Source organism: Lygodium microphyllum, chromosome 5 (assembly GCF_053477565.2).
Source record: "Lygodium microphyllum isolate KBCC chromosome 5, Lygodium_microphyllum_v1.1.10, whole genome shotgun sequence".
In the NCBI taxonomy this organism is placed as follows: domain Eukaryota; kingdom Viridiplantae; phylum Streptophyta; class Polypodiopsida; order Schizaeales; family Lygodiaceae; genus Lygodium; species Lygodium microphyllum.
Genome location: NC_141139.1, coordinates 74,783,359 through 74,927,537, shown reverse-complemented (window position 1 = coordinate 74,927,537; position 144,179 = coordinate 74,783,359). Strand labels below are relative to the sequence as shown.

The following is a 144,179-nucleotide window of genomic DNA, read 5'->3' as shown; positions in this document are numbered from 1 at the left end:
TCTTGGATTGCTCCAATGTATGGAGCTATGGGATTGCTTATCTCATGGATGTGATAGACTTGGGGATGCTTGACTCTTCTTCTACAAAGGTTCCCGACACTTCTTGCACAGCTCGCTTTTTGATTGGGCGTTGGGTGAGATGTCATAATTCATCACCTTATCTTTTCTTTTATTTTCGTTGTTTTCACTCCCCAACCACAGTGGCCTTTTAGTGGGAGGTTGTTGGGGTAAAAGGCCTTTGGGGTAGCCCATATACACTGTGACTGCCCCTTCTTTATTCATATATAATATGATAGTGTAATAAGACTGTCAGTTCAGTTGGACAGCACCTACATTGTGTGTGCTCTTCTCTCTCGCATCTTCCTCTTCTCCTTCTCCACTGCCATTGCATCCCCTTCAAGAGTACACTCAAATATTTTTACTAGAGGATGACAAGTCAAATTAAACCGATACATCTATGAGGATATTACAAAGGTTATACCGACTAATTAAGTCATCGTTGTAGGACACTCCAATTGTTGCAACTACAAGAAAGATAGATTACCTAATCTTCCCCTAAAATATAGATTTCTTGATATCCATTCCTATAATCCTAATTACTATGCAATGGATGTATCGCAATGCCATGCCTAGATTGTGGTAGAAAAACCTTTTCCAAGAATAATATGACCTCCCAAACTACTCGAATAATGTATTCCCTTCCTATCGTAAAGAATTATTTTTATCCACCCATTTGCCTCCTTGATAATCAAGAATAGTGGGAAGATATTATCTGTTTGATGAAAAAAAAATCTTATTAAAATTAAAACTCTCTTTTGAAGTGTAAACCCTGATCATTATCAAAAGAACAAGTAGTACATAATTCCCTTACTAAATTAATGAGGTAAATTAAGCAAGTAAATATCTTTTTTTGAATATGGTTGGAGAGAAATTTGATCATAAATATCGCATAATTTTCCAAAGTGTCATCCCAAATCTCAATATTATAGAAGCTCAACAGAAGAAATTTATTCTCAAGCAATACAAGCCACCAAAGTTTGATGGTAAAGGGAGAGACATTCCAACTGAAGCAGAAACATGGATAGAATCTATGAAAGACTATTTCACTAGTGCAAGGATTGCACCGTCAAATCAAGCCATGATCGCCAAACTAAAACTCACAAGAGATGCCCGTCTTTGGTGGAAACAATGGTGCAATGACCAAAGAACATCCGAAAGTGCTATCACTTGGGACAAGATTAAGGACGTTATGCGTGGGAGATATCTTCCACCCACATATCAAGCCCAGAAGGTGAATGAGTTCTTCAACCTAAATCAGTTAAGCCTAAGCCTAGAAGCTTACTACTCCAAATTTGTAACACTTCTAAAATATGCACCTACGATGGATGTTTCACAACAAGTATCCAAATTTTGCAATGGCTTAAATCTGCCCCTAACTAGGTGCCTTGAACCATCAGGTTTATAGAATGCATTGATTCGAGTAACTCCAATAGTTTAGGAGATCGAATAAAGGCCAAGAAATGCAAAAATTTGGAACAGAAATAGTCAAAATAAGGGAAAATTCCAAGGTTACGCAAAAAGAGCCCAAGGGTAGTACCAACCAAACAAGACGAAGAAAGCCAAATCAAATGCAGTGAGAAACTTTGTACTCTCAAGAAAGAACAATGAGACTCCAAGGTGCTTCTATTGCAAGGAACCAGGACATTTCAAGAGGCAGTGCCCAAAGCTTGGCCCAAACATCCACCAAGGTCAATTTCATGGCGGGAAAAGCCAAAAGGCCAGAGGAAAGGTTGCTTGAATAAACCTAAAGGAGGTCACTAATGATAAATATCCTACAATGGAATCCAATATGGAAAGAGCTAGAGTACACGCCACTCTTAGTAAGAAGGGTCCAAATCACCAATTCTCAATAATTTAAACACCAGCAAATTGTCAAGGTAAACCCTTTCAAATTTTAATCGACTGTGGAAGTACCCACTCTTTCGTATCACCAAAATCTACAAAAAGGCTAGGCATAAACACTACTCTTGCACCTAGTTTTCTTGTGGACTTAGCAAACAGCAACAAAGAGGTTCTATCAAGAAAACAAACTAGCAAGGTAGAATTTGTGGCTTTGGTGGCAATTCTTCCAAAATGAGCTTCCAAATTATGAACCTTGGGGCTTATGAATGTCTACTAGGTATGGATTGGTTAATTACAAATAATACCCATATCCATTGCGGAAAGGTCCAATCACATTTCAAAACTCAAAGGGAGAACAAGTAGCCACTCACGGAGAAACAAGGAACCCTAAGGTTCAACTGGCTAAAGCTTCTCAAATAGTAAAAGGACTAAAGAAAGGATTACTCGTCTATCTTGTGAGAAATGCGGGATCTAGAGCATGGCAGTGAGTTATGGTGGATGAAAGGAGAAGTGTGGACTCATGATGAAGAAGATAAAGACACTGTTTGTTACACAAGTGAATTAGGTTCCAAGATTGAGACTTGGACTCATAAACACAATCTTGTGTATGTGGACAATGACATTGACACTTCACTGAAAAGAAAAGAGTACTATCATTTGCATTAAGAAAAGGAAGCAAGTACAATGCTTTATAGGAAAGTAGGAAACTGCAGTAGGCACCATTGTGCATATGGGATAGGTTAGCATGCATGTCCTTGACCCTGAAGCTCCATACAAAGAGGCTGTTTAGTGAGTGTGATTGCTGAATCTCAACACCCCTCCTCAATCACAACTAGAAAGGCACAAAGTGTGTAGAGGATATAATGAGAACCACCTGCAAAGTGTGGGCACACCACAAACATGGTAGACACCAGAGGCTGTTGCAGAAAAGGCTAAGTGTGGGAACCAAAACATGATGGACATCCAAAGGCTGTAACAGGGGCCTCACAAAGTGTACAGGGACTATAATGCCAAGCTACATAAGGAGTTTACAAAGCTTATGGCAGGAAGCATTAGGGCAAGGAAATACAAGGCTTTTAAAACAGTCTATCAGAGTTATGAGAGTAGAAGGAATGATGAGTCTTGTCCTTCCGATCCTGGTGGTCTTCATCTTCATCTTCTTCTTCCTTTGCTCCATTTTCTTCTTCTTCATTGACTGCGACTAGATAGGCCTTTTGGGATCTCTTTCTTGCGTGGTAGAACTTCTCGATGTGTCCGATCCTTTTGCAGAAGTCACAAAAGAGCTGATCCTTCTTGCCTTTGTACCTGTTGCCAACATATAATGCATGCTCATCTCTAGAGGTACTTGGTTCTTCCTTAGTTTTTAGCTTATTTTCCTCTTCTAACATTGATGCCTGGATATCAACAAGTTCAGGATTTGGCATGTTGATTAAAGTTGTTGATACATTATTATATTCAGGAGGCAAACTCTTAAGTAGAACACCGATGCAAACATCTTCATCCATTTTAATGTTGATTCCTACAAGTTGGGTTAGGAGTCCTTCCATGTAATTGAGATGTGCGGCAAGTGATGTGCTGGACTTCATTTCAAGCCTGAAGAACTCAATCAGGAGACCATACTTTGATGATTTAGATTGTGCACCGAACAAGGTGTCAAGTCTTTTCCATGTATCCTGTGAGGTCTCACAGTTATCCACATGGTGGATATAACTGTCGTCTAGCTCCAGTTTGATAATGACCTGGGCTCTGTCATCATTCTTTTGCCAAGTAGTTGCAAGGTCCGCGTCCCGAGGTTTCTTCTCTTTGCCATTTGTGATGGCCCAGAGACCCTTTTTCATCAAGATGAGCTTGATGCGGGTTTGCCAGGTGTGAAACCCGACTCCTTTGAATCGAGCATTTGGAGAGTCTTTTCCCATGTTGAGGTTGCAAGATTAGCAGCAAATCAACACCAGAATTCTGATATTTTATCGGTAGAAGAGCAGAATGCAGTGTGTCAAGAGACACAGTTAGTGACAGTGTGAAAACACACTATGTCAGTGTTGATGTTGAGCTTGATTCTTCTTGTTCGAGATCGTTTGGTCGTTCTTCAATCTTCTCAGGTCCTTCCCCTCCTTGATTTGATGCTGGGTCAATGGATTAGAGTGACAGAGGCTTGGGTTGAGTGTCAGGAGAGAGAAAATGAAAGAAAAATGAGTTTTGGGAGATTTTGGCTATGGTGGAATTAGGGTTTCTGAGACAGGGGCCTGGTTTTTCTCAGATTGCAGGAGCTATACTTGATCATTTTCAAAAAAATTTACATGTCTAGGAAGCTTACTTCATGGACTATCAAAGCCCCATGATAATCGATTAGATTGCAGGCAGTACGGCACGCGCAGACAGCTTGATCAGACACGGCGCAATTCAGGACAGCAATGACGAATTTCCGTAATGCCAGGGTCAGGGCGCAGCAATGTGGTCGATTGATGTGCCAGGGTGAAGCATCTTGAGTAGAGAAAAATCCCCTAGAAGGAATCAGGAGCTGAAGTGGCATGGTTGAGGAGTTATGGAAGCTCCAAGTGAGGTAGGTCCTGTCTGGCTATGGCAGACACAGAGTAGAGATTGAGAATTTTCACAATGCTGAGCTTCAGATAGCCAAATGTCATGGATTGATGTGATATAGGGAAGCTTTATGAGTTGGGGAATACTTTTCCAGAAGGAAGCTCCAAGAGATTTGACATGTGGAGTGAGATATAAGCAGCTCAATCTGATAGGGTGCTGCTGGCTATGGCTGCCATGGAAGCTTCAGTGAGGGTAGAGTTGGGAGATGAAGTCATGGGATGGAACTAAGCTGACCAGAGATTATCATGAGCTAAGAGAGAGCAGAGGAGAGCTAAGCCGAGCTGAGCCATGCCCGACTGGGCTCTGATACCATGTGAGAAATGCGGGATCTAGAGTATGGCAGTGAGTTATGGTGGATGAAAGGAGAAGTGTGGACTTATGATGAAGAAGATAAAGACACTGTTTGTTACACAAGTGAATTAGGTTCCAAGATTGAGACTTGGACTCATAAACACAATCTTGTGTATGTGGACAATGACATTGACACTTCACTGAAAAGAAAAGAGTACTATCATTTGCATTAAGAAAAGGAAGCAAGTACAATGCTTTATAGGAAAGTAGGAAACTACAGTAGGCACCATTGTGCATATGGGATAGGTTAGCCTGCATGTCCTTGACCCTGAAGCTCCATACAAAGAGGCTGTTTAGTGAGTGTGATTGCTGAATCTCAACATATCTAATTAAACTCAACACGGCTGAGCAGGATAGTGATGCCAAGGATCAAGCATCTTGGCTAAAAGAATATACAGATGTTTTTCCAGAAGACCTGACAGAGCTTCCACAAATAAGGGAAGTAGATCACGAAATTTGACTCATTTTAGGTGCTGCCCCCATCACCAAATGGTCCTACTAAATGTCAATTCCTAAAGCCATTAAGCTAAAAGAACAACTCAACTAGTTATTAGACTAAGGATACATCCATCCAAGTAATTCACCATGGGGAGCCTCAATAGTATTTCAAAAAAAGAAAGATGGAACACTTTGCATTTGTATCGATTATCGTGGATTAAACCAAGTAATAGTGAAAAATAAATATCCAATCCCCAAAATAGATGAGTTGCTAGATTGACTCCACAGAGAAAAGGTCTTTTCAAAGATTGATCTCAAATCAGGCTATTATCAAATAAGAATTAGGGAGAAAGATATCCCTAAAACTACTTTTAACACAAGATATAGTCATTATGAGTTATTGTGATGTCATTTGGATTAACAAATGCTCCTTCCACCTTCAATAGGTTGATGCAAGACATTTTCCAACCCTACCTTGATGACTTTGTCCTCGTCTTCTTTCCAATCCTACCTTGACGACCATGGACCACAGCTACAAGTAGTTCTTGAAACAATGAGAGCCCACAAATTGTATGCTAAAAAAAAGAAATGTGCCTTCTTTAAAAAGTAGATTGAATATTTAGGATTTATAGTATTGAAAGTTGGCATTTCAATGGATCTTGCTAAGGTCCAAGATGTACAAGACTGGCCACCCCCAACAATGGTTAAGGAAGTGCAAAGCTTTCTAGGGCTAATGGGTTGGTATAGAGTCTTCATTAAAAAGTATGCCTCAATTGCCACACCTCTCACTGGCATTTTCAAAAAGGAGGTCTCCATTATATGGACGTCCGTCGAACAATCTAGCTTTGAGAAGCTTAAACAAAGTTTGGTAACCATCCCTATCTTAAGGCTACCTAACCTAAGCAAAGAATTCGAAGTCACTGGCACAAGCTCTCTTGCTTTGGGTTGCGTGCTTATGCAAGAAGGACATCTAGTAGCCTATGCTTCAAGAAAATTAAAGATCCACAAAAGAAACTATGACACACATGATCTAAAATTACTAGCTGTAATTCATGCCTTTAAACTATGGAGACATAACCTACTTGGTAATAGGTTTTCTCTAGTCCATTGATCATAAAATCCTAAAGTGAATTTTTACTCAACCAGATCTCAATATGAGACAATGCAGATGGATTGAGACCTTGCAAGAATTTGACTTTGAAATCAAATATAAACCAGTCAAGGAGAATGTGATTGTGGATTCCCTAAGCCCTAAATCATTTCTTAATGCCTTAATCCTATAGGAACCCTCTAGGGCTGAACTCTTGCTACAATGATTTCAATGCCTAGTAATCCTCTCATAGAAATGGCTAAAGAAGAGGTAGTGAAGAATCCAAGCTATCAGAGATTGTTAAGAGAAATTTCTATCAAGGATTCAAATCCAAAACTCAAGAATAAGTATCAAGATTTTTCCATAAATGAGGAGCTTGCTTATTTTCGGACAAGACTATGTATTCCTACAAGTCAAGAACTCAAAAAGAAAATACTTTGGAAAGCTCACGATTCTCCGTTTTCAGGTCATCCTAGTTATGCTAAGACTCTTAATACAATCAAAAGAAGCTTCTATTGGGAAAGACTCAAGATTGATGAACTCAAGTATGCCACCAAATGCCTAAACTACCAAAACGAATTAAGGGCGAACGTGTCAAGTTACCAAGAAAGCTCCAGCCACTTGACATCCCTCAAATGAAATGGGAGTACATTAGCATGGACTTCATAGTTGGATTACCCCTAGTACGAGGAGGATATAACTCCATAATGGTAGTCTTTAATATGCTAACAAAATTTATGCACCTTATTTCTATAAAACCTAATTACAAGGCTTCTGATATCGCTAGGCTTCTCATTAAGGAAATTTTTAGGTTACATGGATTACCCCAGAGAATCATGAATGACCGTGATTCTCTCTTCACATCAAATTTTTGGAAGGTTCTGTTCGAAGCTCTAGGAACCTAGCTCTACTTCAATACTACTTACCATCCCCAAACCGATGGTCAAACAGAGCGGGTCAACCAAGTTATTGAAGACATACTGAGAGCTTATTGTAATAGGGAGCCCAAATGGTGGATCCAATACCTACCCTTAGTTGAATTTTCCTACAATGTATCATACCATCAAAGTATTCAAATGACTCCTTTTCAAGCACTATATGGGCAAGATTGTCTTTCACCATTAAATTTTTCTGATCCTACCCTACAAATAGAAGCATCTAGGTAAATGCTGGAAGAAATGGATCAGCAACAAGTAAAGACTATAAGGCAAGATATTCAAGCTACTAAGGATTGACAGAAGGCATATGTCGATCAACGAAGGCAAGAACACATTTTCAAAGAAGATGACATGGTTTTCATACGAGTTCGTCCAAATAAAAGTTCCTTATCTTTGGGGGAATTCAAGAAGCTAAGTCCTAGGTATTGTGGGCCATATAAGGTGCTAAAGTGTCTATGACCAAATGCCTACAAGCTGCAAATCCCTAATAACTTGAAAGTACATAATGTATTTCATGTCAATCTATTGAAAGCGTATGTTCCTAAACATGACCATGTACTTAACGACCAACTAAACACGGACGCCAATTATCTGTATATAAAAGACCTTGAGATGGAATTGTCAAAAGAACACTTTTTGTAATAAAACTAACTAAGATCTTTTTTTAATTATGGGCAAGGACCCACAAAACTCCATTGAGAAAAGTCCACCAAGGGAGTTATTCTCAAAAATAGAATTCTTTTTTAGATTCAATTCAAGAACTAGATTCCGAGGGAGGGGAAATCCGAGAAGACTATTAGAAGGTATTGCCACTTACGCTAAGTTTTGCCTCGATATTACTATTTTTGGAAGGAAAAGATTTGTCATGGAAATAAATTTTTAAAAATTTTATGTATAATGCATTCAAAATAAGATGTAAAATCATCATGCTAAAAGATGGATGATCAGGTGTACAGATCAACGATTAAGGCAGTATTCCAATGAGCACAGAACGTCGACTAAGACAGTGTTCTTGATGGTGCTAGACCTCCCCAAGGCCAACATGAATAAAACCTAATCCAAGGGATTTTCTTTTTTGTTTCGCGTTAATGAGTATAGACCAATTATGACACGAAAGATCTTGTCGTAGGGAACCCTAGTCGACAAGAGGAAGTGAGGATACCAAGGGGCTCCAGCCATAAACTCCTTAGGATCTTACAAACTGCTAACTACCCTTTGAATTCCAAATAGTATCTTGGAAGTTTCAATACTAGTTTAGGAATTGAACTTTGAGAGAATAATACCTTTGGGTTGACATCATTCTAGCTAGAATTAAAAACATTGTAAAAAGTCATTTTTCTAAAAGATTCTATTGAGAAGGGATTGCTTTACTCTATTTTTGTGTAGTGAAATAAAGGCTGGAAATGAATTTGTATCAAGAAATAAATCAAAGAAGCTATTTTTATATGTTGAACCTAAGGTGGTAGGTAGTTAGGTAATTAAAAAATATTGTGTCGAGGGAAGCGAGAGGATGACCCTTGACAGATCCAGGCCTATGGTTGGGTGGTCTCGGTGAGGTAAGAGCTTTTCTAAGAAGGAACAAAAATCACATTTTTGATAGACTATTAGAGATCAGAAAGCCTAACTTGCATCACTTTAGAACCATGGATAGAAGGGATCAAAGTGTGATACTCCCCTTTGTCTCCCATCCTCTTTGAACCTAGCACAATGCAAGCATGTTTCAGTCCAAAATTTCTATAAGGGATGGAAACTTGAACCGCTGACATTAATCAACCATTAGTAGTTGATTTGACCAAAAAGACTCAGGTCGATCTGCATGGGAACAACTGGAACTTCCACTACGGGGTAGACTGAAGCGAGCCTAGTTAGCAAACTCCAAGGATTTTCATCAAAATCCTAGATGGCGTTTTCTGAGACATCTCTTGATGGGCTGCTAGGAATGTACCGCCGAGGAAGAAGCTCAAGAGGGCATGTTACACATTGCCAAGTCCTATGGATTCAAGCTTGAGTGCTTGCACGCTCCGAATTGAGTGATGAAGTAAGAGCTCATCTCCAAAATGGTACTTGGTTTTAGGTAGGAAGCAAAGGAGTCAAAGGTTATTATCACTCTTTTGTGGATTAGTTTTGATTTAGGAAGCTTTCTGTGTATTAGTTAGAGAAAGAGTTGTGTATCTTGATCAGATTTACGACATTAAGGTTTGGGAAATAAGGAAAAAGAGGGAAAAGATAACTCTTGATAACCATAAAATAGGGGGAACATAGGAAGAAAGAAAAGAGAGTTTTTATGTTCAAAAAGAAAAATAAAGTGTGAGGGGAGAAGGAGAGAACAAAAAATATAAAAAATGGGAAGAGAGAGCTCATTTGCACTCAATGAGATTGAGAGAGAGACATGGAGTGACACATCTATAAGCAGCAGTAGCACCTACGATCCTTGCCATTAACACATTCATCCCTTCCAAGTATGCTCACAATTCTTCTTACTGATTGTTGTATTGCTCTAGAACCCTGGGTACATTGGATAGTGAGTATTAAGTCACTAAAAGTGATATTTGTGCCATTCGATGTGTTTTTGGGTGACGCTCAAATGGCAACCACAGGCCTCAGATAGCCGAGGCTTGTCATTCAAGCCTCAACCATCTAAGCGAATTAAAGTTGATCCAATTGGACAAGAGTCTCGACCACTTGCCCACGAACGGCAAACTTGGGCCTCGGACATCACTCAAACACTCGGACGGACACCCCTTGTTTTAGTCCAAGTCTGATCACTCAAACGAACAGATACCTTCAAGAGTCCGTCCAGATGGCCGACACAAGTTGTCCACAACCCTATTTTTGACTGATTTTTTGCCACTTTGAGAATTGGTAGGGCCTATTGCTAGAGCTGACTAGCAAACCAATGATGCCAGGAGGCATATTCCACGGTGGATTCCGCGCCACGATGGATTCCGTGAGGTTTCACAGTGCATTCCGTAAAATTTTATTACTGGGGCTCATACACAAAGTGGATTCTTTGTGCGAGAAGTCGATGGGGACGCCTATCCTTTTTGGGCGTTTTGTTAATTTTATGTCTACATGGGTGATTCCATAGCGGGTGATTCCGCAAAATACATATTTAAATTAATAAACGTTTATGAGTTTAGAGTGCACACTCGTGATAAATTAAGCTTAGGATTGATTTCTAACCAATTTATTTTGTAGCTGAAAACTGCTAGGTATTCACTTTTGTCAGTTTAATTGTATTATTTTACTAATGATTGTGAATGCTTTAGTTGATGTGTAGAGAGAGTAGCGGTGGCAATGGAAAGCATTGGAGGATAGCGTGTATTCAAATTTACCGTCAATATTTTGATGGGCGCATGTCTTAGGCATGGCGCCTATATTTTGTCGCGCTTATTTATCAAAGCGCTTGATACTTATTTATTATTTTTGTATGTGCATGGGTGCACGATTTAGATATTTGTATTTGGACATTGTATTTGGGTACGCCTGACTTCTTGGGCGCCCATTAGCTTTAATTCTATTTGGCACAAAAGCAAACTCAAAAGCTAAAGCGTGCTATTTTGTAATTTGGGCTATTATCTAAGCTTTAAGATGATTAATATATGAAATACATGCTTTGTGGAGCGCTCACACAAGGCATGGGGGGAGATTGCACCCAATTGGTCTCTTATTCATGACGTGCAAGCTTTCTACATTGATTTGTGTGCAAAAAGTAGAGTTTTTTTGTTCTTAGGGACCTTCTGACGCTCACTACGCGCGCTTACGACATCCAATCTGTGCACCAGTGGTATCAGAGCGAAGCTGAGATCAAGAGCTTCCAATCGCTTACCATATTGTGCGAAGGCAAAGCTCCTGGAACGATCAAGCTCTACAGTCATTTTCATCGCAAACAGTCGATACCAGCGTGTTCCTAGCAGTCAAGAACCCCCTTCTGCACTCTTTGATCGCGAAGGACCAGTTTGTGGAGGCGGAGGACCACGTGGATAGCTCCTTCTTGAAGTCGTCTGTATATAGTAAGCTCCATAGCCAAAAAGCTTAAAAGCTTTATCTTAAAGGTTAATAAGCTTTATAAGAAGCTTATAAAAGCTTTAATCAATGAATCTAACGAACGGCGACAAAGGCATCATCTAAGCGGCGTCAAATCGACCAAGGACATATTCATGTCCTAAAAATCCATGCTTGATCACAAAGAGCCTTAAGCTCTTAAGTCCCCCAAGTCCACTAAGCCTCCTTATTCCTGCAAGTCACCTAAGTCACAGAAGTCACTTAAGACTTATTCAACAACTCCCATAAAGGCAGTTCACACGCAGAAGCACAGAATCCATCTATTGCTCTCTGGTAGACTTTGTTCACACTTGCAGACTTACTAAACCAATTTCAACAAATGCAAAAAGTCACATGCACGTCATACAAAAATTATACGTCGTTTCTACGAAGACGGTTGTGACAACGAATACCGCAATCGCAAAGAAGAAAGACCATAAAAGCCAAACAAAATATATAAGCCTTGTATACCCACCTTTGAGCTACACTCATCCCGCTAATAAGATTTCAAGAGTGTGAGGTCTTTTGGATTTTACAGGATGACCGATCCAAACATGGACAATTTTATGCCTGAAGGTGATTTACCCGAACCAATGATGGAGCAAAAGTTGGATTTGATTTCGATGCAGTTGATGAAGAACGAAGAGCCCGACAAGCTTTGCAAGTTCAATTGGCCAATTTGCAACGATCTACCACTGAAAAAGATGGACCACAACCCGAAGATCTTATATGACGTACCATCGATGCAACACTTGAAGCCCAATCCATTCGCAAAGAAACAAGGATAAGTAAAAGAAACTTCAAATTTTGTACTTTCAATGGATCTCGAGATGGAAAGACTATACTTGCATTTATCAGTCAATTTTATGATTACTTCCATGAAGAGACATATGCTGAGAAAGACAAAATTAAATGTGTCACTAACCATTTAGTCGATCGAGCGTCTTTATGGTGGACTGTGGTCCGCAAGAGCAGTGATTGTCCCACTACCTGAGAGACTTTCCAAAAGAAGTTTTTGCAAAATTTCCTTCCTCCTTAATTCCATGAAAAAACCATAAAGCAATGGGATCTTCTACAGCAAAGAGATCGTGAACCTATTTCCCAATACACTGAACGTTTCTGGAATGCTCTACTACAACTACACATGCTCGAAGATGTACCTGAAGTGACTCACAAACACAAGTTTATGTCTTGCCTACTTGGACGTTTCTATGCTGAAGTCAATATGTTCAAGCCAACAACCCTTGAAGATGTAATTTCCTTGGCTCATGACACTGAAGACAAGATTCGCAGAAGAGACAAGCGACCACAACAATTTCAAACTAATGGTAACTATGGTTTCAAACAATTCAATTCAAATTTTCAAAGATTCAATCAAAGTCGTTTTCTTCCATCTTCATTCCGTAAGTCTTGGACATGACCACCTACTTTGCCATCAAACAATAATCCAAACCCTAAGCCATCCCCACAACCAAATCCTAACATTCCTAAACTTCTTGCCATTACCAACAATGTATCTAAAGCCAAACCCATAGTTTGTTACAAATGCCATCAACCTGGACATCTAGCAACCAATTGCCAAACCAAAAAGCCACCTATCCATATCAATTATCTTGGAGCAATCGAAGAAGAAGAACGTGAGGAAATGCCTGACTTTACGAAAGATGAGGACGACATCGATACTGCTTCGGATATTTTGCCAGGTATGCCAACTCCACGTTCTTTGTTAACAATGAAATGTTTTGTGCATGGTAAAGAAAAGACTATTTTACATGATGATGGGAGCACACATGACTTTATTTCTGCAAAGTTAGTTAAAGAATTGAATTTACAAACTGTTTCTATACATTATTGCATTAAAGCTGCATTCCTAGGAACAAGATATAATGGAACATAAGAGGTGCATAATTTAGAAATTAAAATTGGAGAATATACTGAACGAAGAAATTTCCTAGTTGTACCTTTGCAGTCTAGTGACATTATCTTAGGAATGCCTTGGTGTCATCAATATAATCCTGACATAGATTATTCTACGCATTCAATTAAAATTTATTTTCAAGGAAAACAAATCACATTGCATAGTATGCACGCTTCTAATAATTTTTCACTCCTTACTCATACTCAGGCTAAACGTGCATTATGTAAAAGTAGCAAATCTTATTTAATATGGATGAATGAACTTCAAGCTAAAGAAAAATAAACACATCCTAGGCATACACAATTTCTTGCCCAATTTCAAGATTGTTTTGCTGATGATTTACCACTTGGACTACCACCTTCACATCCTAAAGATCACAAAATAGATTTCATTCCTGGAACACAACCACCATGTAAAGCACCATATAGACATAACCAAATTGAACAGAAAGAAATTCAAAATCACATAGAAGAATTTCTTAACAAAGGATTAATTAGACCTAGTAGTTCTCCATTTGGTGCACCTATTTTATTAGTGAAGAAGAAAAATAATACTTATTGTATGTGCATTGATTATCGTGTCCTAAATAAAATCACTATTAAGAATAGATATCCAATTCCTAGAGTATATGATCTTATGGATAAACTACAAGGATCTACCATATTCACTAAGATAAATCTTAAATCTGGTTATCATCAAGTAAGATTGGATAAATCTGATATATTCAAAACTGCATTTAGAACACAATTTGGACTATGAATTTCTAGTGATGCCTTTCAGTCTAACCAATGCACCAGCTACATTTAGTCACATGATGAATCGCATATTTGTGAAATATCAGCATTGTGTTATAGTATTCTTTGATGATATATTAGTATCCAGTAAAAATGAGAATGAGCATTATGAACATTTATCTTTAGTTTTCAAGTTGTTAAAAGACAATCAATTGTATGCTAATCCAGAAAAGAGTGAATTCTTCCAAACAGAAATTGAATATCTAGGACATATTGTTTCATCAGAAGGTATTAAGGTTGACCCTAAAAAGATAGGAGCAATTTTAAATTGGCCCATACCCAAAAATGTCCATGAGTTACGTTATTTTCTAGGTCTTGCTAGTTTTTACAGAAAGTTTGTGAGAAATTTCTCATTACTTGCATTACCTTTGACTAAACTTTTAAAGAAGGGTATTGTGTATAACTAGTCTGACAATCAACAAGAATCTTTTGATTTATTGAAACATGCATTAACACATGCTCTTGTATTACAACTACCTGATTTCAATAGACCATTCTTTTTAGTAGTTACTGATGCTAGTGGATCTGGAATAGGAGCCATCCTTATGCAAGATAATCATCCCATAGCCTACTCTAGCTGTAAACTGAAACCATCCGAACTTAAATACTCTACCTACGATAAAGAATTGCTAGCTATAGTACAAGCCTTACGTCAATGGAAACATTACTTAATGGGATCTGAATTTATGATCAAAATTGACCAGCAAAGCATTAGACATCTCCTTATTCAACCCCAAATATCTGACCGACACATTAAATGGGCAGCTTTCATTCAAAGTTTTCATCCCCTTATACAATATCAACCAGGAAAAGAGAATGTTGTAGCCAACGCTTTAAGTAGAAGACCGACAATTCATAATATTTATGTGATATCATTTGATTCCCTTATCCCTATGAAAGATACTTATCATTAGGATCTTACTTTTCAAGCTGATTGAAATAAATTAGTTGCAAACAATTGGATTCCTATTGATTCATTGTCTTACAATAATGGATTCATGTTTTATGAAAAAAGATTATGTATTACAGTTCCATTTAGATCTTTTGTTTTGCATGAAATTCATTGTCCTCCATATCAAGGTCATAGAGGTATTATATCTACTTTGCATACATTGACTGAAGTTTTTTATCGGCCACATATGGACACTGATATATCTAGCTTTGTATCTGAATGTTTAGTTTGTCAATGAGTTAAAAGACACCATGGTAAACAATATGGTTTACTGATGCCACTATCTATTCCATCACGACCATGGGAACAAATTTCAATGAACTTTATTACTGGTTTACCTAACACTAAAGCTAACCATGATATGATTTGGATTGTTGTAGACAAGTTTAGCAAACAAGCATATTTCATTCCATGTAGGAAAACTTTAACTGTATCTCAAGCTGCTCAATTGTTTTTGAAAATTATTTTCACTAATCATGGTTTACCAAAAGTTATTATTTGTGATCATGATTCTAGATTTTGTAATAATTTTTGGATTACTTTTTTTGCTAACTTAGGAACAAAGATTGATTTTTCATCTACATTTCATCCTGAAACAAACGGTCAACCAGAAGCTACTAACAGTACTATTTTAGATCTTTTGCGTGCTTACACTATTTCTAAACCACACACATGGGATACACATCTACATTTACTTCAATTTACATATACCAATACACCACACACAGCTACAAAGAAAGCACCATTTGAAGTTATTTATGGATATAGATTGCCTACACCTGTTGCATCATTATCAAACAAAATGATTCCATAGTGGGTGATTCCGTAAAATACATATTTAAATTAATAAACGTTTATGAGTTTAGAGAGCGCACTCATGATAAATTAAGGTTAGGATTGATTTCTAACCAATTTATTTATGTAGCTGAAGACTGCTAGGTATTCACTTTTGTCGATTTAATTGTATTATTTTACTAACAATTGTGAATGCTTCAGTTGATGCTTGTTCATGTCGTGCAAGCTTTCTACATTGATTTGTGTGCAAAAAGTAGAGTTCTTTTGTTCTTGGGGACCTTGCCAGGAGGCATATTCCACGGTGGATTCTATGCCACGGTGGATTCTGTGAGGTTTTACGGTGGATTCTGTAAAATTTTATTACCGGGACTCATACACAAAGTGGATTCTTTGTGCGAGAAGTCGATAGGGACGCCTATCCTTTTCGAGCGTTTTGTTAATTTTATGTCTACATGGGTGATTCCATAGCGGGTGATTCCGCAAAATACATATTTAAATTGGTAAACATTTATGAGTTTAGAGTGCGCACTCGTGATAAATTAAGGTTAGGATTGATTTCTAACCAATTTATTTATGTAGCTGAAGACTACTAGGTATTCACTTTTGTCAGTTTAATTGTATTATTTTACTAACAATTGTGAATGCTTCAGTTGATGTGTAGAGATAGCAGCGGTGGCAGTGAAAAGCATTGGAGGATAGCGTGTATTCAAGTTATCGTCAATATTTTGATGGGCGCATATCTTAGGTATGGTGCCTATATTTTGTCGCGCTTATTTATCAAAGCGCTTGATATTTATTTATTATTTTTGTATATGCATGGGCGCACGATTTAGATATTTGTATTTGGATATTGTATTTGGGTATGCCTAACTTCTTGGACGCCCATTAGCTTTAATTCTATTTGGCACAAAAGCAAACTCAAAAGCTAAAGCATGATATTTTGTAATTTGGGCTATTATTTGAGCTTGAAAATGATTAATATATGAAATACATGCTTTGTGGAGCGCTCACATAAGGCATGGGGGGAGATTGCACCCAATTGGTCTCTTGTTCATGTCGTGCAAGCCTTCTACATTGATTTGTGTGCAAAAAGTAGAGTTCTTTTATTCTTGGGGACCTTTTGACTCTCACTACGCGTGCTTACGGCATCCGATCTGCGCACCAACCAAGGTGGACTTCAGACTAGTAGATGAAACCATAGGACTTTTTGCACTCAAAAACCTTGACATAGTAGTCCAAAGGATGACTAAAAGGAGTGAACATTGGCTACTACCATGGATAGAGACCTAAGTTCACCCACTCAAGTGAATGGCCACATGTAGACCACCTACCATGACCTGTAGAGGACCCAATTTCACAAATATTAGGAGTAATCAAAACCCCCTCCAAAAGTAGCAATGACATGAAACTGATTGGATGCAGTTGACTTCATCAAAGGTCACACTCAACATTGTAGTCATTCAAGTACATGTGAAAGTTGGAAAGCCCGATTTCGCACAATGCACATCAAGTCACACTACTAGCATATGTGTTGTACATTTGTGAACTATTGGATTAATGAGAAACACACTAAAAGAGATTAAGCTAAAAATGAACCCACCGGTAAGAGTACAACTGCCAGAGTCAGATGAATGACCCAAGACACCATGAACAAAGGCCTAGAGGAGACACACCCATCAGACTGCTGAGAGAAGGAAAGGCTAGCCAAGATTAGGGATACATCTTTAGCTGGCTTAGTTGACCTCATAGATGCACTATTACATGCACCAACTTGAATGAGAATATCTCAACCCTAACCTTGACCTTAACATCACAAAGTAACGATATCATTAAGTACCCATACGACATCTAGCGACTTGTTGCATACAGTATGACCAACATACAAGGATAGCTCACCATGGAAGACTAGTAGTCAACATCATAGCCAACCTTGAGGAGGAGAGGAGATTGGCAAGGACAACATTGTAGCTCATTGCGAGTCACGGCCAAGAGCAAAGGGCTCAAAGATTGTGTCAAGAGAGAGCTCAACGAGATTCACTAAATCCTAGTCATCTTAGGTAGGAATAGAACAAGAGGCAACATCGATAGGGAGAGAGCCCTAGAAGCTGACCTTATAGTGAGTGAGCTACTGACAATAATATTGCTAGATAGTACCAGTGCTAAGCAAAGTGGGGCAGTCTTGGTGGCATCATTGCTATTATCACAAATGCTAAGAGCCAACCAAAAAACACCCATAGTCGCAAAGCAACTCAATAAATACCAAACAGGCAATGATCCCTACAGCTTCATCAAGAAATTTGAGCAAGTGTGCGAGATAACAACCTCACGGACCCCTCTCAATGAGCACAAGCATTTGGTCTTTACTTGGGAGACAAGGGACGGACTTGGTTTGCCAATCTACACAACGTTGAATGCAATAACTTCACTCGGTTGAAGGATCTCTTCATCAAGAGATTCTCAAAGTCAGGATACTCGAATAACCTCATTGTTAAGCTGATGAATGTCAGCCAAAAAGACAAATAGGACACACTAGACTCTGCCACACATATGAGGAGCCTCTATAAGAGAATACCTATGGTGGAGTCACCTAGTAAGAGACCAATCTCTGTTGTATTCATTAACGATATCTGCAATGAATAACTATATAAGGCCCTAGCGAGCAACTCGAATATGCAAAGGGATGTCCTTACAAGAGTCTTTGAGGAAGTGACGCAGATAGATGAATTGCTCATGAAGAGAAGGGCTATGCAGCAAGGTAGCAATGCATTTAGAAATGCAGAGAGAGCTATAGCAACTAGTGAGTGAGTAGCAGCCCCCAATGAACAAGAAAAAAGGAAAGAGTGCTAACGAGAACCAAGCTATAGTCAACCTAAAATTGGAGCTAGCCAGACTACAAGAATCAATACGAAGGCCAATACGACCTCACATATAGTGTGTGCATTGTGGAGGGAACCACATGTCATCTGAATGTCCTGATCCCAGATCAAGGCCTTATGCCAATTGTGAAAGATTTGGGCATGACACCATGCATTGTCAATTGCCAAGATGATTGCCTTACCAGCAACCTTAAACTCAATCATACTATCCAGGAGGTAGGAAACCATATTTCAGAAGGAGGGCCCCTTTGGCTCTACCTGTACGATTCAAAGCCAGATGCTTCAAGGATAGACATCAATCCAACTCAAATCCCGAGACGGCTAGGAGCTATTGTGACCCATCCACCATGAGTGATGCTCTAGTGCACTTTGTGGAGGAACCACTGGAGAAAGATTCTTACATGAACCCTTATGTCTCTTATGACAAAGTAGGTAACCCCATATTGATGGACTATAGACCTCTACCGATCATGGCCTTAGGTAGAGGAAGAGGTAGAGGCCTAGGAGGAGCTCAGAACCAAGAACCCATAGCATGTTGGATGTGTGGCTATCCATGGAATATCTCATCTTGTTGCTCTAAAAAGGAACAAGCAAATAGAGAGAAGGCTAACTTAAGATGCCTCGACTGTGGAGTGACACACATGTTCATTGATTGCCCTGGGTGGAAACCCTCCATTAGCTCGACAATCATACTATTTGTGCTACTCAGACTCTTTTGTATCAAGTCACCTAACAATGATGCCATACCCATCCCCATAAATGTCATGACACGAACTCAAACAAAGCAAGCCAATATCTCATTACTTGGACCTAGCAACCTGGATTCTTATTCTATAGGAAAGAAGAGTCGACGACAGAGGAAAAAGGGGACCAAGGCAAAAATAATGCTCAAGATTGAGAGTGAGACCATGTTAACCAAGGGAAAATAAGTTATTGATGCTGAAGCTGAAACATCGACTCCTAAGACGAGAGAGAAGGAAAGCACTAAGGTTGGAGAGTACCCTAACCCCAACCAACAACTAAAGGCTGCCAAGATATGGTCAAGGAATGGATAAAAGAAGTGTAAGCTCACCTTCAAGATGCCAAACCTATCATTGAGGACGAGATTGATAAACTCTGAATCATGAGCCCACCAATCTCTCCCACATACTTGAGAGCAGAAGAGAACACTGCTACATAAACAATAGCATGGGTAGAATGAGGGGGCCACAACTAGGCCAACGGCTCAAGAGCATTGGTATGGAGCCCATAAAGTTGAGGAGGGAAAGACGAATGGCAAATTGCTAACCACACTAATAACAACTCCTATGACATTGCCATTGGGAGAATTGCTTAGGCAAAACTCCATACTTTGGCAAGAATTTAAGCGATGGGTAAAACACAGTAATGAACATAAATCGCAAGACTTCGCAGACCATGCTGCAATGACATACATCTAAGCCTAATGTTGAATCCAATGTCTAAGTCCTCACAAGTGAACGCCTTTTGGGAGGGCACTGAGATGCACGTAGTCTTACCTATTGTTGCCTTAGAAGATACTACAGGAAAGGGGATAGTAGACACAATAGCATGGGTTAGCATACTTAGTCACGCAATCCTATAAGCTTGGGGAAATCCATCAATGGAAACTGCACAGTTCAATGTCACTCTAGCAAATAGGATGAAGATTAGACCTTTCAGAGTCCTAAAGGACTGGCCTCTAAAGATAATGGGAATCCAATTTTTCGTGAACTTTATAGTTATGAAGGGAGCGGATTATGATATCTTGCTAGGCAGGCCTTGGATGAGGAATGCCAGAGTGATGGAGGAATAGGGTAATGGCTTGATATTCTTGGGCAATAGATCAGAAGCAATCCGAGTAGAGATGGACACTTGGAAAACCTCACCAATCATTAGGAGAAATATGGACTCTCTTTTTTCCCTTAAGGAGTGAACAAACAAAAATAGACCTAACCAATGAGAGAGATGGGATTCCATATTCATGTAGCATGAATCTTTTGGCCATATCTTGGCCCAAATCTTCCCTCAACAATAACATATGGGGAAATGTGGGGAATACAAGGCTATCACTTCCTTAAAGTTAGTAACTAGAATTTTCCTTTTCTCATTTTTTTATCTTTTACTTTTCATATCTCCCCTTTCTAGTTTTCCCCTCTTTCTTAGGCAGAACTCAAATTTATCACTTCTCTTTCCTCTCTTCTTCTTTCCTTATGAAATTTTACAGCCTCATTGTTACTTGCCATATCTATAGTCTTGTGAAATTTCATTGCCTCTACACAAACACAAAGTGAGTTTCTCATGTTTTATGAGTATGGAGCTTATTCTACAAAAGCCCTAAAGATTTTCTTAACAAAAATTTACATGTATATTATTCTCTTTCATGGATGTTCTATGGTAAAGTTTTATCTCATTTGAAAAAAAGCTATGTAAGTTATGTGCATGCTCTGATGTGAACTTTCTTTTGTTTTGGTACTCTAGGAGTCTTTCACAGTCAAGAACAATGATCTTTTAAATACTCAACTTCTTCTTCAACATCTTTGGATTTCTCTATAAACAAAGTTACAAGTTTGTTGTCTTGTTTTTTTGTTGCTCCTCCATGGTTAAAGTCTATCTCATTTAGACACAATCTATGCAAGTTATATGAATACTAAGATTTCCTTTGCTTTTGTACTCCAAGAATCTCCCACAATGAAGAACAATGATTTCAACTCATTTGGACAAAGCCTATGTAAGTTATATGGATGCTTTAACCTGAGATATCTTTTGTTTTTGTACTCCAAGAATCTCATAGTGAAGGAACAATGGTCTTGTAATAACTCAACTTCTAGTTCAATATCTCTAGGCTTATTTGTTAAAAGAATTATACATACAATGTCCTTTTTTTAAAACTTATTCATGGTTAAATATCATTGCATTTGGAGAAAACATTTACAAATTATGCATGTTCTGAGTTAAACTATCTTTTGCTATTGTATCCTAGGCCTCCATCTCAACGAGATACACCTATTGTCCATAAATCAACTTCTTTTTTAACAACCTTAGGATGAGCGCTACAACGTTTCTCAAGTGTGTTACTCTCTACAATGATTAAATGTAAAATTTTGTTTTAGCTGTAAGTATTTTCTATGAATTATTGTTGTTGACATCTAGTTAGGATTGATGGGAAGAAATATCTAGTATAGATTTAAACATTAAGTTTGCAACGTTAATAATTAAAATCTAGTCCATAATTAAAATTAAAATACTAGTCTATAATTAAAATTAAAATTAAAGATAACATTAATATCTAGTCAACAATTAAAATGCTATAAAGAAGAAAAGATTTTATTAGTTTTCCATCTTGTTATGGTAATTTTATTTAGATTCTAAAATCATGGAATAGCATGAGATAGCATCAATGATGTAGTCTCATAGCATTGCATAATATTCGAATTGTATATGTGAAATGATAAAAGGATGCTTATGCATGAAAATATTATTATACTAATGATTCTATATGTGGAAAAATTCACTTATATGTAATAATAAAAGCACATAAAAACTTACTGATAGGTAACTTTTGTATTTGGTTAATATAGATATCTTCACACGAAGGAAAAACATTAGTAACATACTTGCAATGGAGGTCTTCAATAGGAAAGATAGTAGCAGTAATTGATATAGGTATTGCTTAGATGAATTGTTGTGTTGCTCACTTTTACTTATTATATTTTTTGTTATAATTATAGGTATTTGATCATTAGACAAACTCTGTGCATTTGCTTTTGATATAGAAGACTACTCAAGATGAGACACATATAGCTCTCATAGATGTGGCTATCTTGTGGAATGGTCATAATCCTTTTACAGTCAGCGTAGAAGTCATTGACCTATTTCTTTTCTAAGATAAGAAATCCAATTAATGTCCAATGAGCCCTTGCACAACTTCTATTTCAAGTTAGATAATAGAAAGGTCAGGACTTGTAGTGAACAATCCCTAACATATAAGCAATGTGCTTCTCCAAATATCCTTGAGATAGTGGAATCCTTGTAAAAAATTTTATAAAGAGGGAATACAAACCTTTTTTAAACTTAAGTATACTTTTAATTTTCATAATTTTGGTTTACTGATCCAAGCATGTGAGTATATATGTTGTAATTAGTCAATCGCACTAGTTAAAATCACGATTAAAGTGCAAGTTGGAGTTTTGTAGCCTTTGAAATATTGTATTTGCATAACGATATATTGCAACTCATCTCTTCTACTCACTTTTTGAGCACTCGCTTTGTTGTTGGAAGGAATGAAAATAAGTATTGAAAGTATTCAGATTTCTAATTGTTGTGTTTGAAGGTCTTTTAGATTTTTTTTCTTAAAGGAATCCAATATTTTCTCTAGAGTTAGACTTGAACATACTCAGCAATCCAAACATATTTGAGGATATAATGAAACATTTGTCTATTTGAGTAATTTTGATGGTGGCTTTCAATTATTGAAATAAAGTATATATGGTTAGGGTTTTAATTTGAAACTTTAAGGTTAAAGTTTTTTTAAGAACCTTTACTTAAACCCTTGATACATAAAAGTTAGATCTCCAAACTCATTTTCACTTTCATTCTCTACTTCTCTATACATGTGCTCTCCTTCATTCTCTCTCTCTCTCTCTCTCTCTCTCTCTCTCTCTCTCTCTCTCTCTCTCTCTCTCTCTCTCTCTCTCTCTCTCTCTCTCTCTCTCTCTCTCTCTCTCTCTCTCTCTCTCTCTCTCTCTCTCTCTGTGCCATGGCTACTACTCCCACCTTCCCTGCATGGATTAGCTCCACACGCTACACGTCTATAGGAGACCTGATTTACTCGAGGTTTTGCATAACCTTGAATCTAGAGAGCTCACTTTCCATGGTAGATCCTAGCTCTAGCATATTGGCATCGTTTTGTGATGAGACAAACCCTCTTACTTGCTCCATCCCAAACTCTACTCTTAGGTGGATTCCAATAGACTTTTTGTAAAGTCTACGTGCCGAAGGTAATAAACCAAGCTCTAATGCATGTGGGGTGACAACTTTGTGCTAGAGCTATATCCACCTCATCTCAAAACCACATCACGATGGATCTCATCATGTGTACATTGGATACATAGCATTGGATCCAATTTGACTTTCCAACTTGGATTCTTAGCCTTCCAACTCATCCTTATCTCTCCACATTCTCTTAGACATAGTTCACATACATATGCATGAAATATGCTAATAAACCCCCCCTTGACAAAATAAGATCTGCCCCCCTCCCCCCCCCCCCCCCCCCCGACCACCCCCCCAGAATTCCCTATCATACTCATAAGTATGTGATGTGACTAGGATGTAAACAAATGACATTGGATTGAATAGGAGTTTTGTCCCCTTGGCTACATCATTGGTGCCAATGATGGATATTACAATTTTTCTTTTTCATGCTTGGTGTTTGTGGTTATTTGATTCCTTGGTCTTAGTTGTCTTCTCATTTCCCTTTGGCTTTGCACTTAGACTTCGGCCCTATTGGTCTTCATCCTTGCCTTGGTCTTTGCATAGATTTTAGTCTTCTTTTCTTCTTGCAATCATTACTTTGGTCTTTATATTTTCAAATTACTCTTTTGCTTCATTATTCATGATATGCATAATTTGAGATGGATATATGAGGATACATTGCCTTGGCTTGATACACACTTCTTGTCATATATGACTTGATGGAAGCTATGGATTTAGCTTACAAATACTTAGTTTCAAAAACCTCAATGTGAATATGGGTTTTGAGCATAACTAGTTTGATTCAAAGCTAACGTGAACATGCCTTAAAGATTATTAAGCTTTTATACCTTAGAGATTAGAGAGATAGAAAGTGGGTTTTTTTCTTAAAGGAGTTATTGCAATGAACAAAGCTATGCTAAATTATTAAAAAAACCTTATTGTTTTGTATCAAGCAGCCATGGACTATTGACTTTGATGTTGTTGATGCTATTGTTTACTTGAATTATGTGTTTCAAAGGCCAGATAAGAAGTAATAGAAGGTGAATCCATGGAAGCTTCATAAGGTTCACCCGCATAGTCAAATTCACCTTCAGAGTTCACTGCCACTAGATTTATGGCATCTTTTTTGCAGATTTAGAGGCAAAAAGCACCTCATTGTGTAATGCAGGGACTAAGAAAGGCTTGATCATATCCTCATGAGATTTGGATATACCAATAACTATCCAATTTGGTAATGTATTGTGTTCTCATGCTAAAGCCATTGAATTTGATCCTAGGGATGCCATAAGGGCTATCTTGAGGCCATGATCTTCTTCTAGGATTACTTCATTTAAGATTACTTCATGAGTGTTAATGGTAGTGATTACCTTTGAAGAAAAACTAGATGGCCTGGAACTTAAATTTGATGCCATGACTTCTTCAACATCAACATGTTCATCCATAGAAGGTGTGGATGAAATCTTGCAATCTTCGTGGTGTTGAGAAGTAGAAGAGTCAGGTTGGGATGATCGCACTTGAATGCTAATTTCCAGAAAGGGATGGCAGTGCATGCACAGCCAACAACATCTCAAAATATGCATTTCCTACCCTAAACCATGCATGCAATGATGCGTGACCACACAACACATAGAGGATCTTTGTTGGATTGTGCCTACAAGAGACCTGCATTGCCAAAGATGAAGTGTATGTGTCTACATTGAATAAAGTTTCTTTCTAAGATAATACATGGATGAGAGACAATAATAAATAGTGCTTAAAAGGACCTAACACTACTCCGATACCAATTGAAAACATAAATATTCAAGGGGTTCATAGATAAAGATATTCATAGCCTTGAGAAGCAAAGTAAACCACACACATATATTGCATTAACTTGCCTCTTAAATAGGCTCATGTGTACATTAGATACATTGCATTAGGTCTAATTTAACTTTCTAACTTGGATCCTCATCCTTCCAACTCATCATCCTCATTTCTCCACATTCTCTTAGACTTGGTTCACATTCTCTTAGCTCTCCTCAAGGTGATAGCCATTCTTGTGGTTGGAGAACAATTGCAAATGTTAAAAGATTAGTTAAGTTTATTTATCTTAATGATGAAAAAACTATAAAGATAATGTGGAAGATGTTTAACTTTAAGATAGAGTTTCACCCAAAAGATAGTCTAATGCAAAATAACATTGAACTAATACTCTTTTCTTTCAAATGTGTGATAGTTTTCCAAGGATTGTTACAATAGAAGGCATATTTGATTTGTAGAGTAAATATTTTCAAGTACATAATTGTCAATTGCATACAAAAAGAACAAGGAGACAAGGAGTGCATGGAGATTATGGAAGTAGAGAATGAATGAGAGATGCCTCATCATCTAAGCCAACCAAAGCATCAAAGAAAGACAAAATAACTCCTACAAAGGATGTTCCTCAGAAAAAGAAATAGTTTTTGTATATTGTCTTGTAAGATCTCATGTATGTAAATCATGATGAAAATAAATACAAATTTTCTCCTATATTTGAACTTGTATTTATATTGAAAATAAAGAGATCTTTTCTTCAACATCTTTGTACTATATATTTTTCTCTCTCCTCTTTGATGTTTGTAAAAATTAACATAAATGTTTGGCATTCAAAAAGTGGAATAAAATGTACATATACTATATATAACTTGATATAAAAACTTGCCCATTTGTTAATTAAGTTGAAATGCAAACAAACATGGTAATTCGATGTATTTATTCTATAAATTCATCGTCAGTTGATGTATATACATGATGATCTAATCTTTAGTAGTGTATTAATGTCCTCATTGAGCCAAACATCAAGATCCACTACAAGATCTTTGCCAAAATCGAAAAGATTATGATCCAAAGCAACTAGAGCACAACCAACATAATGTCATCTACTATAGTAAAAACTAAGAATAAAATTTTGAGTAGCAAACATGTATTTGAAAGCAACATAGTCTTGATCTATCTTACAAATTATCTTGTCTTCTATCCTAGTATCCCACCCCTCACCAAAGTATAAAACATGATCATATGCCAACCTCTTGAGACTAACAATATGGCATTTGATCTTTTTATTTGAGCATTGAAAAGAAACTCAACAAATACATTAATAGGCATAAACAAAGTAATCTTGATTAGCCTACTTGAGATATTAAGTTTTAATACTATTTATATCTAAGAAAACATTACTCAAGGCTTGTAAAATTAGGTAAAGGAAAAATGGATATTACTCCCCATTGGCCATGTTGTATATAGATAATATAAGAATGCTCATTAAAAAATACGTGATTCTCTATTAATTGTGTTTTTATCCTACCTTTGCACATTTCTTCTCCAATTAACCATGCATAACATCATGAATATTAATAACATTAATAATAGCTTCAATTTGCTTATATTCCTTAAGATTAAAATGATAGACGTCTATCATAAAAGAAAATCATTGAGAATAAAATACTTATAATTAGGGTTATGCAATGAAAGATTTGAACCTCTAAGTTACAAATGTAACTTTCTATGTCTAAATATGCATTATACTACTAAAACCTTGTTATGTTATTCTTATTTTCTCCAAGTCTAAAATCTTTGATCCTTTCCTTCCAAGCAGAGATAAAAAAAGCTCTCACTTCTCTATCTTTTCCTACGTTCTGCTTGTTGCATGGTAATCCAACCAGCTTTGCTAATAATATTAGGAATCCATCTTCCATCTATTTGGAATGAATTAAACACATATATCGATATGATTCCATAGCTTGTGTGCACTATTGAAGGTTGAATTTTTTTATCCATAGCAAAGAGAGGGGGAGAGAGAAATAAGCTACCATCAAGGAAAGAAAGAGACAAGAAGAACAAAACAAGGGAGGGAAAAAAGATGAACACTAAGCTTTTTGGTCATACCAGATATTTTATTAATGTAAAGTAGCTGAGACTATCCTATTTCGTTGATGCAAAGGATTTCACAATCATGATTGCAAGATGATGAAAATAGGTATTCATAAGAAAAATTTAAAGTAGTATTGTATCCTATCCATACATTTTTATAAAATGACTTCTTACTTTCTCAAAAATAGAACTTCTCTATGGAGACTTCCCTCCCATTGATCTAGATCTCTCCCTCTCTACACCCTAAATTGCATTTCAATACCTTAAAACTCCCACGTCATCTTTCTATAGTCTCAAATAGAGGAGTTGGTAGCATACATTGGCTATCGATTTGCAATGAAAAATGCTCATTTTGCAAATCCTAGAGGTGGCTCCATAAGAGCCCCATGCATCAAAGCAAAAAAGGAAGATCCAAGGGACAGTAACCTAGTCACTGCAAATTAGGTATTCTCTACCTAGTCATTTTTAATATATCAATGTGGAAAACTGGGAATCCATATCACTATCCTCCAAAGCAATGTAAAATGGTGTAGGTGATCAAGAGGAAGGTGGTGGTAGTAGATGGAATGGTGTGAATGCATGATAACAAGATAGTGGATTTTGACCTTCCATTCTAATATCAACTCCACACATCACATGTGACACTTCAAAGCTAGTTTAGATTTGTTCAAGGGTTTAACCTTGAATCCAAAAACAATACCTAGTTTGTCTAAGATAAAGCTATTAATGATCATCCCATGGTGTAATGACCTAGATTTTTGTAAGTTTTGTCAAAATAAATAATAGTATGTAGTTTATTGTAAATCTGTTATCACAAATTGTACCATAACCTAGTCCTTCAACTCATTAGGTCTTAGTAAACACCTGCATTTCTATAGGTTTTATCACGAACTATTTCATGCAAAATGAGGGCCATATTGTCATGAGGTTTGTCATAAAGGAATTAATATATAGTGTATTGTAAGTTGTTTGTCATAAAGTTTATCATAACCTAAATTCTAACACTCATCAAGTCTAAATGAACACATGCCTTATTGTAGGTTTTATCATGAAGTCTTTAAGTGCAACCAATTAGATTGTTATAAGGTTTATTCATAAAGTTTATTGTTATAAGGTTTGTTATAAGTACATACTTTATTGTCATAAAATTTATCATAACCTAAACCCTATAGCTCATCAGCTCTTAATGAACACCTACATTGTAGTAGGTTCTATCATGAAGTCATAATCTAAACATAAGGTTGTTTTTCAAAACATTATAAATCAAATAATGCTTCAATGTTACTAAAAGACCAAGGAGATCAAAAAAGAAAAAATCTAATCATGAAAATATATGGAAAATACCATGCGATAATTTTTTTAGAAATTTTTATCCACATTATGTTTGTTTCACGAAGCATTATGAAGAAGATCTTGCTTGTATGTTAGTTCAAGACAAATGAGAACAAAAAAGAAAAAAGAGTACCATGAGAATATATCTAAAAAACATCACAATATAGGTTTCTTAGAAATCTTTAACCACATTAAGTTTGATTTACAAAATATTAACAAAGATATTACATTATAATTATGCTTAATTAACAAAACACTATGTCAACACCACATACAACATTATATGCTTGTGTATTACAAACACATGGCAGCATAGCAAAAAAAGCTTAGTGCGACTAGTAATGGTAATCATTGAAGATCATGTACTTTATTCCCCACAATGCTTAAAAACTATTTACCACTTGTGTGCTAAGGAATGTTTGCCACATATATGTCATTGCAATATTATGTGTATGTAGTCACCACCCATACACACTGTGTTATAAATAATTGGGTTGATCTATGAATTTACCACCTACATAGAAGTATGTAATACATAAAATAATAAAAATGAAGAGGGTGTGAATATAGTCAACACCACCTATACCATCAACATCACTTTCAAGTATATAATACATAAAATAATAAAAATGAAGAGGGGGGTGAATATAGTCAACTCCACCTATACCATCAACATCACATTCAAGATTATATGCTTGTATGTTAGTTAAAGGCATATGAGAATATAGATATATAAAAGCCTAGCAACTAATGATATTGATCACCACATAGAACATTACATGCTTGTATTTTAGTTAGAGACACACAAGCGTACAATTCATAAAAGACACTCAAGACTTTGGGCATCATTACAAAGAGTGACCTATAATTTGAGTGATATATGCAGTGAATACCACTACATATATCACTACATATATGCAGTGAATACAACTACATATATGTAGTTGCAATATTATGTGTATGTGGCCACTACCCATAGACATTAAGTCACAACTAATTGGGGTGGTCTATACAATCACCACCTACAAAGTGTATGATACGTAAAACAATGAAAATTAAATGGTCCACCCATCTCTAGTTAATCCTACACAATACATCATTGGACAGGGGGAAAAGCGTAGAAGCTTGAAACAAGCAATGAGGACTAGATGTAAAGCAAGCCAAGAGTTTTGTATTCACTGTTTATAAATTTTGCAGGTACAATGTGAATTTCTTGAACTTTCTTAACTTTCTAATACACTCTACACATGACGGGTCCTCAAGCATCCCATAAAGGATCTTGTGAGAATTTGGTGATATGGAGTTACCTTTTCTGTTACCCTACTCAACTACTAATATGATGAAGAACTTCACACGAGTTCCATTTGATGCATGTCACGTCAAATTTAGACTCATATTCATCAAATTTTGATAGCTTCAAATAATCGCTCTTTTTGTTATTATCACATGTCTATAGAAATCAAACATTAGTGAGTAATAAAAGCTTACTCATTGTATTACAAGTAGCCTCATGTGCAAGCTATAATTAAGGACTTCCACCCCTTCATATACCTCACACATGAAGTATCATCTTCCCAAAAAGATGACCCTCTACAACAAGTACCTTTCTGATACGAGAGCCCAACTACAATTCTACTGCACCCCTATAACCATGATGCGTGTTCATGGAGAAGGTAAACAAGGACAATAGCGACCATGCCCAATATCACCCTCTAATTCAACAGACTAATATCACTCAATTGTAGAAGGACATATTTATTACTGGAAACCAACAACTTCAATTGTTATTTCTTACCACCATGTGCCCTATTGGTCAATTTTTTATGTATGGCCAGCAAACACAAGGTCTCAGGATGAAAAATTTCAGCTAAAGAAGAGATGGATCTCAAGGTTTCAAGATGGGAAAGCAATAAGAGAGGTTAGAAATAGGTTTCATAGATAAGTCCAAAGCATGTTTGCAACATCTTTTGATAATACCCATTCTTTAATAAACCTTTGTATGCCTTTCTTCAAATCTTTATAAACTCTTGATCAATCATCCATCTTGCTTTGTCAATGCGTTTAAGTCACAAATAATCAATAACCATTCACCATTATGCATGTCTTTTAAAAATCACTCAATCAAAGAAAAAGGGCACTATAATCAAGTGATACACATGCATTACCAACTTATTCACACTCAAAAACTATGTTTGTGTCATTCTCATACCTCGCTCTTGATGACATATCTACAACTTGATTATATTTGCCTGCTATATAACAAAACTCTAGTTTATGGTCTTAAGATAGGCAATCTGTTGTTGCATAGCAATCTTCGAAGTGTAATGACTAGTTATCGTTCCAAGTAGAGAAGCAATATGTCTCAACAATAACTAAAGTTTCAATAAAATATTATTTATCATACTTCAATGTCACAAGAACTCCCCATAAATCCCTTTTTATTTGTGGATACTTTCTTTGACGTTGGTTCAACACCTTAGCAACAAACCTCACTTCGTACATGCATCCTTGTTCATCATCTTGCCCAATAGTCCATCAAATGCTTATAGAACTACTACCAATTGTCACTATGATAGGCCTTCCACATTTACAATCCACTTCTCTTAGTGTTGGTACTATTTGCAATAAGTATTTCAACTTCTTCATTTCTTTTATATGTATTCCAATCCGTTGGATCCTTTGAAATTTTCTCAACAATTGGTGGAATGCTTCCATAACATGAGCAAAGTGTGGAATCCATGTAAGATAGAAGCCACAAGCTCATCTTTATGCTTCTAAAACAATATTACATTCCTATTATCTTTTCTAATTGCATCCACCTTTTCTAGACATGGCCATCTCCCATATGGTCCACATGTATGGCCCATAATAAAGACTTCACTAGCTCCAAAAGTTGACTTTTGCCATGAAAGAGTTACATTTACCTCCACCAACTTGGTTAAGATCTTCTCACAACTGGCTATATGATCTACAACAAACTTGGAACACTCTTTAGCATCTATTGATTCATCCCTAGCCTCTTCACACTCTTTTATCAATATATCATTAAGAAAAGGCACATTGAGTTGTGGTATAAAATCCCACAATACTACTTATAACAAGTCGTAAGTTAATTAGTTGGCCTATTTCAATACTCAATTAAGAGATGCTAAAGTATGCCTTTCATATGTGAAGCTGTTTCCATGCAAGTTCAACTTTCTCATGATATTGAATTGTATCCTTAAAAAGTGAGCATTAGCTAGTACATGAAGAATGCAATACAAAAAAATAGAAATCAGAAATCTAATGTCTTTCTACTCAAGAATATGGAAAATTAAAAATATATGAATATTTATGACAAATAATCCCACAAGACTCTGTTCCAATTGAATTGGTTGCTCCCTATGGTAAGATATACATCCTCACCAAACCCAAAGCTATTTTCATGGTTGTTATATCCTTGGTTTCAATACCCAAGTAGAATTGCACATAACGAGAGCAAATAGGAGTACATTGCCCTTCCTACAAAGGTCTCTACAATCTCATCCATAATCAAACCAACCCCAACATTCATCATAGTAACCTTCTTCATTGGTTGCATATCTTATATGAACTGTAGAGAACCATTCTTCTTTGATTGCAAGTTCCAAGGCACATGTGGCAGACTAAAAATGGCCATTGAACCAACAACACTAGGATCCACACAACCAATCTGATGTGGTCAAAAAGCACACGCCTTACCATGCTTTGATAGCATCTCCATGAAACACTACTTCTCGTAAGTAAGAAAATCCCCATAACCAATTTTCAACTCTTTCAAAGTTTCTGTAGTAAACTTATACCAAGTTTTCTTCAAATCCCTAAGGTTTGGCTATCCAAATGCTTACTCTATCTTCTTTGTGCTATCTAAAGGTAATGGCAAAGCAATAGTTTTTACCTTCATAGGCACAAATTTTACTTAATTTCAATCCATGCCTCTCTACCATCATCTATACATTCTTGCCTTTCAAAATTTTCAATCACCCTACACATATCAATAGAATATACTTTGATAATTTCACTTTAAATATCCAACCGATAACACACTATAGGTGTAAGCTTGTGCCATCGTGTCAATAAAAGACAATTCATGAAAAACCCCTAAAACAAACTCATCAAACTGAAGAAAACCATTCTTCTTTGGATCCTCTTAAGCCCCTTGCAAACATATGGCCTTACACTCCTATGCATTTTTCAAAATTTTGAAAAAAAAAACAAACCATCTGTTGAAAATGTTATAAATCTTCTAGAAAAAGCATGTGTACCTACTAAAGGAGACAAAGGCCTTTTCTTTAAGTATACCATACTCTCATTTTGTAGTAGCACCACCTACTAAAAATCCTTATCTTGAGATTCTTTGCATTCTTTAGAATTAAGGGGTGAAGGATGCTCACAAAGATTCACTGTTTCTTTTGTAATTAACACAAATAATGAGAAATTTAACATGTAACATCATGGCTTCTAATCTTAGCATAGGTAGAACCATTATCCAACACCATGGTTTTCATACGAACTGCAATAGTATATGGCTATTAAAGAACCACAAGGTAAGTAGATACATCCTGCACAAAGAAATGCTACTCATCCTAAAGATCTCCTATATTGAATTTTGGATTTGAATATACATCATCTATATTATTAGTTAACGAGAGGTGGGGGGCGGGTGCCACGTGTTAGCCCCACACCTCCCCCACAAGAGAAAAAAGAGAACGTGGGGGCGAGTGCCATGTGTCTAGCACCCGCCCCCGCCAGCAAAAATTGCACCCGCCCCCGCCAGCAAAAATCGCACCAGCCCCGATGCGAAGCGCCAAGACGAGTCTAGGCGCAAAGCACCTAGTAAAAATCTATTGGCGTATTATTTATAGCCCATATTCTCCAACCATACTCAATATCAATTGATCATTTTCAATCTTAATAAACACTCCTTGTCATAACATTCCTTGTCACCACCCCCAAAAAGAGATAGCTAGTGTACCACCTAAACATGCAAACACCCTTACCTAACAACTCTCATAAACCCAAAAAGTCATGCATAATCCATATGAGAATGACCCTTAGATCACTAGACCAACTCCCAAAATGCTTGTTCATGCCCTCTTCCCACATCTTAAGCTCATCAACCAATGGACAGAGATAAACATCCATATTCTTGACTTTTAGTGCCCATCCAAAAATCCATGGCGAAATGTTATAGTTACTAATGACTATTTCCCACATACTAAAGAGATGGAGCACCATCCACTAAGATTAAACTAAAGATTCATTGCCTCTCTTGCAAAGTTTGAAAATATTGAATTGATGTGATACCATGCTTGTGAGTCTACTTTACTAGATGTTAGATACCATCCATGAATCTACTTTCTACATGTCAAATTGTCACACGGCTCTTCAAGGTCACCCACTTTTACACAAGTCTCAGTAATAGCTCTAGCCCAATGCTACATTGGATAGTGACTTACTTTACATCTTAAGAAGTTTGGCTAGAAACTACTGTATTATCAACATTTTGTTCTTATTGCTTGTCACATGCATCTATGATTCCTACATACCTTGAATGCTCTATGGGCAATAGTTATTTCTTTTCTCCCTACTAAGTGGTATTGAGACTGATTCGCCCACAATTTAACACTCTTTATAATCTCTATAATTTCTTCATGAAATTCTAACTTAGCAATCTCAACCATTTTACCCAAAATAAATTCCACTTTGCTATCCAAAATCCCTTTTTCCAAGACTTTCTTCACATCTATGGTTATTTCAATGTATGACTACAATTTATAAGCTCGATGTTTGGCTTCGACTATTCTTTGATACTACTTTATTCCCTTTCAAACATTTTCCATAAATTCATGAGGTGAATACCTTTCATGAGACATAGAATCAAGCTTTCCAGTTCCTTCGGCCAAGATAGTAGTGAACTTAGTTTACATCAAAATAGTCCACAGGCTAATTCAAGATAGTAGAACATAAATAAAAATAGTGAGATTCAAGACAACAATCACCTACAATAAAGCCCTCTATATTTCAATTTTAATCAATAAATCTCCATATACATCAATTCCCTTAGTGATGGACATGAGTGAATAAGCCCTTTACTAGTCTCGTTCATTTCTTGATAATGGATAGTAATGAATGCCTCTCTTAGATCAATTCACACTTGTTCTAAATCAACCTATATTTTTCCTTATTGTATATTTCCTCTTCTAATCATCCCTTTTAGAGCAACCCTATAGAGACACAAAGCAACCCTTAGAGATCAAGCAAGTAATCTACTCAATCTCCTCTAAAAGTTCCCCACACAATTCACTTTTTGCTACCTCTTAATCAATTGTTACTAGCCCAAATCTCCACAAATTCATCTTTAATTACTAATTTTATCTCCTTCCATCCCATGCGCAAGATTTAAGCATAGATATTATGTATGGCTTGTACACTAAAATCCAAGTTCTGTTCAGGGTTCATATACTACAATGTACTAGGATATAAAGAAATGACACTTTGTTTCAATGCAAGTTCTCTTCTCTCCGAACTTTGATGTGGAATTTTTTACAGCAAGCGAAGAATCTAAAGCAAGTTTTGATCTATCTCAAGAATTTTAAAGTTATGATACAAACTCTTATGTATTATACATAAGCTTGAAGTGAGCTAAACAATTGATACTTGTAAAATTCTTTATATTTTGGATTTTGTAAAACCTTAAACAATCCATCCTTAAGTGACACTCTATTGACCTCTCATCATTCTTTAGTGAAACCTTTGTTTATAATTAAGTTTACTTGATAAAAACATGAAAATGTACCAAATTTACTCATTCGAGCATTATTATTTTTATTTCTAGGCTATTCAAGATATGTACCTAATGCTCCTAAACATAAAAGTGTATAGAAGTTTGAAAGCCAAAAGCCAATGCTACACAGGACATGTAGTTCAAGTTATTGAGTATGACAAGATAAGACTTGGGTACGGCTGATTTTGATTTTTAAAAAGTGATTTTTTATTCATATTGAACCTTATCCATTGTAATTTAAACCCTTCTCGCTTTAGGTAGTAAAAGGCAATTGCCAACCTTAGTGCAAGGGAGCCAATTGTGATGAGGGTATCAAAAAGCACACTTTGGAGCTAGTGATGTTACCAAAAAAGAGAAATATGCTGAGAATCTTGCTTAGGTATCACTTGTTGGTTTGCCAAAACATGTTACATCGTTGGCTCTAAAGTGTTCCCTTAACTTTTCAAATTGTACTTTTAAATTATATAAAATATTTTTGAAGAAAAATCCAATATTGGAGTTGTTCAATTCCCCTTGATATCCCCTACGCGCTCATATATTCAAATCTCAAAAAAACTTAAAAAAAATGTAAAATCTCCCCCCCCCCCCCCCCAAAAAAAAAACATATTTTTCCTTATAGTTGACCCCCTTACCCTAGAAGGTTTGCTGTAGAGGTGAGATGTATTATCGATGTGCCAATTGGACTTCTTGTAGAGTTCAATTAGAACTCATGAGCTTCATGAAAGACTACGAGAGCTGGTCATAGGATATAGACACAAAGAAGAGGATACAAAAAATACATCGACAGCCCGAGCTGTCACCATCTTTCAGGTAAAGAAAGGCCCAACCATATCATTTCTTGGAAGTATTATTACGAGGCTTCACTCAAACATAAGCGAATTGCCTCCTGTAGATTAGAGAACATTTACCCTCCTGTAGATTAGAGAGCATTTACTCGTGAAAATCAGAGCCGATGTTAAACCTCCGATGACAAATCCACCAACTCAACGAGTCTGTCAGGAAAGGTCATAAAGTCGATGGCTCTGGCAACTTAGCTTATAGTGTTGATGCATTTCCACTTTCATTAGTCCAGTAACGCATTGGGTGTGAACATCCAGCTACATTCAAGCACATTATACAATGAAAGAATATCCTCTCTCTCTCTCTCTCTCTCTCTCTCTCTCTCTCTCTCTCTCCATATATATATATAAAACTGCCAGCAAAGGGGTCCTTCTCTTGCCCTTATTGTACAGAAACCCCGGTGACTCATTAGGTGTCGCATGCTGCTGCAAACGCAGTTTGTATACACCTCTGACTTCTCATGCTGAAGGGAATGCAGACGTCTGGCCATTAAATCGTTGCGCAAACCCTCTCAACACCAGCACAACAACGTCTCTAAGATTTCGTGTTTGAACCATCAACTCCACTTCGTTCTCATTATCAACCACAATTTTCAGTCGATGTTGATCGTTCTGGAATATCGCGACCTGTCATGTAGAAATCTACAAATTAAACCCCAATTATTGAATCCTGATTTATCCCATATCTAGGTAACTGTGTTCATGTAATCACATTGCTAGTTTTAACTTTACCTGGCTTAAAAGATAAGTCTACATAATTGATCATGACGAGTCATGGGAATTATCTATAATTTTCGTTTAAGAAACTAATACACAAGAAATACACTTAAAGATCAGAAAAATGATAGCTACAGATGTAGCTTCAAAACCCCGCCTGGTGGGGGTGGTTGTTTGGGGGGCATCATCTGTCACTAGTCGAAATGTTCAAATGGTTTGTAAATATGACGTACCTTATCCTTCGAAAGTTCCAAGTCTCGAGCATTTCCGTTCTCATCAGGTAAGACTATTAGGCAAATTCTAGGCGATTCTCTCCACCATATGCTTAAGGATGACCCCTGTAATTTCAGCCATCGCAGGCTCCCTATATTTTCTCGATTTTGGAATCCTGAGTTGTCTTGTAAGGACTTCTGCTTACCAGTGAAGGATAGTGCATCAGGTGTCTTTGATGTGTATTCATACCCAGCATCTAGATTGGATAGACAAACCTTAAGGAATGAAAGAGAGGTTGGAACCTTTCCTTCTAAAATATATTTGTCACACCTCTACCAAGCTCAACTTTATTAAACGAGAACTCTAGGAAAAATGGCCGTCAAAGATAAAGAAGAAAAGAGGGAAGCTCTAGTCATGTTTAGCACTTCTGAGATTGGCAGGACCAACGAAAGACTTTCAACTATGAAAAGCCAATATCTCAGACAGTAAGTCCAACAGCTTCTGAAGGCAAGGTGGCTAAGGAACGACAAGTATCTTCAGAGGCAACTATAACATGTCTAATTCTCAATGGTAAAACTCTTCCAGGTGAGAATAACCTATGGAACAATTATAAAGGCATTCAAATTTCTTCATCATGCTGGTCTACACAGAATCGAGATAATCTTCAATACAATCCCTACAAAAAGCATGAGAAGCAATGTACAAAGAACAGATCTTGGACCAACCTTGGCTTTTAATCAGGACTACAGTACCTCAGCCATTGTTGCACTTGAAGAGAAGAAGCATGAACAGTTCAAAACAAGCTTCTTCGCTATGATGGAGAAATGACTTGTCACAAAATCTCACTTTGTCAAACGGTTTGAGCGTGCCAATTACTGACTGCTCTTCACCTGTATGCAGGCACTAACTATGTACCTCTTCAGCACAAGAAAATACAATGAAGGGGAATGGTTAACCACCCTTAAGACCTTACTAACATTTCAAGAGTGCCCAATAGATCAGTAGGGACATTTCAAGACCTTCCTAGACAATAGGCACCCCAATATCTTTTTACTAGCCGCAAAGCAAAGGATTTTATAGTAATCAAGCTCACGAAAGCAACCGATGCTTTTTACTAGCCACAAAGCAAAAGATTTTATAGTAATCAAGCTCACAAGAGCAACCAATGCTTTAGGCCAAAGTGTAAGTGAGAGAAAAGTGAACCCCGAATCAAGAAGCACATATTCTTTGTTTGAGACAATGGAAAGGATGCCTTATTGGAGTTCTGCAATCTAGTGTGTGCAATCTAATGGCTAGAGTGCTCTTTAGCTAGTTCTGCAATCTAGTGTGTGCAATCTAATGGCTAGAGTGCTCTTTAGCTCTCTCCTCTTCTGTGTTCTAATTTCTCTTCTCCTCCTCGAATCCATAGGTGGCCCACTCCCTTACCTTCCTTTAAGCTCTCTCATTGCCTCTTTGCATTACACCTCTTCATGGACTGATGGTACTGGCAGAGAATGGCGAGTAACTCCTGAGTGCATTTCAACATTGAGAGTAGCCTTACTGTGTTACAGAGGGAGTGAGGAGAGAGAAGCCTTGCTGTGTTAGAGAGAGGCTTCATGGCTACACTCATGAGCTACATGAACTGTATGGGTAAGTTACAAACTTACACAACTACAGGATAGAATACAAACTCACACAGCTATAGGAGCAGTCAATGTAATGCAAAAACCTAATGGCATGGGATCACATGGAGCTATCAGACAGTTAACGTAGGCTGATCTTGCCTTGAAATGCTCATTACGTTCCTTATCCATTAGTTAGGCTCTACTTTTTTTATCTTATTTGCTTCATTAGCACCTACCTTTTTTACTACCAACATAATTAGTCCTTGTTTCTGAAACATGGTTCCTCCCCTATAGCAGACTTCCCTGCTAGCTACAGCACTCACATATACATTAGGCCCCCACCTTTCCTTCCCTTGTAGCCAAACATTCCTGCTCTTGTCAAACTTATAACAGCCCTAATAATCCTCCACCTTGGTCTCCTGACTTCCTCAACAACCCCACTCTTCCTCTCAACCTGCTCCACCAATGTGATGCTATTATCTGACGAAAATCATATTAGCTTTTGCCGAGGCAGGCTGCCCCACCCCAACCTCATCAACCTTTTCTCACAATGTCCATCACATGCCATGTCCAATAAATCCCCCAGCCCATTTAATCAGAGTGTACATCGAGGCTGCAGGTAAAGAGCCCTTCTATGATATTTTTTGTAATAGAGTGGGGGCATACTAGCTTGACATCCTTAATGATCACCTAATTCTATGAAGCAATGGCCCTTCAAAATTGAACAGACCGAGATCTTATGCCATGGCCATGTTAAGTGGAGGGTCATTATAGAATCATAACTGCTCAGGTCAAAACCAAAAGGCAATCATCAGTTAAAACACATCATCTGTTGCATAAATGATCAAACTTACATGGAAGGGAGGAGCATAGCTGCCACGGATTTCCGTGTTTGGGAATGATGTCTTAGACCCTGGCTTTACGACCTTCAATCTCTTCTTGTTGACGTCCAGAATGCGCCTTTCCAAGCTTCCGAGTCCATGTTGAGCCTGTCATATCTTTCAAGATAAATAATTTTGGAGAACACAAATGAACCAAGTGCATGTCTTAGCTTAGGAATTTGATGGTAAATGTCTACCTTGAAAGCTGGGTGTTCCCGGTCTCGCAAAGCCTGTCCTTAGACAAAACGCAAGTCAAGTATTCTCTTGTTAAAAACAAAATGTTTATAAACCCAAAAAACCAAAAGAAACATCACCTCAAATTTCACAGCCCCTGCGTCCAACTTTAGCTTGACTTCCTTAGCAACTTCAGGCTCTGTCAGACACGTGTATTTAGTGTTCTTTAAGATTTATTAGAGAGCCATTAACTGTTTCCTTACAAAGCAAGTAGAAACCAAAAGGATTTGAAAGCTATCAAGGACAAACCAACAGCGATGGGCTCAGTAGAAGCAGATACAGGAGCACCTCCAAGGCCATCATCACGGACGGGAGTATACACTGCCACAAGTCGACAACCTACATCATCTACATTAGCTTCATACATCCGTCCCACTTCACCTGTGCATATTTAAAGACAGCAATTAACAAACATATCAGAGATTCAGACAATGAGCGCAAAACCAAACACAGAGCTGCCTCTTCTTTTTTCCCCCAAGAAAATAAATTTTTTATTTCCAGTAACCTATGATAGGGACAAGATCTGGTCTCCCAGCAACTGCCCGAAACCACTGGATCATGCTCTTGCCCTCCCTCCCTCCACTGTAGATGCCTCGTACAGCATAAAGATTTGTATGACATCCCCTTCCTTCTATTTCCAACTTGTCCATTTTTGGAGCTCCTACAAAGAGACAGTTAAACTATCAAACTTGGATCTTGTCCACAAAGCACAAAGAACAGTGTTAAATCAGATAGTCTCTAATGACCTCCACTACTTAGATTTATCTGACAAGTACCTAGGTTTGTTTGTTGGTCAAACAGTTGTGCAAACTGTAGAGAAGTGTGCTGGTGTGTATGCACTTGCAGCACCTCCAAGAGAATTCAATTGTGGAATATAGACAATGGTCATAAACTTTTACTTGTGTTATTGCGCTACACTTGCATTTGCTAGGTGACTGCGTATCTCCTGCAAAGCAATTTACTTTGTGTCTTGAAATTGGATTCATCTTGTTCAGCTGTTGGTCTCAGTTCCAGCCTTCGCCCTAATTGCTTAAGGATTTTGGAGGAATCCTTCCCGTATGATTAAAAGATGCTTGAAATACATTAAATACAGACTCCTATATTTCCTCCCTCCCTTCTCATTCAATTTATTTCTCATCCACCTCTCTTTTGATCTCACATGTTTCCCCAATTTTCTTTCTTTATTCAACATCATTTTCTTGCTGATTCTCATAGTCATACTTAGCTTACTCCTCTTTCCCCAAGTGGCAAACATTTAGCCACTCTTCAAGACATTACTCACACAAAATAACAATGGTGCTTGTTGAATAAAAACCCACACATAATACTCATAGTAAAGTAGACTGTAGCCTCTGAATGTGGACCTATTTCCACATCTATTACTACTATAACTATACAATTGTACTACAATGAAATTTTCAAGATATTTATTTGACTAAGATATTCCTATATTATCTGGATCGGCACAAAATAAGCCAAACCACCATCAGTTGGCCACAGCACCAGACGGAAATTTCCTAGCGGCAGGTATACCAATACAGCAGGTGTGGTCTCAATTGGCAAAGAACTTCTTATTTATCTCTAGTGAAGTTAGTTGCCAAAATTAGCTGGACAACCTTGAAATATCAAAAGGCACTCGCCACTCGGTCTTTCACTGATTTTCTTCCAGTTTTGCCAATGAGGACTCCAGTCAGATTAGTCTATTGCATTCAATTTGCAGCAGACGTCTCTCTTTTTCTGCCGTAGGGCAGCCTGAACATATGTGTTCGAGATTTCTGACTGCAACAAAGCACGCACCCATGCACTGAACCTCCTCATCTTCAAGGCCCTTAATAATGCCTACGACACTTGTGTGCATCAAAGCATGCACCCATGCAACAAAGCACGCACCCATGCACTGAACCTCCTCATCTTCAAGGCCCTTAATGCCTACGACACTTGTGTGCATCCTAAAATACTGTTTCACTCCAGGCGATTGGCCCTTCGTTTCTGAATTATTCCCATCGTCCAACATATAAGGCCTTGAATAAAGATTTCCTAATGAGAACTAGCTCTTGAAAAGGAACAAGTAATCCGCAAATTACACACTCGTATAGTCTAGAAAGGAAAATCATCACAATTTAAGAAACATTAAAGGAGCCTGCCTTTGTTTCAACCAATTAGTTTGCCAATAGACACACTAATTCCCATTTTTTCAGTGTTAAAGCCTAACAAGGAAACCCACAAGATAACAACAACAGTTGAGTAAACCAAACTGACCTGGCAAGACTGGTGAAGTTACTGTTGCTACAGGTTCCGCAGTTCTACCAAACGTATCCGTCATTATACATTCGCAGCGCAAACAAAACCCCACATCCTCAGAACGAACCTTGTAAGAGCTTGCTCGCTGCAAAGGTAGAGTCTCAAAAGAATTCGTCACACCTTGGGCCCTTGAGCGCGACCTAAAGAATGCCATGAGATTAACTATTGCTGAAGAGAGCCTGAGAGCGTCCTGTTCATTCATCATTTGATGAACTTACCACTGATACTTAAGATCCTTCTTATATTTTTGCCAACTTTTCTCATCGGCTTCACACTCAAATGATACTCCCAATGCAGTCAAAATTTCATTTTCAGCTGCCTTTCCAGTCAGCGCCACCTGTTGGGGCCTTGGAATCTCTGAAAAAAGAGGCAAGTTCTAAGAATAAGATATCTGAATCAGAATGTACTTATCAAAATACAATAGAAATTACAGCCAGAAACTACTTCAAGCAAGAAACTTCCAGGTGTGGAGCTACATATCACCTAACAAAGTGCACTCAAATTCTAGTATGGAACTCCGCTCCAAATGCACATATTTCCGGGAAAGGGGAGAATTCACCCAAACTGAAGAGACTGTACAAAGCTTACAAGATGCACACTGCTCTCGAAACAAAAAGAAAACACCAAACCAACACCTTCTAGCACTCTATGGGGACCTAGCATGTAAGTACCAAGGAGATTATGGTCAAAACAACCATAATGGAGAGCAATTGGCATAGCACACAATATTGAAAGGTCCAGGTTGGCACAAAGTTCAAACTGTACAAATTGCACCAGTCATCATTCAATCACATATATCTTACATTCAATCTAACATCTCCAAAAGATATGATTACACCTTTGAGAATTATCAGCACACTGGCACGAGATTCTCAGGAGTTTTCCTACAGTAGGTGTTTAAGAGGCCTGTTCAGGAAGACATTTTACCAAAATTGGTTTGTGAATCGTGACACATTTGACTAGAGTGTTCTGACCCAAATGTGGATCCTCGGCCTTTTATATGAAAGCGAAGATTTATTTACCATCATGATGTATATAATGGGCCCTAGCAAAATTCCAAGCTTTGAAATACAAGCTCGACAATTCATGCAAATTCAAGCATTATTTATACTCAACATTAACGATAAAGTAATCATATTGTGTTTTTCATCAACATGGAACCCCACAAACTACAAAAAAAACACTAGAACTAGGATCAAAAATCCTGGAAAAAGACTGCTAGGCATGTCTTCCTTCATGTGTGCCAATCTCTAAACAGGTCCAGCCCTCTGCCAGATCTGGTTCAGTTTCATACCTGGTAATATTAAGTCAGATTTTTCTGAAAGTACCATCCTTCCTATAGTCCCATCCGCTCGCATTGGAGTGTACCTAAATTGGAGACCATTAAATGGCTTGATCAACATGATCCAGCAGGAAAATACAACACATTCTAATTCATGATGAGTGCTTACCCAAAAATCAAAAAGCACATGTGGTCTTCTTCTGAGATTGTATATGTCCTTGAGGTGGCTCCTCCAATCAAAGTAACACTACCATCTCCAGAATCTCTATACCAGGTCATTTTACTACTTCCTTCATAGCCTCCATAATATTGACCTTCTCCAAGAAAAGTTCGAAGTGCAATTTTCTTCACTCTAACATCGCTTACAGATGGAAGTGCTAAGAAATAAACGAGATGAAGATGTCAAATAAAAGCCAAAAAGAAAGGCATGCACGTGTTTAAACTTGAGACATGCAGTGTGAATTTGCTTGATCTCTGCTTTTGGTACTTTATAGGTGCATAATAGTAGCTACATGCAGTTAAGCCACAATTCTACAAATCAATGCAAAGTTCAAGCCTCCTCACTTAATGCAGAGTCTCTAGCTAGTACCCCTTGACAGTGGTGAAATTTTAAGAATTTATATTGATAGTATCTGAGGCTAAGAGTTTACCTGGTTTGACAGGACTGCTACAGCATGCCACCAGAGGTTTTCCTCTTTCCCCATCACTACGAACAGGAGTCCAGCATATTGCCAGATACATTCCTACATCTTGCAAAGTAGGAGTATAGCTCCTAAATTGGCATGTCAACCAAAGTATTTGTCAGTATCATTATTTTTAGCGCATGCATTAGCTCAGACCTAATCAATAGAACAAATTGATTTCCGAGCTAAGTCTTGTAACAGACATGGATGTTGCAGTGGGAAATGTGTCTTCTGGCAATATGGCTCCTGTGAGTGGACATGGCAGGCGAAACCAGTTGTACTCACTGAAGCCCTCTGAACCACCGTAGTAAGATTTTCTGGGAACCACCTCTTCACCCTCACAGCAATCTGGGATGCTGATGTTTATACCAACCGGGTCAGCTGTAAAATACACAGACTCAGCATTCATTCAGTTAGGTGTTAAAACTTGAAACGCTGTACAAATCAAAATTAAGTGGACCTCCAAAATTTATCGATCACTTTTGATTCCATTACCATTTTGCACGATGTCAGAGATGATGCGGCAAGGAGCTCCTGACAATCCATCTTTACGCACAGGGGTGAAAACAAGCGAGATACGGCAGCCGATATCCTTGGACGTCAGCTCTAGTCTCTCTACAGTACAGAAATTGCCAAAAAATATTAATATCAGGCTGGAAAGCATTAATTCTTAAAATCTGATCTTACCATTGTTACTCAGCCAATCCTCTTTCCCATTTGCACTTCTTCGGAACCATTCACTTAAACAAGCTCCCCTTTCACTGACAAAGACAAGCAGAAGTCCGTCAAAAAAACATGACACCACAAGTAACTAGGCCTTCTTTTTTCTACTGACCAAATTATAAGATAATCTAGCATTCAGTATTTTTCCTATCAAGCAATTAGTGCAACTTGTGCATTAAAGCAAAAGTGCAGGCTCAGTTTCCTATCTATTATCCCATTGCTTGCTCTCCATTCCATAACTCCTATTGCTTCAAAATTTTATGACCACCTGGCTGCATTAACCTTTCTTAACCTGCATCCTTGCAACTCCACAGAATAAAACTCTGTCGGAATTGATGTGAGAACTAGGGCACATGAGCAATATCAGTGTCAAAGAAGTAAAGGCCAATCAGAACAAACAGTTCTGATAGCACAGCATGCATGATACTTGGACCACTTGTTAACCATCCTTTAGAACCTCTTTTGGATATTTATTATCTCGCTTTTTACTCTAAATTGTATAACAGAACCCATCTTACCATCCCTTATCAGCATGGTAAGCTTTTCTTCTATTTTACCAGCAACATCAATATAAATTTTCAATCTTGGCCTGATTTTGCATCTTACACTTTCTCTTTTGCTGTAGCATTGCTAATCAAAACTTTGCAGCTTCTTCAATCCCACTTTCAATGTAAGAGGATCGCTTCAGTTAGTGATGAATCTCTCTTTCTTTATGTGCACGAGCCACCTACATTACAAACATTTTGAGCTTGTTCGAAGAACTTATGGATATAAATTAAGACATGTTTTGGTTCATTGTAATGATGGTATGGTCTTCAAAAAAAGGGTTCATAGTTACAGGCTTTTGAAGCTCTTTCAGCAAAATAAATCATGGGTTATGAGCTTTGTTTTCTCACAATAGAGATCCATTTTCTCTACCTTGAGAACACTGTGAATAGATATGATGTTTATACCACTCGTGTGTTCATGAATTGTGCAACAAGTAGGCACAAAAACAGAAAACAGCATCAATAACTAAGGATAGACTAAGGAAATGCTAGTAAGGCCAAGCTACTTACTAAAGTTATTTTTAACATGACTGATGTCTTTAAAGAGTCTTGGAAAGAGGTGCTCTGGATTTTTTACTCTAATGGAAACAGGATCATCATCAATACCCCACTTTGGTTCTCACTCTAATGCAGAGTCATCATCAGTGTCGAGCAGTACATTATCCTCACATTCATTCTCATAAAAATGACAGGTGCATTGACCAAGGATCACCCACTCGGTATATCATATGCTTGGAAATCTCCCTCTGTCCTACTTATAGATTGCCTTGGGTGCATAAAAGTTTCTTTAGGTCTCCACCATGAAATCTTTTTTCTTTGCGCTTGCTAATATGCAGAAATTCTGTATAGGCTGAGATTGCAGCTCCAATGGATCTGTTTAAATTTCCCCTTGTCCAACTTTACGTTTGGACCATCATCTGCTCTTGACTATTTAGGTGTTTCACTGCACGGACATGATACAATCTTTCCAGTATGTTGGCACTGACACACTTGCTCTTATGTCTTGAGATTTGAAGAATGCAAGCACTCAAGGATGAAACGATAAGGGATACTCAGATTGCACCAGTAAAAGCATGGATTTGTTAATTACAGCACTTGAACCAAGAAGGCCTTACACCAAGAAGCTCATTGGCCATCACTATACATATATTCGTCATGGTTGGCTCTTCCATTATAGAGTTTTCAAAACTTGCTAAAATCTCCTACAGGGCAAGACCACTTTGTCCACTGATGCTGGTAACAGTCATCTCCACAAGCCCAAACTGGATATCTGTATTTGACTAGGCTTTGAAGTCCTTAACAAGACACCCAGGTAGTTCTTAGTGATCGTATCAATCAGAAGATCATATTGGAACAATGCCCACAAAAATATAGTGGGCATTGTTCCAATATGATATTCTGATTGATACTATCACAAAAAACTACCTCCCAGAAACATCTTCCACTGAAATAGAGAGAAAGCTGAGTTTGACTTTTGGTTCATCACTGTACATTCTAGAAGTTAAGCTGATAAAATCTGTAACCAGTAATAAATGCTAGACATACAGCAGTTAATAGTAGTAAAAATTGTCTGTCAAAGAAATGTGTTCTGGAGTTTTCTTTAATCTTACACTAAAATGCACCCCCAAAAATGAAAGAACTCCTCACCCGCCTCGATAGATAGCTAGAAAACTGAGGCTTCCACCCTCAATGGCTTGACCACAAAACTCCAATGAATCACAAGTTGGCAATCCTGCAGAATATAAAAGCAGTATATATTAGCTATGCCTACCACATTACAAGCTGCACAAATCAGACTCACCTTACTTTAAATGCTGAAAGTTCTCTTTGATCCCTACTCATGTTGTTATATCACAAATGGTTAAGAGTGAGTCTCCATGTACTGAACTAATTATAAGGGAAGTATAAGGTTAGTATATCATGTCTTGATTAAAAGTGGTGTCATTTCAGTCAAGTGGCAGTGAATGTTGCCACTTGACTGAAGTGGTACCATCTTTACCTACAGTTATCTAGAGACTAGTTCACATGTCTGGAGTTCCCTGCCCTCACTGCTGCACTGCACCTTTCCCTCAGCTTTACCGCCCCTTCACCATCGCCTCCCCTTTGTGACTGCCCCGGGCCTTTCATGCATCCTTCCTTGCTTGATCCCCACCATCCCCTCCTAACAAAAATAGGGTTTTGATAGCTATCTCGAAATGTGTGCTGAAAATTGAGGGCCTAAGACTTAAATTCTAGCAATTGAAATTAACAAATTTCAAGGAAAATCAAGAGGCCAGCCAACGAATATCAAATTTGGGGCTGAATTTGTCTTTCAAGGAGCAAGGTGAAGGTTGATCCCCAAGCAAACGAAATGATAAATTGGTTTGGAGGCTTGTTGGTCAGTTTTGAAAGCAAGAGGCACTTGGATTAGTAAAGGAAATCAGAGGATCTCAGTTGTACTCCATCCATCGGCAATGAAAGTTAAAGAAATACCTCAAAGGGTGTCAACTTTGGGGCCAATACATTGTCCATTATCCAGGATTAAAGTGGCAAAGTGTAAATTTCAGTTTATGTAAATTAATTATTTGCTATAAATATCAATTAATCAGGTTATTTACCACTCTATCCGAGAAAGAAGGTTGGTTTCAAAGTTCCATTGCCGAGACACCATCAACTCCCTTGAATTACTAGGCTAATTGACGGTCAAAAGCTTTGCTCTAATGTCGAAATTGTATTCAACTGAGCATGAGAACCAGAATATCTTCAAATAGTGAGATGGGATCAAGCAATGATAATGCCTCTCAATCTAAAAATTCACAAAGTGTTGGGGAAAATGCAATGTCTAATCTTGGGCAAGACATGCAGCATGAGCAACAAGCTAATAATATTGGTTTAGACCAAAATGTGGGTCCTTCTAGGTCTCTTGAAGCTAATGACCAACAAAAGGAAGAGAATTTTGATAACCAATTTAAAAATCAGCCAAGGACAGCAACTAAATGTTTGTGCAATTGGCAAATGATCCTCAATTCGTGCACTTTTTGAACCTCTTAAAGCATGGCAGCAAAGGCAAGAAGAGGAAATAGTCTTCAAGAGATTGGGAACAACAGATGCACCAAAGAAAGAGCCAATCCAGCAGCATGATGGTCCAAATGTGGATACTAAGCATAAGCAAATGATGTTGGTGGGGCGATTAATGCATATGCAAGGCCAACTTAGAAGTGTCAATCCAATACTTTTCGGACAGCAAGGCATGCATACAATTATGGGGCAACCAGAGTACCTTGATGTTGGCACTAGTTTTCATGCTATGGTGGGTCAAGGACCACATACGAGATGTATGGCATGGTATGCAACAACCAATGCATGCATGGTATGCAAGGCCCAATGTATCCATGTATGGCATGCATGATCCCATGTATAGCAATCTTGGCATAATGTCGGGACACAAAGTGGCAAGTTTGGCAATGCATATATACAGCCCATTGTGTTTGGAACTCATGATGTTAATGCTAGTCATACAAGTACTCCGTATAATGTATACAATGTATGACAAAATGTATCTTGCTATGGCTGGTGGTATGCAAAGTCCCTTACACAAACACATTGCAATGGTCCAAAATATGCAAATAGGAATGTTTCCTAATGCATCTAGTGCTCCTAGCATGTCGAGTATACATGAAGGGCTAGTCAACTAGATGTGAGGTTTCATACTAGCTAAAATAAAATTGCAACAATGTAATGAGTTATGCTTGGCAGGTACTAGGTGGTACCCAATATTAGATTTTGGCCTAGACCAATTTATTGGCCACTAATGTCAATGGTGACATTACACACTGGGCATTAATTAATAAATTAATATCGGTCTAAGGGCTAATAACTGCTCAAGAATACTTGTCTCTATCTCTCTCAACTTGCACAAGGTTAAAATGGCCCTCTCTCTCTCTCTCTCTCTCTCTCTCTCTCTCTCTCTCTCTCTCATGTTTTCCCCACTTGCATGGGCAAGTTTCGTCTAGTAGCAATCTTCTAATCTTATTTTTCAGCATTATTCTAGTGCCCAAAAAATTAATTCCACTAGTCAATAATTAAATTAAGTAGGCTAGTTTGTCTTTCAAGTATCCCTAAGAAGTTATTAGCCCTTAGACCGATATTAGTTAACTAATTAATGCCTAGTCTATAGAGTCACCACTAACATTAGTGACCAATAAATTGATCTAGACCAAAATCTACCATCGAGTACCACCTAGTACTTGTTAGACATAATTTATTACAGCTTTTGTATTTGGCTCCAATCGATATCTCAAGGTCCTAGATCCCACAAGATGAAATAATTAACTTGCATCTCACACGTAGAAGTCACCTTTACACATTTAATTAACTTTTAATCAAATGCTAAGCAAAGCATTAAAAGTTACATTCTCGTGACACAAATACATGATGTCAAGACAACTAAATGATGTGGAGTGGCAAGTTCAAGACACATGATACATCATCTAATCAAAAACATATATGCATCTACCATCATAGAATGACAGATCATACAATATGCCACTATGTCAAATGTTTATACATCATCTGAGGTACTATGTTCCATCTACTCAATCATCAAAGGACTCCCTCCCTAATAGAGAGGATGATGAAGCAGCATCTCGCTCTAAGCCTAGCTTCAACTATCTCTAATGTAACTATCATTCTCGCTCTACCCTTATCTATCCACAAGTGTCGTGGATTGGTACTAGTAGCCTCTCATACAACATAGGGTTGATGTCACACTCCTCTTGTGAAATCTCTAGAATGCCACACACCTCTATGTTAATTTTCATGGAAGAGGCGATGACACCGTCCTCATATATCATAGTGTATTGTACATCCACATATGTAATCATCTTCTATCTCAAGCTCTCAACCACAAAGCTGGCAAGTCTTATTCTCTGTTGGAGTATTTGTCCATCTACCTGTCTCCATTTGTAGCCTATGAGAGGAGGTACAAATCTCTCCGAGAGCAAGCCGTATGCTGTGGGAGAGATGAATGTCGATGTATACTGCCCGAATAATAAATACATTATTAGAGAGACACAAGAAGTGACTTTGGTAGAACTCCATCCTCAATCCTAACAGGAGTGGTGCCATGGTTCAACGCTAATCAGCTAAGAAAGTGTAGGGCAATCAAGGTTGTACTCAAAAGGTGGAAGGCGGTCAATATCCAAACCGTATAGGCTCGTCCAAATAGTCATCTATGAAAACCAACAGTCCTTCTCGCCCTTTGATGCTAGTTGTCTAGTTGAAGTTACTACCAATGTAAAGTATCTATGACGTGGGAGATCCCATACTCTGTGCCAAAAGGTCACTGCCCCAAAGAGTACCTCTGTGACTATAGGTCCTGCCACCAAGTCTGCTTTGACAATGGGATGTAGAATGAAGAGCTTACTCCTAATCATACGTGCTATCATCATCATCAGTGGCCTTTCCATCCTATCCTACCCATCATAATAATCTCTCTCTATTCCGATCTAATCACCAAGTGGACTGAGACGCCTATGGTACAAGCCGCAAGTCCATACCTCTACTCCATACGCTAGTGTAGGTGTGATTGGTGTTAAACAACCATAGTTTGGTGCGAGGCTCCTAGCACTATATGTGAGCACATTGACTCTAAAGTGTCCCTAGGGAGAAAGCATAGCTGCATTTGTACTACATACAGACTAGCTTCCGTATTGTACGGTATGTATCCATACCAATTCGTACCCAAAAACAAGCTACTTTTTGCCTATGAAGACTAGGCCACAGAATATCTTCCAACTCCCAAGCCTTATGTTTATTATCATAATTTCAAGCCTCTCTCACTCTCTCTGTCCCAACTTTCAAGATGAATCTACAATTACAAGCCTCTCTCTCTCTCTCTCTCTCTCTCTCTCTCTCTCTCTCTCTCTCGTGAAGATAATTGAATTAAGTAGCAATATTTACATCAGACCATCAAGTCACCTAAGAAAAAACAAACACAAATAAAAGGCACCCAAGACTCTAACACACAAATATTACACGGAAAGAACAGTTGGTCTGGAGCAAACAATATCCAGCCAGGGAGCAACAATGTCAGGAAGAACCACATCAGCTGAAACCATAGAGGAGATCTACCATAACACTAAACCACGAACACAGGTCACATAACCATGGATGCCCAAGGCTAAATCAAAAATAAAGGCATTCCAAATACACCAAATATACCACAAAGCTGTCCATCTAAGGAAATGGAAGAGGCAAGAATTATTTAAATGCAAAGTACACATAGAAGTCATCCTTTCCATAATCCACGAACGTGCTGATATATGTTGATGCTGAGTCACCGAGGACCACACACGGGAACAAAACTCTAAATCTCTCAAGCAATAGGGCAAGAGACAAAGAGATGAAGCAATGTCTCATGACATGTAGTGCAAAATACACATCGACCACCAGAGATCTTGCAAGCATGCAACACGTCCCCAATTGGAAGACCCCCAAAAAGTAACCTCCACATGAACATTTTACCCTGACAAAGAACCTTTGACTTCCAGAGTTGGATGAATCTTTCTTGCCACTTCTTTTTGCTGTCTCGAATATGCCATAATTTATTAGCCTTTCTAGTGACCCATCTCTTGGCCTCAACTATCTAATGATATATCTGATTAGTTGAACTTTTCTCGAAATCAACAAGAAGCACAAACATCCATTCTTGCCAGGGAGACGATGGTTGTAAAGCAGGCAAAGGAGAGAACCTCAAAAGCATCTCTTGTATGGACAACCAAATGTCATGATATCCTCGAGACACCCGAAAGTGCTAACGAATACGCCGGAAAGAATAAAGCCAGGGCTGCCCAGGAATGACACCATCATGGATTGTCTACAACCCCAAACGAGCCATCCAATTAAACTTGTCTCACTACAAATCTTTATCAGGCCAACCCAATAACCTAGAGGTGGCCGTCACTTCTCCTTGCAACGAATTCTCCACCTTACAAAAATTAGGAGGGCGCCAAACTGCAAAAAGTAACATCTCTTGCCAGGATTCAATCAAATAAGAGAGGAGAAAAGAATGGGATACCTTAGCAGGCCTCGTGGAATTAAGGATATGCCACCAAGAAACTTGAATAGCCGTGCTACCATGAGAGATGCCAATCTTTTCTATGAAAAACTTTGCAATATCTAACCAAGGATGACTCTCTACACATAGTGCCTGCAAAAGGGCTAGTCTCAAGGCAACCATATGCAAATTAACATCCAATAGAGTTGCTCCCCCCCATCCTTTTAGGAGAAGTCACATGCTGCCACAAAATCCACACTTGGCCCAAACGATTCCCTTTCTTTTTCAACAACATCAGTTGGATAGGTTGAACCAGTTCCAAAAGAAACTTCTTAGTCCAAGGAAGCAATGGCAGAAAAAACGAGATCATACTGATCATGATGCATTAAGCAACTTTAAGTCTCACATGAAGAGACCAGCCTTGAGATTTCTAGTACATGAATCGATCATGAATACCAAATGACATCCAATCAAGCAAGGCAAAGGAAGCTACATCCACACCAATAGGAGCATCGGGTGAGTAACCAAAGCAAATAGTAAAGGGCTGAGAGGGCAGCCTTGCCGAAGAGACTGCGACAAGGCAATTTCATCTGTAATCCCTCCATTGAGTGTAATACAAGCCACATCACCCTAACTAATGGTATCAACAAGAGAAACCATGTGAGGACCAAATCCCATGGTGGACATTAGCTACCGCAAGAAAGACCAACTCACATAATCAAATGCCTTTTCAAGATCAAACTGAAGCATAACAACCTACTAGCATGAGGCTTTGGGATAATCAATCCCCAATTGAACATTCAACATGTTATGCATTATGTTCCAACCCTTAATGAAACCATATTGACGTGGATTAAGCAAGTGCGGAAATACTTTTTGCAATCTGTTGGCAATGATTTTAGAGAAGATTTTATACAAAGAACCCATAACAGAAATGGATCTCCATTGTTTCAAAGATGTCAAAGAGGGAATCTTAGATAATAACCAACTGATAGCAATCTTCCAATCCGAAGGCATCCTACCAGAATTCCATAATTGTTGACACATGCAAGTTAATGGGTCCTTAAGCTGCTCAACATGGGCTGAAAACAGCTCATTAGGAAGCCCATCCCAGCCAAGGCTTTTCCTTTGAGGTAAATGGAACAACACGTCCTCCACTTCATCCTCTGAAATATCAGCCTCCATTAAATCAACCCATTCTAGCTTAACCTAATTACTAACCAAATCACAAATGTATCGACAAGTAGAGTGAACAGCATCAAAAAGAATCTCTTGCGGACCCAACAAAGGTTTATAAAAGTCAACGCACATTTGAACAATGGAAGCAAGATCAATCACCATAACACCTTACTCATCCGACAAACACATAATATTTTCCCGAGCGTATTTCTGGTGTACACAAGCAAAAAACTGATGAGATTCACAGTTATTGACATGCAAGGCTTCCGCTCAGACCAGCAATTCGTATTAAGCATATTCCTCCTATTAAAGAGATTGAACTCTACATTTCAACCATTCAATGCATGTGAGCAAGTCATCAATAGTATCCCCTAACTAATACAGAGACAACGAGTGGGCCCTGTATCAACGAGTGGACCAACAAAGATTGCGCATGTTGCAATTCAATAAAGAGGAAGCATGCTGAAAACCATAATCTCGGGACAACGCACGTGCATTATCCCTAAAAACAGTCCATCCCTCCGATAAGATCCTCAAGCTAAAAGAAGCAATCAATTGTTGAATACATTTCAAAAACTGATTTTGCAATAGAAAAGATTGGTTGAACCATAGAGGCAAACGAGCAAGGAGAGCCTTAAAGGCATGAACAAGTCTGTGGGTCAAATCCAAAACCAAGAATAGTGATCTGACAAGACATGCTGTCGCTCCACCCACATATCAATGACTACAGGAAGAAAAGAATCACTTTGACAAATGTAGATCCTATCACGCCTAGCCTAGGCGTTTGAATGCTGAAGAGAAAGATAAATATATCCAGACTTTGAAGGATGCATCTAAGACCACATGTCCTTTTCAAAGACATAGCTGCCAGAGCATCCCGAGCCTGCCGCTTAGGACAAGAGTGCGATGAAGTCGCCTGATCCGCAAATACACAAGCATTAAAATCACCCATAACAAAACCTTGACAAGCCATGGCAAGGCAATGCAAGCCATCCCCAAGCTAACGGCATTCCCGAGCAGTAGAAGGAGCATACAAGCCCACCAGCCACAAAACATGTCCCTCATATAGGATTTTCAACATCAAAAACTTGTTGCAAGGGTCTTCAAAAACCAAGAATGGTTGCAAGGACGATCTAATAGCCGACATAACTCCAGATTTATGATCGATATTGCTTAATGCTCGAAGAAATGCCTTTAATATTCCAAAAAGCAAGTCTCATGATAAACCACAAAAGAGAAAACAACTTAATCAACACTTTTCCTTTTCCTTTAACATCAATAGCTTTCTCTGCCTAAAATCTCTCCAACCAACTCACTATGGATCACATCTACAAGATCCGCCCTCTACAAACTAGCAATCGAAGAACGAGAAGGGAACTGCTATTGCTAAGAACGGAAAACATTAGCTCGAAACATGTGTTCTATTATCTGTAATCCGAAATAACCAAGTTTTTGTTTTTTTTCGTACTAGTATCCTACCATACCTCATTAAATCCTAAGGTACCAATTAGTGCCGCGTTTTATCGTACCGTACCGTATCATACCTTTTGTACATGACAACCCTGAGAGAGAGAAAACAATAAAGAAAGAAAGAGTATATTAATGTCTCTATAAGGCCAATGTAGCCTACGAAACCAGAGCAATACATACATAGTGTGATTCTTATCTGGAATGAGAAAAACTGAAAAACATGCCTATAAGACTCAAAAGTGAAATAGTGTCCTATAAAAAGAAAACATGTCGATGATCTAAAAGTAAAAGTAGAAAAACAAAACTCTCCATCAATGAGATGTCTTGTCTATCCTCTAAGGAGATGTATCTCTGCATGATTGAGGTGTCTTGGCATCTGTCTCCTGTGGTGCTCAATGATGGCTCTAATTTGTCTATGGTATGGATGTCTAGGCCTTCATCCGAGAGGACGTGGGCACCTAAACCGACTAAGTGCCACTTCTCGATCCAAAGGGACAACTACAAAAAATGAGGTCCAATGATGATGTACTCTTGTAGGTTGTGTGGCAATAGCAAAGGTATGTGCCGTATTCGATCGTATAGCAGTGAAAAAGTCAATGACTGCTCTCTATCTATGTAAGTCGAGCTATGGGAGCCTCCTACTCCGTAGAACAGTTGCTCTGTGCCTCTAGAGCTCCAAGAGGAAGAAACCCAAGCATCTCTGATTCTCAAACTACATGATTTGTCTCAAGGGTCCAAAACCCTCTCCAAATAGACAATGATATTTGGCTCATATATCATAATATACCGTGCATTGGTAAATATAGTGTTCCTTTGTCTTTGGCTCTCTATCACACGGTGGGCATATGCGTTCCTCTATTTGAATGCCCTCCCATCTGCTTGTCTCAATCCTCAGGTGGTGGAATGAGGTGCAGATCTGACCAATAATTATGTGCAATCCATGAGGCACCTATATATCCATGTAACTGGGTTGGGTAATGAAACCATTCTCAAATACTTGAAGGAAGTGGATTTGGTAATGTGCCATCCTCGTGCCACGGGGGGAGGAGAGTCGGATCTAAGTCTTCTTTGTATCTAACCTCTATATGTCTACTTTGATCACATGGTATACCTATGATCAGCTTAGGTCAAGTGTAGGGCAATCGAGGCTATAGTCAAAGGAGGGTAGTCTATCAATTTGCAACCCATGTAAACTCATCCATGTACTTATTTGACCAACAATGTCTGTCACCATCTATTGCTAGCTATCTAGAAGAGACCAGGGCTAGCCATGGATATCTATCTTGGGGAAGCTTCCATAGTCTATATATGAAAGTCCTGCCTAAACCAAGGCCTCAACCACCATGGATGATGCTCTCAACCCAACTCTAAAATCTCATGTGGGCTCGAGCTCTTTGCTCATATCATACGTGAGATCATCACGACTTGTGGTCTTTACATATTCTCCCACCCATCATAGTATTCCTTCTCTCATCCATCCTGGTCTCCCAAAGGGTGTCTCCTCATGTGGAAGAGACTCGGACCCCAAATAGCTAGCCCATATGGAAGTCTGGGTGTAACCAAGGTGTCAAAAAGCCACAATTTGGTGCATGGTTCATGAAACTGTATATAAGTAAATTGCCTCTTCAATGCACCTAAGGCTACATATGCTTTTGCTAAATGAGACCCTAATGTCTCTCTCCAAGAGAATTGTGGTCCCTTCAATGTGACCCCCAAATAAACACACTGCCTCACCATCTCCACTAGCTCTGTATCGAAAGCAAATTGGTGCTCAGCTCTCGTCACCCAAGCAGTTGAAGTGTTAAATACTATACTTTTAGTTTTCCCAAGGTTCACCTTAAGGTCTCTATCTCTGCAAAAAGCTGATAATGCATCCAAGTGTCTATTTAGTCCCTTAGGTGAGTCGGATATAAATGCAATATTGTCTACATATCGCAGTAATGGTATCAGCACTCTAGCTAGGCTAGCTTCAGCCCCACCAGTTCTATCCACATATTCTGAAATTTCATCTAAGTATAGCCCAAATAGTGTTGGTGAAAGTGGGCAGTCTTATTTCACCCCAATGGTGCTATTGATTGTATTTGAGATGCCCTCAAGTTTCAATACTCTGCTTGTTACTATCTCATACAAGTCATAGATACTCCATTGTATCTCTATGGGCACATCAATGTCTTGATACTGGATCAAAGGCCTTGCGAAAGTCCACAAAAAAGTAATAAATCTTTTTCTTGAATGCCTTGCCTTCTTCAATGATTGCCCTCAATGTAAAGATATGGTCTAGAGTTGTATATCACCTCCTGAAGCCAGCTTGGTCTTTTGATCTCAAGCCATGCATCTCAATCCATTCACTCAATGCTATTGCCATATATTTTGGCCAACATGTGTCCAATCATGATGATTCGATGGTTACTAAGTAGGATAGGATCTCCACTCTTAAAGAGCGACACAATAGCATGGTGTGACCAACTGGTTGGAAATCCCTCATACACTGCCCTATTTAAGATATGAGCCAGCACTGGTGTCAAGATATCACAAGCATGTGTGAAGTGTTCTGCTACTAAACCATCATGATCTTGGACTTTCCCATTTTTCAATTTCCATATGGCATTCCTTACTTTTCTTTTTGTGAAAAATCCTCTTGGAGAGACAAGCTCTCTTCTTTTCCAAGTCTCCAAACTTCAAGATGAGGACTTTTGTTTTTGTGCCATCTTTCCCAACTTGCAAGGCCCCAATGATGGGTACATCTATCGATAGCCCTGATTTTGGTAGCAAGAACTATAGCATCTTCAATTGGGGAGCTTTTCTCATCTAGTTCAACCACTCTTACGTAGAGTGTGCATACGCGTATTTTTGCCTCTTCTTCCAAGGTGGCATTCATAACTTCCACTTTGTTCCCATGCATTTCTTTGCTCTTTTTTGCTACATCTATCCATTTTGCATTTCCTTTGACAGCATTCTCAACATTCTCCATTTTCTTTTGGGTTCCTTGCACCACACTTGCATAGGTCTGCATATTGTTTTTTAAAACGTCTATTTGTTTTCACGGCTCTAGTGTGATTCGTGATTCCTTTTGTGCATCAAATTTCTTTTTACATTCCTCTAGTTCTTCTTTTAGCTTGGAAATCATTGAGTCCTTCTCTACCATGTGTGCCTTCAGTGTGTGTTACATCTCGTTTTTTAGTTCCTCCATCATTTCAGCTCGAACTAGCTCTTGTATATCACTTTCCATTTCCTTCCTCATGATACGCATTCCAACACAGAGCATGGTCAACATCTCCTCATATGGTGTTTCACTGATTTTGTGGGATGTCTTCCCATATCTACTTGACCTTGGAGAGATATTTCAATCTCGGGTTTAATGCCCATAGGTTTTGTATCTTGGGTTCTTTGGCGGTGTATGAAACAATGTTTCCATGGTTGGTTTTGTGATTCTCTCATTGTCAATTTCTTCTGTCATTATTATAGCATATGCTGCAGCATAAACTGTTTACAGTCTGACTAGAGCAGTAAACCGGTAACATAAACTGACACTATAGCACAAACTGTCAATGTATCATAAATTGTCAATGTGACTGCACCATAAAATGCGACTGTAGCATAAAACTGTCAATCTCACCTAAACTGTCATTGTAGCATAAAATGTCAGTGTGCCTGCAACATAAAATGTGGCTGTACCATAAACTGTCACTGTGACATAGCAATCACTGCAGCATTCAGAGTTTCATAGCAGTATCCTTGCCTCACACTGCAGACATTCCCATCAGTCACTGCAGGTACATCCCATCAGACAAACTGTCCTGTCACTCACTGGAGACAAAAACATAAGGTTCACTACTGTTCATTGCAGGTAAATCATTACTGTCCCGTTACTCCAGCAGAGCTTACTGTTGCAGAGCATTACAAGAACATTGCAGCACCAGTGTCACGTACATCCCATCAGACACAAACTGTCCCGACAGTCACTGGAGACAAAAACATAAGGTCCACTACTGTTCATTGCAGGTACATCATTACTGTCCCGTTACTCCAGCAGAGCTTACCTTCGCAGAGCATTACAAGAACATTACAGCACTCATGTTGCAGAGCATTACAGTATTACACCATTAGGAGAGCACTACAGCATTACACACCACTATTCACTGCCTTACGAGAGCATCACACCACTGTTCGCTGCATTACGCCACTGTCCGCTGTTCAGAGCATTTCAAGAGAGAGACCAGCGAGCTCATTCACAAGTTCAGAGCATTCGACTCAAGGACATAGTCTACGCGCATGTGCACGAGAGAGAGAGAGAGAGAGAGAGAAAGAAAAAAGATCCATTAACGTCTCTAGAAGACCAAAATGTCCTATGAGGCCATAACTAATACAACTGGTATCACCATCTCTCATCAAAGAAGAAAACAGAATTATGTCTACGTCTACATAATAAATTGAAATCGAAAATGAAAAATATGGAAAACTCAAAAACTGAAAAGAGTATAGAGTATCTCCCTCTCAGTGTATGGAATCCACCAAGACTTTGCAAGCTACCTCCGATTGAATTGTCATGGTAATCTTCGTCTATAACGAGCAATCGTGACACGAATGTGTCACATATGAGCATGCCTACATTGCCGAGTAGGTACCCTAGGGCACCGTGCTCTACATAGCGTTGTAGCTCTGTCTACTATGATGCCACCTAGTGATGTTCCTCGATGGCGTCTGTCAGTAGGAGATGTAGTGTCTAAGGTGGCAGTGACCAAGGGGGTCAGCTATATTGAAAAAGTTTGTAATTGCTCTCTTAAGGGGTGGATGTGGCTAGGGTTGCCTCTAACGATGTTGCTATGCAACATTGGAGCTCCAATAAGAAAAGGCCCAAACATCTCTAGTCCTCATTGTCCATCACCCACATCTCAATGGTCCAAAGCCCTCTATAAAGAGGCAATGGTAGCAACCTCGGATATCATAGTATACATTGCATCTACAAATGTAGTGTTTCTCCGTCTCTGGCTCCCATCCACAAAGCTGGCACATCCTCTCATTTGCTACAACATGGCTCCATCGACCTATCTCAATCATCAACTAATGTGATGAGGTGCAAATCTATCCAATAGCAACTCGAAGCTAATGAGAAAGTTGAGCATCCATATATCTCGGCCTCACTATGAAACCATCATGGGAAAGCTGCAAGAAGTGACATTGGTATTTTGCCATCTTCATGCCTAATGGAAAAGGGGGGCTTGGACCAAGTCCTCTCTTTCTTTGCTTTAGTGATGTATGCTCTAATCATTCTATTTTACTCTGAAAGGCTGAGACTCAAAGTGGGACAATCAAGGCTATAATCGAACGGTGGAAATATGCCTATATTTGTGCCATACAAGTTAAGCCACATGCTCATATGTGCATACCAGCAATGTCTATCTCCCTCTGCTACAAGCTATCTTGAAGACTCTAGAGCTAGCCTAAGGTATCGGTCTTTAGGGAGCTGCCATATCCTCTAGAGGAAGGTGATTGCCTAGAATAATGTCTCCACTACCATGGATGCTGCACCCAACTCTGTTGGGATGATCTCTTGTGGTACTGAGGCTTTTTCCCTTATCATACGTGCTATCATCGTCACAAGTGATCTCTCCATATGTTTCCAGCCATCATAACGTTGTGCTTTAGGTACGTTACAGTCCATGAGAGGTGCCTGTCTAGTATGATAAAGACTTGGGTCCCAAATGGCTGCTCCATAGAGTAGTGTGGGCATAACTAAAGTGTCAAAGAGCCACAATTTGGTATGGGGCTCCTAGAACAGTACGTGCGCACATTGTCGCTCTAGAGTGCCCAAAGCTACATATGCCCCTGCAATCCTAGCCTCTAAAGTATCCTTCCATGAAAACTGTGGCCCTTTGAAAGTGGCCCCAAGGTATACATATTGTCTAACCATTTCCACAAGCTGACCGCCATACATAAAGTGATGCTCTAAGCCTGTTACCCACTCTACCGGACGTTAAAGACTATAATTTAAGTCTTTCCAAGAATAACCTTGAGGCCTTTCTCTTCACAAAACACATGCAATGCATCCAGATATCATTGTAGCCCCTCGGGTGAATTTAAGATGAGCACAATATCGTCTACACATAACAAAATCGGTCCATCTTTGTATGTAATCTGAAATCTCGTCTATGTACAATCCAAACACCAAAGGAGAGCGAACAACCTTGCTTTACATCAACCGTGCTGGACAATGAGTCTGTTGTGCCTCCAAGCACTCGTACTCTACCTGTCACTATCTCATACAATGTATAAATACACATCTGCATATCCTCAGGACCCCAATGGTTCGCAACCTCTGCATGAGTCTTGCACGTGGTACCGTATCAAAAGCTTTGTAGAAATCTACGAAGCAACAATAGATTTTTTGCCTTCATGATCATCCCTCCTCAATCAAGGCCCTCAATGTGAATATATGGTCTAACGTATCATATCCTTGGTAAAAGCTAGTTTGTCCTACAAACCGTATCGCCCACCAACTCAATTCATGCTCCACAATAGAGGCGTATATCTTCACTAGCGTATGGCCAATCATAATAGTGCAGTAGTTGTTAGCAACCACTAGATCTCTCCTCTTAAAAATCGGCACTATTGTGTGGTCACACCAACTTGTCGAAAACCCCTCACATACAGCTCTATTGAAGATACTTGAGAAGATAGGGGCCAATGCATGACATGCATGTGCAAAATGTTCTGCCAGAAGGCCATCTTGATCATGTGCTCTCCCATTCTTTAACCTCCAAATGGCATACCTCACCATTTTTTCCCTAAAGAATCCACACTTGTTGGCCTAGAGTTTGATGGACAAGGAATCTGCTCTTGTGATGGAACATCATACAGTGCACTAGCATGTTCATGCTATACCGTAGGTGATGTCAACTAAATTGGGGGTTGTCTACCATGAAATTTCCTCCATGCATTCTTGTTGTCCTTGCTCAAAAAGAGCTAATACATCTCAAATTCTAGTTTGGCTAGATAATCCCTCTTCTTTTCCCGCACAAGACGACGGAAGACATTCTATACATGCTTGTGTGTGCATGTCCCAAGTGTAACATCCCTTTGTAGACGGGTCCTAGTCTATTTGCACTCATCATCGTACCAAGCATTTTGAGGGGCAATGCATCTACGTGGTGCAGTAGAGCCCTCTTCCATGGAAATGCCTCTGTAACTGTTGTATATAAAACCTTTGCTACAAATTTAGTGACATCCTCCAGTGGCTCATGCTGGCCTAGATAGCTTAAGCCATCTCGCATTGCATCATTATAGATATGCGAAGTTCACTCTAGAAACTCATAGTGCAGAAATGTGTACATGTGTACATGTTTCCTATATTAGACCACATGCTAGGGTGAATTTCAAGATTGCATGGTCGGCTACTAGACCGATTGGCTTGTCAGATAGCTCAAAATGCTTAATTTTAGGAATTAACGCTGGCAAGCCCATTACATAGTCCACAATAGTTGCTCCCTCCATCTGGATTCCCCCCCAGTAGCACAGCATCTTGCTCAGCAGGTCCTTAGCAGGGACGCGCAATGGAAACCTCTGGTCGGACCCCGGTGCATTTAGCGAGTGCCCCCTCGTCAAAAACCTTGTGCATCATCCTTTTTGAGGAACAGCTCCTAGCCATTCGTGCCACAGAGCTGAAACTTTGATCAGGTCGTAGGACACTCTCCATCCAGGGCCCAGCTTCGGGATTGGCTTCACTCCACGCTACGCATTGGCACATCGCGGATCGCGGAGGCAATTCTCATGGGTCAAGGAATCTTCATGGTACGACTCACCTCCACGGACGCAGCCCCTGAGCTAGTGGATAGCTCACCTTATGTCTACGAAGGGGATCATCTATATGGTTCCCTGGTATAGTGGCTTCATAGTGGAGAAATTCGTGCTCCACAATAGGTTTCAGTCACCCTTATATTCCCTAGATTGGCGGTAGAGTATCGTCAGTTAGTGGAGGACTTTGGACGACTCTTCGACACACTTCTTTTTGCCTCCTTCATGGATGCAATGACAACCGCAGGAGTCTCGAAGGTACGGGTGGCTGTGAAAGATACAAAGAACATACCTAAGTTTTGGAGATTGAGGCAAGCAAACACTCTTTCAGGCAACAAGTTATTATGATTGGGCAACCTAGGCAATGCCTACAATGCCATGACTTTGTGCATCAGGCAACAGACTGCACGTGCTTCAAAGCCAAGGTGGCTCAACCGACGATCCGCAGGTGGATGCTGACGATTTTACATAGTTAGCGAAGACAGAGAGGGAGACGGCAAGGGGGGCCTTAGTCAACCCCTCAAACGCAGCCATGGCAAGCAGAGAGCAAGAGAACGGGCAACGGACCCTCGTCAAAGCACCTCACAGCACCCCCCAGCTCGTCCCACCCAGCAGGATCACAAACCTCCACCCCCACCACCCACTGAGGCGTCACAAGCTACCCCACCCGAGATCCTGAGTCCCCCATACCCACCCCCACCTCATGGATCACCCCCCCCCCCCCCCCTGACCCTATCCCACAGCCTCCCCCTTCTAGGGCCACTAACCCCCCCCCCTCACACCCACCTCATACTTCCGATCACCCCACCATCCCTCAATCTTCCTCGTCCCCACCATCTCCCCCGCCGATCGGCCCCCCTGATCCTCACCCAATACATGTGAAACCCCCCCCACCCATTACCCCTCTTCCCATAGGGGGTGATGAGCCTCACACGCCCATATCTTCCCCTCACCAATAGCCTAGCCTCCCCCCTCCCCACACAGCCACTAGCTCATCTAGCCCAACCGCCCATCACACTTTCCCTAGATAGGCACAGCTGCTCCCATAGGAGTTTTTCCATAGTGGTCTGTGGTCCTACTTGAGAGTTGCGGAGCACGGAGAGTTTCCACTACCTCTGGAGGTGGGTATCTTCGTGGTCCACAAGTCAAGGAGTAGCAAGGTCCATTTACTAGCACCACTGAATGGACCAAATTATGCTTTCTTCTTTCAAACCTCTCATTCAAGAGACTAGACGATGACATAGATAAGAGGAGAAAATGGGGGGCCAGGTTGCAGACCACATCTCGCAGTAGATGGGCGAAGGAGGGCTAGCACTATTCTCCCAGTAGTGGCTAGGATGTATGATGGACATCAACTGGTGGACTGGAGCCGAGGTCCCACATCTGAGCATCATTTTTCAAGCCCCTACCCAATGGAGCTCATCGATGGATGTGATCGAGTGGCCCCTTGCACAAGCTGCCCACTTCTACCAGTGTACAAAGTCACGGCTCTCAACCTAGCTGATAGACGCCTTGGTGGTACCGCTTGGAGTATCTATTACCCCCATGGTCCGCCCGAAAGCCACCACATGGGGGAACGGAGCTCACCTTCCAAGCCCATGGCAAAGCGCATTCGCATTCCCTATAGCTCTTCTTCTTCATCAACAGCTTCCACACGAACAGATGCATGTTCAATCAGTCACAAGCTTCCCTATGAGTTTACACCTAGCAACCTTGAATGTGAACAGAATCCACTACAGTGGGACACATGGTTCTAGGAAGTTGATTGTTCGACAGGAGTTGCAACCTGCCCTTGCCGAACGGATCGACATCTTACTTCTTCAGGAGCACAAGCTCACCTCCACCTAGGCCCATCAGGTAGGGAAGGTACTTCCAGGCAGCTCGCATCTACTAGGAGTACTCCATCAGTGCCCACTACAGGAGTGGAGACGTATGCACCTCTATTGGCCCGAGCTTAACACCTGTGTGCAAGACCATGGGGTGATTGTGGCACGAAGGGTCCTAAGGATCACACTGGACATAGGGGACTCATGCCTTGGAGTCCTCAATGTCTATGCTCCTACGAAGGTTAGGGCACGCAACAGGTTCTGGATTGAGATTGCAGCAGGACTTCTAAAGGTGGACTCTTGGATTATTGGAGGAGACTTCAACAACCTGGAAGCCTCAAAGGACCAACAAGGCAAAGGCAGAGACTACCAGGGTATGGCAGGAGAGGAGCAGAACACATGGGAAGTCTTCCTCCTCGCGATAGGAGCATATGATGCCTGGCGGGACCCAGCTTTCCACAAGAGGGAGAGGTCACTAGACTTCTCTTGGGGATACAGGCAGCAAGCCAAAACTCTCTTGGAACGGCTAGACCAATTTTATGTGGGAGAGTCAGGGTGCTCTCGAGGAGGCCAAGTAGGGCAGTTGGCGAGCACCACCTTGTCTGATCACTGCCCGGTTCTCCTCACACTTGATGCTCTGGTTTCAGCCCTTGGCACGCGACCCTGTCGGATCCCTGACTTGATCTACAGGAGGGAGGAGGTGAGGCAGATTAAGCAGCTCTAGACTAGGGAGTGGAACAGGAGGGATCGGATCGGAGAGGAGGTTGCAGAGGTCTTAGCCAAGTCGAGCAAGATCTGCCAAGAGGCAGCCCTACGGGCCAAGTAGCAGAGCTAGGAGGAGGAGAGAGCACTCCAACGAGACCTTGCAGCCACTCAAAGACTACTCCAAGAGGCACTAGGGGATCCCACTCTCCACACGTAGGAGGTGCGCGCATGAGCAACCCTCACCGGTCTCGAGGACGCACTCAAAGTTTTCCTTCCATACCTCAATAGCCTTTTGAGCACAGAAGGGAGACACAATGTGCCAGGAGTTTTTTCAAGTGCATCAGCCTCGCACCTTAGGAGACCACATTTGCAACCTCTGTGATCAATACTGGAGGATTCACTCTGACCCAAATGAGGTGATGGAGATTGCCAATCACTACTACAGATAGCTTTTTCAGCAGGAGGCAGTCTCAACCAAAGGATACTGTTGTAGACAACAGGTCTAGGACCGCATTCTGTCCCTCATCACAGAGAAATGGGATGCTCCCTCATAGACCCCTTCGCAGAGAAGGAATTAGCGGAGGCTTTCCATACACAAGATGGGCAAAAATGCTGGGGTGAGGATGGTCTTTCTAAGGCCTTCTTTACTACCTATTGGGAGGTGGTGAGGAACCCCCTATTGATGGCCTTTCAAGATATTTTCAGCTCAGGATAGATGCCAAGGAGTCTATCGACAAATCTTGTCAGTCTCCTCCCCAGAGGGGGGAGGCCGGTTGGAGCTATCCCAGTGGAGACCGATCACCTTGTGATCAATGGCCTATAAGGCACTAGCCAAGAGGATCAGTAGTCCACTCTGCCCCATGCTTTCAAACATCATTCATGACATACATACAGGTTTTGTCCAGGATAGGAGCATCCTAGACAATGTCTTCACCTTCTTCGAGGCGACCAAGTGGGCTCGGCACAGTGGTGAGGGACTGGCTATACTCCTCCTAGACTTCGAAAAGGCCTATGACAGGGTTGACTAGGACTTCTTAGAGGGCACTATGGTGAGGTTGAGCTTCTCCCAAGCATGGATCTATGGGGTTTTGCACTTTACAGATCAGCCACTAGCAAGGTTCTCATAGGTGGCAAGAGGGGGGAGGAGTTTCGACTGGAGAGATCTATTCGGCAAGGCTATCCTCTTGCCCCATATCTGTTCTTACTCTTTGCAGAGGCGATGTCCTACTTCCTCCGCTCACATGTGAGTAGGCTACATGGCCTTCGACTTCCGGTGAGGAAGCAGACGGAGCTACTAGACTCAGAGTATGCAAATGATATCGCCCTTTATATAGAGGATGATGAGCTAATGTTGGAGAGAGTGAGACTAGCTGTGGAGGTATTTTGCACTTCAGCTGGACCGAAAATCAATTGGCAAAAATCGGTTGATTTTCTTATAAACCCGGACCCTAGCACGGAGTGGGGCGTCCACTTGGGGTTTAGATAGGTGTGCATGGGACAGATCATCCGATACCTAGGGTTCCAAGTGAGGCTCGACATCACTCCTGCCGCAGTTTCTTACAATTCTTGACTCTATCAGATGGAAGCTGACCTACTAGAGCACTGTCCGCCTTTCCTTAGCGAGTCGAGCCCTAGTGATCAACCAGGTCCTCCTAGTGACGGCCTGGTACATAGCCTCGTGTTGGTGCTTCTCCTTGTCTTATGCGATTCAGCTTCACCGCCTAGTGCACAATTTTCTCCAAGCCGGCTTAGACGGTTCCAGGGATTCTCAAGCCAAGGTGGCGTGGGCGATCATCATCCGGCATCAGTTTGAGAGACGGCTTGGAATCATCGACCCAAAGTTCCTAAGCCAAGCCCTTTTGGGCATACTAGTGGTCCATGGTCTCACACCAAGAGGGCAGACCTAGAAGGTCCTTTTGCAGAAGGGTCTCCAAGAGTGCAGACTAAGGCTTAGAGATGGTTGGAGGCCATCCTTGAGATGGATCTTCAAGACTGCCCAGGTTACTCTACCCAGATCTTCCTTCCTCCGCAGCCTACTTCGTGTGTGGCAAGGCCTCCGCAAGGCCCTAATTCAAAGGTCCCCAGGATGCGAAGAGAAGATAGACCGACAACCGATGGTCTAGAACCCCCCCAGGACGGAATACAAATTGGCGACCCCCCCCACATCCAGTGGAGTAGATGGGAGGTTGGCCTTGCTCATACTATCAAGACGTGGTGGGAGGTGTATAGACTAGTGAATTAGGAGGTGTTGCAACCGGCATCACGTTGTTAGCGAGGAGCCGAGGTAAAGAGGAGGAAGATTGACTCAACGATCCCTCAAGAGTGGCTTGACCCCCCGATCCAAGAGCCGATGGAGCCTGGTCAGGTGTGGGCTCCTAGATTCTCACCAGCAGTTATCCCCTTACAGGTGGCAGGAAGAGTGGGTGGTGCCCCTTATGGATTTTCTTCACCATGGAAGATGGGGGTGTTTGGTCCTTGACAGAGGGCAGCAAGATGAGGAAATTGTTGTCATTTCTTGGAGAAGGATTCATGTGGTTGGTCTCCAAGGCTCTCCCATATCTAGAGGCGTCTGGACCCTTATGTGCCCTGGGAGAAGTTTCAAGAGTGGTGCCTCTAGATATGGAAGAGCCGGCCACTTGATGAGCTCAAGTGGGACCCTGGAGAGTGGCTATGGCCGGCCACTGCGGTCGCCAAGAAGCCACTAAGGTTATTGGAGTACACAGCCAGGACTAGTAGACATGTACTGATGCAGGAGGACATGGATTGGGCGACTTCGTGTAGCAGATACTCGGAGCACAGCATTACGGATGCCTTCCATCGAACTTTCAGGTGCCGCTTGTGGGACAACTAGAGGCCGAGGATGGTGTCGTATTTCCGTGGGTTTTTCGCACATGGAGGTCTCGCCGTTGGGAGTTGGCTGGCCCAAATGTAGCAAGATGGAGGGTGTAAGCGCCGCCCACAACAGCACTTTGAAACCCCAAAGCACTGCCTTTGGTCTTGTAACGCGGCATAGCTTCTGTGAAGAGGAGCCTGTCGTATTCTCCACCGTCTGGCACCCAGCCTTGGATGTATCTCGTGGGGGGCTTTTTGCTGGAACCAAGGCCGTTGGTGAGTGAGAATGAGCGACCGGGGACATGATGCTTCATGAAGTCAAGTAGGGTAACACATGCAAATATCCTTTTTTTGTCTTTCTAACACGTACCCATAGCAAAAGTCGGGTTGATAAATGGAAATCCCAAGTGGTATCATGCATGTTCGACACATGGTTGAGATATTTCAGTTTTAAGACACGCACTTTATATAGGAAAAGAAGAAAATGTATTCTCATTTTCGATTTTGAGTCCCCGAGTGGAATTTTACGTGGCAAGGGGCATGTTTGCCATCTAGCAATTAAGGGGAAGCAAGGAGCGACTTGAAAAATTAAGAGAAAAAGTAAAAACATAAGTAGGTTTTTTTTTTTGGAACAAGAGAAGTATTCGACATAACCATAGAGACACAGAGAGAGAGAGAGAGAGAGAGAGAGAAATTTGAAACTCAGAAGAAGAAGAACAATTTGTCAAGAGAAAGAGACTGTGAAGCTGAAGAAATTGGAGCAGTGGAGCATAATAGCAAGGCTGCTGAAGTCAATGGGCTAATACGAGTTCTCGGTTTTCAAATGATGGTAATAAGAGTCTCCTTTTTGTCTTGTTTTCTTCTACTACTTTGTGGGGCAGAGTTTGTAGATCGGTTCTGGTGTATGGATATGAGTGAAAGACAACAGAGGGTTGTTCTTCATGATGAGAGTGATGCTTGTTAGTTGTTGAGTGAGGCTTCCCGTCAGCAGAGAAGAATGGAAGTGGAGGGTCTCTACATCTGAAACTGGGTATGTAGCAGGGAATATATATTATGGGCAAGTGTTGAATGCACGGACTCAAGTTAGTGAAAATCTGGAAGGATTTGCAACCAGGAAAATGATAATCAGAGTTCATAAAGTTCGAAGCTCCCACTACTCTTTATCAATGTAAGATATGCTGAGATGTATTTGCTGGTATGCTGAAATGACAATCTGAAGTCAAAGAAAGTGTCTTCCTATTTGCAAGTTTGTGCTTTTGGAACAGAGTAGTTGTGTTTGCTATAGAGCATGCAGAAATTTAGGACTGCAGAGCTGTTTCAAGGCAACAGATCAAGGAATTTGACTTTGTGTTGTTCTGAAGAGTTATAGATTGGAAAGAGAGCTACAACTTTCCTTTTTAAAGCTCGGCGATCCGAGGTCTGGTTAGAAAGTTATGAACTGTTCTATGTAATGCTCTATGAGACAATTTCTGTGCTCTATAACGAAACAGGAGAATTTAGCAGCATCTACGTCACCAACTCGGTTTCCCATGAAAGTCATCGTGATTTTCCATTGCTATATCAATGCAAGCTCTGTTTTGATGCAGTAATGGAATGTCTACAACAATGAAATGCTTGTAGCCGTTGAATTGGAATGAAAATTTGCCATATTAAGCTTTGGTTACCTGTGTATTTGGATTGTATTTATGTGTGCTCTGAGAAAAGAAGAATAGAAAGGATCTACAACTGGTTTTACACTAATTGATGCAACCACACTTTGTGGGGCAGTTTGCTGCTTGGGGTTGCCATCCCCAAAAAATAAGAGTTGTGTGAATCTGAAAGCTTGTGTTGTCAAAGTTTCTACCATGGTTGTTTCAGTTTCAAATTCTCTCTAAAAGTGGTAAAATCTAAGTTTAAAGATTTGAACTATTTAAGTGTTGAGTTGAAGTCTCAGTGAGGAGTGAGTGATCAAGAATTTTGGATCATGTGTTCAGTGGTGTTGTTTCGTGGGTTTTGTTGAGGGAAGATCCTCGGTCTTTATCCTGTGGTGTTGTCTTGGGGGTTGTTAGAGGCCGACTACCCAATTCACCTACCACCGTCACCTTTTGTATGAGGCCGGGATGCAGAATACGATTTTATCATTGAGGCTATGTCTTGCACAGTGGTCGGCTCCGAGGCTTTACCAAGCCGCCAAGTACTAGAGCCCACACCAGACTGCTCAAAGGTATGGAAGATCATAGGAAGTCTTATAGGATAGCACATCTTGAAGGCACGCTGTCAAGAGGTTTTTGGTAGGGAGTGCCTTTCAATACAGGCGACTTTGGCAGAGCTTTGAACTTTCATCATCCACTCCCTCCGCGGCCAGTGGGACAGAACTCTGATTATCCAACAGCCACTACCACCCTGACTGCTCCCTTACCACCAACCACTGCTGCTGTACAAGTCTCCTTCTACCACCCAGCTGCTCCCTCACCACCATCCACTGCCATGCAGTCCACATCCCCTTGTGCCACTCAGCTGTTTTCGAGCCTACTGCCCGCCCACTGCTTGCCCTTCTTAGATGCCCATTTGCCTGCCCATTGCAATGTCCCTCCTTGCAATGTCCCTCCCAGCCCACCTACTCAGCAGCTGCCAGCTAAGTCCGCCAACCTTGCCAAGCTGCCCTGCATTCTGCACCACCACCCTCAGCTTTTGCCCAGCATACTATATACATCAAGTGCTCCCTTTTGTCCATATGGAAGTGTCCTCAGTCTCCTCATCCACTTTGGTAGCCTTTGTCCACTTCTTCGCCCAAGCTATTTCCATCTTCTCCTCAGTCACACAACCTTCCCCCCAAGGATCAGAACCTCCACAGCAAGGGCCAAAACTTAACGCTCAGGAAGACTCCACAGCAAAGATGCACAGTTTGACATCAAAGTCAGGCCACACTCTTGGACAGAGAACTTAGCTATCCTAGGCGAGATTCACTATAGGGGTTGTTGCCTCAAAGGGAGACTGGTTTACATTGAGGGAGCTACTGCAGGAGGACTAGAGGCAGAGATGGATAGAGGTAGTGGCACACTATGAGAAGAGTGTTAGCCTGCCCTATTTTGTATGTCAGTCTGTCATCTCCTAGTTGTGAGCTCCTGTCAAAGTCTAGCAAGAGACAGAGGAGCTCTATCAATCTAGAGTATTTCTATTTTGGTATGCATTTCTTTTCTGGGTGGCACTCTGCCCAATTAGGGAATTTCCTACGCAGTCGGCCCATTTCTTGGGCAGTCAGCCAGTTTTTGGGCTGCCGCCAGCAGGTCGGCCAGATTTGGAGATTGGGGGCTATATATAGCAGTCCCCCCTAGTCATTCTCACTCGCTTCTTCTTGCAAACCCGGCACACACTGCACCCTCTCCTCTCCGACATTGGTGCTGCCATCTTTCCAGCCTGATCTGGTGCCCTCACTAACGCTCTGGGCTACGTGCAGGGACTGATCAGTCCACACCTTTGTATCTAGCATTCATCCAGTCAGTGCGGTATTTATTTTCATTTTCTGCTCTCTCTTTTTTTCGTAAAAGGTAATTGTATTAATTACGAAAAAAGTACAAGATTACTGGATTACAAGATACATGATGACACAAAGCCATCATGTGAAGAGGTTTTCTCTTTCTCTCTCTCTCTCTATTTTCTGATTACAAGATACACGAGGGCCGTGTGGGGAAGCCCCGTAGTAATGCACTGAAAAGGTTACACGAATCATGGCAACGAGCCAGAGGCAATTGCCATATGCCACGGATGCAAATCCTCCCGAGGGAGCAAGTCGGAGTGTCGGATGATATCTAGCTGCCAATGTAAGAGCCCTTTAAGCCTGGCAATATGTCGGGGTACATTCGAGGCCGAATCAAAGAGAAAAGCATTGCGCGTGGTCCAAATGTGCCAGCATCCCCAATATCTGAAAAAGTGAAATAAGAGCTTCTCATGCAACTGTGGCGGCGCGGGATACTTCGGGCGCACAAAAACCCAGTCGAAAGGAGATAGCGAGGACCCCACTACCGCGCGCCAAATGTGCGACAAGAGTGACCAGATATTCTTGGCGAGCGGGCAAGAGAGAAAACGATGTCGGGCCGTTTCCGCCGGTGTGGTACAGAAGAAACAATTGCCATTCGAAATGCGACGCTTGGCAAGGGCCGAGGCCAGAGGAAGACCACCAATCATCACCCGCCAAAGAAAAACCTTGCATTTGAAAGGTGTCTTATTTAGCCAACCCTCCATCAGCGTTTTCTGCCACCATGACAGCGATTTCCGCAGGCCCCAAACAGTATTAGCTTTCTCTCCCAGCCATCGGTGATCTTGAACAAGAAGATGATACACCTGATTAGTAGAGGCCTTTTCCAGACTCAGGCGGCCTGCAAGGTCCCAGTCCTGCCAAGGGCGATCCACAGTCAAGGCAGGAAAGGGTTGCCGACTCTGAAGCTCCGACGAAAGCTGCTCCCATAAATCACGGTATCCACGCGGGATCTTGAAGAGACGCCGAGCAGTCCGAAACGATATGAGGACATTGCGAGTGACAAGGGTAGCATCCGCAACCGACGTCACGCCTAAACGGGCCATGCGATTGAATCTTGGTCTGAGTTGATGTTTATCTTCCCATGAAAGGAGTCGGGACACTGCCAACAATTCCAGCTGAAAGGAGTTAGTCTGCAAGCGGTCCCCAACTGGGTGCCAACGGGCCTTTTGGAGCACCACTTGCCACGAGCCGACCAAGTGCAGTAACAAAGAGGAAGAGGGACTGGAAACACGAGAGTCAGCATTAAGGACATGCCACCAGGAGGCCCGAAGCCGTGTGTTGCCATGGCGAAGCCCGCTGTCCTCAAGAAAATAACGGGCTATGATGGTCCATCGGTGCTGATCCACACACATGGCACGAAAAAGGGACCACCAGAGAGCTGACATATGAGTGTGTGCATCCAAAATAGCTCCTCCACCCATACGCTTAGGGGTACATGCGTGTGACCATGAAATCCAGGAAATGCCGGCCTGCAGTGAATCCTTCTTCCACAGCATGAAACGGATGGGATGAGTGAGGGCCTTCAAAGCAGTAGGCGTCCATGGCAACAAAGGCAGGAAATACGTTAGCATTGGAAGCATGATTGTCTGGGCCACTTTGAGGCGGACATGGAATGGCCACGCTTGCGACTTCCAATACATAAACTTCGCCGCCAGTTTTTGTGAAATCCAGTCCAGCAGGTCTTTTGGCCGTACATCCACCCCCAATGGGTATCCAAGATGCCTGACAATGGAGCCACGGGAAACCACCTGGCCTTCCCAGCCTAAGGACTGTAAATCAGGCTCCGTACAACTGAGAATGGCTGACTTAAGGGCATTGATGCGAAGCCCAGAGGCCTGACCAAAGAGTGTCCAAACATCTAATACCCTTCGAATGTTGTCCCTGTCTGCCTGCAAAATCATAAAGGTGTCATCAGCCAAGGATTGGCTGACGAAGTGCTGACCCAACGGAAGAGACAGCCCGGTCAGCTGAGCAGAGGCTGCCATGGAGGATAACATTGAAAGGACCGGGTGAGTTGCCAGGGCAAAGAACAGAGGGCTCAAAGGACAGCCCTGTCTGACCGAGCGTGCAAGGACAAAGGGCTCTGTAACTCCACCATTAAGTATAACTCTGGAGGAAGCCTCAGCACTAATGGTGTAGATTAATCGGGACATTCGGGTACCAAAGCCCATGGCTGACATGAGGTCTGCAATGAAAGACCAGTCCACATAATCAAACGCCTTTTCCTAGTCCAATTGGATCAATACCACTTCCTGACCGGAGTGGCGCGCATAGTCAATAGCCATTTGCACGTTTAGGATATTATGCAGAATGTTGCGGCCCTTAATGAAACCATATTGGAGAGGATGCACAATAGCTGGAAGGTGATTGTGAAGCCGATTCGCCAGCACTTTGGAGTAGATTTTATACAGGGAGCCCATCAAAGAGATTGGTCTCCAGTGCTGCAACTTTGACGGCGAAGGGACCTTTGGAAGTAGTTTGATAAGGCCTTCTTTCCATGAGGAGGGCATGACCCCCGTTTCCCACACCTGCTGAAACATGGCCACCAATGGCTTCACCAACTGCGTGGCCGAGGTCTGAAAGAATTCATTAGTGAGGCCATCCCAGCCAGGGCTTTTATCATTCGGCAGATGCAACAAAACGTCCATTTTCTGCTCTCTCTCTCTCTCTCTCTCTCTCTCTCTCTCTCTCTCTCTCTCTCTCTCTCTCTCTCTCTCTCTCTCTCTCTCTCTCTCTCTCTCTCTCTTTTTCGTAAAAGTCTCTCTCTCTCTTCCGTAAAAGGTAATTGTATTAATTACGAAAAAAAGGTTACAAGATTACATGATTACAGGATTACAAGAGACACGAGGGCCCTAGGCCAACGTGTGGGAAATCCCCGTACTAATGCACAAAAAAGGTTACACCAATCATGGCAACGACCCAGAGGCAATTGCCATATGCCAGGGAAGCAAATCCTCCCAAGGGAGCAAGTCGGAGTGCCGGATGAGATCTATCTGCCAATGCAAGAGCCCTTTAAGCCTGGCAATATGTCTCGGTACATTAGAGGCCGAATCAAAGAGAAAAGCAGTGCCCTCACTAACGCTCCGGGCTGCGTGCAAGGACTGATCAGTCCACACCTTTGTATCTAGCATTCATTCCAGTCAGTGCGGTATTTATTTTCATTTTCTGCTCTCTTTTTTTTTTCGTAAAAGGTAATTATATTAATTACGAAAAAAAATACAAGATTACTGGATTACAAGATACATGATGACACAAAGCCATCATGTGAAGAGGTTTTCTCTTTCTCTCTCTCTCTGTTTTTTCTGATTACAAGATACACGAGGGCCCTAGGCCAACGTGTGGGGAAGCCCCGTAGTAATGTACTGAAAAGGTTACACCAATCATGGCAACGACCCAGAGGCAATTGCCATATGCCACGGATGCAAATCCTCCCGAGGGAGCAAGTCGGAGTGTCGGATGATATCTAGCTGCCAATGCAAGAGCCCTTTAAGCCTGGCAATATGTCCGGGGTACATTAGAGGCCGAATCAAAGAGAAAAGCATTGCGCGTGGTCCAAATGTGCCAGCATCCCCAATATCTGAAAAAGTGAAATAAGATCTTCTCATGCAACTGTGGCGGTGCGGGATACTTCGGGCGCACAAAAACCCAGTCGAAAGGAGATAGCCAGGATCCCACCACCGCGCGCCAAATGTGCGACAAGAGTGACCAGATATTCTTGGCGAGCGGGCAAGAGAGAAAACGATGTCGGGCCGATTCCGCCGGTGTGATACAGAAGAAACAATTGCCATTCGAGATGCGACGCTTGGCAAGGGCCGAGGCCAGAGGAAGACCAACAATCATCACCCGCCAAAGAAAAACCTTGCATTTGAAAGGTGTCTTATTTAGCCAGCCCTCCATCAGTGTTTTCTGCCACCATGACAGCGATTTCCGCAGGTCCCAAACAGTGTTAGCTTTCTCTCCCAGCCATTGGTGATCTTGAACAAGAAGATGATACACCTGATTAGTAGAGGCCTTTTCCAAACTCAGGCGGCCTGCAAGGTCCCAGTCCTGCCAAGGGCGATCCACAGTCAAGGCAGGAAAGGGTTGCCGACCCTGCAGCTTCGACGAAAGCTGCTCCCATAAATCATGGTATCCACGCGGGATCTTAAAGAGTCGCCGAGCAGTCCGAAATGATACGAGGACATTGCGAGTGGCAAGGGTAGCATCCGCAACCGACGTCACACCTAACCGGGCCATGCGATTAAACCTTGGTCTGAGTTGATGTTTATCTTCCCATGAAAGGAGTCTCGATACTGCCAACAATTCCAGCTGAAAGGAGTTGGTCTGCAAGCGGTCCCCTACTGGGTGCCAACGGGCCTTTTGGAGCACCACTTTCCAAGAGCCGACCAAGTGCAGTAACAAAGAGGAAGAGGGACTGGAAACACGAGAGTCAGCATTAAGGACATGCCACCAGGAGGCCCGAAGCCGTGTGTTGCCATGGCGGAGCCCGCTGTCCTCAAGAAAATAACGGGCTATGATGGTCCATGGGTAATGATCCACACACATGGCACGAAAAAGGGACCAACGGAGAGCTAACATATGAGTGTGTGCATCCAAAATAGCTCCTCCACCCATGCGCTTAGGGGTACATGCGTGGGACCATGAAATCCAGGAAATGCCGGCCTGCAGTGAATCCTTCTTCCATAGCATGAAACGGATGGGATGGGTGAGGGCCTTCAAAGTAGTAGGCGTCCATGGCAACAAAGGCAGGAAATACGTTAGCATTGGAAGTATGATTGTCTGGGCCACTTTGAGGCGGACATGGAATGGCCACGCTTGCGACTTCCAATACATAAACTTCGCCGCCAATTTTTGTGAAATCCACTCCAGCAGGGCTTTTGGCCGTACATCCACCCCCAATGGGTATCCAAGATGCCTGACAATGGAGCCACGGGAAACCACCTGGCCTTGCCAGCCTAAGGACTGCAAATCAGGCTCCGTACAACTGAGAATGGCTGACTTAAGGGCATTGATGCGAAGCCCAGAGGCCTGACCAAAGAGTGTCCAAACATCTAATGCCCTTCGAATGTTGTCCCTGTCCGCCTGCAAAATCATAAAGGTGTCATCAGCCAAAGATTGGCTAACGAAGTGTTGACCCAACGGAAGAGACAGCCCGGCCAGCTGAGCAGAGGCTGCCATGGAGGATAACATTGAAAGGACCGGGTGAGTCGCCAGGGCAAAGAAGAGAGGGCTCAAAGGACAACCCTGTCTGACCGAGCGTGCAAGGACAAATGGCTCTGTAACTCCACCATTAAGCATAACTCTGGAGGAAGCCTCAGCACTAATGGTGTAGATCAATCGGGACATTCGTGTACCAAAGCCCATAGCCGACATGAGGTCTGCAATGAAAGACCAGTCCACATAATCAAACGCCTTTTCCAAGTCCAATTGGATCAATATCACTTCCTGACCGGAGTGCCGCGCATAGTCAATAGCCATCTGCACATTTAAGATATTATGCAGAATGTTGCGGCCCTTAATGAAACCATATTGGAGAGGATGCACAATAGCTGGAAGGTGCTTGTGGAGCCGATTCGCCAGCACTTTGGAGTAGATTTTATACATGGAGCCCATCAAAGAGATTGGTCTCCAGTGTTGCAACTTTGACGGCGAAGGGACCTTTGGAATTAGTTTGATAAGGCCTTCTTTCCATGAGGAGGGCATGGCCCCCGTTTCCCACACCTGCTGAAACATGGCCACCAATGGCTTCACCAACTGCGTGGCCGAGGTCTGAAAGAATTCATTAGTGAGACCATCCCAGCCAGGACTTTTATCATTCGGCAGGTGCAACAAAACGTCCATAACCTCGTCCTCGCAAATATCCGTCTCCAAAGCGGCTTGCATATCAACTGGAACCTGCTGGCGGACCAGATGATAGAAGACCGAGCGGGCATGCGTAACCTGGCTAGAAGGCGAGGAAGAGGAACCAAGAAGTTCCATAAAATAGTTTCTGCACATAGTGACAATGGTCTGCGGATCCGTGACCATGCGACCTTCCGAATCCTGGAGTCTGGTCATATTTTCGCGAGCCGGAGACGCATGCAAGGCGCGAAAGAACTTATGAGACTGGCAGGCGCTATCTTGCATTGTGTCCGTCAAGTTGAGCAGCTTGGCCTGTTGATAAGATTTCAACTGAAACACTTTAATAAGATGGGCCAACCGCCTCTCCAGAGACAGCAGAAAATCATCATCAGGGGAATCCAGGAGCAAGGAACGGACCAAGGCCAGTAAGTCTTCTGCTGCATGTCGACGTCGGCGGCAAAGCGAGGCATGATGGATCCCATACTGGCGAGCAACCCGCTGCACATTAGAGAGCAGCCGTGCAAATGAAGGCCAGCCCTCAGAGGCGAAGTCCAATAAGAACCTCTCAATCAGCTGCTGCATATAACCCTGGAAAATTGAATGCTTCAAATAAGAGGAGTTGAAACGTAACGGGAGCCTATCCAAGAATTGCGCAAAAGGTGCAATAGAGTGTGCTCGCATCTCAAGCTGGAGGGGGAAATGGTCCGACAACGCATATTGCTGCAAGACCTTCATTTCCAGCATCTCGGGAAGAAAATCATCGCCCTGCATGATATACATTCTGTCCAGTCGCGACCAGGTAGTTGCATATTGTGCGGAATGAAAAGTAAACCCTGAAAAAGAAGGGTGAAGCCACGACCAAAGATCTTGCTTGAGCACGTGCAAAGCAAAGGAACTCCATACCCGGCTTTCCGGCGTATCCATTACCGAATGCCCTGAAGTGGACTGAGAAGAGTCAACACACATATTGAAATCTCCCATCAAGAACCCCCTTCGGCCGAGTGACATGGAGCCCTGCAAAGTGGACCAAAGATCCCGTCGGGATGAGGGATCGTTCGGAGCATAGAGGCCCAACAGCCATAAAATCTCTCTTTCGAATAAGACTTCGATCACCAGAAAGCGGCCCTGCACATCATTTTTAACAAGGACAGGCTGATATTTCTCATGGACAATCATCAGCACGCCCGAATAGTGCGTAGCATGGGTCCCTGCATCATTTTCTGCTCTCTCTCTCTCTCTCTCTCTCTCTCTCTCTCTCTCTCTCTCTCTCTCTCTCTCTCTCTCTCTCTCTCTCTCTCTCTCTCTCTCTCTCTCTCTCTCTCTCTCTCTCTCTCTCTCTCTCTCTCTCTCTCTCTCTCGTAAAAGTCTCTCTCTCTCTCTTTCGTAAAAGGTAATTGTATTAATTACGAAAAAAAGGTTACAAGATTACATGATTACATGATTACAAGAGACACGAGGGCCCTAGGCCAACGTGTGGGAAATCCCCGTACTAATGCACAAAAAAGGTTATACCAATCATGGCAACGACCCAGAGGCAATTGCCACATGCCAGGGAAGCAAATCCTCCCAAGGGAGCAAGTCGGAGTGCCGGATGAGATCTATCTGCCAATGCAAGAGCCCTTTAAGCCTGGCAATATGTCTCGGTACATTAGAGGCCGAATCAAAGAGAAAAGCATTGCGCGTGGTCCAAATGCGCCAGCATCCCCAGTATCTGAAAAAGTGAAATAAGATCTTCATATGTAACTGTGGCAGTGTGGGGTATTTTGGGCACACAAAAACCCAATTGAAAGGAGTTAGTGAGGACCCCGCCACTGTGCGCCAGATTTGCGACAAGAGTGACCAGATATTCTTGGCGAGCAGGCAAGAAAGAAATCGATGTCGGGCCGATTCCGCAGTAGTGGTACAGAAGAAACAATTGCCATTCGAGATTCTACGCTTGGAAAGGGCTGAGGCAAGAGGAAGACCACCAATCATTACCCGCCAAAGAAAGACCTTGCATTTGAAAGGTGCCCTATTCAGCCAGCCCTCCATCACCGTTGCCTGCCACCATGACTCCGATTTCCGCAGTCCCCAAACAGTATTAGCTTTCACACCCAGTCATTGGTGATCTTGAATGCGAAGATGATACACCTAATTAGTAGAGGCCTTTTCCAGACTCAACCGGCCTGCAAGGTCCCAGTCCTGCCGAGGACGATCCACAGCCAGGGCAGGAAAGGGTTGCCTACCCTGAAGCTCCGATAAAAGTTGTTCCCATAAACCACGATATCGGCGCGGGATCCTGAAAAGTCTCCTAGCAGTCTGAAACGATGCGAGGACATTGCGAGTGACAAGGGTAGCATCCGCAATCGAGGTCATACCTAAACGGGCCATGCGGTTAAATCTCGGTCTGAGCTGCTGTTTGTCTTCCCATGAAAGTAATCTCGATACTGCCAACAATTCCAGCTGAAAGAAGTTAGTCTGCAAGTGGTCCCCCACTGGATGCCAACGGGCCTTTTGGAGCACCACTTTCCAAGAGCCGACCAAGTGCAGTAACAGAGAGGAAGAGGGACTGGAAAATGGAGAGTCAACATTAAGGACATGCCACCAGGAGGCCCGAAATCGTGTATTACCATGGCGTAGCGCGCTGTCCTCAAGAAAATAACGGGCTATAATGGTCCACGGGTGATGATCCACACACATGGCACGAAAAAGAGACCAACGAAGAGCCAACATATGAGTTTCTGCATCCAAAATAGCTCCACCACCCATGCGTTTAGGGATACATGTATGTGACCATGAAATCCACGAAATACCTGCCTGTAGTGAATCCTTCTTCCATAGCATGAAACGAATGGGATGAGTGAGAGCCTTCAAAGTAGTAGGCGTCCACGGCAGCAATGGCAGGAAATATGTTAGCATTGGTAGCATAATTGTCTGAGCCACTTTGAGGCGGACATGGAATGGCCACGCTTGCGACTTCCAATACATAAACTTCGCTGCCAGTTTTCGTCAAATCCACTCCAGTAGTTCCTTTGGCTGTACATCCACCCTCAATGGGTATCCAAGATGCCTGACAATGGAGCCACGGGAAACCACCTGGTCCTGCCAGCCTAATGACTGTAAATCAGGCTCCGTGCAACTGAGTATGGCTGATTTAAAGGCATTGATGCGAAGACCAGAGGCCTAACCAAAGAGCGTCCAAACATCTAATGCCTTTCGAATGTTGTCCCTGTCCGCCCGCAAAATCATAAAGGTGTCATCAGCCAAAGATTGGCTAATGAAGTGCTGCCCCAAAGGAAGAGACAATCCAGCCAGCTGAGCAGAAGCCGCCATTGAGGATAACACTGAAAGGACCAAGTGAGTCGCCAGGGCAAAGAAGAGAGGACTCAAAGGGCAACCCTATCTGACCGAGCGTGCAAGGACAAATGGCTCTGTAACCCCACCATTGAGCATAACTCTTGAAGAAGCCGCAGCACTAATGGTGTAGATCAATCGGGACATCCGAGTACCAAAACCCATAGCAGACATGAGATCTGCAAGGAAAGACCAGTCCACATAGTCAAAAGCCTTTTCCAAGTCCAATTGAATCAATACCACTTCCTGACTGGAGTGCCGCGCATAGTCAATAGCCATTTGCACATTTAAGATATTGTGCAGAATGTTGCGGCCCTTAATGAAACCATATTGGAGGGGATGCACAATAGCTGGAAGGTGCTTGTGAAGCCGATTCGCCAGCACTTTGGAGAAGATTTTATACATCGAGCCCATCAAAGAAATTGGTCTCCAGTGTTGCAGCATTGACGGCGAAGGAACTTTTGGAATCAGTTTGATAAGGCCTTCTTTCCATTAGAAAGGCATGACCCTGTTTCCCAAACCTGCTGAAACATAACCGCCAATGGCTTCACCACCTGCGTGGCCAAGTTCTCAAAGAATTCATTAGTGAGACCATCCCAACCAAGACTTTTATCCTTAGGCAGGTGTAACAAAATATCCATAACCTCCTCCTCGCAAATATCCGCCTCCAAAGTGGCTTGCATATCAAGTGGAACCTGCTGGCGGACCAGATGATAGAAGACCGAGTGGCCATGCGTAACCTGGCTAGAAGGCGAGGGAGAAGAACCAAGAAGTTCCATAAAATAATTTCTGCACATATTGACAATGGTCTGCGGATCAGTGACCATGCGACCTTCCGAATCCTGGAGTCTAGTCATATTTTCGCGAGCAAGAGAAGCATGCAAGGCGTGAAAGAACTTATGAGACTTGCAGGCACTATCTTGCAATGTGTCAGTCAAGTTATGCAGCTTGGCCTGCTGATAAGATTTCAACTGAAACACTTGAATAAGATGGGCCAAACGCATCTCCAGTGACAGCAGAAAATCATCATCTGGGGGTATCCATGAGCAACGAACGGACCAAAGCCAGTAAGTCCTCTGCTGCATGTCGACGTCGCCGACAGAGAGAGGCATGATGGATCCCATACTGCCGAGCAACCCGCTGCACATTAGAGAGCAGCCGTGCAAATGAAGCCAAGCCCTTAGAGGCGAAGTCCAATAAGAACCTCTCAATCAATTGCTGCATGTAGCCCTAAAAAATTGGATGCTTCAAATAAGAAGAGTTGAAACGTAAAGGGAGCCTATCCAGCAACTGCATAAAAGGTGCAATAGGTTGTGCCCGCATCTCAAGCTGGAGGGGGAAATGGTCCGACAATGCATATTGCTGCAAGACCTTCATTTCTAGCATCTCGGGAAGAAAATCATCCCCCTGCATGATATACATTCAGTCCAACCGCGACCAAGTAGTTGCATATTGTGCGGAATGAAAAGTGAACCCTGAAAAAGAAGGGTGAAGCCACGACCAAAGATCTTGCTTAAGTACGCGCAAAGCAAAGGAATTCCACACCCGACTTTCCGGCGCATCCATTACCGAATGCCCTGAAGTGGATTGAGAAGAGGTAACACATATATTGAAATCTCCCATCAAAAACCCCCTTCGGCCAAGTGACATCGAGCCCTGCAAAGTCGACCAAAGATCCCGTCGGGATGCGGGATCATTCGGAGCATAGAGGCCCAGCAACCATAAAATCTCTCCTTCAAATAAGACTTCGATTACCAGAAAGCGGCCCTACACATCATTTTTAACAAGAACAGGCTGGAATTTCTCATGGACAATCATCAGCACGCCCGAATAGTGCGTAGCATGTGTCCCTGCATAAAACAAACGGAATCCATGACAATCCACAACTTTTCCTGCTTCACCGTGACTTTTGTGCTCAACTGCACACAAAACATCCCACTGGTTCTCATGCAAGACAGTCCACATGGCATGTTGCTTATGGCGAGAGCAAATGCCTGGCACATTCCACGTGGCTATCTTCATAAATCTTCAAAAAAAGGAAGTCGGGAACGAGGCGCCTGTTGCCTCGATTTCACCTTTTCCGCAAGAGCATCCAGGACACCCTCATCCAAAAAATCAGCCAATACTGCAAACGAATTCTAGTGGCCTGCTTTAGAGGTAGAAGGAAAATCCACTGCCTTGGGAGTGGGGCAGGGATAACGTCGATCCCAAGGTGTAATCACATTACCTTTTGCATCAAATGCCAGCTTAGCAAGTGGGCCCTTGGGACCGTCTGTATAGACTTTCCTTGTAGACTGATTACGGGGGGCAGACGGGACCATAGTACGCGCAGCATGCTGTGAAGTGAACATTTCTTTCCTACGCATATATGTGCGCACGGAATCCTGCGAAGCATTAGGCCCAGGATCCGCTAGCAAGGCCTGCATCCAACTTTTTACCTTTTTTTGACGTGTCTCAATCCAATCAGTGCTACGGAAATCCAAACCCAGGACTTGTTGTTTGCCTTTATCCAGAACATTAGGCGGCTGAAGGGCCTCTTGCGCCGGGGCATCAAGCACCATGTCATCCTTGGGCAGCACAACATGCGCATCCTCGGAAGACGGTTGTCTTTCAAGGCATTCGGCCATAAAATGCCCCAATTTACCACATGAAAAGCAGTGTCCTGCAAAGTTGCCCCATTTCAAGCGAAAATGCAAAGGATGCATACCGGAACAATTGAAGCGAAGCCACGCAGGCCTTTTCCTAGCTGTGTCCCATAACATGCATAAACGGTTTCGATTCATAGCCCTGAGGCTTGGGGGAACCAGTACTATTCCCACAACTGCCATCCCATCCTTCAACAATGGCCAATAGACCGCCGGACAATTTTCCACTTCCACCCACACCGGGCATTCTCGTTGAAGCAAACGCTGGAGTCTCCCATAGGGCGCCATGGTACAACATGGACCAAGCGGTGATCAAAGAATAATGGCAACTTGGACAGGAGCTCAGCTCGATGTGTTTCCGATTTCAACAGCACCTCATAAAAGCCGCGAGGTCCAAGGAAGATCTCCTCAACACACTCCCCTTGCAATAAATGGTGCATCCACTGGCGAATATGTGAAAGCACTGGGATTCTGCCAGTGAAGAAAAGTATAACGGCACGGTCATAAAACACCGAAAAAGACCGCAAGACTGATTTCGAGTCAACCGTGGCTTCCAGCACGTCATCAGTTCTCGCATCAGAAAAAGTTTCATTATTATGCTGGACATAATCGCCAAGCAGAGTATTGACAAAGTCCAACAAATGCTCTCAGTCAATCTCCTGCAAATCCACAGGATCAGAGGCAACCTGCACATAGGAACGTTCCTGAGGACCCATTGGCTCGTCAGAAGTATGCTTGGAGCGTTTGCCCGTAGCGGCAATTCAAAACCCGGAGGCATCTCCTCCGTGCACGGCACCATATCCTCCAGCTCCTCTGTATCAGAATCAGGGCCAAGGGCTACCACAGTCCGGTCTAGAAAATTCATATCCAAGCCAGTCATACTGCTGTCTTCTCTCTCTGCCAGGGGCTCTCTCTCTCTCTCTCTCTCTCTCTCTCTCTCTCTCTCTCTCTCTCTCTCTCTCTCTCTCTCTCTCTCTCTCTCTCTCTCTCTCTGTGTGTGCAGGTCCCGCAAACCTACAAAATCAGTGCACCACCCGGCTGCAACAACAGGACTGCAACGGAGAACCGGGTAGACACGCGCAGATGATCCGGGGTGCCGGGTAACAAGTGAAACACAGGGGAGGCGTAAACGTGGCTATGTCAACCCCGCACGCTGACACCGAGGAGTCTACCACAGGCGGAGCAGACTTCAGGTAGGGCAAATGTCAGGCGGGGCAGTCGCCAGACAGGGCGGTCATCAGGCGGGGCAGACGTCAGGCGGGGCAGCTTTCGACAGGAGGGTCAGACGCCAGACGTCGATGCAGGCGGGCAGACGAAGTCGCAGCAGGCGTCCAGCAAGCAGGCACGAGGCCTAAATGAAGGCATGAACGGGCGCAGGTACAGACGGGCGGTGGTACCTGCGACAGGCGTGGCCACGAGAGGGACTGACGGGCGCAGCAACGGCACGTCCTGACAAGGTCCGCGACTGCACAGGGTCGACGACTCGCTCGCTAGGTCAGGCGGGATGAAGGTCCGCCATCGCCCCTCTGCCTCTGTGTGTGTGTGTGTGTGTGTGTGTGTGTGTGTGTGTGTGTGTGTGTGTGTGTGTGTGTGTGTGTTGCGCACTCTCACAAAGAGGTGGTACATTGACCTGAACCCAGCCACCTGATATTTAGATGGATAGAGACACTAAGCCTATCAAAGAAGGCTCCTTCAAAGATTACAGTGAACTCCAAGAAAGTGGATTTGGAGGAATCCATTCCTCGATAGGCCATGTGATGTGGCCTTCTTTATTTACACTATCACGCCGAGGAGGATTCAAATGAGTACAACCAGACCACAGCCAACAGCCACTTGCCATTTGCACCCACAGGCATCTCAAATCATTTCCTATCAAACTTTTGGAGAAACCTAGATGACACCTTTAGCTCTAGGAAAATATCCCTCCCCCTATGGCTATTAGCTCACAAGAGTTTGGCAGTTGGTACACATCTTCAATAATGGTGGGACCAAGTGGCATGTGCAAGATGTGGTGAGTAAGAGGAGACACAAAGACACTGACTGCGGGACTATCCCTATCCCAAAACCCAGGAGCTATGGAGAAGAGCCCTTATATTGCTCGTTTGTGGCACAATAAAAACCATATTTCTGACTTGGGGGTCGCATAGCTTGGGTCATATAGGGAGAGGCTCAGCTGTGCACATGACCATTTTCAGGAGAGCCACTCCTTTCTCATCATTGATTGACATGTAAGCAAAATCCCCACTTCAGATTACTCACATGCACACCGGACCCGAGGACACACTCATCAATGGCAGTTGCTTGCCAGTATTATTGCTTGGCACATTTGGACTACGATGTGCAGCCATGCTATAGACCTGCAGGATGTCTCCACTGCAAAGACTCTTTTGAGGATTTGAACAGAGATCATCCATACTCTTCATGGAAGATGGAAAAAGATGCACAGTGGCTCTGAGAGGATGAGGATTAGACATGTCTTCTTGAGGACATGGGACTCTGGTACCTTTTTTCACACTGCCCCTCAGATGGCTTGGCATTATAGCCCACCAAATAGGTTATTCACACAACCATTGTATTTATGGTATATTTAGCTACTCTCTACAAGGTTCTTTGTATTTTGTACATTACCTCGAGGATTTTCTTTAAGATGCTATTAACAGAATCCTCTTTTCTTTGAAAAAAAAAAAGAAAAACCAGATATAAGCTGTTATTATCCATTGCTCTGGTCAAAAGCAAAGCTAAAAGGGCCCGACAACTTTCAATAGACACATTCGACACACAACCTATCCATAACCTCGGGCATCTTCTTAAGAAACATATTCCATCCCAAAGGATTTCCAAAATGACAAATAATAGGATCAATGAGGAATCGCACACTACTGTAACTAAATCATGTCATCATCATTTTAATATTGCAAGCAACCAGGACTTATTAAAAGTACTTTTCAGACCAGCAATCAATCCAAAATTGTCGATGCTTGAATCAAAGTCCTAAAACTGTGCTCATGATTTCTCATCATCAGCACATGTGTGAACCATCAAGTAATACTAGCCCATCCACATCACCAAAGGCTATCAAATTATCTACAAAATTCAAGAATGTATGGGTAGCCACTGCATATAACAAGGCAATTAAAGGACAGCAATTGCAAGCTAATCTTCCCAAAGACCAAGCTCAGAACAAATCCTGTCCTAGAATAACAAAAGCCTTGCTAACTTTATAGAACCAAAAGACAGCACCATGTAGTTTAGAAAGAAAATCCAATTACACCATGGTCTGTGGACGATCAACACATCCTGGTTCATATATTTGGCATTGAAAAGTGGCATATTCAATGCTGACAGATGCATTAATGCATTAATGATACTGTAGTGAATCTGTTGCCTTGGCATAAAATCATATTGAGGTGGATGCACACTAACATGAGAAAACTTTAGATTCTACAACCAGCATTTTACTAACCAGCTTATGGATCATGCCCAATAAGATTATAAGTCCCATATCAAAGCATCTATGGGGACTCAAGGCAACAGTGGAGGATGCTATAGACATGATAGTTAGATGCCATAGGATTGGCTTAGAGGGCTTATTAGCTGCAGCTATCATAAAAATCTGCAGTATTCTTGCAGACAAGTAGATAACATGTGACTTCTGGTGTGTTTAGAATGGAGGGCATGAGATGCACCTCTTAGGATGGAGAGAGAATAGCAACTTGGATTTTCTATCATGGCCTTCTGCCTCAAGGATAACCACGTCAGTGGAAAACACACTGAAAGCAAAAAGATTAGGGTCAGCTTGTACAAGCTGAGGGATTGACCACCATTATGCTAGTTGCCCTTATAGAAGAGCACCAGCACCTGGGCCACCCCAAGATAGCTTGAATGTCCCAGGGATTTTGTGCAGAAGTGTCACACAAATGCAAGCAAAGCAACAAGCCTTGGCTAAGGATCCCAATCGTAGAAAGGTAGAATCGAGAAAATCCAGGAAGTCAAAGAAAAGAACTATATGGACAGGTAGTAACAAAGATGACTAACCACCTCAAATGGATCCAATGAGACCATAGTCATAGTAACTACTTTTACTCTCCTCAAAACAAGAAGCTGAAGTGCCAGCTATCCAGCTGCTGATGCAAATGATTTGCAGCCCTTGAAAGTAGCAGACCAACTACGATCAGAAAGCTCCAGTCTGGACTGTGATCCAATATTCAAACCCAGTGATAGTGTAGGCACATTTAGATAGAGAGCTGAATTTGTAATTAGGAAATGCCAGAAAGCTTATGAGACAAAACCAGCATCACCCATCCCAAACCTCAGGCCAATAGAGTTTGCATTCCCCTGATCTATGGGCCTTGGCTGAGATACCCAACCTATTATCCTCAAATCAACAAGAACAATCACCTGATGAGATGGATCCAAAAGATTCTCCTCTGGAGAGAAGGAGAGATACAGTGGGTCCACAAAAGCCAATGTGGCTCCTACCTCTTTCCCAACCCTCCACCACCCAAAACTTTCTTCTTTTTTTTAAAAAAAAACCAGGGCAGCACCGGCACCTTCTTAGTCATTTGGTATCCTTTTAGAGAGCCATTGCAGCCTTTGAACCTTTCAACGAGATATTTTGTTCAAAACACAACAAACATCGATAGAATCATACATATGTCTCACAATACATAAAGGAACTAACCAACTAGCATTCTAATCCTCAACCACTAGTATTTCCAAGCCTTGGAGTAAACTAACAGTAAGATATGAATGGTACATAAAATGGGAATTACCAGGTACAATAGGTCCAATGAGCTGGGATATAACACCTAAACCCTTTTCCCCATCCTCACGAACAGGCTCACAGTACACGCTAATTAGACCATCAATATCTTCGCTGGTAACAGTGTACCTAGACAATGTGGCACCCTGTATTTCTGCATGTGTTCCATCTGGCTTTGTCTACAAGTAAAAAACAATATTTTCAGATAAAGCAAGCAAAAGACAGTAAAAACTTTCTTAGCATTCTTCATGCTACAAAAAGGCAGTGTAAGAGTCTATAAGGCATACAAACATCAGCATGTAAGAGTGACAGTTTGAAAAATTGATTACTGAAATAAAAGTTCTAACATCACAATGCAGGAAATGCCAAATAATATTTCCCATAGGAGTGTTACTACCAATTAATGCCCCTCCAACCACACCAAAAAGTGAGTGAGAATTTTCCTGCTTGTAGGACAAACGGTTTGTGAAAAAATGCAGCACGCCTTCAAACTACAAGACCTTGAATTGGATGTGCACAACTAACGAAGCTAGTCTGTTGCACTCTCATCAAAGCAGTGTTACATTATTAGCTCTATGACCATTTGAAACTTCTTTCCTATATGGATGTCACCACTTTTTAAATCCTCCTCCAACCAGACAAAAAAATGAGTCAAATTTTTCCTGCATGTTCAATAAAGGGTTTGAAAATATGTAACAAGCCTTCAAATTATAGGTCCCCTTTGATTGGATGCCACACCTGATGATCTATCCAAAATTGATTGGTAATGAGTATAAAGCAAAGACACCATACCAAGAACCACTGTAGCTTTGAGGAACCCTCCATGCCTCCCCAATATTTCTTTTCAGCGAGCAAAACTCCTCCCTCTATTGGATCCCCCACAATTCTCAATGACAGTAGCTTCGGAAGACCTGTGGTTAACGAATGCACCCAAAGTGAATTTCAGCAGAGAACCAATGGTTTGGACCTCATAGAAATACACAAAATACCTGGTCGCACATAATCTTGTATCATTGTGCTCCTAGCCTCTCCAACCAAGCCATCATTCCTTACAGGTGTGCACTTGAAAGAGACAAGCTTGCCAACTGCATCTTTTGTTAAGGTGTACTGCAATAGCCCTTGTGTCATGGGAATGCGAATGCCAGCATCACTTTCATCCTGCAACAAAAGTGGATATGCAGACTAGCCACTATGATATCTCAAGCTCTGAATCATAGCATCACTGACAAAACGACTCCTCAAGCTCTGAAGAAAGTCACAATTCTGAGAAAATACCTTCTTTGGTTAAAACAACTGATCATGCCATTCACGACTCACATAATCTTTTTAAATGATTGAACACACAGATAAGCTCCTTCTCCAGATGAGAGTTGAAACTATCTTTGGAAAGGTGCTCTATAGGTACAGGGCCTCAATTATGCCAGAAAAGCCCAAAAGTTCTCAGGATTTCTCTCAGAAGTAAAATGCTAAATATTGAGGTCTTGATGAGCCATCAATTTCTAAGGCCTAGCATTAGCCTAGGCCATTATAATCACAGCCTCAATCACTCCTATTTAAAGATAAGCCACACCATAGAATGGTGGGAAAGTCACTTTTGTTTTTGGGTATAATAACTGCATCTTATTATACCACTATACAAGGAGGGCCATCTTCAATATAAACATAGCCTACATCCAAAACATTGGAAAAAGTGGGAGCATTGATCCTGGTCAATATTGTGGAGTCTAACATAGACAAACAACACTTTGCTGGAGATCTCCTAAAAAAGGTTAAAGGGTCAACAGATAGTCACCAAACTCCATATGGTTTCAACATTTTGAAATGGTCTATGGAAACAGTCATGCTTTTGCCATTCAATTTGTGGCTTTCTGAACTGATTGACTACATGTTTGAAGGCTCAATCCCTTCCCACAGTTTCGGCCAGTTTGTCAAAACTTCTAGACATTTGGGATCTTGCCTCGTGATTTGGATATCTTTTCCAGTTTTGAATCAGCTACATGGAAAAACGATAGCCAGCTATTTTGTCTTCAAAGAAACCAAAGACTACCTCCTGATGGGACACACTGCAATTTCCAAAGCCCAAGACTAAATATTCCCACACATAGTAGCATGCATTTGTGAGCAAGGCTGTCTTTGTTGAACAAACTTGACCAAAAAGGGAGCTTTCCTTGCCAACATGTGATAGTTGATGCTAAACATATTAAGGCCATGATGTAGCTTTAAAGAGCTCAATTACCCTTTCCCCATATGTCAAGAGGAATAAAAGTTTAGATATAAGCCATGATGATAGGCTGGACTATTTTGAGGAGAACATTCACGAGGGCCATGTAGACAACCTCCAAAAGTCACCTTTAACAAAAAATTTGCATCATCCAATCAGTCATTTGCTTGACTGACATATTCCAGCCCCTAGAGTAGCCCAAATGACAAACAATATCACTAAGAGGACAAATTTCACCAGGCTAGAGTGATTGATGCCATTGAAGTTCTCACATTGCAAGCAATTTCTGCTTACAAAAATTGACATTCAGACCTCTTTGATGATTTCTAAACTTAAAAGAAGGATTCTGTATATGCCTAAATGTGAATCATTTGGTAAGTCCAAGTCATCCAAATGTCAAAAATTATGCATAGTCATTGCATCTAACAAAGCACTCAACCGACAGCCTTGACACACATATCTTCCCAAAGTCCGAGGTTCAAACAAACCACATACTAAGTCCTTTCTCCATCAACGTTAAAACCTTGGAGACCAATCTCTTTGACAGGGTCTATATATATAATTTTTTTGAAGGTAATGGTAATCACCTCCATAATCATCTCCCCACCATTGTGCATGCCCATCAGTAAGGATTCATCAGCAACAAAAATATTTTGCACAATGTGTTGAATATGCAGATGGGTATTGACTACGCAAAGCATTCCAATCAAGAGGTGGTCTTGGTTTAGTTAGATTTGGAAAAAGCTTTTGACTACTTGGACTAGTCTTTTCCTATGGAACTTATGCACACAATGGGCTTCGGAACACCTATGTCTCATTTGATATACACTATTAGTAACGACACTTCTTCGCGGGTTATGCTGAATGGTGGTGTCACTAAACCCTTCGCGCTTGCACACTTAGTCAAACATGGCTGTCCTTTGAGTCCTTTGTTTTTTGTCACAGCAACCCATCCAATCCTCACCATGTTATCCCACCTGGTGGATACTCGACAATTAGTTGGCTTATCCCTTCCTTTTGGTCAGCACTTTGTTGGTTAGTCATTGGCATATGATATTTACATGATCTCTAAAACTGGAAAGGGACAATCTCCGCAAAGGATTGGATGTTTGGAATCTTTTTGGGTATACCTCTAGCCTCCATATTCATGCCTGAGTTTGATTTAGTACAGTTGAGAAGGGAGGACTACATCGGTATGGCATGGCATGGGTCATCAAGCATCTAGGATACCCTTTGGGTGTTGATATTCAGCCAAAGCAATTGCTGAAATGGATTTTCTGCAAATTGCAAGTTAAGTTTGTGTATTGGAAATCTCAAGCATGGCCATTCCATGTTCGGCTCAAAGTTGTGCACATTATCATGTTACCTACACTTACTTATTTTTTGCCACTTCTGTCTTGGACTACCACTACCTTGAATAATCTTACCAAGCACATCTGCTTTATGCTCTAGAAAAAGGACTCTTTGCATGCCCGTATTTCTTAGATCTCTTGGAGCCATGTTCACACCCCGAAAAGCATGGGAGAAGAAGCTATTCTAAATGTTGAGACTCATATGGTGGCTCTTCATCAATCACTTCTTCGAGCTAAGTGCATTGACCATCACCCTTGGGTCCTTATTATCCATTTCTTTTTGGAAGACCAAGGACTTGTGCATGGTAATACCACCCTAGCCAGCCATAGTGTGTTGATGTCTTTCCACACAGCCAAGGGGCTCTTTCGAATCCCTCAAGAATATTGTGACTTATGGGGCCATATTATGATGGTGTTGCAACATAGGCAACACTTTGTTGCCCTTAATACTAATCGTCCTTGGTAGGATTGAGATCTTGCCAGACAATTAAATCTTGAAAAGGCTTCAACTAATCAAGTGTATGATCTCATGATCAAAGATCATCATCAACTAGTCACTAAAGCCAATGTTGTTTGGGGCCTACACAAAACTAAGGTCTTGGTGGAAAATGACTATGATGGAAGGCTACCTCAACAAGACTCCATTCAAATGTAAAGTCATTCTTTGGAGAAAGCTAATTGGTGGACTTTAGTTGTGGCCACGGCTAGCTCAACAAGACTCCATTCAGATGTAAAGTCATTCTTTGGAGAGTGCTAATTGGTGGACTTAAGTTGTGGCCATGAAAATTTGGTCCTTCCTGTCTGATATTTGGCAAGTTGTAGTTGCACCATCTTTGCACCCCTCTAACTAGGTCTTTGCCAAGCGCACAATTTCCCACTCCTGTGTAGACACATATAAAGATATTGTTCCACTTTCTCAAATTTTGGGGCTGTTGGCATAATTGGGTCATCTGAAATGCATTCATTTGGATTCAGCCTTTGGAGTTCAAACACACATATCTAGGCTCAAGGGTCTTCTATATTGGTAGTTAGATCTCATTCAACATGCTAACATCCTCCCTAGGGAGGACTTGATTCCTTGGCTTACAGCAATTTCTTATGTTCCTTTGTTTGAGACTTTTGTATTCCTTGTGTGATTTGATATAATATAATAACCCATTACGAAAAATAAAGAGAGACAGAGATGAGATTTGAAGATCCCTCAAAGGCAGAGACAGAGAGAGGAAGTCACTCTATGAGAGAGAGAGAGAGAGACAATGACGAGCCTTGTTGTGGACCACCTCAACCATCGTATGTGGGGCCCCTGGTCCTGACATGGGTCAGCCCTACCCTGCGCCTAGCCTGCATGCCTTTGCAGGCTTGGGCCCACACCCTCCTCCCCTGCACGCAAGAACAGGAACGAGAGAGAGAGCCCGCAGCACTGGATTCTGTCAGTGCCAAAAAAGCGTTCAACCTAAGTGCCACCCTACAAGACAGCGACTGCACAAGAGCTTGCCTAGCTACAGTCCCCGCCGTCACAGTCACACCCTGTGTTGCATTCTGAACAAGCGCACAGGCAACCATGCAACCTTTCTCAAATTTTGGGGTTGCTAGCATATTTGGGTCACCCAAAATCTTTCATCTCTAACTATGCTTCGGGCATATAGGGACATATTACCAAAATCAAGGGTTTTCTGCGCAAGTAGCTAGATCTTATTTAGCATGCTGATCTTCTCCCTAGGAAGGATCTAATCCCTCAGCGTACGGCAATCTCTTCTACTACTTAACAGTGATTTTATCTCCCTTTTGTCATGCGACTTTTGTACTCATTTATAACTACTAATTATAAAAGAATAATCTTCGCAAAGCATTAGATGTTTGGACTCTCTTTGGTCATGCTTCTAGTCTTCATATCAATGCTTTGAAATCAGCCATTCTCAATTGCACGGAGTCAGATTTGCAGTCACTAGACTGGCAGGGAATGGTTGTTCCCCGTGGTTCCATTGTTAGGCATCTTGGGTACCCTTTAGGTATTGATGTTCGGCCAAAGTAACTACTAGAGTGGATTTCACATAAACTGACAGCTAAGTTTCTGTATTGGAAGTCATAGGCTTGGCCTTTCCATGTTCACCTCAAAGTGGCTCAGACAATTATGTTGCCAATGCTCACATATTTCTTGCCATTGCTGCCTTGGACTACTATTGCATTGAATGCTCTTACTCAAATCATTCGTTTCATGTTATGGAAGGACTCCTTACATGCAAGTATTTCATGGATCTCTTGGTCGCACGCATGTACCCCCAAACACATGGGTGGTGGGGCTATTTTGGATGCCGAAACTCATATGTTGGCACTCCGTTGATCTCTTTTTCGTGCCATGTGCTTGGATCATCACCCATGGGTCTTGATAGCCCGTTATTTTCTTGAGAATCGCAGGCTTGTGCATGGTAATACTCAAATTCGGAGCTCCTAGTGGCATGTTCTTAATGCAAACTCTCGGTTTTCTAGTCCTTCATCATCCCTGCTTTCTCACTTGGTATGTTCCTGGAAATTGGTTCTCCAGAAGGCTCAATGGCATCCAACGGAGGACCACTTAGCTACTAACTCTTTTCAACGGGAACTGTTGGCAGCCTCGCGATTATTTTCTTGGAAAGGCAAACATGATCTCAGACCAAAATTTAACCGTATGGCACGTTTGGGCTTGACTTCAGTTGTAGATGCCATCCTTGCTAGTCGCAATGTGTTGATATCGTTCGTACAGCCAGAAGGCTTTTCTGAGATCCCTCGTGGATACTGTGATTTATGGGGACAGCTTTTGATGGTGCTCCAAAGCAGACAACCCTTTCCTGCCCTTGCTTCGGATCGTCCCTAGCAGGATTGGGACCTTGCAGGCCGCTTGAATTTGGAAAAGGCCTCAACTAACCAGGTGTATCATCTTTTGATTAAAGATCATCAATGGCTGGTTACTAAAGCTAATACTATATGGGGATTGCGTAAATCTCAGTCATGGTGAAAGGTAACTGTGATGGAGGGCTAGTTGAACAAGACACCTTTCAAATGCAAGGTCTTTCTTTGGAGGGTGATGATTGGTGGTCTTCCTCTTGCTTCAGCCCTTTCCAAGCGTCGAATCTCCAACGGCAATTGTTTCTTTTGCACCACCAATGTGGAATCGGCTCGTCATCGATTTATTTCTTGCCTTCTTGCTAAGAAAATATGGTCACTCTTGTCGGCAGTTTGGCGAGCAGTGGTCTGAGTGGGTTTTTGCGCGGCCCAAATACCCCACACCGGCTCAATTGCATATGAAGATTTTGTTTCACTTTCTTAGATACTGGGCTGTTGGCACAACTGGACCATTCAGAATGCTTTTCTTTTTTATTCAGCCTATAATGTTCAGGGACATATTGCTAGGCTGAAAGGCCTCTTGCATTGGCAAATAGATCTCATTTGGCACTCTGACTTACTCCCTCAAGAGGACTTACTTCCCTGGCATATGGCAATTTCCTCTGTGTCTTTGCCATGACTTTTTGTAACTCTTTTGTCGTATAGTACTTTAGAGAGAGAGAGAGAGAGATTTACACACGATGGCTTAGTGCCATCGTGTATCTTGTAATCATGTAAACTTGTACCTTTTTTTCGTAATTAATACAATTACCTTTTACGGAAAAAAAAGAGAGAGAGAGAGGAACTGGAATCGTCTCTCTGCTGTGAAACCCTATCAGGAACAGAAAACGCATGTGCAGTTGGACTCAGGAAGCACAGGGCAAACCTGCAGATGAGTCTTCTTGGCAGCAGCATTGCAGACACCACTTCTTGGTGGCAGGTCTGTAAACACAGTTTTTAGACCTGGAGACCTGCACACTTGACTTTGGCACCCAACCATACTGTGAGCAGGTACACAGTCCTTTTAGACCTGTTTCTGCATACACGGGGCAGGTAACACATGCAGGCGTGCACACAGTCAGGTGAAAGGTAAGCCGGGGCACTGATCCGGACATATATTCATGAGTATTACAACTCATGTGATCACCATACTACATGAGACTTGCTCATAGACAAAGGATAGTCTTCAATGTCCACATTCTGCCATGTCCCAACTCCCAAGGAGTCTGTTTACTGAATACCATATATAGTGAATCAACATTGGATATGGGCCTGTTTGCAGCAACAAGCCAGAAATGAGAGACGTAACAGTGAGCCAGATGGGAGATGGACAACAGCTGTGAGCATGAAGGGCAGTAGGACACGTTACCTTCAACACTGCAATAGAATACAGAGTAAGTGTATATAGGAAGCCAGTGGCAAAAAAATTTTAAGGGGTAGCTTTTGTAAAGAACCTATCAAATTAACATTATTGAGATCAAAATTTACCTTATGAAGGTACCAACAGCAGTCGCTGCTACCTTCATGACCACCAACATAACCATAAGTTGCAGCTAAAGTTTCACCCTCAACCAATTCTCCAGATATTGAAAGAAAGGTCAGGCTTGGTGGCAATACTGCAACCATCCGCAAACAATAACCACATCACGTTATTTCTACCCTTTTTCTGGCCTGAACAAATTTGAAACAGATATTGATATACCTTCTACAATATGGTCGGAATAAACTAGCACTGGTTCCCCACATTCCCCATCAGTTCGAGAAGGTGTATATTTTGCCACTAGATAGTAGCCCACAGCATTCAGTGGTATGCGGAACTCCTGAGACAGAAACCAGAGAACAGGTTTCAGAAATGCTCGGCAGAAAATTTGTTGCCTGTGTTCAGAAATCCTTGCTGCTACTTAAGAGAGTAGGACCTTTGCAGCTTTGGAACTGCTGATTGGCTCCAGCTCACTTTCCTTTGATGAGATTTCTTTATTTTCTGCTTTGAACCACTGTACTCGACTGGCATCCTCCTCTCCTCCAATAACATTTGCACTTATCGAGACCGTGTTTCCTTCCCTTACTTCTCCTAAAATCTTTAAGCATTGGGCTTTTGGAGGAGCTGCTCTAACATAAGAGACAGTATTTTCAATCAGAAAATTGAATCATCTGGGCATGCATGCGAGCTGAATAATAGGAATCAACATTACCAATTGAAACTTTGCCTGTGATTGCAGACATTGGATCCCCTTGAAAACCTATTTGTGAATTCCAGAGCAAAAGAATGAGCAAATCTAAAGTTAGATTCATCAACAAATCCAATAAACTATTCAATATATTCAGATTACTGAGTACTCTATGCAAGCCACCACTTTATAATTACTTTGATAGATTCTAGGTCCTGCAGCTTCACCAACAGTACAAAAGAATGCATTACATCATTACATCAGAAGAAAACAACCAAGCTAATGAAAATATAACATGGCTTCAGTTTTCACTGACCTTCTGCATTTAAAGGAGTATATTTGAACATAATAGAAAGTCCAACATCCTCCTTCGTCAGCAGATACTCAGCCATCCCCCTCAACACGAGTTTAAATTCCCTACAGTGTAAAGCATAGAGCAACTATTGGCCATTGTTACTCAATTAAGAAAGTTTAAACGCTTTTGGAAAGCCAAGTTTAGAATAATGATCAGCAATTGTTTATTAAGCCTAGTTAACATTTCAGGTTTCAAAGATAAGACTTCCAGCATTTTTTGTATATATCCATGCCTAGACTGCCATCACAACTTTACTCTATCATTTAAATGGCAAATAGTTGCATGTCAATGTTCTCAACTTTACTTCTGATATAGACACCCACAAAATTAATGCTGTCACTACCAATAAAGAAAAACTTGTAACTAAGAATTAGTGTGTATTTCTATAACAACCCTGGCTTGGGCATTACCTGTCTATTACAATGTTGACAAAATTTTACAAGGTACCATGCTACTCACCCTGATTTTGGGTCTTCACGAAGCCATTCAAACTTGCTCATCCCTTCTCTTCCTCCAAAATATTTTCCAACACCTTTGACAGTATTTCCCTCAACACAAGGACCAGTAATTTGCACATTTTGGACCCGTGGCAAAGCTAACCATAAAAAAGATGAGCTTCAACACTGTTTTCGGAAAAACACAATTAGGTGATGTGCTTCTTTTTACTGTGGATTCCCATAAATACCTGCTTTGACGATTCCAGTTGTTGCAAAGTGTGACTCTCCCTTCACACCCTCTTCAGTAACAGGTGTATACATAAGGAGGAGATTTGCACCAACATCGTCAAAAGTAAGTATATACTCATGATCTTCTGCACCCATAATTGCTACTGGGCTACCATTCCCATGACGTCTAAGCCAGCTATCAAAATTTAAGAACAAACACAGTTTAACAATACCATAGTTGAGACATTTCACATAAATAAGAAACTCTTCATGTCATGCCAAAAGCATTTACATCCTTGCCTCACCTGACAATCCCTTTTCCCGGAGTTCCACCACACCATGCAACTTCTGCATATGCTTGAATGGTACAACCCTCAACTAACTCACCATTTACTTTTAAAGACAACACTTTGGGACAGCCTGTTCCTGCAAATCAGGAAACTTCATCTGTGTAATGCGGGCTAGAAAACATTTTACAGCTTTAGTAGTGAACAGCAGTTTGAAAACAGAACTTGTATATCATGCTTCAGCTTCAAAGTGTTGGGCTAATCTCAAAATGCACACCTGATTAAAAAGGAGCTTCATTCTACGGCCGATTATATGAAGTCCCATTTTATGACAAAATATTACCTCAACAGACAAAAATGTCTTATCTTTGTGTTCTACTTCAAAAGTCTCTGGTCTGAAACTCCTGTGTTCTTGTGGCTTCAAGCAGTCTATGTATGTAAAACTGAATGTACCATTGAAAGAAAACAGTTGCATCCTCTTCCATGTTTGGACCAATAAACCAAGCAAATTGTCCAAGTCACATACAAAACAAGCATACCAGTGGCAATGACTATGACAGCAATGACTATGATAAATGTTGACTCATTGCACATCAGAGGGTAAATTCTCCAGGACATAAGTTGCACTTTTGTTATCTCAATACTCCCAATTCGTGGTATACACAGATTCATCTATGCTTATCATGGTAAAATGGTTTTCTTGCATATATCAGGTGGATCCTGGGAGCATCATTGTTAGGATGACTGCAAGGGTAGCTGGCATCTGGTGTGTTCGTATGGTGAAGTCATGATGGTAATGCTTTTTCTTTAATATTTTTTAAGTATGCATAATTCTATACAATGTCATTTGTTGTGAATTCATAAGGTATGTCATTGATATTACAGTGAGGATCAAATTCATAGGTGAAGACATTGGCATCATCCCATATGATTGATGATCGTATGTTCTTTAACCATCCTGAAGACCTTAATCGATGACTTGCCTAAAGATATGACAACCATCAAACTCGGCCTCCTACAGCCAATGCCTGCACAAGGAGGATATCATGAATGAGGGTGTCTTGAGGGACCAAGGATTGACCATGTGCAAGATCAGAACCCCCTCTTGACTGCTAGGGAGGATCAGCTTGGCTCTGCTTGATATTATGGACAGGCCTGATCGGTAGTAATTACCCACGATGACCATCTAACCTTTGCATGGCATAAGTCCTCAACATGGGAGGGCTTCGATCTCTACAATCCCTTGTTTATAAGGATATAATGTCAGGCATGTTGCTTTGATTTAGGGATGGAGTAGACTTAGGGATTGACCCAAGAGAGCCCAGACTGATAAAGAGGGTTTCCTTGCACTGTGGATCCATGTGCAACATGAAGATTGATATAGCAGTAGGAGTAGCTGCTTAGTAGGTATGACTCAAAGGCATTTGCAAACTAAGTGACCAAATGAGAGATGGAAGGGACCACAAAGGCACGGAAAGGAAATACAAGTATTTGAGATCCCATGGCTGGTGGAATCTGCATGAGTGGGATCCCTAGCACAAGGGGCACTTCCTTGAGGATAAATGTTGGGTGCATGAACCAAAAAAACCTTTGTGACTCAAGTCCTAAAGTTGTGGATCATAAAATGCAGAGTTGGCATTCATGACAACAAAACATGGGAGGGCACAAACGTGCTCACCCAGGGATAGTCATAAGGAAACAACAAGAAATAACAAAATTGCACCTGTATTAGGGATTTGGCCTTAATCTATTTGAGAATATGTAAATGAACCATATGAGAGATAGATGTACATCTAAAATTAGAGCAGACATGAAAATAATCCTAAATGAGCTATGATTGGGTCAAACGGGTGGGCTTTCATATCACAATGCACAAACAACAAACTCATTTGACTTGGAACGTAAAGTTTGAGATATGTATGTATGGAATTTTTGGCTTCTAGATCCTCCCCTATTGAACTTAACGTACTAGTGTTGAGTAAAATGCTTTATAAACTTATTAGCTTTTTAATTACAGCCCCAAAACTCAAACTACCAAACTTTCATTAAAAAAGAAGAGCGATCCTAGAGAGTGTCTATGTCCCATAAGCAAAACCCTAATTTGGGAGGACCCATCCATCTATAAATAGACAAGCTGCCCACCACTCAATCCCATCTTGTTTTTGTAAATTATTGGCACCTATTCTCTGCTGTCCACATTCCTCTCCTGCAGATATCTCATGTTGAGACTGCTGTCCTACAGCTGGCACCTACTTCCTGATATCCTCCTACTCTTGGTGACTGATGATCGGCCTGTTTCCACCTTCAGGCTGGCTGTGTTCGGCTGCTGTCCACCTTCTCCAGCCTGTTCGCACTGTTCAGCACTCGTCCTGGCTGCATTTACTGCTGCGGGAGCAAGATCAGCCTGTGTTTATCACTCAGCAGTAGCCACCTACTGCTGATGTCAGCCTGACATCAGCATTTGCCATGCAACATCATCATATCTGCTGTGTTTTGGTGCAACAGCAGTCACCTGCTTCTTCCTGACAGATTTCAGCCCTCTCCATGCTCACTGCTGCTGTCTAGACTCTACACCCCTTCCCAGCAGATATCTCAATTTGTGGAGCTTTTTGGAATGCTGCCTTAGCTGTCCACACAGTCCTCCGGCCAGGCAACCTGATCTAGGGTACTTCCATCGCATCTTCTTCATCAGATATCCATTGCCCACCTGCCTACCATCTATACTCAGACAAGACACCAATGTCCTCACCCCTTCCTGCCGTGTTTTCATCAGCATACCTGTTGCCAACTGCTTGCAACCACTCAGCTGCCTGTCAATATCAGAGGCAAAAGCTGCATTTGCTGCTGTCCCAGGCCGCCTAACACTTGCTGAAACTCCTATAGCAGTCCCTACTATTCTAGCCCTGTGTTTCACTTCTGGAGGCAGATTTACCGCTGCTGCCATCTGTGTTTTTCTGCCAGGCAGGCCGCCCTGCTGTTAGCCAATCTCCTACAATCACACCGATCAGTTAACATCATCATCCACTTGGTCAGATCTGCAATTTCAACAGTTTGGGCTGACTAGATTGCCCCCCCTTCACTGAGAAATCATCACAGACTCTTGCAGCATTTTGGGATTTGTTCAAAGTACAACACACTTTCACAGCTGTCATCATTCTCTCTAACTCCTCTTCCAACTTACCTTATCCCTAGTCCCTCAAGACACAAAGGTTTGAGGCCCATTGTATCATACCTAGCATACAGTTTGATTCATACTGTCATTCAATCATCACGCTAATTACCCTCATCTTCAGCATCTCTTTTGAAGCATTTCTACTTCTCTTTTGCTTTGGGAACATAAAGAAAGTCAGTTCGATGTACCAATCAACAAGTATGAAGAAGGTCTATAAATTGTAAACAACTAGTTGGTTTGCTGCTTGGTACTAAATGCATTCTAGCAAGTTTGCATTTGTACATCCATGCATGATCTATGAGTGAGTAATACTTCTCCCTACTCCTAGATTGATTGTAATTGAGATCAGCCCTAAAGGACTTGGGTTGACCAAAAACACATCCTGTTTCCTTGAGTTTGTATATGCATGTCTTTAATCCTAAAGTAATGTACATGTATATGCCTCTAAGAGTGCTTATAGAGAAACAACCTTAGCTTTATTGTTTTTGCGAAAGTAGCTTCTGGCTAGAGATACTAATATGCTTAAGAATTAAAATGTTAATTATTCCCATGACAAAATAATTCGAAGAAATTGAAAGTATAAGTGCATGAGGCTGAAGATAACAATTATTCAGAATGATTACAGCCATAGACACACAAAAGATGTGGACAAAACTGAGGGTTGAAGATGGGCTAAAGATTCAATAAGAGTACAAACTACCTGTACATTTGTAAGGTTGTCAAGCACCATGCAATGATTGCAATTTACATATTAGTTAGTGAAAAACATGTTGTAGGCCATAGCATATTTGAATATACAATGTAGGGTATGAGCAGGTTCATGTTGCCTTTTTTCATAATGGATTAATATTTAAGTTCTCTACTGTACACAGACTGGTTACTATATTTTAAGATCAAAGTAAATAGCATGACATAAATGTTAATGAAAGACAGAAGCATACACCAGAATGAACTATGTGTAGATTTGATTTACCAGCTGCAACAGGTGATGATATTGCAAATATCGATGAGTATGTTTGTTCTCCTAGCACAGGTGTGCACTCCACTTTTAAGCAGCATCCAACATCTTGGTGCTTTGGCCAATATAACTGTGTAAAAGTAATAATGTGCTTACAAAGTAAACAAATAAAACTTTGAATTAACACTAAGTATGTCCATGTACAAAGGACTAATCAAGATTGAAGAGATTTTCCATACATTAAACCTACCTTACTAACAGCACCTTCAATAGGCACAAAATTTGTTGCACTTTTATCTCCAATGTACCACTGGTATTTCAAAACTAAACATGGTGACTCCTCTAAGTCCTCCTGCTTTTCAAGAACAAACAGGCAAGAGCAACAATCCTCCTCAGATGGTGGATCTATAGATGCCTTCGTTACAGTATATCCTGGGGGGAGCCTGTCACACCACTGTTCCACCAGAAAACGCAAAGTAGATTCTGTATACACATGGAAAAGAGGGTGAAGTTTTAATAAACCACAAAATTTAAATTTATACTGATTTCTGGGCTTGTTCTACCAGTTTGATAATTCATGAACCGAGTTTTACTGATAATTATTCCTATTCATGATTTCTTGCATTCAGACTAATGAGGAATGATTTACTCTGATAAGCAGTTTTAGGGTAGATAAATCTGAAGAAATTCGAGTTAAAGGTCCTAGATAATGCCATACATAACATAGGTGATGCACAGATACTGTTTAAGGATGAATACCATTTGCTTCTTCAACTCTGCAAAAATCCCATCCCTCTCTCATACACAATGCTGTGTGAGGTGGGTACAACAAAGCAAGCTTGCGTTCTTCATCCAATAAGTCTGAAAACCAGATTTAGATGTATATTACTCGCAAGCACCATAAAGGATATAAGCAAAAGGGAAAACCTCTAAAGATCTCAACATGCTGATCATATAAACACATAAGTCATTTGTGCTTTAAATGTTTATCAGTTTGAACAGTTGTAGTATGAAACATTTCATTTCACAATTAGGTAGTTCCAAAAATGTCATCAGTACATCACATCATAGCCGCTCAAAAAACATAGCTATGGCTTTTGATTCACAAAATGATTAAGGTTTGTGATTAATGAACATATACAATAAACACTCATCCATACACAATAGAACACTCTTGAATACACAAAGTTCAGTGTCAACTTTTGTTTCTCACATTAGCACAACTTTGGTGCATTTATCTTTATAACCATAGCACATGCATGCCAAGGTGGATCACAGCAATTCATGTGTGCTGGCATGAGGTATAGCGGCGCAATGTGACCTAGGCCTCATATTCCAATTCTCTGTATTGGTCATCATTGGACGTTTCAAAATGGACATAATGTGAAAAACTAATCAGGCCAACACATGGAGAGGTTCAACAATTCATAGTTTCATCTTTTCGAGGTTTCACAGGTTTTGTTTGCTTTTTCTTAATGCCCACTTTAAGTTTCCTGGTACGCTTGTCATTGAACCACATGGAGGTTAAAAAAGCAACATGAGGAAATTGATATAGAAGCTCAGCAAACTAGCTAGATAGGCTCAAAGCACCCAAGTTATGTATTATATAGCTAAGTCACCACTTAAGTAAAAGTATGTATCTGATGGTCAAAGCCAAAAGGTTCTAGGTTCTAGTATAATGTCAAGAAAACAAGAAAAAAGTAAGAGGAGAAGAAAGGGATACAGGAGAAAGAGAGACAAAAAGGGAAAATAGAACAAACAGGACCTTATCCTAAAGAGAGCCTGAAGGGAGGAGAAAAGAAGACAATGAAGAAGGAGAATATGGTGAAAGCAGCCTCTATTGTTGGTAAAAACAGCCTTTGCTACCATAATTGCTCAAGATGACCCCAGATGAGCAAGAGAATGAAACATGACCCACAATGCAATACTACCAATGTGTGTAGTGTGTTCTACAATAGGCATGAAAACATTGTTCATGCTTCCTCCAAAAAATGCCAAAAATGGAAAAGTGCACAAATCAAAAAGTTTGGAATATTTCCTATCGTTCTATTTCATTGCTAAGAAACATGTTTTGTGGCCCTTTGAACATACCAACAAATGCAGCAATGAGGGGCAGTCCATCTCCATGGACGCATGGACTAGCTCTAGGAGCCCCACACCCTGCATATTCAAGAAAGCATTTATGGAAAGTTTGGATTTATCCTAGTGGACAGTTGCCCAAGGGGCAAAATTTGTGACACCAAAGCATCTTCTCTAGCAACTAGAAGATGCAATCATGTTGGCAAGCAGGTTGCCACATGGGAGTTAATTTTGGCAAGTTGGGATGTGGACAATATGATTGACTACCCATACCTCCTCTTACAATGGGGGCCAGTTGGGGCTGCACATAATTTGGCTGGCTAACCTGACCTCCTCTTACAGTTGGCAAGTGGGGCTAAAAATGATACAATTTGGCTAACTCTATCTGTGGACAACACAGCTTGCTACACGTAGGGTTTAGTCACCTCTTGTTTTTAAGCCCTACACTGAGTTAGCGGCGGTGGACACTAGGAGTTTTGTCCACTCTTAAAAGTAAGGGTTGTAGACACTTTTCAGGCGGCCATTTGAAGCCAGCCCTGGTTTCTCATGCCTCTTACACACTTACTTTAGGCAGCCTTGGTCCCATTGTTATTTATCACAACATAACAAAACAAGAAAATTGCAATTGATGATTGAATTTATATTTTAAAATATAGCTAGAATAGTACAATCACACTTCCACCTACACATAGATAAAGGATTAATGCCTTAGAGTATGAGCTAGATCTTCCAAAGTAGACCATTACAATCAACAAGATGACATGACATGACATGAAAAGTTTGTGCAATGTGCATGTATATGCTCAAAGTTTGAAATGCACAATCTTTACATAAAAATCTCAGTTTAAGATTCTAGAATTGTTTTTGCAATGGACTCCAAAGATCTTTCATATATTACCCATATTGGGGGGGCTCCTAAATTTTAGTTGGGCCCCTAAATTTCGAAAGCCTTGGATTGGCATAGAACTACGAACCCTAAAAATTAGGAATAATGTTCTAAAAATAGTAGGTTAATTTCCTGAAAATCCTTACTAGTTTGCAGGTTTCTATTCTTGACAATTTTCAGCTAAAGAAGAAAAGACATTAGAAGAGCTCCCAAAGTGGATGGACACACTTGACGTCTCCTAATCCACTTTCCGTCTTTGTACTTGGTGCTTGCTTTCCTATAACAAGAGCTCTCTTTCTCTCAATTTTCATCAAGTTTTCCTTCCAATACTCTATTAAACAGCAGCTGAAGATAGCCCCAAAGATACTCCCAGCCATCTCTACCATCATCCTCTACTTTTTCATCATCAAGTATCTCAATTTTTCTCCTCTCGCTGCCTTTTTTTTTGGGATAGTAGACCTGTAAATTCACTACAACACCTCTTTTTGATGCTCTTCCCTTCAGTTCAAGATGCCATGTCAACATATTGTTGGATAATTATGGAGAAAGGCTTAGTTTAACTCTCTTCCTACTAATTTGTAAAGAAATCAACTGCTTTGTTGCCAAATAAATATATCTATGTGTGCTTGTGTACTTCTTTTCACATGATCTTGTAACAATGAGAAAAACACTTTTACTCCCTCTAAAGTTGACTGTAGGTCAGCTCAACCCTCAGAACTTGGGTAAAGCACAAATGAGCCTAGATTGACCACTCAAAGAACATGGCATTTGAAGAAGTTGTGCTTCAAAGCAAACCCTAGATTGACCACTCAAAGGGCACGGAGCCATTTGTCACTGGTTCATCTTCATCAAGAAGCTGCATTTCTGCTGCACCTCCCCTAAAAAAAAAGAAGCTTGGCAACAATCCTTGTAGCTGGCAGATCCTGCTTTACCACAAGATGATGGCTTTGACAGATGGTATTTTGCAACCTCATACCTTCCGGAGGTTTGTGAGGCAGCTAGACAGCAACCTGGAGACATGCAATAGGTAGCTACACAGCAACATGAAGACATGCAAAAGGTCATTTTGAGCCTAGAGGAGCTGCATTTGCAGGGCAGCATGCAAGACACAGCTGTGTTTTATGCTACACACATACAATTAGCAGGTGCTGCAGGCCTGCATTTTCTTGCCTTGAAACGTGTAAACCAGCACTACATTTGCCCCTATTGCTTTGAGGTACTGTGATAGGATATACAAGCAGCCTCTTCCCTCAGCATCAACATCCTTTACTTCGATGAAGAATTTTGTCTTGTATTCCTGAGGCTAGCCTTTACCCCAAACCGATAGGTTGTCCATGCAACTAAAACCAATTCCCACCATTAATTGTGGTATGTGCAGAAGGATGTTGGTAGCGTGGACAACCATAAGCTGTTGGAATTACATTGAGAGCATGTAAGTACATTGTTCTCTTTCACTGACACCTATTTGTGGTTACCAGTGGCAACATATACCTACACCGTCCCACCTCAAGCTATCCTCCACATTGCAAATGTTTGGCTTTAATGTATTTTCTTCACACACGAGTAGTTTCTATTCCCAAGCCATTTGCTAGTGGAGAACCCAATTGGTGGCACTTCCAAATTGTGGCAGAGTCTCCCACACAAGGGCGACAATTGCAAATTTAGAGGGGGTCACACAGGCAGCAGACAAAATTGGACATGGTACAGATGGAGTGGCACCCACTACTAGTACCCATCCACTTTTACTCAACCACTAGGTGGGCTGGTCACATATCTTGATAGCCGAAGCATTGTGGATCATCTTGGCATCAGATAGATCCTTGCTCATGGTATGATGGTCACATCTCACAGGTGCCCAACTCCAAATATATGCATCAATATCCTCTTCCAGAAAATTAGAAGTAATGGGGTAAATATCACAACAAACACTAAATGGAGAGATTTAAATCAACCAGTGTAGACACCAATAGCCACAGCTACAGGAATGTCAACCATGAGCGTTCCTGGCCCCTATTGTCCTTACCATATTTCTCTCACTTCCACAGTCAACCAGTGAATGAGTCAGTGCAACAAAGACATCCATACTTTCCATTTGTCCTTGAGTTTCTACCAAGTTCAAGCAATCCATGGCATTTTGCAGCAATTTAAATATATCAAACCTGAGAAAAATACCCGATGAAAATTCAAATTTTGGGTTGCTGAGCACCTGAATTTATGATCCTAGTCCAACTTATGTCAGGAAAGTGTACCCTTATTCACAAGTCATGCTACTCAAAGAATGAGGTGGTTTTGAGAAGACTGAATTCATTATATGTAATTACATGCTGACCTTTATTATTGAACCTTTTCAATGTTGATCCAACTATTAATATTGAAGCTGCCTCGATATGTGGTATATCCAGTATAGGATTTTCCTCTAGCCTTAAATGCTGCATCCATGACCAGAATAAGCACATAAGTTGTACTAACCCTGATTCTACACATGAACCCAACTAAAACTGCTCACAAAAAGATGAAAATCAGATGTGACAGAAATGTGATAGTATTAAAAATCTTCAAAAGACTTTAAAGTCTAACATGAAACCTACAACCAAAAGAACTTTAATTGTGATTTAAAGAGTTTAATATAGAAACCTCAAGCACAGGAAGGTGGGGAAATCCTTTGAATGTCGAGATTTTGTTGTTGCTTGCAGCCAAAACCTTTGCACAGATGAAAATCAACGCATGAGTGTCCAAACTGCAATGCACAGCCAGATAAACCAAAAAAACCCCAGTGAAACAGAAGACTCTGCTGGGTTGCCTACTTTAGCAAAGAAAGAGCTTAAACAGATGTTCTGAAGAGTAAACTGAAGTGATACCTGAAGTTTGGGTTGTGAAGGCATTGCAAGAGATTTCAGCTTATTTTGAGCAACTGAGAGAAACTGAAATGGGTGCCAAGTTAGCTTGAGATATAAAAATATCAAAGACAAGGCGATAGCTGAAACATCAACTAATTGAACTAGCTTTATCAATTATCCCCAACAGAGGAGCTATATTTACCTCCAAATTTGGCAATTGTGGTAACCCACTCAATGATGTTATCTGGTTGCCAGCAAGATACAATTGCTACAATCAAACAGCACCACAAATTAAGAATGTGAACCTGACGAAGATTTGCATCTTAAAACGTAAATATTTCATGAATTGCACTGCTTCTAAAGCATAATTTAATGTCTCGTAGAAAGTTTGTTGGATATAAACACAACCTAGGCTAAAGAGCTGACCTGAAGACTTTTGCAGGTTGCCAAAGGTTCGAAAGTGGCACCTTTAAATTCATTGAAACTAAGATCAAGAACCTAGTCAAAGCAAACCAAACAACTTAGGTCTACATAAAGATGCTTCAATATTAATCGCACAGGAACATAAGCATTACCTTCACCCGTCTTAAAATTTCAATGCCATTCAGCGATGACAAGCTATTGTCTCTAAGGTATACAAACTGGATCGTAAATTTCAAAACAACATGTCAGTTGCAGAGAAAGCAATCCAAGATTCAGTAATTTCAAAAGAACATGTCAGCCACAGATAAAAGCAGTTTAAGACCCTGTTTACCCAAACAAAACTTCTGAAGTCTAGCTCATCATAAGAAGTTCAAAAGCAAGTAACATACTGCTCACACACCTCCAATTTCGGTGTGAGATTTATATGGTTGTAATCCAGTCTTCTTATATTTTGACCTCTAAGATCCAGTCTCTGCAAAAATTATAACCCAAAAATACAGAAAAAAAGCTTAACTTTTGGTTACTTGTAGATGTCTGCCAACACATAAAGCTCAAAATTTGAAACTCTATATAGATGGTAAGACAATCAAAAGTCGGAAACTAGATCCACTATAACGTGTAACCACTCATCAATGGCCAACTCTAATGTACTATTCTCGATGTCTATTAATTAGTAAGGTTAACAAATTCAATAAGGAATAACGGATTCATTAAAATGGATGTAAGTTATTTTCTATTGTATTGTCATAGCCCTCTAGCTTTTATTCAATTATCCTCAATTAAAAAGTTTCTTCGCAAAGTTAAAGGAAGTCGATATAATCAGTCACGAATGTTTCATCTAGCTACTTGTCAATTAAAGGATGTCAATATAATCAGTCACGAATGTTTCATCTAGCTACTTGTCATTCAATCCTTCTCAAGTAAATTTATTCAAATATATTCTATTTCTTCCAATAAGGCTTAAGAAAACATACATGGAAAATATCATGTGTCTCCCAATGAATAGGAAGTTTGAGCTTCTAAGAAAATTTGTTTTTATTTTATTATCTACTTTGAAGGTCCAAAGTATCCATTGGATAGCTTCAAAAAAGATGATGCTGATCAAAACCTTGTTTCAAGCTACTTTTGACAAATTGCAATAAAATATATTGACCCTATCATTAAATCTCATCTTTGTTTGTTACCTTGCTTCTTTTGTCGGTGTTCGCTACTTTAAGAGCAAATAGGACTTGATCCATTGTTGTTTTTAAATCTAAAGCAAACTCTATAAAGAGATACTCGTCTACGAATAACAAATACAATAGTACAACAAAACACACACTAATAAAGAACACAGTTAGGATTAGCGTAACTCAAAGACCATGAACATTGAAGAAGATAATGAATGTTGAATATATATGATGCTCAATGTAGCAAACGCACTATGCAAAGCTAAAATATTGGACCTCAAACTCATGTTTCTCTAGGACTGAGGCAGAGAGTGTGTCATACTCTAACAGATCCCAAATTGCAGCAAGTAGCCTCGGAATATGTCCGGCAACAACAAATGCAATCCATAGAGCGGTTGGATCAGTGTCGAAGGCTGGAACAGGGTAGAAACCTGTAAACACAGCAGTAGAAGGTGACATGGCAGTTGGGCGACAGGTTGGAACAGCAAAATGCAGATGTAGGTGACACATGGCAGTGCAGGCAATGGCTGAAATAGCAAAATGCTAGCAATCTGATGGCATCAGTAGTTGGCGATTGCAGATTTGAGGTCAGCCCTCAAGCAAGATGATGCCATTAACAGCAAATGCAGCAGTGTTTGGTCGTACAACAAGCTGGAAACAATAGCCAACAGCAATGTCAACCTATAAAAGGCTGGGTGGGTGGAAGAGGAAGAGAAGGGTATCTCTCTCTCTTGATGATGCAAAGGAAATGAAGGGGGAAATCAATAGATGACATCGAACCCGCAACTTGTCTTTGCCTTCTCTGATGAACAGGGTCTTTAGCTCTCTGTGCTCTTACGCTCTAATACTGTGTCAAAAATAACAAGTATACTCTAAATACCATATCAAAAAATAATAGGTATACTTTGATACCATGTCAAAATAAGTGACAATGCAGAGAGGCAATAGGGTTTGCGAGGAGTAACACAAAGTGAGTACGGCAAACAGAGAGAGAAGAGAAACTCAAAACGCAAGAAGAACATGGTGATGATGCACTGAATCATGCTTTGAGATGAAAAGCTGATACAACAGAGCTGAAACTCAAAAGATAACTGCATTGTCTTGTCTAAATCAAGTAGCAACACCTGTGGGAAATCTGCACAGTGAAGGGAGCAAAGCACAGTCCTTTGAGCAATGGGCTATCGAAGTAATCATTGAAGGTAAAGAACAGCTGTTGAGGGAGCGAACTACAATCCTCTGATGCCATTGGAGCTATGGAAGATAATCACCAACTCTTGAGGGAGCGAACCACAGTCCTCTAATGCCAAGGAGTGACCTGGGCAGCAAAACACAAATCCCAGAATGTCTGAGCTGTCAAACATAGGGAGAGCAACCTAGATATTGTCGCCAGGTGGATAATGATAACGCCAAATGATGAAAGATGAGCCGAGCTGCAAAAACGCAAGTCCTAGCAACCTCTGTGATAAACAAGTGACGCCAGGTGATGGAGAAGAAGCCAAGCTGCAAAAATGCAAGTCCCAACAGCCTTTGTGAGAGACGAGTGACACCAAGCGATGGAGGAGGAGCCAGGTTGCAAAAACGCAGGACCCAACAGCCCCTATATAGACGAGTGATGCCAAGTGATGGAGGGAAGCTAGCTACAAAAACGCAGATCCCAGCAGCCACTCTCATAGATGAGTGATGAAATCACTGACACTAGGTGGAAGATGCTCCAAACGCAAGGCCTAATGCTCGAATAGCACGCTTGAAGCAAAAGAAGAAGGATGAAACCAGCTACAAGTCACGAACCACAATATCCTAAAGGGTTGTGAGGGCAATGGAAGGGGCTGGTGAGGGAAGGAAAGGGTGTCTAATGACGCAGAAAGAGGGGTGAAGAATGATTGAAGAGAGAGATGTGGTAGGAGTGAAGAATGAATGAAGTAACTACCTATTTATAGACATAAGCTATCCAAGGTGGCACACCACTATGTGGTCACCCACTAAAAAAGTGGCCAAAATGTGGACGTGAACCCTTTTTAGGGCTATAGGTGCGAAACCCTACATGAAGTATGTAAACTAAAGAAGCAGTTTCTCAAAATAGGTTGACTTGGAGACTCCTTTGCTGATGAAGTGGTTGACAACATCTCTTCTACATTCCTTCTTCACTTCACTATCGAGCTTTCAAATCAAGGCTTAGGTATCTTTAGTGTGCACGTACCTCTGATACCATGTAACAAAATACTCAAGCAAAGAAAATAAACACAAAGTATACAACAAAACACAATGATAAACTGTAGAACTCAAAGGTGAAGACTAACTAAGAGTGAATGAGAATGAATGCTGAAAACACACTTAGTTAAGTGAATGTAATGACCTTGAACCTCAATGTCTCAAAGCGGAACAAGGAAAAGATGAACTAGAAAGGGTGTTGTACTCTGAATGGATCGTCGATCATAGCAGGCAGCTTCTGTGTACAATCAGCTGCTGTCAACACAAATCACAATGGGGAATCTATTCGGAACAGCTGAAGGATGGTAGTGGCAAAAAACCAGCCTACACGAGATGAAAAGCCCAAGTAGCTGCTCAAAAATGCTGACCAGGCTGCAAAATGCAGCAGCTGACAGCAGGATGCCAGCTGGAGCAAATGATCAAAAAGCTGGGTGGGAGCAGGGAGCAGCAAACGCAGGCAGGGCAGATGCATCCAAAAAGTAGAATGATGACAGCAGCTGCTGTACAGCGGGGGGGGGGGGGGGGGGGGGGGACTAAATACGCAACCTATATGGATATCGCCAGCTGCTGTATGCTCCAGCGCAGTAGACAGATTGAGTGACCAAATGCAAGCTGGAACAGTTGGCTGAAGGAGAGGCTTGACAGCACCACAAACTAAGATATCCACCAATGAGGGGTGTGGACAGCAATTGAATAGGGCACCAGCTGATGGAGTGTGATAATCTGCAAAACAAGATTGACAAGTGGCTACGCAGCCTCTGTGGATCCAACCAAAAGTTTGGGGTATTTGCTTATGGGACACACAAACTTTGCAGCATTCAGACTTTCGGGGCTGTAAAAGTGAGCTAATAAAGGCTTAAACTAAAATGCACCTTTTTTTTCTCAGCAAGTTCCCCATTTACCTTATCAAAGGAGTGGTCAAATTGGATCTACTGCGTTTCACAAAGTGGCCGTCTACTATGGCAGATATTTATGTCAATTCTTGCCTTGGCTATGCCTCAGCAGCCTAGCCTTGCCTTATATGGATTCTCCATCTAAAGGATGGTAAAAGTGTCAAAAAGTGGTGCAGCAATGGAAGCATAGACAAGTGCTGAAATAAACTGCTCAACACAAGACAAAAGACAAAGAAAACAAAAGAACACTGCAAAAGAAGAGAACTCAGAGATGTGCTTGGGAAATAAAATCCATATACCAAACACGAGAATAACGCATACAACAGTGAGTCATTGGCTGTGTGGGCACCACCATTGGCTCCTCTCCAACAAGAAGACCACCTAAAGAATAATGATGACTGAATGGGAGGAGGAGGAGCCACATAATAAATAGGCATAAAATAGGCCTAAAATGGTAGCTGGTCAGCCAGCATTTAATGCTGGCCCACTAGCATAAAATGCCACACAAAATCACTAAATAATGCCTAAATAAAAGGCAATGTGCCCAGCCTTCATAGGCATGCACAAACTCACACATGAGCTGACAAACCTACTAACACCCTCTCTCAAATCATGGGTGGTCTGATACAATGATAAAGGCTAATCATAGTCTATACAACAAAGAATCACCACAGTAGAACCATGGATACCCAAGCAATGGGCGATCAAGTCACCACCAAGGTGCCTCAAAGAGAACCTGATGTCAATGTTGATCATACCAGCTCCTGAATATAGAGAAGAGTCATAACATATCTTTGTGTTCGTCAACAATGTCTCACAATAGCATACAAGACCATCCTGTCAAAAATGCCTATAAACATATATGACCATTGATTCCCCACCTTTGGCCAAGACCGCCAAAGTATTCTCTCATGTGAGCTCGGACTAGAAGCCAATCCTACTCTCTATCAAATAACAGCCCATCATGAACATAGATGCCAATCCCAACTCTAGGATTTGAACCTGCCAAACTGTGGTCAACTTTAGGGACATCCCTCTCTGAAACCTGTGCACTTGTATACCTATATAGATGAGGCTCAATGACCCCATCTCACCACCCTCTCCCTCTCTAGCACTAGAGAGTCATGAGGGATGACCATATCACCTGGACTAGAAAGAAACACATAAAGGGGCCACCAAGCGCTTCGCTCGATCCGAAAAAGCAAATCCCTTCTATGCCTTGGACTTCTCCTTGGCCAACGGATCAAAGTCAGTCTAAGGAAGAGGAAAACTCATTAGAGAAGTCCGCATCTCATTTCTTCTTCTCCTCCTCTTGCCGTAAGGCTGCTAACTCCTTGCAGTCCTTCCGCAAGTGTCCCTTCTTACCACAATGATAACACTGAGCCTTCGATTTCTTCTTCCTAGTACCCATCTTTGAAGTTGTAAAGGTCTCACTAGAACGTCCATAATGAGACAAAAGCCTCCTCTATAAACACAAAGACGCCTCATGCTCAAGCAGCATGGAGGATGTGTAAAGTTTATAGATGTAGAGGATGTCTACGTCCACAAAGCATCCGCCACTCCATCAAACTTTGAGGGGAGCTTATAAAGTATCGTTCCCACTAGATGTGCCTCTAAAAGGGCAGATTGCATGTGTCAAAGCTAGTCTTGTACCTGTGTAACACAGAGCAAAAAGGACTAGATGGTGCCCTTCGACTCAAACTTCATCTGTTGAAGTTGTCCATAAAGAGTCATGACACGCATGGGGAAAGGTGCCTCATACAACATATGAAGCTTCAACCCTATTTCTCTTAGCCTACCTATGTTAGTTATGTCAATATGTCATCTCTTGGTTGTGAGCTCCTATCAAAGTCTAACAAAGACATAAGAGCTCTACAAATTTAAGTACATTTTCTTTATTTGTCAGCTTCCTTTGTGCATTCCTGGGCCAATTTTTACTGCTCCATGTTGGGTGTAAAGTCCCTTAATCTTCGTGTGTATAAACTTATATGGATGTGAACACACCCTTATTTGTACCCTAACATATAAATACATTTTATTCTTTGTGTACCGTGACGAGCTAGTACACTCATCTTAAGATTCTCTCACTCTCACACTCAACATTGCTCCTGCTTCATTTCTGACTCGCATTTCATTGCGCACTCATCCCAACAAACTGATATCAGAGCTACGGCAAAAGTGTGTGCGCTTCTCAAGGACAATGTGAGTCAATTTAACCTACGTGTGCAAAGGAGTCAGGTCGTCACTTTTTAGTCAATCAAGGGATAGCATGCGTTTGTTTTGTCCAGTCGGCAATCACTTTTGACCAAGTTGCAATCAGTCGTGTTCAGCAAGCAGCAAGCATGCAACAGTCATGACCAAGCAAGTCAAGCAAGAGTCAACTCTAACCAGCATGGTAGCACCAAGCAAGTCAAGCAAGAGTCAACTCTAACCAGCGTGGTAGCAAGCATAACCAACGTGGCAACAGGTGTGACTAGCATTCAACGAACAACGTGGAACCAGGCAATGGCAGGGCGGTAGCACCCAACAGCTAACAGAGACCAAGCGATAGCACATGAGACATTTTTTATGATGTCGCACATCTTCCTAAGCCCTAATTTGCGGTATAAGCACAGTCTACAAATTTGTTCCGGCCGAAAATTTAGGGCTTTTTCCAAATTTGATGCTATTCATGCATAACAATGACATTTGACCCGGAAATTGCAAAAATTGTGCACATTGGCTTTGAAAATTTTAGAGCTTTTCATGTATCAATGAAATTTGCTCAACTGAGCCAAATTTACTATCATTGCTCCTAAATTTGCCTATTTTATGCTCTCAAGAACATGAATTAATGCAATTGGGGCAGATTGGTCATTGAAATTTTGGGGCTTTTGCTGAAATTTGTGGATTTTGGCAAAATTGATGTGTGGAATGCACTTTGGGGACATTGCTGAAGCAATCTTGGTGATGTAAGCAATGAAATTTGAGTTTATTATTTCCCACTTGTGAGATTTTGGAGAAATTGCAAAGAATTTTGGTGTTTTTTTTGTGTATCAGAAGTGCTTTTGGGCATATATGTATGCAATACACATGTTAAGCAGCTCCTATTGAGTTGATGTATTGCTAAATATTCATGGTGCAGTAGTCTTAGTAATCATTTGTAGATCTAGGATTGTTGCAAATGTATTTTTGGTGATATTGCTGAAGGGGGAGTCACCTTGCAATGGTGTATGCATGGAATGTATGCTGAAATCTCAATTATATTGATGAAAGTCATTCTTTCTACTGTTGTACATGTATATGGATCAAATCTTGCTCTTATTTCCTGAAATTTTGGGCTGAAATTAGCTGAATATTCAGCCTATTATTTATTGTCATAAATACAACATTGGTACTTGGCACTTTGCTGAAAAATGGCCACTAATACCTCTAGCAACAATGACACTAAATCCCTTCTTGAAATCAAAAGGTTTGATGGCACTTGCTTTGATCTGTGGAAGGACATGATGCAAGGCATTTTGTTTCTCAAGGACTATAATGATGCTCTTTTGGAAAACAAGCCAGCATTTATGACAAATGTGGATTGGGCTAGACTCAACAAGAAGGCCATTGCATACATTAAAATGGTTGTATCTAATGATGTACTTACAGACATTAAGCATCCTAATACGGCTTATGCCAAATGGAGAAAGTTAATGGACACTTGTGAAAATACAACTCCAATTAATCAAGTGCACCTCATGTGCAAGCTTGTGAACATGGAGTTGGATGAGTCTAAGCCAAGATTTGAGCATTTGAGTGCTTTCACAGGGATCTTGAGTCATTTTGCAAGACTCTTGTTTGCAACCCTTCAATGATAAACTGAAGGCTATTTTCTTGTTGATGACCTTGCCTGATAGCTAAGAGCCTTTGGTTGTTTGACTTAGCAACAACCCTGCTTTCAGCTTTGATGGTGTTACGGGCTCTATTCTCAATGAGGAGATCAGAAGAAAATCCAGTGAAGAAAGCAGTGGTTCAGCTTATCATCTTAGAGGCAAGTCAAAGAAGAGGGGTAATGCAAGAAATAAAGGCAAAAGTAGGAGTAAAAGCAAGGGCAAACAACAGGATGTTACTTGCTATCAGTGTGGGCGTAAAGGGCATAAAATGCCCGATTGTTGGTACTACAAGAAAGAGCAAGAAAGAAATAAACACGAAGGAAAGAAAAAGAAGGATGACAAGAAAGATGATGACATCTCTCCCTCAAAAGAAGTTACAAAGGCAAATATTGCATCTAGTGTGATCATTGAAGAGCTTCCTAACACTGAAGAGATACTTGTTGCAACATCATGCAATGATGTAGATATTATGGCAGCAAGAAGTGATATACACATCACCAAAAAGGACATAATTCATACTCTACTTTCAACTCATGATGGGCTGTCCCAATCATTGCACAGCAGTGCCTCTTTTCATGTTACTCCCTCTTTGGAGTCATTTTCAAAATACACTACAAGTTGCCTAAGCAAGGTTTACTTGAGCAACAACTATGCATGTAAGATAGAGGGTGTAGGTACCATTTACTTGGCCCTTGAAAACGGCCAAGAGCTGATTTTGCATGATGTCAAATGTGTACCTAGCATAAAGAAAAGTCTATTGTTAGTTGAGCAGGAGAGTATTTTACTACCTTTGGTGGTGGATCTTGAAAGGTCCACAAGGGCTCTATACTAATTGCTAAGGGCAGCAAAAAGGGAACTTTATACTATTTGCATTGTAAAGCATTACATGGCAAGTTCTTGGCTATGGCTGAAGTTCATTCACAGATAGAACTTTGGCACAAAAGACTTGGCCATTTGAGCCAGAAAGGCCTTTAGGTTCTCTCCTCTTTAGGAAGACTTGATGTAAACGACTCTAGTCTTGACTTTTGTAATGATTGCATAAATGGAAGACATGTAAGTCTCCTTATAAGTTATTACTCTGGTGTCATTAAGAAATCCAATGCTCTTGATTTAGTACACTCTAATGTGTGCACTATGCCTTTTAATTCACATGGGGGTGCACAGTACTTTGTCACCTTTATCGATGATTTCAGTAGAAAGTCATGGGTATATGTGCTAAAGAGCAAAAAGGAAGTGTTGGATGCTTTTAAAAGGTTTTGTGCTTTTGTTACCACGCAAAAAGGGCTTAAGTTAAAAGATATAAGAACGGAAAATGGGGGCGAGTATGTCTCTAATGAGTTCAAAATGTTTTCTGAGATGCATAGTATTTAGAGGGAGTTAACAATCCCTTATAATCCTGCATCAAATGGCGTGGCTAAAAGATATAATTGCATACTTTGTGAGAGAGTCAGATACATGCTGTCCACAGCTAATCTCCCATAGCAGTTCTGGGGAGAAGCTCTTAAAACTGTAGTTCATGTATGCAATCGCTCTTCCAATCGTACATTGGAAAATGGTATTCCTGAAGAGGTTTGGTCTGGCAAACAGCCTTCATATAACCATTTGCGTGTCTTTGGTTGTGATGCCTTTGTGCATGTTCCTGTAAATCAAAGGACTAAACTAGACATGAAAACCATCAATGGCATCTTTATGGGATATGGAGATGAAGAAGAGATGGGTTATAGAGTTTGGCTTCCTCAAGACAGGAAGATAGTATGCAACCGAGACGTAGCATTTAATGAGACAAAGTTGTTGAAACATGCCACATAGGGTGACCTTGACAAAAAGAAGATCAAATTTCAGCATGAATAGCCAGCCATTCAACAACCATTAGCTAAAGATTCTGTTCCTTTAGATGCTGAAAACTAGTAGCAACCTATTGTGCTACAGCCAAAAGATAACAGATAGCAAATAGATGCACAAGATGGAATAGGTCAGCAAGAAGAACATGCTGAAAACAAGTTACAGCAAGCAAGAAAATGCTGAAAATCAGTCACCAAGTGATGGTATGCACATACCTAAGGATGTAGGCCCGTTGCCTAACAATACAAATCATTGGGTAAGAAGTTCTACATGCGTCAGAGGGCAGCCACAAAGGTTTCAACCATCTTTGGATTTCATTTTATTGACTAATGAAGGTGAGCCTCTGACATTTAGAGAGGCACAATCATGTGAAAACAAGAGAAAGTGGAAGCTTGCTATACAGGAAGAGATGAAGTCTCTGTATGCAAATAACACATGGGAGCTTGTACCTTTGCCCAAGGATAGGAAAGCTATCCCTAACAAATGGGTTTACAAGGTGAAATGTATTGATGGGAAGCCCAAGTACAAAGGCATGTTTGGTTGCTAAGGGCTATATATAAAAGCAAGGTATAGACTTCTAGGAGGTTTTTTCACCAGTGGTGAAGATAACTACACTCTGTGTTTTGTTTGCTCCCACTACATCCTTGGATTTTGAGTTGGATTAGATGGATGTGAAGACTGCTTTTCTTCATGGTGACCTGGATAAAGAGTTGTACATGAAACAACCCAAAGGTTTTGTTATTTCAAAAAAAGAGCATTTGGTTTGTAACCTGAAACGCAGCTTATATGTGTTGAAACAAGCCCCTAGACAATGGTATAAAAAGTTTTGATACTTTTATGCTTAGCCATGGATTTAAACACAATAATGCAGATCACTACTTATACACTAAAAAGGTTGATGATGAAAGCCGTATTGTGCTAGTCTTATATGTGGATGACATGTTGATTGTAGGAAAGCATAAGAGTACTTTGAATGCTCTAAAAAGGTAGTTGAGTTCAACCTCCTCAATGAAAGATTTGGGGGGCAATTGAACACATTTTGGACATGCCGCATTAAAAGAGATAGAGGGCAACACTTGTTTCTCTCACAGAACAAGTACATTAGCAAAGTACTTGACAGGTTTAATATGGCTGATGCTAAGCCTCTTGGTGTGCCTTTACTGCCGCATACAAAGATTAGCAAAGCTAATTGCACAAAGGATGATGCGACTACTAGTGCTATGAAGGGCATACCTTATGCATCAACTTGTGGTTCTTTGATGTATGGCATGGTTGCAACTCGCCCTAGCATTGCTCATGCAATGGGAGTTGTTAGTGGATTCATGTCTAACCCTGGCAAGCCACATTGGAAAGCAGTGAAATGTATCTTTAGATACTTAAAAGGTACACAAGAGAAGTGTATATGCTATGGAAAGGGTACACTAGAGTTGTAGGGATTCTCTAATTCGAACATGGTAGGAAATCTTGACACTAGAAAATCTACCAATGAGTATATCTTTACTTTGGCTAGTGGGGCTATCTCTTGATGTTCAAGGTTACAAAAATTTGTTGCACTGAGTATTGCAGAGACTGAATATATTTCAGCCACAAAAGCTTCTAAGGAAGCTATTTGGCTTGGCCGTTTGATCAAGGATTTTGGTATCTCTTCATATACTCCAGTGCTTGGCAGTGATAGCTAGAGTGCCGTGTGTCTAGCTAAGAATGCCATGTTTCATGCACGTACCAAACACATAGACATTCAATACCACTTCATTCAACAGGTCTTGGATGATGGTCTTTGTCACACTAACTAAGGTTAAAACCCAAGACAACCCTGCCTGCAGATGTTCTCACTAAGAGTCTTGCAAAGGGTCAACATGAGCATTGCATCTTCATTCAATAGGTCTTGGATGATGGTCTTTGTCACACTAACTAAGGTTAAAACCCAAGACAACCCTGCCTGCAGATGTTCTCACTAAGAGTCTTGCAAAGGCTCAACATGAGCATTGCATCAGATTAGTGGGAGTTGGCTAGCTTAAAGATACCATTTTGGGCCTTGTGGAAGGTTATTGGGTGTAAAGTCCCTTAATCTCCGTGTGTATAAACTTATATAGGTGTGAACACACCCTTATTTGTACCCTAACATATAAATACATTTTATTATTTGTGTATTGTGACAAGCTGGTACACTCATCTTGGGATTCTCTCATTCTCACACTCAACACTACTCCTACTTCATTTCTGACTCACATTCTATTGCACACTCATCCCAACACTCCATAGTCTGCCTACACCTATCGAACATTGTCATTGTCAACTAGATTTTTCTAGGGGTCACCCCTAATTTTCTAGCATTTTATTTTTCAATGACCAATATTTATTACTATTTGACCAGCATTTATGGCCTCCCCCGATACAAGTCAACCAAATTTGGGTATTTATGACTATTTATAGCCAGTCCCCCTCACTTAGTAGACACACACTCTTCAATCTTCAATCTTCCCTTTGTAGATGCACACTTCACACTCCAAAGCTCCGTGCTTGGTGTTGCCATTATCATCAGCCTGATCTGGCTGATGATAACACTTTAGGCTGCGCACAAGGACAGATGAGTCCATCATCATTGTATCATCATTCAGTATAATACTCTTCCTTCATCTTCTGCTTCCTCTCTTTTCCTCTCTCTACTTCTCTTTGTGTCCGTGTTGTTCTTTTGTTCCATCTCGCATGGTATCATCGCCTAATTGAGGACACAATCTAGAGATTTTTTCCAAAAGAGCAAGTTTTATCGCAAAGGAACAACCCAAATCTTCAAAATGCAAATTTTCAGTCTGTTTTTACAGCCCATACAAGTGGTTCATTGCCCGTCTGACCTTCCTGACAGCCAAGCAATAGTCTCTAGGTCCCATGCGACAAAATTCAGTCTACCAAGCGGCATCTATTTCTTTTGCAAAAAATGCACATTAGTGTTTTGCAGGTGACCACATCTTGGTGTAGGTGATAGCTTCCAAGTTGCAAACGAAAGCTTTTCCTTGATAGATGATGCATCTACAATCTCTGTAGATGACTACCTTTTGTCTTTCCCACTGTCTCTATCAAAACGCAATTTTTTGGGTGATTGCAGGATCGAAGATGTCTTACCAATTCACAACCTTTGATAACTCAAAGAAGGAGCTTCTTAAAGACACTCTGAGCGAAGACGCGATTATTGCAATTATAGTCGGTAAGACTTTTGGCAACTAGAGCTCCCCTTACCGATGTCACCCGTTATAGGTGTCTTGTTGGCTCTCTCATTTGGCTTATTCACACTCAACCAAATATTGCACTCCCTTGACTCCGGAGTTATCTTGTGGAGCAACAAGAAGCAACCTATTGTGGCCCTTTCCTCTATAGAGGTAGGGTATCGTGCCTTGTGTTCTACAACTATGGAGGCACTTTGGCTTCGCCGCATATTAGCAAAGATTGGTTTAACTATCTTGTGGAGCAACAAGAAGTAGCCTACTATGGCCCTCTCTTCTATAAAGGTAGGGTATTGTGCCTTATGTTCTACAACTATGGAGGGCATTTTGGCTTTGCCACATATTGGCAAAGATTGGTTTTCCTCAACCTGGACCTACAGAGCTGCATATGGACAACCAAAGTACTCTAGCTCTAGCAAAGAACCTTGTGTTTCATACTCACACGAAGCACATCGAGGTTATAAGTGAAGCAAGCAATCAAGCTAGGGAAAAACTACCTGGGAGACTGCCATGTGCAATGCCGCAAATATGGTGGATCCAGAGTCGACTACTCCAAAAGACTGAAATGGGATAAATACGCACAGATGTATGTTTACATGAACAAAATGCCAATGCATTGGGAAGAAGGAGACTCAGGATGAGCCAAGGGTGGGAACAATCATGGACTCTCAGTGGAGTAGACTGTAAAGGAGATGTGGACCATGGAAGCCACTGTACCCCAAAGTAGGTGGGGAAAACCTCCACCCAGTGGGGTGGTCTCCAAGAGGGCTTATCACCTCATAAGATCTTAGAGCCTCCGTATGCACGAAAGAACTTAGTACACATCGGATGCAGCTTATTGCCTTGAGCATAGTACTTTGATAGCCGATGCAGAACGATCTTTGTGACCCAAAAAGGAGAGGTAGCACAAGGAGTGCTTGGTGGAAGACACATACCGACGGGGTGAGGAGCAAAGGTCGATGTCGACAATCTTTGGTGGGATGACCGTTCAGGCCACCGCAATAGCACCCAATAGAAGGGCAATCTATCGATGGAGACGCCATGGTATCGGTGTGGCAAACTGGAGAAGGGAGGGTGGGAGGGAGAAAAAGGATATCTCCCAATGCGCAACGGAAATGATAAAGAAATCAAATGTTGATGCCGATGAACCCACCACCGATCTTCAGCACAACCAGCAGCACTTCCTTCATCCTCAGACATTTCGGAGTCCATGATCCATGAGTTTTTGGATTCCCTATCTACCTCAAAAGGGGATTCATAGAGGGATGATATTTCTTTGCCCTCCAAGGGGGCATCTACATCTACTGTGACTTCAGAGGGGACTCCTATTCCTCCAATTTCAAAGGGGGTCCCCACCCCCTGCTCAATTTTTTGCACACCCTGGCGGAGGCTTTTTATCTTCTTCTACCCTTGGATGGGGTGGCTTCCTTCCCGTGGTCATCTCACCTATTGATACCCATGATCTTGAGGATCTACTTGGATTGGGGCCTTGGAGGTTTAGCCACAACTTGGTGACAAGGCCTTTGTATTCCTTCTTACATGGATGCACAAAGCTAGTGGCTTCTCTCCTGAGGTTGAGTTTCGGATTCTCCATTTCACTCTATCTACTGTTCTTTACTACATGATACCTTTCAAGTCGAAATCTTGGATCTTAGGGATCCTCTACATCTTCTTCCTCTTCTTCTCTTCTATCCTTGGTCACTTGGTCAACATAGAGTCACCTCACAAGATTGAATATGGGCATATCCTTATGGTTCTCCACACCGCACAGAGTTCGACATCCTCCTATACATTGCATATTTTCATTATCTTTGTACTAGGGTGCTTGGGCAAGTGAACAATTTCCCCACGAGGAACACTATCTAAGTGAAACCTGCTGCATGAGCATTTTACAACATGTAGCATTGCATCTCCACCTCACTCTTTTCTTGTTCCCCTTTTTGGGCCTGAGAAGAGGTGTTGAGAAACCCTTCACCCACAATTTGCGTTTTTGTGTTTTGCATTTAGGGTTTGCAGCCCCAAAAAGCCATCCTAGACTGATTATGCCTATTTATAGACCACTCTCTTGTTCATTCCTCACGGATGATTCATTCAGTCCATCACCTCCTCTCCAACCTCTCCACTACCGTCACATCCCTTCAGGAGGACATTGCAGTTCATGGTTCGTGGCTATCTTCATCATCTTCCTTGTGCTACAACACCCTTGTTCCCTTATATCACATTCATTCCATTTCATCAGAGTTTCTTCTCTCCTCTCTTCTCTTCTCCATGTTTGCCGAGTTCACTCCGTGTCCCCCCCCCCCCAAACCCTACTGTCTCGCTGGTACGTCATCTTCTGACACACTCCGACTCTTCGTGCTTGGTGCTGCCATTGTCATCAATCTGATGTGGTGCCTTCAATGACACTTTGGACTGTGTGCAAGGACTAATCAATCTATTATCATTGTATTAACATTCCTCTTCAATCAATGCAATACTCTTTCTTCATCTTCTGATTCCTCTATTTTCTCTCCCTATTTCTCTATGTGTTTGTGTTTCTCTTCTATCGTACACTCTCACAATTTCTAGGGATGTTCTACAAGAGGTATCTGCTAGTAGAACTTCTTTAGAAATACAGCGACGCAATGCAAAATATGCACGTGCATCATCTGAATCCCATGTAAGCACATCTTCCTCATAGTTGTCCTCATCAAAATCTTTGAGAAGAGGAAAAGGATGCTGAGGCCAAGGAATAGCTCCACATACATTGTACCAAATCCACTTCTACACAAACCAGGCTTTCATCACAGCACTTCATGTAAGATAGTAAGGTCCATGTAACTTATCATCTATAGAAACACATAGAGGAGCCATCAGGAGAGGAGGAGAAGAAAAGATAGAGGATAGAGTGTATAAGGAGAGGGAATACAAGTAAACCAACAATAAAGACTTCATAAAATGAGCGTTCACATGTAGTGTAACCAAAAATCTGATCAAAGATGAAAAGCAACTGCTGCAAAATGAAAAAAACCCAATCAAAAGCTACTAGAAAAAGTGAAAGCAGCCTGTACAAATAGTCACAAGATATCACCCTGCTCGAGACCAAGAGCAAACCTAAAAACACAAATATGTTGAGCAAGAATCAACAAGTGTCAACAATGTAGGAGCCGCCAAGGGGAGAAATAGCAGCCTAGCCTGAAATCACACATACTAATGGGGTAAACGCAAGCTGACACTGCACTAAATGCAGCAAACACAAGTTGGGCAGGCAGCACATAAGTCGAGAGCAACAACAAACTGTCATCTAATCAGCAATGTGAAAAATAAGACCTGAAATCAACAGAGAAACACAAAAGCAAGAGCCTAGATCTTGCAATTTGATACCATGACAAAAGTGGTGCAGCAATGGAAGCATAGACAAGTGCTGAAATAAACTCTTGAACACACAACAAAAGACAAAGAAACAAAAGAACACAGAGAAACACTGCAAAAGAAGAGAACTCGGAGATGTGCTCGGGAAATAGAATCCATATACCAAACACAAGAGTAACGCATACAACAGTGAGCCACTTGCTACATGGGCACCAACACTGGCTCCTCTCTAACAAGAAGACCACATGAAGAATGATGATGACCGAATGGTAGGAGGAGCCAAAAAAATCACTAAAATAATGCCTAAATAAGAGGCAATGTGCCCAACCCTAATAGGCATGCATAGGCTCATACAAGAGTTGACAAACACGCTAACAAAAAGCCCTCCCCCCGCCCACACCCCTCCCAACCTATCATTAAGAGCTTTTTTTTTTTTAAGGCAGTAAGATCCTCTAAATAGGGCTATCTGAAAGAAACATCCATCACCTCCATAATCTTGCCACGTTCTTGGGTAGCCAACATGCACCCATTGACCAATACCCTAGCTACCTTGGGGTGGGAGCCTTTCAATTATGAAAAGGTGGCGATGTGACTTACACACCATCTTTGGCACATCTCTTTTTGGGCCTAATTGAGGGGGTGTTGAGCAACAAGCTACTAATATTAGGCTTCGCACTCAATCATAATTATGGCACATCAACCACTGATTTAATCTCCTTGAAACAACCACATAAAGTCATAAGGCTAAATTACCAAAAATAAATGGCTTTATCTTTGGCAATAGGACAGATGCACTCCCAATCCTCTATAAAGAGGAGACTTGCATTTGTGCATCCTCAATCCTCATTCGTTACCTTCAGCTATCTCTCCTAACACTACGGCCTACACTCCATCCTAGAGCTATCACAGAGTGCATTAGCTCCTACCACCCATCTACAGGATATCACAACTCCCTGTCAATGGAGGAGGCTATCTCAAGTGCTGGCCAACCTATCTCATCATCAATCAATGACCTTGAAATGCATTTTGGAGCTGCAGCAAGCTGCCCTCCTATTCTACCACCAGACTATTAGCTAGTCATCACCCGGACAGCTAAGTGCTGCGTGGCAAGCAGTTGGCCAAGTGCCAAGTGGCCTGCAGTCGAACTGCAGAAGTCGGCTGCATTAATTGCAACCAACTTGTATTTTTCTGATCATTATTTTCAGCTGATTTATAGGCTTTGTCTCTAGCAATCTCAATCAATTGTGTTCCACAAATTTCAAGTTGCAGACCGTGGAGATTGCCCTCGGGGCTGACAGAGACCGAGATCTTTGAGGTGGAGACATACTCAAATTTTCTCTCTACACCCATGTATAATTGTGCATCCTTATACAGCATTCTTCACTGCAGATTTTATGTGTCTCACTATCTCTTCCTCTCTCTCTGTTCACTCGTCGTCTTGGTCATTCGCTTCCGCATTGCTTCACTCTGACATGGTATCAAATCACTAAAGAATTGACCTAGGGTGGACCCATCTGAAGAGGGGATTTCAACGCAACACAAGGCTGTGTTTTCAATGTTCAAGTGCAAGCAGGTGGGCTGCGCATCAAAACAAGGCTGGGCGAGCATAGGCATGCGAGAAAAGAGAAGATTTGCTAAAGCTATTGCTATTTTTCTGCCGTTAGAGAAGAAGGCTGCATTTTGGGCCTTCAAGTGCAGATTTTACTTTTTCATCGCCTCTGATGGGTGAAGGAGCGGGACAAGAGAACCATAGCCCTAGCAGGCTGTATTTTCACAATCAGAGGGGGCTGCTCTTTGTGTTTTGTGCAAGCATTGTAGGTGAATCTTCTGACGTCAAGATATAGTTTCACGCGATCATGGACCGAAAGGTGCCTATCCTACCGGCTCTTCATTCAGATCAAAAGCTTGATGGTGAGAACTACTGCATCTGACGGGTCATGATGCTTGCCATATTGGAGTCCTATGATTTGGTGAAGCTTGTTACAGAGGCTATCCATCGTCCTTCTTTGTGTGACAAGTCCCGACTCTCTTCCAGTGAAAAGGTGGAGTTGGCAAAGGCTCGAACACGTTGGGATAAACTCAATGCTCGCATCGGCTCGTCTTTATTTCTCTCATGTACTACGGAAGCTATCTCTCATATAGAGCATTTGACGGTGGCTCAAAAGATATCACTGGAATTGGATCAGATGTATAATCGGATGACTATCATGAAGCAAGTCTCTTTGGAAGTGCATGTGCAAACCATGAGTGTCAACAAGTCATCATCCATGCGGAACCATATCAACAAGCTAAGGCAACTTCAGATGCAGGTTCAAAACACAAGAAAGGTGATCACTTCTGAGGCATGGCAATAACTCTCCTTTTACAGTTACCGCCTCGCTTCAATGGTTTTTATTCTGCCTTGATTGCTTCAAGGAGGTCTCAGATTCTTTGGTGGAAAGAGTCCACAAGTTGCAGTCTTCTTCTACCTTTACTTCTCTTTTTCTTACCTCTCAAACTCAATTCAAGCTTTGGCATGCTCAATTTGGCCACCTCAATTATTATCACCTTCGAAAGGCGTCTAAAGAACCAATTAATTTGAGTTTACCGGATATTGTGGTGAGATAGCAACCTTATGTATCTTGCATCCGTGGAAAGCAAACTCGTGATGTTATTCCCAACAAGGCTTTGAGGCGGTCTTCCTCGGCACCCTTGGAGCTTATTTCTACCAATCTTTGTGGACCGATGAGAACAGGGTTCCCTAGAGGGAGCTTGTAATTCATGCTAATTGTGGATGATTACTACAAGATGTCATGGGCCTATTTCTTGAAGCTAAAGTCGGAGGCTTTCTCCAACTTTAAGGATTGGTTGCTTTTTTAGGAGAACCAATCGGAACAGAAGCTGAAGACCTTACGATCAGATAAGGACAGAGAATTTGTTTCTAATGAGTTTGCTCATTTTTGTGCAAATCATGGTATTCACCAAGAGTTTGCCGGTACAAACACCCCTCATGAGAATGGCATCTTTGAGTGGAAGAATCGCAAGTGTGATCGAGATGGCTCGTACCATGATAGAGCATCGTCAAACACCTCAATGTCTATGGGATGAGGTTGTGGCTACTGCAATTTACATCCTTGATCATTCCCCTACTTCCGTTGTTGCTGGTATAGCTCCTTATGAGGCATACTTTGGGTCAAAGCCAAATGTTTCTTATTTCAAGGTTTTTGGGTGTGATGCCTATGTTCACATCCCAAAGACACAGCATCACAAATTTGAAGCCACTTCCAAAAAACAAGCGTCTTGGTCATTTGCTTTTGCATTGCTTCACTCTGACACAAGCAACCTGTTTTCTGCATGTTGGATATGTTGCCCTGCTATGTTTACCTCATCTAGAGGCTACCCTATGGCTGATGTCATTAGCTACAACATGTCAACTCAAACAACCTATAATTGGCATGCTCTCCAATTGTTGATCTGCATTTTGTGCATCTTGATTAGTATTTTCAGCCTGCATCATCAATCATCGTTATGATGACCATCATCATCATCATCATCATTGGATAGACTTCAAACTGGTTCAGCATTATGAGGATTCCTACACTCTAATATCCACTCCTTTAAATACCTCTACCCCACTCCTAGAGATACAGAGGTTCCGAGTCCAATGATTGTATAATCTTCATACTCGTTATTCATTTAATAGCACTCAACACTCTACAAATCATGTTCTCCGTGTTATCATACACTTTTGTATTTCTATGTTTGCCATAACATTTGTCTACAACATGTACTTAAAAGAGATAGGCTGCCAAGTCTCTCATGTAGCTGTAGGGGGCACCAAGTCATTATTCAAGTTGCAAGCACCAAGTCCTCGTTCAAGTTACAAGCACCACACCAAGCATTAGGACTTATGTGAGGCATAACTCTGAAAACTCCTCTAGAGCTAAGGCTCTAATTCAATGGGGGAGCTTGAGTATGATAATAGGAATGTCATTAGTAACAATGACTTTGGCAAGGCTTTTAAGGCTTCCTCTAGTGAGCATAAGTCTCTTCCTAGTGCTCTATTTGAGCTCAAGGATTCTACATCATGTGATGGTTGACTACTTAGTATTTTCCAATTTGCCTCTATGTTTTGCTTAAGTATGTACTCTTTTTCGTAGGGCAATGAGTCCTAAATCAATGGCAACTTTAAACTTGCCATTTTATATGAAACTTTTTGAAATGGATCACAACTCATAACATTGGACTCTTATTGCCTTGTGATTTTTTTGTAACTCCTCATGTTTGAACTTTAAACATGACTCTTGTTCCATGGGGGAGCTTGAGTATGATGATAACATGAATATCATTAGTAACAATGATTTTGGCAAGGCTTTTAAGGCTTCCTCTAGTGAGCGTAAGTCTCTTCCTAATGATCTATTTGAGCTCAAGCATCCTACATCATGTGATGGTTGAAGTCCTTTCCAATTTGTCTCTATGTTTTGCTTAAGTATGTATACTTTTTCATAGGGCAATGAATCCATAAATCAATGGCAAGTTTAAACTTGCTATTTTATATGAGACTTTTTTGAAATGGATCACGACTCATAACATTGGACTCTTATTGCCATGCGACCCTTTTGTAACCCTTGATGTTTGGACTTTAAAGTAATAAGTCACGTTTTTATATACCTCTGACTTTTCAAGTATAGATGATAATTGTATAATGCATGGTTTTAGAAAATAACAACGTACTTTATTTTCGAACTTTTTGTGTACATTCCATGGCATATAAGTTTGCAAACTGAAAATATAATAGGAAGCGTACTTGACTGCCTTGCCAATAAGCTCCAGATATGTTATCCTGCCGCACATATCCGGCCCTTTGGAGATTACTTCTCCATCCAAACCCATAGGATTTCTCGATGGTAGGGACCCCTTGCATGACATCATGTCCGCACTCCAAAAGCCAATCCACCCCACCACCCACCCAACAACCACAGCGCCGCCCCCCACTCCCCCCCCCCCCCCCCAAAAAAAAAACAAAAAAAAGAAACCAACAACGACAACTCCATGCGAAATTATGAGAATAGGGTTTGGACCTACATGTGTGAAATTGGGCGAAGACAATTTCGTTTTTAACTTGAAGGTCGTCGCCCCAATCTCAACTTGGCTTTAGGGAGATCTACGTGGCCACATTAGAGGCTAGAGCCCATGGCTAGTAAATCTTTCACCTACCTTCTTCTTTTTCTCTTGATGAGGTCGGTTCACAATAAAGTGCAAAGTTTACCTTTTTCTGTTGTTGCTTCGTTCACAAAAAGTGCTACCAAGAAAGACATCTTTTAGAACGTCTTCCGACTGCTAGTTGTAAAGGTCGAACAATCTCGTTCCATGGACATTGAATGTCAACGTTCACATCCAAAACATTTGCTGCCTTTGGCACAATCTCCAACTAGTTTGTGAAGTCATTGGAGGCTTACCCTCTGGCTTGTTAAAAGGTCCCTTCCCTGATCTGCACGTTTGTCTTCCGCTTGGTAGTATTCTAGTTTAATCTACTTGATGCCTTCATCAAAAATGTACAGTGGAACCACTGATGAAGGATACTTGCCAGGTCCCTTTCGAGGACGGAACATTTGTGCGAGGGAGTATGGCTTTACGACATGCTAACTCGGCATCCATAACTAGTAAAATTTGCTGAATAAAGAGATCGTGCAAACGGCCCCGGGGGAAGCCCTCATGAATTTCTGTTTTCTGTCGTCATGACGATTGATCAACCTCATGAGTTTCTATACTGGCCATGAGCACCTCCATGGTTACAGATTTGAAATGCAGTTTCGCAAAGTCCTCAAGACATATGTCTGTTAGCTAGAAATTCTATACGCAAAAACCTAAAGTCACCATCTATTATTGGAGATGACCTTATGCGTAACTTATGTCGCAACTCATGCCGCTAATACTGCTCTCATGGATCCATATAGAGCGAACGGCGAGCACTTTTGTGAACAGTCAGTCTAAGAGGAAAGAGAGCCCATACCACTTCTTCTCCTGCTTTGGAATCTGACTGCTGAAGTGATCTAGAGTCTCGAATATCCGATTTTCTTCGAGCTGGAGTAGCAGGGACAAGCTGCATTGCTGGTTGTGATGTCATCGAATGCCTCTTCAAAGCATTGCTAAGTCCTCCATCTAGTGAACACCTTAAAGGATCCTTCCTGGCTGGAGCAGAAACGGCAGCATCTGTGCTCTTTGGCTTTCCGGTCCCGTCGAGAACGAGCTTCTTCTGTGCCCTATCTTTGTGTAATGGAGAAGGCAAACGTTCAGATGAAGGGAGGGCCCGGGGAGTGTGTCTGTTGTTGGAGGATGACATGAAGGGAGAGGTGACAGCGCCGGGCCGCCGCGGTGTGACCACAGCGCTAGGGGATTGGGGGAGGCTTCTCTCCTTCTCGCCTGCCTGCGGGGGAGGGGGGGAGGTATCCCGCTTCATTTTGACGAGGCTAGCAGCGGGGGAACTGGATCTAGGGGCCGCGGTTCTGGTAGTACTCTTGGTAAAGGTGCCGGCTCCTCTGCCGTTGCTAGCGACGGGAGAAGGAAAACGCTTGGGATTGGATAGGGATCGTGGCTGGGATGGCTTAATTGTGGTGCTCGCATTTGCATTGTTGGTAGCTCTCCTGAAAGAATGGACTCGAGCTGCGGGATCAGGCTTAAGGGAAGCCGATCTAGAAGGCGGAGTCCCGACGCTTCGTTGCCTGCCTTTGGCTATGGTGGACGCAGCTTCTTCTCCTAAAGCATCTGCTTGGCCACCAATGTCCATAGCTGCCGACACTAAAAGCAAGGCCTCGAGGAATACTGTGACTTCTAGCTTTCAATATACAGCGTCATGTGAAAGGGGCGGGGGGGGGGGGGGGGGGGGGGGGGGTGTTGTGGAGGACTTCTGTGACTCTGGCACCGGGAGGACGATACGACCAGAGAATATCTAGCTTTTGATATACGACGCCATAGATGGATGTAGTGTAGAGAGCGAGAGAGAGAGAGAGAGAGAGAGAGAGAGAGAGAGAGATAGAAGAAGGGGAGGGGGAGCCTGGAGGAGCAGAAGGAGAGAGAAATATTATTGCAAGTTTTGCAACACCTTTTCCCGCTCACCCGGTTTGCTCAGGGCCCACTCAAGTCACATCGACGATTCTGCATTGTCCAAGCATAGACTCTGTTTACACGTCGAACCTTTTCGACAGGTTTTTTTTTTCTTTTTTCTAGAAAGACGTGAAAATATTAGATCCTGATAGTTTAGAGCCGGGTCGCACCCAATCTAGCAAGGGAAAGGATTTTCGCCACACTTTTCCATCCTTGCACATCATTCTATCACGTGCTACTCTTACCATGGAGTCTTGTAGCCATCGTGGATTGACAATGTTGACCAATGGTAGGATTACTAAGAATTCATATTAGTCGTGTGCAAATCATGAACAATGGATCAAAACAATAGATCAAACATGGAATGTGATCATCAATCAGCTCCTCACAATCATCATCATCATGACGTGTACATTGATGGAAGTCATGCAAAGCTTTGTAAGAGCATGTAGAAGCTATAAGATGATCATCAATAGAGTGACAAATGATGATTATAACCAATAAAAGAAGGATGAAAGGTGCAACAATGTTGCATGCTTTGCATGTCAATTTATGTGCACAAGATCAAGAAGTATGTTAGCATGAGCAACAAGAAATGCCCCATCTAGGCATCTAATTCAAATGTTGATATTTGTCTACTTCTGATGCTGATAAGAATATGAATATGATGGAGGAAGATAGCCATCAACCTAAATTGTAGGTTATTAAGTTAGGTGGAGCATAGCCAAGGGGTGATCCAATAGCTAAGAAAAAAAATGGTGATATCAAGGTCCATATTGATGATGTGGGTGAGGACTAGATCAACCTCCAATTGCAGCATCATGACGATGATCAAATGTAGTTATTCTTGCAGTAGTGCTTTGTGCGAGCCCCCTCCTAAGAAGGTATTGGTGGCATCTATGGACAACCACTAGCAGAAAAACTAGAGGGCTAGGAGATAGCATCAAATTTGGATGATGTTGGCTAGGGCTTGCATCACGTTGTGAAGGGTGTGGATAATTATGATTGGATGCATGGCAACCCACTTGTGCTAAAAGAGAACATGGTGAAGGGTATATATGGGTATGATTGGATGTAGGGCTGCCTACTTGCGTAGAAAGAGAAGTTGTGTCATGGACAAGGATTCTTGTCAAGGCATTATCCATATCCAGCTCTAGAAGAAAAGAATAATTAGTTGTTAGTTTGCAAGCAATTACAATAGCAATAGCTGCTCCTACGCATGAGGATTTGAGTAGTTAATGTGCCAACAATCACAACAGCAACCGTTGCTTCCATACATGCGGATGTGTACAAATCAAAGAATTCCATAATAAAAGCCTAAGGTGTATCCCTAATTATTCCCCCTGTTGGAGGAAACATTTGTCTCTTGCAAGGGACGCAACCATGTTTACTTTAGGAAATCTTAAAGTGAGAGAGAGAGAGAGAGAGAGAGAGAGAGAGAGAGAGAGAGAGAGAGAGAGAGAGAGAGAAAGAGATGTACTTCGATTGTGACAATTGACTAAGAAGAGAGGTACAAAAAAGATGCTCCCAATAGTAGTCATTTCTAAGGTGTTGCCCGATTTTTTGGGCTCACTCCAAACCGCTCACTCTGAGAAAAGTATTACTCAACCTTACAAGCCCTAAACCCACAAAGATGCCTATGTGGGTTGAATTTCATAATCTACCACTAGATCTTTATACATTTTTAAATTTTATGGTTGCTCTTGTAAGTAAGCCATCAGGGAAAATGCCCTTTATAGATCTCACTTTGAGGTGGCATCCACAACTTCTTATTGAAGTGGCCCTTAATAAAAGAACTCCCACACTCTTTAAGCATTGTTTATTCACATAAAAACAAACCAATAGTTTATAAATATTTGCCAAATGTCTATTCAAGTGTTAAAAAATGAGGCATTTCATCAAAAATTGCTAATAGCTTGTAACATCCCTATCTAACAAACCCTTAATAGTACACTGTTGGTAGTCCATCAAGGGATGTATCTAGGTGGCTCCATCCGAAACCCCCAAGGAGTATCTAAAGTTTGTGGCCTAGGATCTCTTGAGTCTACCCTTGTAGGGAAAGCTCTACCTCATCCCCATAAGGAGCACTTGGCTCAAAGAGAGTGAAAAATAAGGGGGAGTTGAGTGCATCAATCTCTTTACGTATAGGATAAAGTCTTACTCTGATCCCCTAAAATGATACTATATCAAATTCTCAAACAACACTTTAGGATAATCAAACGTTCACCTCTTCTTCAAATTTTCTAATCTCACATTTCTCATGAGAAACCTCACAGCTGATCAAGACCACCCTACTATATGATGAATCCATCAGGGAGTCAACCACCCACTTCCCTTAAACGAGTAGTTTTAGTTTTCTAATTAATCCTACCATAGATGTGTTTAACCTTTACAAAAAACTTCATTAATTAACCCGTTAGAACACATTCATTCGTGTGATATTAGCATAGATACAAATTCAAGTAAAAAATAGTATTTGAGAAAACATGATTCTTTATTTCAAAGAGAAATGTGGATAAACCTTGTTTTATCTCATCGATTTCTAGTCCACAAATTGGACTTCACCCAAAGGAAAAACCACCAATTTGCCCTCAATTAGACTAAGGCCTTGTAGAAGACCTATCATGTGCTCTTAAGGGTTAGACTAGTCCCAACACACCTAAGAAATTACGGACAAAGCTGCCTTGGCTTATTGGTTTTTACTAGCTAGGAACAAGTCCCTACGGAGAGACTTTTTACATCTAGAGTTATTCTTAGGATCTAGAGTGGACAATCAACTCCTTGGTGAAAGAGCTCAACGTCTAGCCTTGGGAGAGGCCAAACACACTCCTCAAAATCAACCTATGTTGACAACTTGACTTAGAATACACAAACAATCAAACAATCTTTTGCAATGACTCGTTTCGTTTGTAATAGAACTAGTTGGGAAATACCTCGATCGGGTTCCCGACTTTATTGAAAATCTTTGCTTCCAAAAAGTTTCTATACTTTTCTGTGCCAAAACTTGGTCATAACCATTTGATTCCTGTATCTCTAAAAGCTCGTAAAAACGAGATGATTGGCTATTCACAATAACAAAGCGGAATTCTCTTAGAAGATCAAAATTCTAAACAGTTACTGAAGATTCTACGGATAGCCACCTAAAGCATTCATTTCATTGTCACTGAACATCAGACTCAATTTATGATTCTGATAATAGCAAAAGGTTCATCTTGGTTTACTAGGATTGCCCAGCATTTCCAATACAAACTTATGCAATTCGGTGAGAGATGTTACCCTAAAGATTGTATCCAAAGGAAGTGAAGAACGCAGTATCAAACTGTCCTTTGCAATACAAATCCATGCATAGAATCTATCTAAATGTCTTGCCCTCTAGCACAAGGTTTCATTCAACCAATCAAGTTGCCATGAACTTAAGATAGGCCATGACCTATCTCCTTGGAAGAAAGTCAACCTTTGGGGATTATTATGGCATCTTAAACTTAGTATATATCCTTCCTTGCAACTTTATTTGTTCTTAAGTCCATATATTGTCAATGTCTTAGGTCTTTCTCAACCTTAGCTTCTAATTTAGATTGACTAGGGCTCATCTTAATAGCTTATTCTAAGGTCATGGAAAACCTTCCCTTGCAATGGAATCTTGGAAGATAGTCCTCCAAGTGTGTAGACTTTATATCTTTTTAAACTATTTCGCCTTAAGTCTTGTAACAAAGATAATACCTTACTAATCAAAGAATATGATATTTCCTAGTCAATAAGATAATATTCTATTAGTCAATCCTTTCTATGAATAGAATCTCTTTGAGTATGACTATCAAAATAACGTCAAGGTTATCTTAATCCTAGTTCTCTTTTTAACACGGTATGATTGCGGGAAGGTTTATAACATACTATCCATTTTACTAACTTCTCTTAAGGAAAAGAGCAAGTTCTAAATCTAATGCTCTACACATAGCTAAGTAATAGTTCCATCATTGTGTGTAAAAGAAAACCAACCAATTTGTATAGCACTCTTAGGTTTTATCATGGGAGGGGATGCTCCTTACAAAAATTCCCTCATAGAAACCAATTTGTTGTCTCTCTACTCAAATCTAAGGTACCCACGAGGATCCTTGAAGTTGAATAGTCATTTGATGCTATATTGATTCTTTCATTAAAATCATTACTTCAACTACTATTATAACAAATAACATATAACCTAGACACAAAGAAGGATATATTGGCTTGAGTCAATGTGGGTGGAACCTCATTCATTTATGCAATCTCTTGCATGGCTCTAGTGCTCCTTCTCTTCAAGGCCATTGGAAACACAAACTATCCCACATTTGCTCATTGCTTAAATCCTTCCTTGATCCTCATAGAGCTCAGGGTGCCGTATGAACTTCAACGAGGACAAGAATATTATTTTGTCTAGTTAAGGAGGAAGGTTTGAGAGATGGTTATGGATAGGGTAAAGAATGAGATGTTGCTTAGGGTTGGGAAAAATAGATTCTTTCATGGAGTAGAATATGAGTATGACTGATCTTCGATGTGCTCTCTAAGTATAAAGTTCTCCTTGAATCGTTGGACATTAAAGTGAAGTAGAATTTAGATATTGATAAAGGGGGTATTGGGAATAGAGAGATGAGGAATATTGTGAGCAAGTTCGAGGGAGATCAATAAGTATGATGAAGACAAATAAGATATATGTTGATTACAACGGTTAATTGAGGATCATCAAATTGCACATTCTGAGTTCTCTTGTCTTCAAAATCTCTTCTATTCTTCCACCTTCTCTCTCTCCTGTCTTGTTCTACTCCCCTCTATTTTCCTTTCTCTATCTATCTCTCTTTTTCTCTCTCTTAACATGAATTCTTTTGAAGAGGATCAAAGGATCAACCCTTGAAAGGTGAGAAGGATCGAAGCTTGATGTGAGCTATGGCGGGAGAGCAAGAGCAAGAAAGAGAGAGACAAGAAATGGGAACTCCAACAATCACAATGTGTGATCGGGCTTTCCTTTATTTACTAGTCACTAAAATGAATGTAAAGAATAAAGTGACGCGACAGGTGCACGCCACTTGTAGTGTGCAGTGGCGGGTACTGTCAGTGTAGTAATACATGGGGCGGCATGGCGGAGGCGCCTTTACCCCAACAACCTCCCACTTAAAGGCGGAATCTGCCCCAATGAGAGAGGAAAGAAAAGAAAAAGACAGTACAACTGTACATAGGTACAAGGGATGAGAAAAGGCAACATCTCATCCAACGCCCATCAATCTCATGAGGAAGGCAAAGCACTCAGTAGTGAGGCTTTTCGTGAGCAGATCTATAGGATTCTCGTCAATGGAGATATTGACAAGGTCAACAGACTTGTCCTCCACGACACCACGTATGAAGTGATACCTCACCTCAATGTGTTTCGTCTTCGCATGGAAGACCGGATTCTTAGCCAACTGAATGGCACTCATAGAATCCGAATGTAGTGTAGGTATAGCATCAATCCCAAGGTCAGCAACTAGACGGCCTAGCCATATGGCCTCCTTGCAAGCCTCAGTGATTGCAACATACTCGGCCTCAGTAGTAGACAAATCCGTACACTTCTGAACCCTGGACATCCAAGAGACAGCACCTCCAACATAGATGAATACATAGCCAGAAGTGGACTTCCTACTATCTGCATGTCCTACATAATCGGAGTCAGTGTACCCCACGACCCCTATATCCTGGCTGCCATAGAAAATACACATATCTGTTGTGCCCTTCAGGTACCTCATGATACCCTTCACGGCATCCCGATGTTTCCTGCTAGGTGTAGCCATATAGCGTGCCACAACACCAACTGCAAAGGTAATATCTGGACGAGTGGCTATCATGGCATACATCAAACTGCCCACGGCTGAAGCATAAGGGATCTGGGCCATCTCGGCCCTCTACTTATCTGTCTCCGGACAATCGGCCTGGGATACCTTCATATAAGAAGGCAATGGACAGCCAATAGGCTTTACATCCTACATGCAGAAGCGCTCAAGGACTTTATGAATATACTCCCTCTGTGACAAGTAGAGGAGTCCCTAATGCCTGTCGCGTCTAATGCGCATACCAAGTATGTGAGAGGCCTGTCCCAAATCCTTCATCTCAAAGCTCTTCTTTAGCTGAGATTTAAGAGCATCTAGCTCATCATGAGCTTTCCCTGCTATCAGCATATCATCCACATAGAGTACCAAAATAAGCAATGAACCATCACGGGCTTTCTTCGTGTAAAGACACGAATCCATAGCACTCCTGTTGTAGCCCTGTGATTGCATAAATGCATCAAACTTATGATACCATTCCCTAGGTGCCTGCTTCAAGCTATAAAGACTTTTCTTCAACTTGCACACTAGGTGCTCCCTACCAGGTTCTGCAAAGCCCTTAGGCTGCTCCATATAGATCTCATCATGCAAGTCCCCATGTAAGAAAGCCATCTTGACATCCATCTGATATAGATCTAAGTCAAGCTGAGCAACCAAAGCCAAGACCAAGTGCAGGGTGGTCATCTTAACCACAGGAGAAAATACCTCATCAAAGTCTACACCATGCTCCTGCTTAAAACCCTTTGCTACCAATCTAGCCTTGTATGCCGACTTGGGGTGTCCAGGGATACTTTTCAACTTCTACGCCCACTTGCATGGCAAAGCCTCCTTGCCCTTAGGCAAGGGAACCAAATCCCAAGTCTCATTTTTATGCAAGGAGTCAATCTCAGACTGGATAGCCCTCTCCCAGGAGTGATTGTCACCCCTGCGCATAGCCTCATCATAAGTGAAAGGCTCTCCTGCATCTGTAACCAAAACATAATGCATAGAGGTCTGAAATCTATCAGGTGGACATCTGTCTCTAGCAGACTGTCTCACTGCAGGCTCTGCTGCCTGCCCAGCTGCCTGTCCACCAACACCCTGACCATGAGCATCTGCTGCAGCTGTAGGCTGTCCAACTAGCTGTGCAGGAGCTCTAGGCTCCTCTTGAAAGATCACTCTGCGGATCTCAACCACCTTCTCAGGCTACTTGTGCATCTTGTCTTCATGGAAGACTACATTATGGCTACGTACTATTTTCCGCGCCTATGGATCCCATAGGCGATAGCCCATCTCTCTTGAATCACCATAACCAAGAAAGATGCATTTAATGCTCTTTGGATCTAACTTACTCCTCTTGTCCTTGGGCACATGGCAGAATGCCTCACATCCAAAGACACAGAGATGCGCATAAGAGGGTGGCTTACCAGCCCAAACTTCCTCTACAACCTGGAAATCCAATCCACTAGAAGGCGATCGGTTTATGACATGCACTACCGTACTAACTGTCTCAGTCCAAAAGCTCTGTGGTAGGCCTGCATGGCTAAGCATAGAGCGGACACACTCCTGAATAGTCCTGTTCATGCGCTCAGCCAAACCATTCTGGGCGGGGGTGTAAGGGGCGGTCAACTGACGCTTAATACCCCTATCATCACAAAACTGCTCAAAAGCACGTGAGACATATTCTCCCCCATTGTCAGTCCTAAGGCATTTCAGCCTATACCCAGTCTGGTTCTCAACAAGAGCAAGCCAATGCTGAAAGACTGCCAAGACATCATACTTTTGCTTTATGGGATAAGCCCACACTTTCCTAGAAAAATCATCAATGAAGGTAACAAAGTACTTCGCGCCACCCATAGACATACACGACATGGGCCCACAAACATCTGAATGCACCAAAGCTAAGGGCTCACTCATGCATGGCCTACCCGATTTCTTATGTGTAGACCTATTCTACTTACCATAAAGACAATGATCACACGAGTCAAAACATGCTTAGTCCAAAGGCGGAAGATACTGCAAACCAGATAACATTTTCATTCCCTTCAAAGACATATGCCCCAAACGGGCATGCCAAAGTGATACATATGGGATAGAACCCACTGCCAAAACATGGTCTACAAAAGATCCAGATACAAGAAGAGGATAGAGGCTGCCAGCCTTGGCGCCTCTAGAAAGCACAAGTCTGCCTCTGGTAATCTTCCAGGCAGAATCCCCAAAACAGACATGAAACCCTGCATCATCCAACTATCCTGTAAACATAAGATTGCGCGTAAGCACAGGTACATGACGTACATCCCTGAGCAAAAAAGAACTGCCAGTGGAAAACTGCAACTGAATATCTCCATAGCCCACAATATCAAGAGACCTGTCATCTCCAAGTCTGACTGATCCAGATACAATACGGTAAGAGTGAAACCACTCACGGTAAGGCGTCACATGGAAGGACGCACCTGAATCCAATAACTAGCACTGTGCATACATACTAGGTGTCTCAGTCAAGTGTGAGGCATCAGAAGAACTAGCTGCAAGTATGAACTCATCACTATCATCTGAATCCTCGGTCTGTGTGACATTAATTTCTTCAATCTTGACGCTAGACTTCACAGGTACTATGCTGTGATCAGAGGACTTCTCTTGCACTTTCTCTTTCCCCTTATCCTTGCACTTCTCATTGCGTAACTCATGACATTGTGGTCTGATATTACCCTTTTTCCCACAATGATGACAAGTGACATTAGCGTTGCACCCACGCGACTTACTATGCGACTTTCCACGAGATTTAGACCGACCCTTCTACGAGTCACGGCCATGGCCATGACCACGATCATTCTTGTCTTTCCTGCCTCTAACTGTCAAAGCATGTTAAACACGAGAGGCATCCAAGTTTTTGCAATTAACCTCTTCCTGCAGAAGAGCACTCTCAACATCATTTAGTTTCAGAGTAGCACTAGAGGCATATAGGGCAGTGCGGAATACATCCCATGACTCATTTAGAGTCCCAAGCAAGAAAAGAGGAGTTACTTCCTCTCCAAAGGTGATATCCTGCGAAGTCAGGTTCTTCAGTATAGCATGGAACTGGCTCAAGTGAGCAGACATAGTCACATTATCCTTCATGCGCAGATCCATAAGCTACTTCAACCAGTACATCTAACTCGCCGGACTTTTCTTATCATAAAGATTCTTGATCTTATTCCATAGATCCCATGCACTCTGTACTTCCTCAAATACATTATAATGTACCTGTTCAGTGAGAGACAATACAATCGTGGACTTGCATAGCTCATCAAGTTCAAGCTAGTCGTCATTGTTCATAGTTTTAGGTTGCTCCCCGCTCAACCGAAGTGGCTTAATCTGAGATTTCTGCACCAAGACCTGCCAAATTTGACTCTTCCAATAAGAGTACTTGGTACCATCCAACTTTGTGATGTTAAATATGGCATTATTAGTCGAAGAGGACGCCATAATGTAGGCTGGAAATGCACAAATAGTCTAAAATTGCTTGTTGTTTTACTACAGAAAATGCCCAAAATCCACTGAAATGAGCTCCAAATGGTGAGAAAAGTGTGCCAAAAGATGTTGCCCACTTAGTACTAGGTGCGGTACACCAAATCAGGATATTTCAGCATAAAAAATACTGCTCAGTCCACCAATAAATCCTTGCTATAATAAATTTCAGAACTGCAATAATGAGAGCAAATTGTCCCAAAATTGGATCTAATGTCAACTAAACAATGCTAGGTCCAAAGCCGGCATAAAGAGGACAAAGCAAAGCCAAATGACTGTGAAAATACATGAGCATAACACCGAGAGATGTCAAATAGCATCTGCCAGTAAGAGGCACACCCCCAGACAATCTAGGCAAAATGTAGAACCAACTGCCAAAACCTGACACAAATACGTGTCTGCTCAAAAGAAAGCGGATCCAAAACTGAGACTTAGCTCATAAGCATCCTGTGTACCAAGACATATACTCAATGCAACATCCAATTGTCGGAGTATAGTCCCAAAGTCTCAATACATCTGTAACTGCTCAATGACATAGACTGCTTCAATACATGTAACTGCTCCAATAGCATGTAATCCCTGCTCAAGGTCAAGTAAGCATGCAAGATGCTCCTACTGGCACAAAAGGCATACAAATGAGCTCAAGGGCTCAAGCAACCCAAGACAAAGTACCAGTGACAAGTGACCAAGTCAATGCATCATACGCATCCCAAGAGCATGACATACATGAAGCAACTGATGGAAGCAACCAAGTAAATGATCAAACTGAGTCGAAATGCTCAAATACATCCAAGGCAAAGCTCCCAATGTCGGTAAAGCATAGACGAACCAAAGCATGTAATGTATGAAGCCTAACTGTCAAGCATAGACATGAGGCATAAGCGGTCCAAGAGCATGCCAAGTCGGTCCAAATGCCAGTGAATACCAACCAAGACAGAGCTTATGCGTAGCTCAAATACATTCCATAGATTCAAACATGAGCTCAAAGTTGTCCCCAAATGTCAGACACATGATGGCAAATCCCAAAGCATACATCCGGTACCAATAGGTAAGTGACAAAGCATCCAAAGTACCTTCAGCCCACTGTTATTACAGCCAAGTTTGATAGTCAAAACTGAGAAATCTCAGCCAATATTTCAGGACAAAATCATGGCATAATCATGTGCATACATTCCCAAGGCACTAGGCATCATGTAGGCCACATACGGGCATCAAACAAGGTAACCGGAGTAGAGTATAAGCATCAAATGCCAATGCCAAGTGTGGCTGCCCTGTTTCCAGCACTGTATAAGAGTAAATGACAGTCCCAAATCAGCCAATATTTCAGGCCAAAATCATGGCATAATCATGTGGATACATTCCCAAGACATTCGGGCATCAAGTAGACCGCATACGGGCATCAAATAGCACAACCGGAATGGAGTGTAAGCAAAAATGCTAATGCCAATGGTGCTGCCCTGTTTTCAGCCTGTTATGACAGTTTATGATAGTCCCAAATCTGAAGAAATTAGCCCCGAATGATCAAGACCAATGCCCAAAGCTTGAATGACATCAAACATGAAGTCTAATAGCCCTCTTGATCAAGGTAGAGAGCAAGAAGCAATGGCCAAGTGTGGAGCTGAAGTAGACGAGTGCTAACAGCTTGGAAAAAATGGCGCAATCTGCCCTGTTGGTGCTAAACTTGCTGCTGCTCCACATGGGTTGAAAGGGGGTAATGGGAGGCTCAAGAAGGGCCTATCAAAGGCCTATGACAAGACTCTTTGAGCCTTAATAAGTGTAAGGCACAATATGAGGGGAATAAGCTTCAAGGGTTTGAAGCCATGGCTGCCCTTGCTGTTGGCAACCTGTAGACTAAAATAAAACCATGAAAGAATGATCAAATACCTCAGTACCAATGCCTTGAAGGTGCCTTAATAGGCCGGGAAGGTGCTCGGAAGTCGGGGAGTGACGGGAGCTTGGGGAGATCGGATATGGCTGCTGGGATGGAGATCCAATGTGTGAAGGGAGTCGATGCGAAGGTAGAGAAGCACCGAGTCGAGCTCGAGCAAGAGGAAGCCAAGCTCTGATACCAGTTGAAAGGTGAGAAGGATCGAAGCTTGCACGTGAGCTATGGCGAGAGAGCAAGAGCAAGAAAGAGAGAGACAAGAAATGGGAACTCCAACAGTCACAATGTGTGACCGGGCCTTCCTTTATTTACTAGTCACTAAAATGAATGTAAAGAATAAAGTGATGCGACGGGCGCCCACCACTTGCAGTGTGCAGTGGCGGGTACTGTCAGTGTAGTAATACACGGGGCGGCATGGCGGAGGCGCCTTTACCCCAACA

General features: G+C 41.5%; 1 protein-coding gene across 1 annotated transcript; it reads right to left on the bottom strand.

Annotated features, from left to right (window-relative positions):
- Window positions 1-36,338: 36,338 nt before the first annotated feature.
- On the bottom strand, window positions 36,339-132,318 carry LOC148035996 (187-kDa microtubule-associated protein AIR9-like). Its single transcript, XM_087677995.1, has 37 exons — window positions 131,450-132,318; window positions 109,320-109,391; window positions 109,072-109,137; window positions 108,923-108,994; window positions 108,699-108,764; window positions 108,518-108,580; window positions 108,294-108,359; window positions 107,989-108,088; window positions 103,454-103,555; window positions 102,945-103,177; window positions 102,710-102,824; window positions 98,583-98,703; window positions 98,298-98,473; window positions 98,072-98,207; window positions 97,574-97,674; window positions 97,282-97,329; window positions 97,006-97,193; window positions 96,792-96,909; window positions 96,578-96,705; window positions 89,647-89,815; window positions 89,450-89,568; window positions 88,668-88,836; window positions 47,368-47,452; window positions 45,137-45,210; window positions 44,945-45,064; window positions 44,653-44,830; window positions 44,417-44,538; window positions 43,936-44,143; window positions 43,779-43,852; window positions 42,703-42,841; window positions 42,443-42,624; window positions 40,689-40,844; window positions 40,433-40,564; window positions 40,264-40,322; window positions 40,147-40,179; window positions 39,923-40,057; window positions 36,339-37,161 (listed from the first exon to the last, which is right to left on the bottom strand). The coding sequence occupies exons 1-37, from the start codon at window positions 132,221-132,223 to the stop codon at window positions 36,994-36,996; spliced, it is 5,067 nt and encodes a 1,688-aa protein (XP_087534121.1). The 5' UTR covers window positions 132,224-132,318; the 3' UTR covers window positions 36,339-36,993.
- Window positions 132,319-144,179: the final 11,861 nt, after the last annotated feature.

Bases quoted from the DNA above. Each gene is read 5' to 3' on its own strand.
- LOC148035996 (XM_087677995.1), bottom strand. From the start codon at position 132,223: ATGGACATTGGTGGCCAAGCAGATGCTTTAGGAGAAGAAGCTGCGTCC. The intron at 96,910-97,005 runs GTCCTACTCTCT...TTTCTGTCTCAG, and splicing joins GCAGTTCCAAAGCTGCAAAG to GAGTTCCGCATACCACTGAA. The intron at 89,816-96,577 runs GTAAATTTTGAT...CTTTTGTTGCAG, and splicing joins GCTGTTGGTACCTTCATAAG to GATGAAAGTGATGCTGGCAT.